This window comes from Bubalus bubalis, chromosome 14 (assembly GCF_019923935.1).
Source record: "Bubalus bubalis isolate 160015118507 breed Murrah chromosome 14, NDDB_SH_1, whole genome shotgun sequence".
Lineage (NCBI taxonomy): Eukaryota > Metazoa > Chordata > Mammalia > Artiodactyla > Bovidae > Bubalus > Bubalus bubalis.
In genome coordinates, this window is record NC_059170.1 from 43326216 (window position 1) to 43470394 (window position 144179).

Sequence of the window (144179 nt, forward strand, 5' to 3'; positions counted from 1 at the left end):
GCTGTACACAATGTGCTGAGCTTCAGGCTCTTTCACCCTTGTTGGAGTGAGGGCGCCGGAGGTCAGTGACTATATCAGATCCAGCCCTGTACTCCCAAAGACTAGCCCCCCAGAGCCTGACACACAGGAAGTGTCAGGATACGCAGCTTGATCAAGCTGTATCCGAACTTCACTTGGTAGAGTTGGGAGGGTGGTCACTCCAGATCTAGAGTTGAATTCTCAACACTGTGGGTTCCCAGGATTGATTTCATCATTTAACCAAGCTCACAAAGTTTGATTCTTTGACTAGGGTGAAATAAGAGATTGTGAAATATGTATTGATCTCTGCCCCTGGTTTCTGACACAGAGCTCTTAAAACCCCTGGAATTCCCTGGGCAAAGAAGTGTTTTGTTTTGTTTTGTTTTTCCTAATGAGGTGGCTCTGGGGTGGGGGTGGGGGTTCCTGGAGAGCTGCAGGAGACGGAGCTGGATACTGAAAACACAAAGCCATGATTAGAAGCTTGAAACTATCAGCTCCAGGCTCCCCTTCTTTGCAGAGTGAAGAGGGGCTAGAGGTGTGTTGTTTTTTTAATTGAAGTATAACTGATTTACAATGTTGTGTTTATTTCTCCTGTACAGCAAAATGATTCAGTTATACATACATACATTCTTTTTTTGTATCCTTTTCCATTATGGTTTATCACGGGATATTGACTATAGCTCCCTGTGCTCTACAGCAGACCTTGTTGCTTATCCTTTCTCTGTGTAATAGTTTGCATCTGCTAATCCCAGCCTCCCACTCCATGCCTCTCCCAATCCCCTTCCCCTTGGCAACCACAAGTCTCTTCTCTATGTCTGTGGGTCTGTTTCATAGGTAGGTTCATTTGTGTCATATTTTAGATTCCACATCAAAGTGATATGGTGTTTGTCTTTCTCTTACTTCGCTTAGTATGATAATCTCTAGGTCCATCCATGTTGCTGCAAATGACTCTACTTCGTTCTTTTTTATGGCTGAGTGGTATTCTATTGTATATATGTACCACATCTTCTTCACCCGTTCATCTGTCAATGGACAATCAGGTTGTTGGAAGCAGAGTTAATAATCAATCATGCCTATATGATGAGGCTGCCATAAAATCACCAAAGATTCACAATGCTTTTGGGTTGCTTAGCACGTGGCAGTGCCGGGAGGGGACCTGCATCCAGTGGGGACATGGGAGCTCCGTGCCCTTTCCCCGGATCCCACCCTACACATCTTTGCACCTGGATGGTCTCCGCTGTACTTCATGATAAACTGGTAAATGTAAGGAAGGGTTTCACTGGGTCCTGTGAGCCATTCTGACAGATTATCAGACTCAAGTTGTGGGGACCTCAATTTACAGAGCAATCAGATGGAGATTTTGAGAATCTGGGGCCCTACAACCTCTGATTGGCGTCTGAAGTAGGGGTTAGCCTTGTGGGACTGAGCCAGGAAACTGTGGGGTCTGCACTAACTCCAGTACTATCAGAATGGAACGGAGTTGTAGGACCTGCAGCCAGTGTCAGAGCACGGGCTGATGTAGGGGAAAAAACGCCGACACCTGGGGCCAGTCTTCTGAGTGTGGCAGTTGTTTGAGAGCAAAAGAAAACACAGGTTGTTAACTTAGTCTGTGATTCTGCTCTTACCTGAGAAACAAGACAAGCTGTGGGCCCAGTGCACGGCCTCCCTGGGAGCTTAACCCCGGCAGAGACCCCAAAATAGGTCAGCAAGTTGTTGGTGAGCAGAGCGCCCCCTCTTCGTATATTTTCAAAAGTCAAATATCTTCTTTCCCCTAAAGAGTATTTGAAAAGGGAAATTTATACCACTTCTTTTTAAACCAGGGTCACTGGAGATAAGTAACTGAAAACAAAATGCATTAATTTTCGATGGAAAATTCCACCTGGTAATGGCATTGGGCCCCAGGCCTTCCCTACCACTACTGAATGTAAGATACACTCGTGTTGAAGTCCAGCACCAACCGAGGCTTTGCTCTGGACCAGCATCAGTGCTCACATGTGTGGCCTCTAGTAGAAGGTATACAGAGGCAGGACTCTGTATGTTCCATCAGCACGCCTGACAATATCCAGGAAGCGTCCTGGCTGAAGGGCTTGTTTTATTTTTTTAGTGGGTATAAGCAAGATGTTTAAACTTGGTAAAATCTAGAATTAAAATTAAAAGTGTTTACAAGAGTTTCTAAAGGGTTTTATATGCATAGAAAAACTCTAGAAGCAATCACCCAAACGTCAATAACGTTGACCACTGGATTTGTGTGTATGTGGACTAAGTTTAGATTTTTAGAGAAGCTGCAAAGATCACAGAGTTTTTATGTACCTTTCACTCAGGTTCAGTTTCCTCTAGAGTGGTACATTCCTCTAATCCCACATTTAAAAAAATATTCATTATTTATTTATTTGGCTGCCCTGCATCTTAGTTGTGGCATGTGGGCTAGTTTTCTGACCATGGATGGAACCTGGACTCCCTGTTTTGGGGGCTTGGATTCTTAGCCACTGGACCACCCTGGAAGCCCCTAATCTCATATTTCTGTGGTGCGTTTGTCAGAACTATGAAACCAACACCAGGCATCACTATCAGCTAAGCTGTGCTGTGAAGTTGCTCAGTCGTGTCCAACTCTTTGCAACACCATGGACTGTAGCCTGCCAGACTTCTCCTTCCATGGGATTTTCCAGGCAAAAATACTGGAGTGGGTTGCCATATCCTTCTCCAGGGGATCCTCCCAACCCAGAGATCAAACCTGTGTCTCCTGCATTGCAGGCAGACTCTTTACTGATTGAGCCACCAGGGAATCCCTATTTTATCAACTAAACTCCAGACTTGATTTGGATTTCACCAAATTTTCCATTAATGTCCACTCTTTTTGTTCAAGGATCCAACCCAGGGTCCCACATTTCACTGAGCTGTCATATCTCCTTTGTCTCCTCTGGTCTGTGACCGTTTCTATGTTCGTCTTTATCATCTTGACTGTGTTTTTCTCTGTTGTTAGTGCTTTTGGTATCTTGACTAATTCAAGTCACAAGGGTTTTTACCCATGTTTCCTTTTCAGAATTTGATAGTTCAGCTCTTACATTGGGTCTTTGACCCATTTTGGGTTACTGTTTGTACACAGTGTGAGGTAGAGATCCAACTTCATCCCTTCGCATTAGACTGTCCAGTTGTCTCAGCATCATTTGTTGAAAATACCAGTTCTTTCCCCACTGAATGGTCTTGGCAACATTACTGAAAATCAACTCATCATAAATTTGGCAGTCTATGACTGGATCATCAATTCTAGATTACATGTAAGTCAGTATTTCACGCAGCACCACACGGTCTTAACTGTGTGTTAAGTTGCTCAGTCATGTATGACTCTTAGACTGTAGCCTGCCCCCAAGGACTGTAGCCCACCAGGCTCCTCTGTCCATGGAATTCTCCAGGCAAGAATACTGGAGTGGGTTGCCAGGCCCTTCTCCAGGGGATTTCCCTGACCAAGGGATCCATCCCAGATCTCCTGCATTGCAGGCAGATGCTTTACCATCTGAGCTACTATACCATCTTTACTTACCCTATCTTTACTTACTGCAGCATTTTAGTAAGTTTCAAAATTGCAAAGTGCGAGTCCTCCAACTTTTTCAAGACTGATTTGGTTATTTTGGGTCCCCTGAATTTTGTTATGAATTTTAGAATTAGCCTGTCAACTTCTACAAAGAAACCAACTGGGTTTTGATGGGCACTGTATTCATCACTCTGCTTTTTGATAACGCTTCAAAACAGATATGCCACTTTATAGTTACATCATGAAATGCCACTGGAATAACAACATGGTCCCTAAGATTGTTAGGGACCAACTTTTCATGTTAAACAACTAGAAAACTTAAAAGCGCACAATGATTTTGGACATTACATCTGAACACAGGGACTTAGCTTGTTCGGAGACTTTATTTCTAACAGATATTACAGCTTATAAGTCATAAAAATCATCAAAATCATTGGTGGATGTGTTATGGTGTCCTGGGACGTAAAGCAGCTTCGATTTCTGAGTTACTCTCATCAGACTCGCTCCAGAAGGCTGGAAGAGAAAACCAGAGAGCAGCTCAGCATCTCTACAGTCTGATTAGCTCGACTTCACCAACCCAGCCCACAAAGGGCTTCCTGGGGACCCCATGTGGTGCCTGTGAGCAGACGTGCCTAGAGCACAGGCCAGGATCCCTGGCAAACTCATACCAGCAAGTTAAAACGGTGTGGCCCCTGGCCACGGGAGAAGCCTCCTGTTCTCTGTAGAGGCCACGGGTCCTTCCAGGGAGACTTTCGGGCCCATGAGCACAGGCAGGCTCTCCACCCCCTCATATCTCCCTTAAAGGTGCAGATGACACCACACGTCACAAACCACCCTTTTCGTTAAAACACAAAATGACAGTCTGGTCTCCAACTGTTTCTCTTACCTTTAGACTTTAAATTGGTAGTTAGCTTCCCTTCATTTTCATGCCTGTAAAATAAAGAAATAGAACCTAAATTTTGAAAAAAAGACTAATAGTCTTACACGAGTAAGTGAGGAAAGAGGCACTTGTTACTCACTGAGAGGCCAGAAAGTTTATGTTTACTCCCCAAGTTTTAAAAGCAGAAAGCAAATGTCAGGGTCCCCTTGGCCCAGAGGCACCTACTGATTGATACTCTCTGGTGGAAGGGTCCCAGGAGCCTTGGTCTCCTGCTCACTGGGAAGGTAGGAGGCAGGCCCAGGGGCACACAAGCGGGCACAACTCATCACTGCCAGCCCAGCTGGAAGTAGATGACCCGGGAGCAGCGAGAAGTAAGCCAGGAGGTTAAAAAACTTACCTCCATCAAGCCCGTGATACCAACACTCAATCGTTTAACAAGGAGTTCACAATAAACTCTGTGTGCTTAATTAAGGACACTGACTCCAGGTGGAGAAAAACTCAAGTGTCCTGTCACCTGTGTTCAGGTTTCCGTGTGTCACATACACGAAAATGTGAGGGTCCAAGGACGCATCTGATGCTGGCTGACAGGCTTACTGAAGCCGTTGGCCCAAGAAGGTGGCTCTGTAAGAGGTGGTGCCCACCTCCATCACCTTCTGTCACCTTTCCCAATTGTCATGCATGTGAGAGTCATCTCTGGGAGCACCATCCAAGCTTTTAATTACACTTAAATTCTTTAAGGTTTGTAGTAAACAGTCAGTTCAGGTTCAGTTCAGTCGCTCAGTCGTGTCCAACTCTTTGCGACCCCATGAATCGCAGCATGCCAGGCCTCCCTGTCCATCACCAACTCCTGGAGTTCACTCAGACTCACGTCCATTGAGTCAGTGAGGCCATCCAGCCATCTCATCTTCTGTCGTCCCCTTCTCCTCCTGCCCCCAATCCCTCCCAGCATCAGAGTCTTTTCCAATGAGTCAACTCTTCGCATCAGGTGGCCAAAGTACTGGAGTTTCAGCTTTAGCATCATTCCTTCCAAAGAAATCCCAGGGCTGATCTCCTTCAGAATGGACTGGTTGGGATCTCCTTGCAGTCCAAGGGACTCTCAAGAGTCTTCTCCAACACCACAGTTCAAAGGCATCAATTCTTCGGTGCTCGGCTTTCTTCACAGTTCAACTCTCACATCCATACATGACCACTGGAAAACCATAGCCTTGACTAGACCAACCTTTGTTGGCAAAGTAATGTGTCTGCTTTTCAATATGCTATCTAGGTTGGTCATAACTTTTCTTCCAAGGAGTAAGCGTCTTTTAATTTCATGGCTGCAGTCACCATCTGCAGTGATTTTGGAGCCCCAAAAAATAAAGTCTGACACTGTTTCCACTGTTTCCCCATCTATTTCCCATGAAGTGATGGGACCAGATGCCATGATCTTCGTTTTCTGAATGTTGTTTTAAGCCAACTTTTTCAGTTTCCTCTTTCACCTTCATCAAGAGGCTTTTTAGTTCCTCTTCACTTTCTGCCATAAGGGTGGTGTCATCTGCATATCTGAGGTTATTGATATTTCTCCCAGCAATCTTGATTCCAGCTTGTGCTTCTTCCAGCCCAGCGTTTCTCATGATGTACTCTGCATAGAAGTTAAATAAGCAGGGTGACAATATACAGCCTTGACGTACTCCTTTTCCTATTTGGAACCACTCTGTTGTTCCATGTCCAGTTCTAACTGTTGCTTCCTGACCTGCATACAAATTTCTCAAGAGGCAGGTCAGGTGGTCTGGTATTCCCATCTCTTTCAGAATTTTCCACAGTTTACTGTGATCCACACAATCAAAGGCTTTGGCATAGTCAATAAAGTAGAAATAGAAGTTTTTCTGGAACTCTCTTGCTTTTTCCATGATCCAGCGGATGTTAGTAATTTGATCTCTGGTTCCTCTGCCTTTTCTAAAACCACCTTGAACATCAGGAAGTTCACGGTTCACGTACTGTTGAAGCCTGGCTTGGAGAATTTTGAGCATTACTTTACTAGCGTGTTAGATGAGTGCAATTGTGCAGTAGTTTGAGCATTCTTTGGCATTGCCTTTCTTTGGGATTGGGATGAAAAGTGACCTTTTCGAGTCCTGTGGCCACTGCTGAGTTTTCCAAATTTGCTGGCATATTGAATGCAGCACTTTCACAGCATCATCTTTCAGGATTTGAAATAGCTCAACTGGAATTCTATCACCTCCACTAGCTTTGTTCGTAGTAATGCTTTCTAAGGCCCACTTGACTTCACATTCCAGGATGTCTGGCTCTAGGTGAGTGATCACACCATCGTGATTATCTGCGTCATGTAGATTTTTTTTGTACAGTTCTTCTGTGTATTCTTGCCACCTCTTCTTAATATCTTCTGCTTCTGTTAGGTCCATACCATTTCTGTCCTTTATCGAGCCCATCTTTGCATGAAATGTTCCCTTGGTATCTCTAATTTTCTTGAAGAGATCTCTAGTCTTTCCCATTCTGTTGTTTTCCTCTATTTCTTTGCATTGATCGCTGAAGAAGGCTTTCTTATCTCTTCTTGCTATTCTTTGGAACTCTGCATTCAGATGTTTATATCTTTCCTTTTCTCCTTTGCTTTTCGCGTCTCTTCTTTTCACAGCTATTTGTAAGGCCTCCCCAGACAGCCATTTTGCTTTTTTGCATTTCTTTTCCATGGGGATGGTCTTGATCCTTGTCTCCTGTACAATGTCACGAACCTCAGTCCATAGTTCATCAGGCACTCTATCTAGTAAATGGTCAAGGGGATATTAAAAAAGAAATAGTCGCTTGTGTATGGCTTGACATTCCGACGTTTTTCTCATGTTTCTGCTGATGTGTTCACTCGAGTTTACATTTGGAGATTATTCCATGAAGGCAGATTCTGGCCTTTAGCTGGGAAGAGGGCTGAGAAAGGGTGAGGACCACTGTGCAGCAGTGAGTCCAGAAACCCTGGGGACTCACCTCTGTTCCTTTGGGCTAACCTAGGACTTGAAAATCTGCCTTCTGCCACAGCTGCCATAATTTACATTTTTTTTTCCCAGAAAAGAAGCTCCATGAAGGCATAATTTTCTAGGCTCAACATCTGTCAATGTTCCCTTTAAACCTGGTACCTGTTTCTTTGTTTTGAGATATAGCTGATGTATAGTATTATATGTTACATGTATACAACACAGTGATTCACAATTTTTAAAGGTTATATTCCATATATAGTTATTATAAAATGTTGGCTATATTCCCTGTGTTGTACAATAAAACCCGTACCTCTTAATCTCCTCCCCTAGCCCACCCTACTGGTAACCACTAGTTTGTTCATTGTATCTTGAAAATTTTTTATCGGAGTATAGTTGATTTAGAATGTTGTACTAGTTTCTGTTGTATAGCAAAGTGAATCAGTTATACACATACCTCCACTCTTTTTATTTATTTAAAAATATTTATTTTTTGGCTGTGCTGGGTCTTACTGGCAGCACATGAGATCTCCCAGTCTTCACTGTGGTACGCGAGTTCTTAGTTGCGGCACGTGGACTCTTAGTTGAGGTATGTGGGATCTAGTTCCCTGGCCAGGGATTAAACCTGGGCCCCTGGCACAGGAAGCACAAAGTCTTACCTATTGGACCACCAGGGAAGTTCCTAACCACCCTTTTTTAGATTCTTTTCCCATATAGGTCGTTAACAGATTATCAAGTAGAGTTCCCTGTGCCATATAGTATGTCCTTGATAGTGTTCTCTGTGTCTATGAGCCTGTTTTTTTTTATTACAAGCACTGGTTTATTGTATTTTTTTTAAGATTCTACATTAAGGGAAATCATACAGTATTTGTCTTTCTTTGACTTACTTCTCTTAGTGTAAAATCCTTCAAGTCCACCAGTGTTGATGTAAACGACAAAATTTCATCCTTTTGTGGCTGAGCAGTGTTTCCTTGTACACGTGGACCACATCTTCTTTATCCACTCATCTGCTGGTGGGCCCTTAGGTTGCTTCCATATCTTGGCAACATCGGGGTGCATATATCATTTCAAATAGTATTTTCACTTCTTTCAGATATATACCCAAGAGTGGAATTGCTGGGTTATATGATACCTCTTTATATTATATATGATAGTTATCATATGGTTATATGATAGTGTTCTTGCCTGGAGAATCCCATGGACGGAGGAGCCTGGTAGGCTGCAGTCCATGGGGTTGCTGAGGGTCAGATACAACTGAGTGACTTCACTTTCACTTTTCACTTTCATGCATTGGAGAAGGAAATGGCAACCCACTCCAGTGTTCTTGCCTGGAGAATCCCAGGGACGGGGGAGCCTGGTGGGCTGCCGTCTATGGGGTCACACAGAGTCGGACACGACTGAAGTGACTTAGCAGCAGCAGCATGATAGCTCTATTTTTAGTTTTTTTGAGAAACCTCCCTCCATACTGTTTTCTACGGTGGCTGCACCAATTTACATTCCCACCAATGTATGAAGTGTTACCTCTTTTCTACAGTCTCACAAATATTTGTTATTTGTGGTCTTTTATAAGGATGGCCATTCTGACCTCATTGTGGTTTTGATCTGCATTTCTCTAACAATTAGCAATTTGAAGCATCTTTCTGTGTTCTTGTCGGTCATCTCCATGTCCTTGAAAAAAAAAATGTCTATTTGGGTCTTCTGCCCATTTTTTAATAGGGTTTTTTTTTTTAGTTGTATGAGCTCTTTATTTTTGATATTAACCCCTTATCAGTTATATCATTAGCAAATATTTCCACCTAGTCTGTAGGCTGTCTTTTGGTTTGTCAATGGTTTCCTCTCCTGTGCAAAAGTTTTTAAGTCTAAATAGGTCCCATTAATTTTTTTTTTAGGTTCCATTTATTTTTGCTTTTATTTCCTTTAGAAGACAGATCCAAAAAAAATATTGTTGTGGGTTGTGTCTACGATTTATCCAGCTCCCACTTCACGAGGACACGGGGCTTACTCTGGGGCAGGGGTCAGCAGATATAACAATGCTATAAAGATGCAGAGACTAATTTGCCAGTTGATATTCAAATAATGAGAGTCACCTGGCTGGCAGGGGGCTGGCAGGAGCACTACAGGGAGGACTGAGAGAACAGGTGGATGATGAGGTAGGTGGTAGTGTGGCTGCAAGATCCCAGGGAAGCAAGGCGCCCCCTGGACTCTACTGTGGCAGCTGGAAGGGATTTCCAGGCCAGGGCAAGACAAGGGCACAGAGGCAGGTAAGCACATGCCAGGTCCTTACCGCCTGGCCCCTGCTCTGAGCTCCACACGCATGTCCAGAGCTCACTGGCTGGCTCAACTTGGCTGCCTCCGAAGCATCTCATGGCCAGCATGCCAGCCAGCATGACCACCCACAACCAAACTCATGCTTCTTCACCAAACCTGGGCCCTTTTCCTGTCTTGGCCAACGGCACCCCAAGCCTTGATTCCCTCCCAACCCTTCGCAACTCCTCTGTTCTCCCACACCCAATCAGTCACTAGGTCCTACCAAGCTTACCTCCCTGCACTTCCCAAATCCTCACTAGTCCCCTATCCGCGGGCACCGCTACTACCTGGTCGGCCAAAGTAGCATCTCTACTTGCGTTTTAACAGCCCCCTAACTGGTGACACCACATCCACCTTGTTCCCTCCAGCCCACTTTCCACTGGCAGTAAGAGTGAGCTTTTGAAACACAACTCTGATTACTCTGCCTCCCTGCTGAAAATGAAAATTCTTCAATGCCTTCCCATTGCTTTTGGAAAAAGAAGCCTGAACAGGACCTCCAAGGTTGATGCCTAGACTTCATAGGGCTTCCTGCTATAGCCTCCCCATCCCCTCTACCCCATCCTCCATCCCCAAGTCTTCAACAAATTTGCTCTTTCACAGCCATTTCTGTTACACACTGACAAGTGACTGCCCTTAGGCTGTCAGCTCCACGAGAACATCCACTATACCTGTTTCGGTGCCCGGGTACCCAGTGTCCCGCCCTTAGCAGGTGCTCAGCAATACATGCAGGAGGAACAGGTGAGCCTCAATAATCACAGGGCCTTGCTTAAAGGCACTTACCTGATCAACATTTGATGTTAGATTATTTAATCTGCATGTTTCTATTTCTATCTGAGTTCAGATCAGGTTGTTTAAGTGTCTACCCAGAAACATATTTCAAAACTAAACATCCGTGTTCACCAAGGAAGGTGGAAGATGCTCCTGGGTGTTTCCGACACCATTCTCACCCCTTGCTGCTGCTGCTGCTTAGTCGCTTCAGTCGTGTCCGACTCTGTGTGACCCCATGGACTGCAGTCCACCAGGCTCCTCTGTCCATGGGATTTTCCAGGCTACAGTACTGGAGTGGGGTGCCATGGCCTTCTCCGTCTCACCCCTTAGGAGCAAGTATTTTTCCCTTTGGGAAGCCATCCCTGCAAGTCGACGTGACACTGCAATGCAAGGTTGGTTTTCATTACATGTGATTTGCAGGGTCAATATTTCTTTCTCTGGGTCACATCTAACATCTAAAGCTAAGTCAAGGTCAGTGGGGATGGTGTGAGAAATCTCCTGGGTGTAGACAGAGCCATCTTGTGCACCTATTACCGTAAGGTACCGTAAGAGAAAAACTCAAACCAAATACACTCCCGAAAGCATAAGAACACAAGAGTTCAGGTTACAGGCCATGGGCTAGGTCCCTGTGTTCCATCAGATGTAATGCATCTGGACCCCAACGGCCTGAACTTCCCCGATGGTGTGGATGTCACACCTCCGGTCTATGCGGCAGAGGCAGCAAAGGTGAGCTGTGGAGGGTAAACAGCGCAGGTGTGTGGTCTCTGTCAACTACTCGACTCTGGCTACAGCACGAAGACAGCCACGGGCAGTATGTGAACTAGCGGATGTGGCTGTGTTCTGATCAAACTTGATGCAGAGACGCCGAAACTTGAATTTAATATAACTTTCAGGTGTCAGGCAGCATTATTCTCTGGATTTTTCCCAACTGTTAAAAAATGTAAAAGCTCTCTCAGCCTGCAGGCTGCACCCAGAACCAGACAGAGGCCCAGGGCTGGGTCCACTGAGGCCTTCATGAAGCAGGGCCATCACCTCACGCCCAGGCAGTAAACCAGGGAGTCCGCCCTCCCCGGCCTCGTGGGTGACTCCTGCAGTCCAAGAGGGCAGGGTTTGTGGGTTCTTTTTTTTCCCCTAGAAGTTCACCATTGGACTGGAGGTCCTATTTCCAAACAGAGCTCTTTCAGGTCAAACAGCAGGATAGCTGATTAGACTAAGGTGTGCCGCGCCCCACTGGTCGCATTCCAACAGGACAGTGTCTCTGCACAGTGTCCCGGCAGGGTGGCACCTCCCCTTCCGCACAGGGAGCACCGTGTGCCCACCTGTCAACATTCCACCACTCAGGCTTCATTGCACGTCTTCCCTCTGTCTGTCCATCAAGCCATCTCAGTCTCCCATGTTGTTTATACATTCCCTTGCTGATGATAAGGGATTAGGACACACGATTGGGACAACTCTCATCAAAATCACTTTTGTTCTCAGCCCTGCTACATGTAAGAAGTTAAGGTTGACCAGGGTCTTAAACAGCAGGTCTTATTCTAAGCACAGCATCTCGTGAGCACCTAGGATGTGATCCTGCTGACATGGGTAACTAGAGAAAACAGCTGAAATTGACAGTGTCTACTGTTCATGTTAATATGAACAAAAGGTAATAACATTGCTAGAAATAGTCTACATAGTTAACATGAAAGTGAAAGTCGCTCAGTCCTGTCCGACTCTTTGTGACCCCGTGGACTATACAGTCCATGGAATTCTCCAGGTCAGAATACTGGAGTGGGCAGACTTTTCCTTCTCAGGGGATCTTCCCAACCCAGGGATCGAACCTAGGTCTCCCGCATTGCAGGCAGATTCTTTACCAGCTGAGTCACCAGAGTCAATATAGGTACAAAATGAGGTGGCAAGGACATCTGTAAGGATTCAGGTTTGTGGGGCCAGCAAATAGAGATGAAGGGAGACCTGAAAAACTCATGGGTTCCTAGAGTGTGTTAGTCGCTCAGTCGTGTCCGACTCTTTGTGACCCCATGGATTTGTCCACGGGATTCTCCAAGCAAGAGTACTGGAGTGGGTTGCCATTTCCTTCTCCAAGGGATCTTCCCAACCCAGGGATCAAACCTGGGTCTCCCATGATGCAGGCAGATTCTTTACCATCTGAGTCACCGGGGAAGTTCTACAGCTTATTAAGTCACAGCAGCGACGCGCTGCGCTTGTGAAGGGGTGCCAGGGCTGTCAGGTGAGCACAGGGTCCCGGGAGGCAGGCCCAGGCTTGGGGGGGCGGGGCGGGGGTGGCGCAGGCCCCAGGAGCTCCTCAGAGCTGGGGAGGTTCTAATATTAGTAACACACTGACTCTCAACCTCATGGTCAGTATCATATTTTTGAAAGAAAAATGTATGTATAGCCCATTAACAAACATACCCAAGTTACTGTGGCTTTGAGGCCACGTCCATCAAGTCTGGCAGTGAGACTCCGAGGGTCCTGCCAAGAACTTGGCCTCTGGTGCTGGGGACGATGAGGAAGGGCCCCCCATGGGAAGAGTCCTTGCAGTTCTAGGGTCTGATCAAAAGCCAGCAAAGAATAACTGACTTATGAGAAGACATGGTCTCTAATGATCTTGACCACTGGCTAAAATCAGTATTAAAATGTCTCACATAGCGTCTTCACCTAGAATTTTCCTCCAGACATATTTCTGGAAAAATATAAGGCAAAAAGACAATTCAGAAACAAAGAAAAAAAATTTCACAATCAGCGTGCCAACAAACCACTGTGAATCCTTGATTTTAAATTTCCGAGGTCTACTGAAGGCGGAAAGCTTTAATTAGACAAAGTCTGAGCGCCCCCTGATGGTCAACCAGGGGCCCTGCAGCAGATGCCATTTTTAGGGATCAATTTCCTTACTCCTTCCCTTCAGCCAATCAAGCAAAGACTGTTCTTTCAGGCTATGGCGGGGTGGGGGTGGGGGTAAAGTAGGCGGGCTTATGACAAGAAGCATGTGGAATCTTTAGGAAGCTGCTACTTTGGTAGAATTTAAGGAGAATGTAGATTTGCTAAGCCAGAGACGCGGGGCTTTTACCCTAGAACCTCAAGGCCATCCAGGAAAACCTCGTGTTTATTTCTCTGGACTACGGGTTCCTTGTGATCTTCAGATGATCCCAGGGGAAGTGGCCCCAGGGCCAGGCAAGCAGAGCCAGGATGGCCCCACTGGAGCACGGCTGCTGCCTGGCGCCCTCCACCGGCCGCTCCCGGGGCCGCACGGCTGGCCCTGAAAGCCACCCACAGCGGGCCCTGCCAGGGTGGGGTGGCCGGGTGACTTCTGCTACCTTTTCCCCAGGCAATTATGTTACAAGCACACTTCCTTTTCTTTCGGTAAAGGTTATCTCGATCCAGGCAGTAAACTGCAGTTAACGTGGTAGGCGGTTAAAATACTCTCTTTGGTTGAATACATGGATCTAGGAGAGTGGCAACGGCTTCCTGGGGAAGGTGGGGAGAGACAATGTTTGAGGAGGAGAGGAAGCTCCGGCATGCACCCCTGAACAAAAGGGGACAAGTGGTCTTTACTCGGAGAACAGCTTCCTATTAGGACTCACTCCTTCGTACATTATGCCTTTCATCCCCACTCAACCACAAAATGATTTTGCTCAGGCAAATACAATGGGAGAAAAGATTTACACTGAAAGAATCTTTAATAATAAACTGTTGCCGATCTGCCTACTTGCCCGTGATTTATAATACAATAAACATCGGATTCTATTACGGCTCAGGCACTGAAGCCGTGGCTAGGGAAAACGGAATATGAAAGCACAGGGACCCCACCACCATCACAATGAAATGAGCAGGGATAAATGTGCTAAGAGTATCTCTTTGCATCTTTTATAGCTGGTGTGTATTAATCTGTAACGCTTATTAAGAAAGTCATTGCTATGCAAAGCAGCGCCCAATCCCTTTCTCTGGCTTTTCAACAGAGCACACTGTTTAGCCAATAGGACGGACCCTCTGGCCCTCATTCTGCATTCATCACAGGCAACATTTGCACAATGTATCTCTCAAAGGCGGCTGAAAGGAAGGCCTTAATACTCATGTAAACAACTGCAAACCAATTACTTAATGAATCAGGCCCACACATAATGAGGTGCAGACAAAGAGCTATAAATGCATTTTTGCGCCCAAGCCGCTGCTTTAAAGTAAAATCCCTCAGCTGTAGTTTGGGCTTAACTAGCACATCATAATTATTGTCTCTAGGACATCAGAGGAAGCCATTTTTTTTTTTTTAAAGGTCCAGCAAGGTCTTTTTTTTTTTTTTTTTGAGGTTGCTCATCAGCTCACTGACAAAATAGAGCAAAGAAGAATTTTTACAAGTGCTGCAGCAGCGCTGCGCTGTTACGTTTATTCTCGAGCACTGGGCTTCGAGACCACTTGTAAAAGCAATAAAGCACGAGGAATGACTGCAGTAAGTGCGGTCCTTAAATGTAGCCTCTAAGAAATTTCAGTGAGTCCAGGCACAAAGCGAGCCTGGGGAGGCATATGAACACCAAACCCAGCACAAGAACCAACCGTGACCAACCGTGAGCCAAACCCACACACTTCAAGCCCAGAACTTTCATCACTGGATTATTATCAAGTGTGGAGAACCAAGGGTTCCTTGAAGGGCTCTTTTTTTTTTTTCCTCCTTAAAGGGGATGATGTGATTACTTGTAACTTAGGAAATAAATTCCATGCAGAAATGACAGTAATAACAAAAGGCCCTGCCTCAAACTGAAGGGAAAAGAAGTTTGATTTTATAATGAAATACTGATGCAAGCTGTGAAATGTCAAATGATCAGACTGAGAAAATGTTCTACAGAATCTGACTGCTTTCTGAATGTGTTTAAACATTGCCCAAAGTAGGGAATATATAAGAAAAATTTAAGAAGAATTGTTTTTTTTTTAGGACCTCTAAAACACTTCTAACAATCTTTAAAAACTAAAGGGATGTATTATTAAGCCAAATGGTGACATTAATCCTTAAAAACTGCCTGTAGAATTTATTATCTTTTAAAATTTCTTTCAGGAGACCTAGAACTTGAATTTATAGTCAAATCATAAAAATATACTTTAAATACTTTAAAAAAATATACTTCTTATCCCATAATTCATTATCTCTCACTTCCTTCAAAAACATAGATAAAAACACAGGTATTAAAAATAATATTTCTAAAAATTAAGAGTGATTCCCTAAAATTGAACATATCAAGTTTCTAAAATCAAGAACTTAATTTCAGAAGATCAACCTCATTTAAATATATTCCAGGTCCTAAAAATACTGTACAGTTTTCAAAACATATATGAAAATGATTTTTTTTTTCACTGTAAAAATACTACCTTTCTAAACAAGTAAAGTTAATCTTATGGAATTCAGAAATGTAAAGTTTCTGTTTTAAAATTTCACTAGGGCAAGAAATTATTTCAAATGTAACGTAATCATCTATAGGACATCTTTTAAGGGGAAATGTTGTTGCAAAGGCAATTGTATGTCATTTTAAATGATATTTAGCTCAAAGCGAAAAGGTAGGTATGTCATCAGACAACTGCTTCTACTCCTACCCATAAACTTTTCCTCAGTGACTCAATGCCATTGCACAATCAGTATTTTATGTTGATTGCAAATCTAGCACACAACTGGCTTATCACTGGTCCAAAAACTTACAGTTTTAAACTACAGTTTAAAAAATGTGAAAAGATAAATTTTCATGTTTGAAAATAAGCAAGAAAATATCAGAAAGGGAAATAATAGTCCAGCCCAAATACTTGGTAAAAAAAAGAGGAATACAAAAACAAATATCCAGCAATTGCTTGTATATATACCCGCTGTCTCCGAAAGAAGAAACAGGCCACTTTATTTCTTTTAAGGCCCTGAGTTCTCTCTCTGCCCTCTCCCGACACCCTCCATTGTGTGGTTTCTAAGCAGCCCTACTGCGAGCAGCTGTAGACGCTAATTTGTGGTTCACTGAGGTGTCAATGGAGTCTTAAACCAAGGAAATAACAGCTGCAAAACAATACTTGGCTCAGGGGCAAATATTTTCAAAGGTAGACTAAAGTTTCAACTGTCACTTCAGATAAACAAAACCCAAACCATAATGTTCCATCAAGTCACCCAACAAAATCACTTGCAGCAAGAGTTTCACCCTGGGCGGACTGACATTTCTCGTCTTGCTGGCACGATTCAGAAAGGCTCCACGACTTTACCTTGACAAAGGACTCCCTTCGCTGGATGAAAAACTTGCTTCTGAAGCGATTTTGTGAGTTGTCTTTGTCTTGAATGTCCCACTGCCGGTTTTCAAACCTGAGAGGAGCAAGCACAAATGTGGAGAGTGAGCGTGGCCGCTGCAGTGGATGAAGAAGCCCTAACCTGTTAAACAAACGTCAACAGAGAAGGAACTGTTCACAGAATGCAAGGCGGGGAATGACAGGGAAGGAGTTCCCCCGATAACCTGCTATCACAGGTGGTTTCCTGTGATACTGACACAGAGCGAGTAGAAAGCGAAGCCACTCAAACAGCACCATTTGAAATGACCACGAGGCACGTGTGAGCAGAGTCTCCACAGTGGCCCTAAGCTCCGGACGATTAAGCTGTTGTAACACTTGGGCAGCAACAGATCACTGAGACAGCGAGAGCTGGGAACCAGTCTCGTGCGTTAACTGGTATTCTAGATGACAGTGCCTGTCCACCCACCTTTAAGCCCTTCTGCCAGACCCTGCACTTTTCCTTCTTGCAGAGGAGAATAAACCTCTACTGAGAACACGAGATGGCTGGATGGCATCACTGACTCGATGGACGTGACTCTGGGTGAATTCCGGGAGTTGGTGATGGACAGGGAGGCCTGGCATGCTGCGATTCATGGGGTCGCAAAGAGTCGGACATGACTGAGCGACTGAACTGAACTGAGAACCACTGAGGCCACTCCTTAACTAGCCTGAAAAGGCTAATGGGGAACCCACACTGTCCAGCCCTTTCCCTGGAGCTGGCCGGGGTGATCCCTGACCTCTGCCTCCTGGGTGCCCTCAGCCTTGGATGCTTCTACTACCAGTTTGAGCCTGGCAGTCACCTAAGATTGTGGCTACAGGGTGCATGAGCACCTCCTCAAAAGGCGTGTGCTGTTTTCCTAACCTGTAACCTGTGTGTCTGCTCGTAACCTCTGAGGCAAAGCAGTTCTCTTAACAAAGTGCCCACGTTCAGCCCCTAGACGGTCTGCACCTGCTTAAATGAACCGGGTCTTTTCAGACACGAGAACAAAGTGGCTTCTTGTAGAGACGGGTGTACCGACCGACACGTGACACGTCCAGGATTCAATCTGCGGTGGCTCTGAGATCGGCGCGCATGCCCAGCACTGCCTGGGACCATGTCTGACATTCCCCTCGAAATGTCTGTTTGATAAAGACATCCTTGGGACAACCGGGAAATTTGAATATGGACTGGGAATTATGTGATGCTAAGAAATCATTCTTACAGGTGAAGTTCCAGTGTGCTGGTTTATATAAAAATTAGAGGGAATTCCCTGACAGTCCAGTGGTTAGGACCCCGTGCTTTTGCCACCAAGGGCCCGAGTTTGATCCCTGGTCAGGGAACTAACATCCCATGAGCCATGCAGCTCGTACCCACCCCTAGCCCCCAAAATTATAAAGTCGTTAAAGTACACTTCCTTCTGTTATTAATCCATTACCTTCACAATAGGAGCTGAAGGAACTTATATTAAAAAATAAAATGTAATAAAGTAGAAACCACTGAAAAATAATAAAAATACAATGACAACATGTAAGAAAATTAAGTGAAAGAGAAAGTTGCTCAGTTGTGTCCGACTTTTTGCGACCCCATGAAACTATACAGTCCATGGAATTCTCCAGGCCAGGATACTGGAGTGGGTAGCCTTTCCCTTCAAGAAAACTAAGGAAGACTACAATTAAAACAAAAATCCTGGACTGAAGGAACTACATTTAAGCTTAAAAATTGAGCTTTTATTGGGGTTATGTCTTTTTACTTAAAGGAGCTCAAATCCCCCAACATTCAAACAAGGGAGACAGCCTGGATGACACACCCCACCACTGGTTAACAAACTGGAAGGTGTGAGAAGAAAGGGAGTTTGGGGTGTCTCTGACGGCACTGTCATTACTCCAAGTGTCCATTGGCTGTTGGTAGCACACATCCTGGAAGGAAGCCGCTTCCAAACGCCTGCTGTTTAGGACGGAGCCCTGGCTTATCCTAAGGTGGTGACAGCCTGTTACAAAGCAAACTCCAGAGGGCACACCCCTCCCTGCACAAGCCCGAGTGGTGGCTTCGGGCTCCCAGTGTCGCTTTGCTCACCTGGTGGCTGTGACGTGGGGGCTGTGGCCTCTTGGAATCCATCTCTGGCCTGGTGCGTGCTGCCCTGGAGGGCGGACTGCTTCAGCCTCTGGTAGGCTTTCGTTTCTACAGGTGAGAAAAAGGCACAGATAACAGGACACCCACAGGCATGAGAATGAAGTTGGACCCTTACCTTACATCACACACAGGAATCAACTCAGAAAGGATTAAAGACTTGAATGTAAGACCTAAAACTATTCGGCTCCGAGAGGGTAGGAGAAGAGCTCCAGAATTTGGCAGTGATTTCTTGGATACAGCACCAAAAGCACAGTCAACAAAATACAGACAAACAGGAAACAACCCACAGACCCTTTGGTCCTCTAAGTGGGGAAGACTGCTGGGAAAAGCACTATAGAGAGGTCCCGTGAAGGACCTGAGTGATGCAGGCTTTCCCGCTGCCTCAGGTCTCAAGGCCTCGTGGGTGAAGTGGAGAAAGGAGACTTAAGAGTTTCAGCAGTGACACAGCAAAACAGCCCCCATGCTCCCCACAGGGCCACAAACCACGGGGGTTGGCCGTGGGCTGCATTCCTGCTCCTGCTGGTTGTTTAAGAACTGAACCATGAGGCCCTTGTTACTGGTTAAAAATGACCGAAAGAAGAAAAAACATAACTTACCTACTCAGAATCACTCGAGATAAAAAACAAGCATTTAAAATGAGCATCCTATTTTGGAGTAGTAAATGCTATCTAAGTTAAAAAAAGTACAGATCAGGGATTCTATTTTGAAAATAATAAATTCTAAGGAAACTTTTTAAAAAATAAAAACATTGCTGGGTTGTGAAATCAGTGCACACTGGAACTAGTATTCTGAAAACTTTACTAAAGAAAACAGCAGATGCAGCACATGCAGAAGGGGAAAGTATGCAGAAGGGAAAAGTAAGTGTGTGTGTGTGTAGAAGTGGCCTGGCTCATTGTCCCAGGGCGACTCGGACAGGAGTGCATCATAATACTCTGATTGATTCTAACGTTCTTGTCACTTCAGAGTCCCTGTAAGGCAACCTGGGGCTCGGGTAAGGTGTTAACGAAGTCAAAGGTCGGGTGTCTGATTTCTGAACAGGTAAAGAATCACTGTAAATGAGATGAACATGCAGTTGTGAAGATCAACCAAAAAGTTTTTCAGCTTTTATGATACAAGTCTAGACTTTAATGACCATGTGCTATTTCTGCATTCATTTAAACTTATTTGGGCATGGAAAAGAGAGCAAAGATGGAAAGAATTTTTTTTAAAGAGAAAGAAAGAAGAAGGAAGAAAGAGAAGAGAGCAGCCTCTGGGTGAACAAAGGCCCCTGGTGGCTGGAGCTGGAAGCTGGGCTCGTCTGTCTACCGTCTGAAAGGAATCATTTCACTCCAGCGAGCCGGCTCTCAGGTTTCTCAGAAATCAAGAACACATGTTATTTATCTTCCAGAGAGAATTTTTGTGCAAAACTTCATGTTACTCGTTGTGAGGTGATTTCAGACTGGCGGGTGGGGTGGGGATTAAGCATTCTGTCCAAATATGAGACAGAATGGATCTCCTCGCTCGTCTGAGCCTGGGAGGGCTGGGCAATGAGCAGCCTTGGTGCAGGGACCATCCTAGCACCTGGAAATCAGGGGCCACGGTCACACGCCCCACATCTCCCTCGGGTGCTTCCTGCCTGTCCTACGTGGAGGACTCCAGAATCTCTCCCTGAGCTGTGTCCACTGTCCACATACAGCAGTTTGAAGGGAGAAAGCTAACGTTTCCCACCCATTCAGCCTGAGCCTTTCCCTCCTTCCTAACCCAGCTCCTCATTGGCATTTGATCCTTAGACCTCCTGGGGTCCTTCTCCGAGCAGAGTCACTGGTGGCCCCTGGACAGTTTTTATCTGGGATGTGGTGGCCTGGACCTGAGTAATACAGGGTTGGCAAAGCTAGCTGAGAGCCTCCAGGGGCACTGCCTGCCCTTACCTCTGGTGAAAGAGGGAGATCTAAAGGTGAAAGGATTAGTTGCACTCACTGGAGGAACAGACACTAACTGAGGCAGGACCAGTGCCCCCAAAGCAGCTGGAGGGGCTGGAGCAGAGCTCAGGATGCCAGTCCTTCTCCCCTCACTCTATAGTCAGAAGAGCTGCACAAACCAGCACACCAAGCACTGAGAGATGACCCAGAAAGGAAAAACAGAATCAAGGTTTGGTTTTAAAAAAAATGACCAGGAGAGGCTGAAGGCTATGCAGCCTGTAGAAATAAGGGCCGAGAAGTTTCAGCACCTGGATCACAGATTCTGCCGCAGACAGCAAGGATGGGGCAGGGTATACGTGCAGATTCTTGGGGGCCGGGCAGGACCACACATGTGACTCTAGCCAGACAACAGGGGAGGGAGGTTGGGTCCTGTGGCTGCAGGGCAACAAGGGGACAGGAGGGGATTTGCGTCCTGTCTTGTGGCCACAGCCAACAGCTTCCAGGTGAGAAAATGGACCTATTCTTGCCAGATTTCTGCCCTAAGAAAATTAAAACACTGCCCAGGCCACTCAGAACATACCTGCAACCCTGAAACCAGAGGGCAGGGAGAAAGTTTCTTTGTTCACTGAATGAGGCACAAGCACCCCTAGAGACAAACCTCAGCCATGGGACACAAGCTGGATGTCAGGGCCAGCTTTCCCCGCTGAAGGACCCAGCAGAGCCCACAACACAGCAGCAGGGAGGCTGCAGTAGTCCCCTGGGGATTTCGAAGGCGCTGTCCATATCAAACAAACCAGACTTCAGAATCCTTGGAAGCAAGAGGACTATTTTTGCTAGTGGTGCTCAAACAATTCAGACCCTCTTCTGGAAGAGCCTAGAAGACCTGGCCAGGATTTCAAAATAATAAGGCAAAGCTACAGACTTGAATTTGTGGCAATCCAAGTCCAGGTTTTTCTGGAAGAAGGCAGTGAAGAATCAATCAGTTGAAGGCTGCACACTGCAGCCGTGCATATTCAGTTATTAAATGACTGAGTGAGCAGACGCAGGGAAGGGAATAAAGCTGGAGGTTCCAGCTGGCCTGTTATGAATAAGGTCGGGACAAGGGTCCTTTGCACCTTTTCAAGGTGTAAAGACCTGAGACCTGAGTCTTCACCACTGCACGGACACTGTAAGCCTACAAATTTGAGGACTGGGTGGCCCCTTAAGGCTTCACTTTGTAGCCTGTGACTCCCAACTCCAGAGAGATACTTCTTCCCGTCAGTAATATCAAACTCTCAAAAAATACTGAGTAGTGCAAACAGTTATAAAACAACTATTTCTAAAAACACAACGATGCTCGGATGCACACAGAAATAGTGTACATGCATGCACAAGCTTGCAGCTCTGAGCTGCTCAGTCAGGCTTCTCATATACTCAAAGTTGTGTTGAGATGGGGAGTTTCAAAAGTAGAAAATATTGCAGCTTAAAATACAAAATAAGGCAAGGGGTCCAGGGGGTTAATATCTATCCCTGGCTATCAATTCCAGGCTGATGACACAACAAGATAAATATTATTTTTCCCTACTTGGTCACACAAGCTGGCTGAACCCAATCATCTATCTTCTTGCAAAGTGGTGAAGGATCCCTGAGATTGTTTTCTTTTTTCTTTTTGATATTCATTTTGTGTCTAGAAAATGGGAACCAAGAAAGAAAATGAAAATGTGCTGAATAAAGGGAGGCAGGAGAGAGATGGCGCTGAGGAAGAGAGAAAAAGCCCCAACTTCTTATCTTTCGTTCTCTTTTATATGCAAATGTACACCTGCTAAAATACTTTTAAATCTACAAATAAAAAGAAAAGGAAAATATCTGATGAACAAGTGCTTTTAACAACCCATTACAAGAGCCAGATAAACACTTGGTACCCCAGCCTCTGAGGGGTGTCTCCAAGGCAGAGGGTCGGCCTGGCTTTCCAGGAAATCCCTGGTGAAGAAAGAGCTGGGTCCAGAGAGGGAATAACAAAAGGAGATGCGAACAATGCTATTAGCGTAGCGAGAAAAGCAACCTTGAACCGAGAAAGAACCGGGCATCTCTGAGCCAGGGAGGATAATTGCGATTCCTGCAGGAAGCGTGCAGAAATTCTAAACTTAAAATTCAAAAAATATTTTATGTTCCTGGGTTTCCCAGTGCTGTTGCTTTTCGTGTGTTTCTGCATCCAGGCCGACTTTTCATTCACATAGCGCTAGATGCAGCAAACCCAGCTGTTTTTGCTAAATAAGACAAAAATTGTGGGATGGAACAGTAAAATTAATTCTAAAGGTAAACATTATTACTGAAAACCCAGGAATCACTTGTCCAGTAATCTCAAATTAAAACAAGAAAATATTAGGATAAGGGTGCTTTCACAATTCTGAAAATACAGAAAACTCATCTATATTTAGGGATTTTAAAAAAAACAACAGACCACCACCTGTCTATGTGAACGTAAGGTACACAGGTTGGCTCCATAACCAAAATCACTTGTCATATGTAGACTGCCACGCCGCCAGCAGTCCTGGGCCAGGGCACCTCTCAACCCGGGGTTCTTCTCTGTTCTCGCACGAGATGGCTGATGCTCAGAGAAGGGAAAAGCTCCTCCTTCCAACCCGTTGCCTACAGATGCTTCAGAAAAGAGGTGTTTCCATCACATCCTGAATTTCTATGGGACAATTCAATGGTTACACCTGAAAATAGTGCCAGGCTGGTAACTGACCTTTAGTGAATGTTTAAAAACCGAACTGAAACCATTTTGCTGATGCTACTTCACACAATAATTCATAATCACAGTGCCAGCCATGTAACACTGCTCAGTCACGGGAGGTGAATTTTCAACTCTTGAGGTCATGGAATATTTAACTTTTGAGTCATTTGGTCAGGAAGCTATATCTTACTGGCATAATTAATAGTCCTTAAAAACAATATTTTTAGTCATTTGCACTCAGTGATTTATAAGATGAGAAGAGTTGGAATGAAGACTCTTTATTATCCTAATATCATGATATTATAATATCAGCATTATCATCATCTAGAGTTGGGCCAGGAGCGATCACGTAGGTGATGAACCAGAGGCGACAATGTAAACTAGGATGAAGTCCCTCCCCTGCCAGGTTGAATAGTGCTTCTCCCAAATTCACGTCCACCCAGTACCTCAGAAGGGGACCTGCTTTGTGAACAGCATCTGTGCAGATGCACTTGGTGAAGTCATCCTGGATTCACTCTGGGCACTGACTCCGCTGACTGGGAGGGCACTTCCCGCTGGGAAGAGGACACAGAAGCCCAGACACAGAGACGGCAGCGACACGAGGCTGGAGGCAGAGACTGGGGTTGTGCTATCACAGACCTGAGGCTGCAGTAGGCCTGGAAGGATGCTCCTGGCGCCTTCACAGGGCACTGCTGCCACTTTGATTTTGGACTTCTGGCACCCACAGCTGTGAGAGCAGACAGGTCTGTGGTTCTCAGTCTGCGATGCTTTGTCACAGCAGCCTTTGGAAAGTCACACCCTCCCTGAGCCCTGACTGCATCGAAGCATCTAGAGCCTGACCTCCCCCTCTTTCCACTGGGGTCTCTTGCATAAAAGAAGTGTGGTTCACAGGATAATCTACAAGGAGGGTTCAGCTCGGAGGTTCCCTGCTCCATGGTTCTCAGGCTTAGGGAGTTGCCTGGTGTGTTACATACAGACTGATGCCTAGGCTCACACCTGGAGGTCCCGGGGTACCCAGTTCAGGATGTGGCTGGTGCACGGGTTGGTTTTAAAGGTCCACGTGGGATTCTGCTGGGCAGCCTCTGAGCAGAATTTCTCAGGCACTTCTGAGTTCATTCTTGGGAATGTATCCACTTAGGAGCTCTTCCAGAAGGTGCCCTCCATTCCTCCACAGCCACAGTGAACAGGTGTTGCCAGCCTGCAGCATCTGGAGTGAGGAGTTCTCTGCTCTCATGAGCAGCAGGCCCCACGGTGAAGCCATGGCAGCCTGACTCCTATCACAGACACAGGGCCACCTGGGCAGGGCCAGGGCCAGCCCAGCAGCAGACAGTGCTTTCCTGGCTGCCCCAGGCATGGCATCTGGACCTGACTAGGCATCTCCAGGACAGAACAGGTGTGGTACAGACTCAAGACAGGCTCCGGAGTGCAAGCGCTTTGCCATTCACCTTCACAGTCCTGTCGTCACCGCAGTTTTCTCTCCCAGGATAGATCCAGTCTCCTGTGACTATGTGGCCATTGTCCATTTCCAGCCTTCTCCCACTCTGTGGTAAAGCTCAAGCAATGATGTTTGGGGAAGCCCTGCCCAGAGTCTGACAGCACCCTTCAAACCTAGGCTGACCTCCCACAGAGCTTCTAAAGGAAAGGACCACAGACTGACCTGGAATATTTCAGCTTGCCGAAGAATATCAGTGAGAAATGGCACAGTCAGGCAACCACTTTCAACACAGCTTGACCAAGAGAATTGGTGTCAAAAGAATGAGAGGCTGAATGGACATTCTTAGAGGCTTAATCCTCTTGAGATAAAAGCTGAGAGCCCTTTTCACATGGAGCTTAAGGAGATGAGTTTTGCCAGGATGGGCACGTGGGTGGGAAAAGTACTGGTGGAGTGACTGATGGAAAGAGACGGTGTGATGGCCTGAATCAACAAGCACTTAAGGGAACTCCTTTACATTCTCATTTTCATTCATTTGTTTGACAAAATGAGTGCCCACTGTGCGCCAGATATTGTGTCAGGGGCTCCGTTTTCTCTGACACTTAGCATAAGCTGCATCATTTACTAAATTAAAAGTCACCAAATTCTCAAGGTAAATTGAGTATAAATACCAATAAAATTACCAATAGGGGAAACTTCCTTTTGGGGGTGTGAGTGGTTCAGAGGAAGACTTTCTTAATCTAGACAAGCATGGCTTCAATCCTGGCCTAAGTGCTCCAGGGAGATTCTGCCCTGATGGTCCTGTACCTCTTGTGGTCTCAGGCTCACCTAGGGGTACAGGCTCACCCTGCTTTACAAGGGCCACCCCGGGACTGTCTGCACTCAGAAATCCTCGCAAGTTGCCCACCTCTCCAGGCTTTGTTCTTCATCGCTCTCAAGAACATCCTTTCAGGGCTCATCTTTTGTTAAGTTACAAGCTGGTATTTAACTGATCCAGATGCCCTGAGGCAGGTGCCTCTCTTATATAACAAGAGAGGCTGGCTGGTGAGATGGATGGACTTTTGGGCTTAAATACTGAAGTCTGAGTGGCTATATGGCCCTGGGCTGCGAAATCACTACAGATGGTGACTGCAGCCATGAAATTAAAAGACGCTTACTCCTTGGAAGAAAAGTTATGACCAACCTAGATAGCATATTCAAAAGCAGACACATTACTTTGCCAACAAAGGTTCGTCTAGTCAAGACTATGGTTTTTCCTGTGGTCATGTATGGATGTGAGAGTTGGACTATGAAGAAGGCTGAGCGCTGAAGAATTGATGCTTTTGAACTGTGGTATTGGAGAAGACTCTTGAGAGTCCCTTGGACTGCAAGGAGATCCAACCAGTCCATTCTGAAGGAGATCAGCCCTGGGATTTCTTTGGAAGGAATGATGCTAAAGCTGAAACTCCAGTACTTTGGGCACCTCATGCAAAGAGTTGACTCATTGGAAAAGACTCTGATGCTGGGAGGGATTGGGGGCAGGAGGAGAAGGGGACGACAGAGGATGAGATGGCTGGATGGCCTCACTGACTCGATGGATATGAGTCTGAGTGAACTCCAGGAGTTGGTGATGGACAGGGAGGCCTGGCGTGCTGTGATTCATGGGGTTGCAAAGAGTCGGACACAACTGAGCGACTGATCTGATCTGATCTGATGGCCCTGAAAAAGGACTCTCAATCTTTCCAAGTTTGCTGGGCCATCTGGAGAACTGTCTGTGTTCCTCCAGGGTTGCTATGACGGTTAGAGATGTTAGAGGCTTAGGAGGGTGAGGACCCAGTCTCTGGCTGTCTCTGGCCGTCCCTGGATTCAGCCGAAGTAGAGGTGTGACATATATGCAGATTATATACTATTCTTGTATACAGAAACCCACACACTCATAGATAATCTCCCCTTAACCTCTGATTTCGACCTGGAATCTTTAAGGTGAACAACTACACTAATGAAAGGGGTGGACTGTGTTAGAAAACAGATCAAAGGTTTGCTCTTGTTCATCCGTGATTCACAGATGGATGTCTCTTCCAAGTCCTCAGCAGGTGCCTGTGCTGTGCGAGCAGCCAAGGGTCTGTGTTCTCTGGGTGCAGCTCCGCACCAGCTCCTAGCTCCCCAGGGGAGGTGCCTGGCCCCCACCACGAGGCACCCACCACACACCATACGGGGACATGGGGCCCTCACCAGAGAGGTCACCAGGAGCCCTTGCAGCTGCCGTTTGGGCCTCTTCTTGGAGGGTTTCTTCATGAATATAATGAGAAGTTCTCAAAGTCTGTGAAGCTCTCTTCAAGATTCCTCTCTGATGAGGTAATGTCCTTTGGATTGAAATCTTCATTTGCCTTCTGATGTGGAAACTTCTGGCAGAAATGGATTCAGTGGGAGATGCTGTCCATGAGGACCAGCACAGAGCTGGGCAGTTGCGAGTAGCTACTGTATCTCCAGGAAAGCGAGCTGCTGTCAGGATCCCAGGCCGGAGGTGCCCGGGCGCTCCTCTGGGACCATCTCAGGGTTACTCCCTCTGTGGCACTGCCCCAGCCCTCCCACTTCTCCCCTCTGGGTTTCACGTGTGAGGTTCCTTTTAACTAGATGTACAGGGATGAAAATGCTACAGCCAGTGGGGCCGGTGCAGAAGACCAACATAAGATGCACACAAAGATCGACGTAAACCACAGCTGACGTGGGCTGCGTGTCCAGTACAGGCTTAGTGCCTTCACACTCCTGACCTCACCTCACACACCACCTGGCTGGGCAGGAGGTCTGCTTTCCCAGGTCAGAGGCTCAGTGGGTGAAGAAACAGAACAGGAAGTAAAGAGCTGGTGACAGCAATGGCTGATGCCAAAGACTACCACATTTTCTTAACCCTCCGAGGGCAGCCTTGAAAATGTTCCTTTTCTTTGGAATATTCTAGAAGGACTGCAGCCTGTACAGATGGGGAAGCCTCAAGAGAACTATTACAAAGGGGGAGGATTCTGTCTTAATTCATATACCTGCCTTACTTTGTTGCTGCTCAGTCTGACTCTTTGTGACTCTGTGGACTGCAGCAGGCCAGGCCTCCCTGTCCCTCACTATCTCCCGGAGTTTGCCCAAGTTCATGTCCATTGTGCCAGCGATGTTATCTAACCATCTCAACCTCTGTCACCCCTTCTCCTTTTGCCTTCAATCTTTCCAAGCACTATTTTTTTCAGTGAGTTGGCTCTTCTCATCAGGTGGCCAAAGTACTGGAGCTTCAGCTTCACTATCAGTCCTTCCAATGCCTTACTTTACCAAAGGCCAAATCTCCAAATAATCATGGCAAGACACAAACATTAATGAAGAGATCAAGATCAAGAACTCAGAGATCAAAGCAGCTGTAACAATAGATACAACCACAGCAGAGCAGAGCTGAGGCGCCCAAGGCCTCTGGCAGGCACATGCTGGGAGCTGCCGAGGAGGGGGTGGTGGTGGCTGGGGCAGAACCATGATGTTCTCTCTAAGAAGATGCTTTGGACAGCTTTTTGACATTTTCCAGGTTATTTTATGTCTACTTCTTTGGCCTATAATAGGCACAAAGCTTTTTTTTTTTAGCTGCCAACTAGTGACAGGTCAATGACAGATTGTTGGAATTATAATTTAATTTAAAAAAATCTTCATGGAAAATAATCTGTATTACTTTGAGGCACATCACACCTCTTCTTGCATGAAGAGAAGAAAGATTTGAAACACTGATACTTAAGTATCTCCTCTCTTATTAGGAAATTCTAAGATATACAGAGGACACACTGGAAGTTACGGGGGTGGGGCTGAGTGACACGGGCGATGGGGTGAAAGGGCGCAGACTTCTGGTTATAAAATCAGTAAGTCCCGGGGATTGAATGCCAGCGAGGTGACTATAGTTAACACCACAGCACTGTGTACCTAAACACTGACGAGATAGGAAACCTTGAAAGTTCTCAGTAAAAGAAAGAAAACCTGTAACTACATGTGGTGACGGACACTAGCGAGGCTGACTGTGCCCAACATCCTGCAGTGTCTACGCACAGTGACTCATCACGCTGCGCACCTGACACGGTATAATGTCCCATGCCAGCTTGCCCTAAGTTGAAAAGTCCTCTGGGAAAATCACACCTGTACTAATGTGGGGATACCGACTCACCACAGGGGCGTCTGGAAAGAGTGCTGAGCAGACAGGGATAGATAGGAGACAAGGGGACTTCCTGGTTCCCCAACAAGCCCTTGTGATTCGAACTGAAGCAAATTCAGAGGTCGTTAGATATCCTGCACTCAAAGGCAGATACAAAAGAAAAGCACCCAAATGACCTTCTGGATGTCTGTAGTCTGGGAACATCTACACTTTTATTAATTTTACTAATAAAAAAACAAACAGGGAACTCTATCAGAGTTTTCTCAAAATGAAGAATAAAAATCCAATAAACATACCACTGGGAAAATATTTCAAGGAAAAGAAAACCTCTGTATTTTGGAGTGAAATATTATCTGATGCAGAACATATACAATAATTGCTCCACTATAAACTCCTTTTTCAAAATCGGAGTTCATTGCAGACACATGGGTTCAGAATTCATCATCAGGCCATGAATCGTACTGCCATAAAAGAAACTGTTCTCTTTGCTGATAAACAACAAAACTAACTCATATGCAGATGCATGCCTCAGTACCTTGGTGCAATGGTGTATTTACTTGTATAAATATTTAAAGTCAGACCTTTGAATTTATAATGAAGTAGCACACCACTTTACAAAATAAGGTACTAGTAAATTTAGATGTATGACAAATAGAATTCTGATCAGAATACTAATTGCTGCTGTTGATATTCTAAAACTAAAAAAAGTAATGACATTCAGATTTCATCTAAACAAGCCGAATACATGTGCAGAAACCTTAACATATCTTAATGAAACCTTACTGCTAAAATTTGTAATTGATCAGATGGGCTTTGTAACTGAGAAACAAGCAAGCTTCCTGTCTGGCACATATTTTCCTGCTTTTTTTTTTTTTTTTAATAATGATACAGTCAATTATTATAGGAAAGAATAGAGGAAATCAGACACATCTGTAGTTGGCCATATAATGACTGGTGTCCCCATGGGGACTTGCCTTTACACACAGAGGCAGGCGCTGAAAGGCTCATGGGGGTGGGACATGCGCAAGTATAAATGTGCAACAATTCTGAAGGACTCAGCAGACCTGAGTATTTTCCACCTCCGTTTGTATTAACCTAAGGTCACCACACTCTCAGGTTGGAGCTCCTGCTCCAGCACATGGTCACTGAATCTGCCTGCTCTTGGCGGAGTCCACAAACACTAACCTAAACTGTTCTGCTTACAGAAGAAAGTAGAATCCCAGGTCCTCAGGCAGCCGTCAACTTACCTGTGATGGGCATCCTCCCTGCCATGCTTTCTTCTGTGCTCTCTTCTCTGCTCTCGTCTTCTAAAAATGGAACAAGTGATAATAACAATGTATTTCAAGGTTATACTGATGAAACTGGCCTTTGTTTGGTTTTTTAATTGCCATTCCTTTTAACTGCACTGCTCCCCACCTTCTCTTTTTGGTTAGTTTGTTTCTTGTCTGAAATACACTGTGCCTAGAAGAAAGCCTATTCAAACGCTAAGGTATCTCTACGCTGCTTTCATGCAAAATAGTTTAGCCTGACATTGATCATATTTGGGTGGGGCTTAACATATGTGGGCTTCAGGTCTAGCACATGTCATCAACTTCCGACCTCATCCCGGGCAGCTCACGTCCCGGACAGCTGACAGTGGTTTCCTGACACATCTTACCAGTAACACTAAAATAATCACCATTTCTAGAGACTAAAAATTAGTAATAAAATTTGGGGGGGGGGTTATAAATTCATTGATTCCTAATCATTTGTTTAGACTTTTATAAGGCTATATTATAATTTAAAAGAATATTTATTAATTATGAGTAAATTCTATTAAGTGATATAAAAAACTTCAAAGTACTTCATGGACTTCATTTTAATGGAATCATCTCCATCTTTACGGGATGATCAAAAAAGTACCTAATGTCAGCTGTTAATTCTGTTAATATTTCATAGCTTTATAAAAACTAATTCCATTGGAAATTCAGCAGAACTGAAGACCTACAATTAGGTTTCCCATTCTTCTCGGACTTCAGGTATTTTCCTGAAGTGGAAGGTGGTGTAAAACTAGTAATGTATCACGCATACTGAATCACAGGCATTGCTTAGCAGCTTTATTTTATGGGCACACTTTGAGAAAGAGGGTGGCACGCTGATTCTGAATGCAGTTCTGCTGCGGATGAACCCTTAACAATAGCTACCTTGTTCCCTTGTAGTAACACCTTTGGGCCACAGAGTGGGTTTTCCATTCCTTATTTCACTTTCATCACTAGGAGTAGATGGCAAACTACAAGATGACTTGCTGCTGTTAACAGCCGACCTGTTGTCATGCTCTTCTGCGAGATCTTTTTTCAATAACGCAGTTGCCTATAGGGTTTAAAAGAAAGCACAAAAAATTAACAAACTGTGGTCACACTCCCCTTGGTCTCAGAGATCAGCCTTCAAATATTATTTTACGTCAAGCTTTACTTGAGATTTGTCTCCTGACATTTAACCTACATGAAAATGTCTTCAAGATAAAGTAACACTAGGCTATTTACCAGCATAATTTAATTCTTCATGATAATTTACACTTACAAGGAGATGTTTTCTGCGGACTGTAGTGTGGTATCTTTTTACTTGGGAAGTATGTGTGTGAGCCATGACTAACTCTGTTAACCCAGGTGGTACATCCCAGATCCATTCTCTCATGGCCTGAATTCTGTCTTTCAGGCACATGAGACAGAGTTGGTTTGGCTTGAGGAGATTTGGAAAAATGTGACCTTACAGTATCCTCATTCTTCAAATGACCCCCGAACTTTCCCCAAAAGGAGGACTGTGGAAGGACTTGGGGGCTGAGGAGAGTACACTGAAGCAAAGAGAGACCTGACCTCACTGGAAACCATAACCTTCAGTCAAGGATATGGACACTCTGCACTTTGCCACCAAGTCGGCCAGGGAGCTCAGGAAACTCAGTGGCCACACAGCCTGTCTGCTTCCTCCAGGCACGGAACGGTCTTACCTGTGCCACCCCAAGTGTCCTGGGCAGGGAGGTGGGTGAAGATCTGATCACAGCCAATGTGAGACATAGAGAAAATGTGGCAATTAATAGGATAGGTTAATAGCTGTGACACGTCACGTCTGGGTCAGCATTCTTCCCTCAAGAATTAAAAATACACTGGTGACCAGAGCTGAACAATCAACACAGTGTCACCGTCTGGCTGCCAAGGCACATGTCTCTCTCTCCCCCATTTGGAGTGGAAGACTGCTTAGTGGTGCCGACCTCTCCCTGGGACATGATGGCAGCAGTAAACCTACCGTGTAGGGAATGGACATGAGACCCGCAAGTGAATGTGAAGGGGAGCTGGGCACAGCCTCCCCGGCCATCTTCTATCCAAGCGTGAAGTGGTAACAAGGTTAGTGTCAAGTGAACAAAGGGGAAGATTCTACTCTTTGCTTGTCATCGTGAAAGGACATGAAGCTTTGACAGGGAGAATCACTCAGGCGGAAGCTCAATGACTGAGCCTGGTGAGTTTGGCCAAGGCCACTGTTATTGGCCTGGACATCCCAGCAAGGTGCTTGCCTTTGGCTTTCCCCTCATTTCGAGATCTCCACCCATCCTGGTCTAATTGAATCTGTTCCTGTAGAGAGCAGGAGCCTCCTCTGTGCACCCAATAATCCTGGCTATATAGAAAGCATTTCAGAAGATGAATGAAAAGAATTGGCCTGGTCTCTGCAGTTAAAGCTGTAATTTCCTTTTCCTGATATTTAAAATAATCCAAGCATTCTGACAGGGCCTCAAATATGTATTTCTTATTTGTATTATCATAAGACTTACCTGGTGGCTCAGACGGTAAAGCGTCTGCCTACAATGCAGGAGACCTGGGTTTGACCCCTGGGTTGGGAAGATGCCATGGAGAAGGAAATGGAAACCCACTCCAGTACTCTTGACTGGAAGATCCCATGGACAGAGGCGCCTGGTAGGTTACAGTGCATGGGGTCGCAAAGAGTCAGACACGACTGAGCGACTTCACCTAAAGCACCTTTGTATTATCTCATACAATAGCTATAAGTGATAATTTCTTAGCATGACTTCACAATAGCCACTGTCTGAACCCATGGTTTAAGAATAAAGTTGATAAAAGCCTGATGAGGGTTTCTACACTTTCTACTGTGCAATGTGCAAACAGAGGAGACTGTCCTGGATGGTCAGTGACTCAGACAACTTCTCACTAGTCCCTGGTGATGACACATAAGCTATCTGTTTTACACGTCCCTTTCCTACAAGAACTTCTTTTGCTTCAACTGGGTTCCACCTGGGCTTCAAAAGAACACAGACTAAAGTATTATAGCTACAAACGTCTTTCTAACAACCCCTGTAAGCTTGGTGAGAGTACCACCAATGCCACCATCTCTACCTGGAGCACCTGTGGTGGATTCATTTTGATATTTGGCAAAACTAATACAATTTTGTAAAGTTAAAAAAAAAAAAAGGTTAAAAAAAAATAACAAAATAAAATTTTTACCATGGTAAGTGTTGGGCACTCTACAGGTTTCATTTATTTTGTATATTTTATCCCATTTATCGTTACTACTTAATACTCATATCTCTGGGATTTCTCTTAGCTTTTTGATAGGAACATTAAAGATAATTCTAGAGGTAACTCCTCAGAGATAAGTACTTTATATCTATACGGGTTTCGATGGATGGTCAAATCACAGCATGAGAATGGTTGATCTGACTCTGCTGGACCATGAGGCCAACAGAGAGGGCAGCAGATCTGCCCAGTGGGTCATCTGCAGAGGAATTCACAAGATAAGTCCCTCACAGGGAAAGAGTCATGACAAGTTGGGACAGAAACAAAAGTCAGCCTCAGCTAAGGATGGGTCAGAAGGTCCATTCAAAGGATCAGTCAAAAACAACTTATGCAGAATCATAAAGAACAGCTGTGATACCTACTCAAGATGTGTGCAGATCTTTGAAAGGGTGCATTTCTAAGAAGACCCCAGAAGGAAGGAGTTTGCAGAGTGATGCTGACAACATGAACCCATACCTGCAAAGGAACCAAATCCCAGAGCAAGCTGCCATGCATGTGCCACCTGGGACTGAAGGGCTCTGCAAAGTGGGACCTTCTATCTGAAAAATTTACCAAAGAAGGACCTTCTGATGGTGCTTATGAATGGCCCATGCTTGGGTTCCATCTGATCCGTTAGGCAATAAAGGCTTTTTCTCCTCTCATACATTTGGAGCCAGTCTGGTACAGTGAGGAGGGGTGGGGTGGGGGGCTGGATACTGTTTCATGGTTTTCAGCAGTCTGCAGCCTAAGTCAATATGAACAAACTAGTTCCTCACTGTTCTAACCTTCCCAGGAGCCAGGAGAAAGCACTTAGAAATTCAATGCCAAAGTATACACTATCTGCAGGATGAGTGAAGAAGACATCTCCATATTTCAGATCTCATGGAACATAAACCATCCTATGAATTACATTCAGCAGGACACCTAGAGTTAATTGCCTCGATTTCTCTAGGATTTTCTTAAAGTTCAGTTTAAATGCAGATCTTTCTAAGTCTAGAACCCTAAAAGTCACCTAGGCTAATTCTAAATTTATATCCCCAAACTTAGCAATTGTGATATTCAGATGCAGAAATTGATAAATGAAGATATTAATGGAAGAGGCTTGCATCCAAACACCATTAAGAAAAGTGAGGGATGAAAATCAAACTGCTCAAACTATTATAGCAAACAGAAAAAATTTATATAGGGAGTTCTCAAAAGTCAGTAAGAAAAAATATGACTAACCTGATAGAAAAATGAACAAAGAACGTGAACTGGCAAATTTTATAAAAGAAGAAATACAAAAGGCTAACAAACAGGGAGAGGAAAGAGTTTGATCTCAGTTGTAATATAAAGGTCAGTTCAGTTCAGTCGCTCAGTTGTGTCCAACTCTTCGAGATCCCATGGACTATAGCACGCCAGGCTTCCCTGTCTATCACCAACTCCCAGAGTTTACTCAAACTCATGTCCATTGAGTCAGTGATGCCATCCAACCATGTCATCCTCTGTTACCCCATCTCCTCCCACTATCGATCTTTCCCAGCATCAGGGTCTTTTCAAATGAGTCAGCTCTTCGCATCAGGTGGCCAAAGTACTGGAGTTTCAGCTTCAACATCAGTCCTTCCAATGAACACCCAGGACTGATCAATATCCTTTAGGATGGACTGGTTGGATCTCCTAGCTGTCCAAGGGACTCTCAAGACTCTTCTCCAGCACCACAGTTCAAAAGCATCAATTCTTCAGTGCTGAGCTTCCTTTAGAGTCCAACTCTCACATCCATACATGACTATGGGAAAAACCATAGCTTGGACTAGATAGACCTGTGTTGGCAAAGTAATGTGTCTGCTTTTTAATATGCTGTCTAGGTTGGTCATAGCTTTTCTTCCAAGGAGCAAGTGTCTTTTAATTTCATGGCTGCAGTCACCATCTGCAGTGATTTTGGAGCCCCCCAAAATAAAGTCTGTCACTGTTTCCACTGTTTCCCCAGCTATTTGCTATGAAGAGATAGGACCAGATGCCATGATCTTAGTTTTCTGAATGTTGAGTTTTAAGCCAACTTTTCCACTCTCCTCTTTCACTTTCATCAACAAAATGATGAAAGATCACTAAAGAGTGATGAGCTCTTTAGTTTCTCTTTGGTTTCTGCCATGTGGGTGGTGTCATCTGCATATCTGAGGTTATTGATATTTCTCCCAGCAATCTTGATGCCAGCTTATGCTTTATCCATCCCAGCATTTCTCATGATGTACTCTGCATATAAGTTAAATAAGCAGGGTGACAATATACAGCCTTGATGGACTCCTTTCCCACTTTGGAACCAGTCTGTTGTTCCATGTCCAGTTCTAATTGTTGCTTCTTGAACTGCATACAGGTTTCTCAGGAGGCAGGTAGGGTGGTCTGATATACCAATCTCTTGAAGAATTTCCCACAGTTTGTTGTGATCCACACAAAGGCTTTGGCATAGTCAATAAAGCAGAAATAGATGTTTTTTTGGAACTCTCTTGCTTTTTCAATGATCCAATGGATGTTAGCAATTGGATCTCTGATTCCTCTGCCTTTTCTAAATCCAGCTTGAACATTTGGAAGTTCACAGTTTAAGTACTGTTGAAGCCTGGCTTGGAGAATTTTGAGCATTACTTTGCTAGCGTGTGAGATGAGTGCAATTGTATGGTAGTTTGAGCATTCTTTGGCATTGCCTTTCTTTGGGATTGGAATGAAAACTGACCTTTTCCAGTCCTGTGGCCACTGCTGAGTTTTCCAAATTTGCTGGCATATTGAGTGCAACACTTTCACAGCATCATCTTTCAGGATTTGAAATAGCTCAACTGGAATTCCATCACCTCCACTAGCTTTGTTCATAGTAATGCTTCCTAAGGCCCACTTGACTTCACATTCCAGGATATCTGGCCCTAGGTTGGTGATCACACCATTGTGATTATCTGGGTCGTGAAGATTTTTTTTTATAGTTCTTTTATGTATTCTTGCCACCTCTTCTTAGTATCTTCTGCTTCTATTAGGTTCATACTATTTCTGTCCTTTATTGTGCTCATCTTTGCATGAAAAGTTCCCTTGGTATCTCTAATTTTCTTGAAGAGATCTCTAGTCTTTCCCATTCTATTGTTTTCCTCTATTTCTTTGCACTGATTGCTGAGGAAGGCTTTCTTACCTCTCCTTGCTATTCTTTGGAACTCTTCATTCAAATGGGTATATCGTTCCTTTTCTCCTTTGCCTTTTGCTTCTCTTATTTTCATAGCTACTTGTAAGGCCTCCTCAGACAACCATTTTGCCTTTTTGCATTTCTTTTTCTTGGGGATGGTATTGATCACTGCCTCCTGTATAACGTCACAAACCTCCATCCATAGTTTTTTAGGCACTCTGCCTATAAGATCTAATCCCTTGAATCTATTTGTCACTGCATTTGTGTCAAATGAACACACAAAAAAACTGGCTGTCATCTGCACTTCTAAATTTGGTGTTCAAAAAAGGTTGATGGTATCCGGTTTCATAAACAGTGCAGAGAACTGATATTTTCATCCATTCCTGGTAAGCGATGACCCTGCCAGGGTGAGTTCTGGCAGTGCAGAGCAGAAGCCTGGGAGATGCACAGACCCTCTGACCTAAGAGATCTACATCTAGGAACTCATTCTCAGGAAACAGCATGAGATTCTGTAAAAAAAACTGAGCTCTCAAATACTCTTTGAAACTTTTTCACTAGAGAAGAAATTTAAAACAACTTAAAATGTTCAACACCAGGAGCCTGGTTAAAGAGACAGTGGAAGGGCCACACAGGGGTCTCTCTCTGTGCAACGGTCAGAAAGGATGGAGAACATGTGATGGTGTGAAAGGAGGTTTCCCCTGTGACATGGTGTGGGGGGCAGGTCACGGAGGCCATCCACATACACAGCACAACCCATGTTTGTCAATATACTAAAGACCACACATCTCAGTGTCAACAAAGTTCTATACAGAGAGCTGGGTAACAGGCAGTTGTCTTGTCGTCTTTCTGTTTACCTTAATATTTCAAGTTTGTTTTTTTCCTGCTATGTTTTTCAGAAAAAGAAAACATATGTTAGCTCTACAAGAATACGGTTTCTGCAATGGGTGGTACAGAGAGAAAATGAATGTGAAAACACTTAATAAAATAAAAAACCTTCATATGGAAATCAGTGTTATTAATGCAGATACAGAAGAGCAAGAGAATGAAAAACCAGGGATGTTGACAGCATGGCTATTCCCCTCATACACAGATGTAACTGACCCTTCCTCAAGAGCCTTGCAGACCAGAAGCAATTGTCCAGTGTCCAAACGGGAGTACAAGTGTCATCACTGAAGCTATGCGGGTTATGGGAGAGGAAGGAGACGGTATCCAAGTAGCAATGAGAAGAAAGGGGACGTATTCACACGAGCCAGTGACCAAGCAGTCAAGACGGGAGGATGGCACCCCAGGTCACCATTTAGGGAGGGGGCGGGGACTCCCAAGGCTGATTCCACCTGCTCTGTGAATGACACCGGAGGGCTGGGCTGCTTTGCCTGTGGACGCTTCCCTGGGTGGAAGCAGGCACCACTTAGGAGAAAAGCAGTATTAAGGTACTTGGTATTTTAATGAAGCACCCAACTCTTTTTTTTTTTTTTCCACATAGAGTAATTACAGATTTTCCTGATTTAAAAGCATGCAGCTCAATTATGTAATTGCCTAATAGGTTATGCGGGTGCTGTGGATCTTATCTGGTCTCAGGGGGATATAATCCGAGTTTCGGCGGCTTTAATGATGTGTTTACTCAAGAGATGGGATTGACTCCAGCTGACAGCGAGGGACCCACAGGTAAACATCATTTACATGTGGCTGTTTAATTAGCCATTTACCCAAGAGATCAAAGTAAATATTTCTCAGCTTCATTAGACTCTTAATCAAGTGAGTTCTACTAGAGCTTTCTTAAATTTTGAAAATCTCTTACTTTTAAAATTTTTATCTACAGAGAAATATTTAACTGTATCATTTACTAAATATATATACGGTCTATACAGGACAACAACTCAGACACTTGACTGTGCTGACTTGTGACTCTAATGGTCCCAGAGCCCAGAAAAGCATTCTGTCCTCACATCTGCCAGGCTTGTCCTGCCCACGTCACTCGGGCGGGCGAGTCTTTAGGGCTGTGCTTTTTTTCAGTCACAACCTATTTAGAAACTGCCTGCTTGCTTCTATTTATAAGGATGGGTTTTGTCATTTATTTATTGGTAATTTTTATGGTTGTCACTAGATGGTGATTTAAAAAGGAACAAAATACCTACTAGGGGAGGTAGAAGGTTATTTGACTAATGAGCTATCAATTGGGCAATCCTCTTCCTATTAATTATGGAGTTATTATTTGAAAAATTATGAGTGAACTGGTTATCTGGAACTTGAAATATGTTTTCTAATATAAACACCACCTTAAAAAAAAGACAAGGAGATGGTAAATGGCAATACTGTAGACCAATGCTTATTTTGCCCTTGATGTGACTGAGATATGGTGTATCTGCAGTGAGTATGAATGGAGAACAATGCTGTTACAAAACAGAACTAAATACAATGGATAATAAAACCTGAAAACAAAATCCTTATTAGGATCTACATTTATCAACAGATATGAAAAAGAATCTAAAATGCAATGGTTCTGTTCTTCGTAAAGAACACAGTTCTTTCTTCAAGAACACTTACACGGACAATGCCATACCGCAAACAAGACAAAACTGAGGGTTACTGAGTCACATGCAGCGCAGTAAAATGAAAATGTGCTCAGGAAGGATGTGCACAAGGTTACCTTTGAAAAGGGCAGGATCTGTGAGGGGCACCCAGGGGCTGTATCTCTACCTGCAATAATCCACTCCAGAAGGAGAATGGGGAGAAAGGAGACGAGGAGAGAGAGAAGAGCAAGGGTAGGAACAGAGGCAGGAGCAGAGGAGAGAGGGGAGGGCGAAGGGGTGGGGAACTGCAGAGTGCAGGGGTAACACACATGCAGACGTGGGTCGGTGGCTTCACTGTGCCGCTCCATGTGTGTATGTGTGAAATGCTTTTTAAAAAGTCCTTCTACTCCTTTCTAATTAGAGGACTGGGGGAGGGGGTGTTGGGCAGGGCTGAAGGTGCTCTGAAAGGCTGGAGGGCAACACAGAGGCTCTGGACAGGGCTGCAAAACAGGCTGTGGCTTTGGGACAGAGGGGCAAGGACTGCCTCCAGAGCGGGCTCCCATGGAATCCTGAACTTTGTGCATAATCAAAATAAAGAAGTATTAAAACCAGAAAACTCTATGTTATATAGAGAGTTAAGCATGTGTAAGGGTGAAAACATACTTGGAGGGAATTCCCTGGTGGCCCAATGTTTGGGACTCCATTGTCTCACTGCCTTGGGCCTGAGCTGGATCCCTGGTTAGGGATCAGATCCACTGGCCAGATGGGCTGCTCTGGACCTGAGTTTCTGCCCTCCAGCCCCACCCACTGCACCTCCCTGGGACCTGGCTCCATGCCTCTGCTCCAGCATGACCCGCTCTACCAGTGCAAGTGCTCAGTCCACTCCCGACTGTCCCGCTAAACCACGGCTGGGTGCATCCTTGGCTGTCCCCCTCCCAGTCCACAGGGACTAAATTCCCTGAGGCCCCTCCTGCAGCCCAGCTTAAGGGGCTCTGTGGCTTCCCAAACTCTGCTGAACCCATGAACACCTCTCCTGAGCTGGGCCAGACCCTGTACAACTTCTGTTCCCTGTCCCCAGGTGTAGTCTGCTCCTCAGCCACAACAACGGCTCTGTTTCCCGGAAAAGTGTGCACTTTCTCGACCTGTTCTTTGGCCCCTAAGTCCGTCACCCACTCCCTCAGAGCCTAGTGAAATCCTGCCTGGCTTTTCAGGGTCACCTTCGCATGCCCCTTGGCTCCCTCAGGCATCAGGTCTGCCCTCCCTGCTTCTCCAGATGCCTGGCTCCCCTTTTGGAGGGTCTAAGCCCTCTGCCATGTTCCCATTGCAGACACCCACTCTGCCATCCCCCAGAGGAGGGGCTGCATGGGATTTCTCTCTCTCCCCCTCATAGATCTGGGCTGCTGCCTAATCCACAGAAGTGGACAAACACATATTTGCTGAGTTGACAAAAATGGCCACACAGTATGTTTAAAGGATGGTGTAGAGAAAGAAAACCAGAATTCTCCAAGAGGCTCCTGAACTCCCTGGACAAATGTTGCGGTAGGTATGTTTAAATAGGTTACCTCCAGGCCCTGAGTTAACTAACCTTCTGTAAGAAAGGACCTGAAATGCATACACAAAACACTATGCAAAAGGTTTGAGATCAAAGTTCATCCAACCAACCACAAAAGCTCACTTACAATTTACATTTTTAAAATATGTTAATCATTGTTAAGGATGTTAACTATTTTCTCAAATGACTAACTTGTACAATTTGAAACTTATTTTAAAGAATAAAAAGTATTAACCTTTGTCCTCTGGTCCAGTTTACTGACCAGGAAAACTTCAGACAGCTTCGCTACTTCCTCTTCTTGGACAAAAGTATCATGTCCTTTCAGGGCGGCAATATGTTGACCCGATCGTGTCCTTAATAAGCCTGAGGCTGGTGCTTGTTCAAACCTATGAGACACAATTAGGAGTCCATTAGACATGTGTGATGCTGGGTGACTTATGAGTCTCCTATATTGTTAAAGGTCCCCACAATCATGATAGCAGAAGACAGTTTACACAGAAAAGTCTGGAACCTAAAATAATCTGGGATAAGGGCATTTCCAGAGTTCAGGTTTCTTTTTGGGGGGTAACTTTCATTTTATTTTAGTTACGATATCATTGATAGATGAGAATTCTCAACTCTCTCTGCACCCTGGGACCACCCGGGGGGTTTTGCATCATCTAGGTACTTCATGCCACTGCTTCAGAGTTCAGGAAAACTAGTCTGGTGGTGGGGAACCCAGCAAATTGAGACTTTCTTTAAGACTCTCAGAGCGATTCTGACATGTGGCCACTGTTTCTAACTAGTGCAGAGGTGGTCAGGCTCCTCTTAAATGTAAAGCAAAGCAACAGTTCATATCTCCACCTCAATTAGTTTATTCTTATTATACTCATGCAGTGCTTTCATTATTTTTTTTAATAAGTTACTATTAGGAAAAAGTCCAACATAAGCCTATATTGCTGCCTATAATATAGTATTTAGATACTAAACGGAAGAAAAATGTGCTATATTTCAGGCTGGGGACAGGAAATGCATCAGATGAGCCTGGAGCACCTTGTCCCAGGAAGGGAGGAAGCTCTCGGACCCTGAGTTGTGTGAACAGGCCTCAGGGGTTGTGGCAAAGAGGCATCCACTGGCCAAAGACGAGACAGTGTGAGAGCCAAAAGAACAATGACTAACATGGACTGGAACGCGGTGCATGTATAAAAATACATGAGTTCATTTAAAAGATAAATAATAAAAAACCTTTGGATTCAGCCTTGAAAAGGAAGGAAATCTTTGTCACAGACTACAACACAGATGTACTACAACATGACATTCTACTCCATTATATAAGCCAGTCACAAAAAAACAGTATGATTCCACTTACATAAGATGCTGAGAACAGTCAAATGCAGAGGCAGAGTAGAGTGGTGGCTGCCAGGGGCTAGGGGAGGGAGGATTGGGGTCTTGTTTAATGGGGACAGAGCTCCAGTTCTGTAAGACGACAAAGCTCTAGAGATCTGATGCACAAAAATGTGAATGTACTTAATGCTACTGTACACTTAAAATGGTTAAGGTGGAAAATTTTATGTTTACGTGTGTTTTTACCACCAAAGTATCAACAAACCAACCTTTGGATGCTGCTAGAGAAATAATCTGTTATTCTGGAAACTGGTTAAAGAAAGGGATGGAGTCAAGCATTTGTCCTGCCTTTGTGGTCAACAACAAAAAACACAAATTAAAAAAAAAAAAATCAGAGTTACCAAGTAGTTGATGGGAGAAGTTTTTTCAATTAATAGATGCAAAGAAAGGGCTGCATTAGAAAAGTCACTATTCTCTAAGTCCAAATTAATGAATGCAGCTAGGAAATGATCAGAATGTTGAGGAAACTGCATGATGGAAGCTTTGAATCAGAGGCACCCGTCTGCCAGTGCCCAAGTCCTCAGCCCAGTCCTGGGAGCACACAGGAAGGGACACAGTCACGTGCTGCCTGAGGAGGTGAAGAGAGAAGGACCAGCACTGCCTGTGATGGCGTTCTGCCAGAATTACCTGCCTGGAATACAATTCTGGATCCCGATCCAACCAGCAGTTTACATTTGGATCCTGATTCAAAGACTGCAAATGTAGACAGACTGCTTTTGAGAAAACCAAAGAAACTGACAAGGACTAGGTAACAAAGAATTTTCTTAAGTGGTCAAGTATTAAATATTTGTACATTACAGATGTATTTGTGAGAGGAAAAAATGTTGTCTGTCTTAAACTACTGAAGAAAAAGTGTGGGTGAGGGAGAGAGATAAAACAAGACTAGCAAAATGTTGACAACTGTGGGTCTGGGAGAGGGTACGTGGGACTTCATTATATTCACGCCTACTTCTGTAGATGTTTAAACATGTCAAAGTGAAAGGCAAGTTGCTCAGTCGTGTCCAACCCCCCTTTGCTACCCGCTACCCCATGGACTGTAGCCTATCAGGCTTCTCCGTCCATGGGATTTTCCAGGTAGGAGTACCAGAGTGGGTTGCCATTTCCTTCTCCAAAACATGCCAAAGTATATACTAAAAATCTGTGTACTAATATGTGCAACTTACTTGGAAATGCATAAAAATAACAGATTGGAATTGATGGATGGATGGATGGATGGAAAATAGATTTGGGAGTGTAAATAAATGTCAATGGTAGAAGCTGGGTTGTAGGTATGTTGGCATTACAGTTTTTCTCACTTTTCTGTATGTTTCGAAATTTTCATAATAAAATGGGGAAAAAGTCTAGGTGTAATTCAGAACCTTTGAAAATAAATCTTAATTGTTATAAGATTTGGCCTGACCTAACCCCTGCTTTTCCCCAAGACTTGAATAAAGTGGGATGCATCACTGGAATCCGTGAACTTATTTAAAAACTTCCCCAGATGATTCCAAGGTTCCTGGCTGGTCTGATAGGAAGGCCCTTGAGCAACTTGTCTCTCCTGGTGACATCTAGACCTCACCAACGTCACAAAGCTTCCAAGTCCTCTGTTCTGTTCTATGTCAATGAGTTACCCCTTGCATCTGCATCTGGGTTTACAGTGATTTCCCTCCTAAGAAAACGCACACATGGGCCATTGTCAAATTCTAGTCCAGTCATCAGGTATATTCTCATAATGAGTAAAATCAATTGTTTCTATCTAGAAAGCATGTTTAGTTAGGTTGAATTCAACCTGAAAACAAGTTTAATGAGGATGAGTTAGTTGGGATGCACTGACTTATCAGACACCAGCCTCTCTGGTGACTGAGACACATGGTTTCTGCAGAAGCAAAGCCAAGGGCAAGACTCTGGTCACTAACACCTCTTCCAACTGTAACCATCCTTTGTGTCCTGGCATGAAAGCACTAGCTGAGGTTTCCTGTAATTATTACACTTGCTTCATAAAAGGAGAAAACCCACAGGCTCAAAAAGCAAATGAACTTTTGGAGGAGAAACAGCATCAGGATCTGTGACTTCTGAGTGGCTAAGCCAACACCTGGCAACCAGGAAGGTTTGGGCCATGGTGGACCCTGCGTGGAGCCCTGCCCCTGGTTCTACACAAACAGACAGAATTAGAACACCTACGGAGCAGTTCAGAGGACTTAAAGGAGTTTTTTCCTCTTTTGTCCACTTCACTTTGCAAAGTTTCTAGTATCAATGTCACATAGAAAAAAAAAAAACAAAGCATGATGTCAGCTCAATTATATACTCCTCTAATTAAAAATAGATTTTAAAGTCTATAATTAATGTCATACACTTATAATGATTTCCAATGAGAAAACTGCAATTTAAGCAAAGTTATCAGCATTTCCTAACTACAACTGATTTACAACAGATGGGTAATCTGACCAAAGTTTTAAATGCAGACAAAATAATAAATATCTTGAATTTTATTCTGAACATAAGCAGAATAAAATAGATTCTACATACTATACTCCAAATCCTATAAACCTGACAATTTTTCAGCATTAGTTTGAGAGCACAATGGGATGAATGTATCTGAAAGGAGCAATGGACAGAGACAATTAATTGCACCTGGAAAAGACATAAAATCATGGGTAGTCTCATTACAGTTTCTATAGAAGACAAAGTGATTAAATAATCACTTTTATGTTAAAATATATTTTCCAGGAGGCAATAAAGAACAATTTTTTTAAAATCGACTGCCTCAAATGACATGCATCATATTTTAAAAACTCATAATTGTCTAAAATGACAACTTACTAGTAACAGTAAGCCTTTCACATGAAGGTGTTACAACATTTAATCCCAGCTATAACAAAAATCAGTAATAACAATAATAATGATGATAGGAATGGTTCTGTCATTTTTTCTTTGATGAGGCTTCATTTTGTGATAGAGAATTCAGAAATCTATCTTTCCAATCTATGCTGTGGACCAGGTGTCCCATTTTCTGGATTGAACGGAAGCAAAGAGACAGATGTTGCTTGCCAAGGTTTGGTCAGGGGCACAAGCAGGGCCATGGCCACACAAAACATGGCTCTGTTTACAGGCTTTCAGGAGTCCATATGATGTTACAGCCTTCCCATTCTGCCCAGCTGACTTCAATGTCACTAACAATTGAGAAACAGAAGTAGATGATTCTCTTCAAATTTGTGTTTCTGGAAGGACCAGCTGGCAGCTTCAGTCTAAGGGCTGTCCCTGGCAGACAGGAATAACCCCATTTAGGGAAATACCTAGCAATACCTTGCCTGTAATGCAGGAGACCTGGGTTCAATCCCTGGGTTGCAAAGACCTCCTGGAGGAGAGCATGGCAACCCACTCCAGTATTCCTACCTGGAGGATTCCATGGACAGAGGAGCCTGGTGGGCTACAGTCCATGGGGTTGCAAAGAGCTGGACACGACTGAGTGACTAAGCATAGCACAGCACTAGGAATACCTCCTGGGCACTGAGGACACAGGATGTGGTGAACATGCAGAGGGCAGGGGAGCATGATGCCAGGATTAAGACCTGTTAGGAAGAACTGGCAGCTAAGACCTGACTGCCTGTCTCTCAGAGGTCAGGTAGACACCTGGGGCTTTTTCTGAGGCTAGCGAGGGAGCCAGTGGCAATCAGTGTGCAAGGAACAGCATCCTCAGTCATGACACGGGGTAATTCTGATTATAACAGACCACAACAGTGATTTCAGGAACCATTCCTGACTTCTTTATCTGGCTTTAAAAAATGACTGTGGCAGAGACACAGTTCCGAAGGCTCCAGATATTAATTTTAAAATTTGTGTTGGTCATAAAGAAAGATCATTTCTTCTTGGAAGGCTGATTTATACATAACTATAGATCAACAGTCATGGAAAATGCAACCTCTCATAATGGGAAAGGACGCTCTATTTATGCATGTTGAGAAACTGTAACAAACGCGGGCCGAGTCGATGGAGATGGCATATCTTATCACCACGCCACAGTCTGGCAGCCCAGGTTAAGAGAGTCACATGATGAATCACCTAGTCTAACAACTCAGTCCACAGAGAGAATTATAAATGCATATATGCCTTCATGCGACATACCACCACTGTGGTTTATGCCAAACAGTATATCAACAGACAAAGAAGACGGTGAGAAAGAAGTGGCGGGTCCAGCTGAAGAGCCTTACTGCACACAATCACCAAATGGCCAGAGACTCCTCTCTAGCCAGCTTCTCCCACCCTTGTAAAGGGCATTTTAAGACTGCCTTTATCTTCACTTTGCATGATAAAAACATGAAAGAGGATTTCCATGCATCGCCCTTCACTGCTGTAAGCTGAAAAGCTACTGACCAGGATGGGCAGGTCCCACATTCTCTGTAGTGTGGAGATCACAGCAAGATTCAGAAGCGGATGTAAACACGTTCCGTTCAGCACTGGTGACCCTCACTCTGCGGTCTGTGGGATGTAGTCCTGTGATCAGCCACATTTTCTTGGGACAAGGTCCTTTTAGAGACCATTACCCGGATGGCTCCTCACGCCTTGATGGGACCCAATACACAATGGATTTATGCCGAATTCCACTCTGAAAACCACGTTATCCTGCCTGTTTATATACTTATACGAAAGAGTCTGCATGACACACAGAAAAGACAGTAGACGCCAGATGTAAGACAACCAGACCTGAAAGCCATCTCACTCTCCCGGCCAGACAAGGCCCTTTCAGGTGGGCTGACCACACCTGAGCAGCCATTTGTTCTCAGCTGGAAAACGGTGGGGACAGACTTCAGTGAGGGGACTTCACTTCAGTCAGTCCCCCAAATAAAAATCAGGGTAAGGGCACTGGTAACATTCATGCACCCATGAATTAGGCACCTACCAGGGGCAGCACTGGAGAAACCACTACACATATTATCTATCTGTAATGCTGTGAATTTAATTCAGAAGCCCAGATGCCGCAAAGCTTCTGAGGCCCTGACAAGCCACCCAGAGTGCCGAGAAGGTGTGTGGAGGGATAGACTTCTGACTGATTCAGAAAGAACCATGACTCACGTGTGCCAACCACCCTGCCAACAATTAACCTCACTCGCTCACGCCCACTTTTGAGCCACTGAAGACACATGGTTGGAGCAGCGCTCTCACACTTGAGGGAGCAGAGGTAAGCATCCATTCAAGCCCAGATGGCAGGGCCCCACCAACAGACCCCTGGTTCAGTGGATCTGGGGTGGGACCCAAGAACATGCGTTTCTAACAAGCTTCCAGGATTTGTTGATGCTGTTGGTATAGGAACTATATTCATCAGAGGCCTGCATCACCAGCATGACCTTGGAAACGCAGGGACCCATCTGGGGTTTGGATTTGGCAAGGACACCTGTCCAGCGGGAGGTTCTGCTGGACTACCACCTGGGTGTTCACCAAGTTATGTGAACATGTGAGACTGAGCTTACTCATGTCCCTCCCCACGAGTATTCCTTAAAATGTTGCTATGGGCAGGGGTTCAGCAGATACATGCACAGGGACTGAGCAAGATATAGGAGCAGGAATTGAGCAGATGTATCCAATTAACAATTAGAAACAAATACATTCACAAAGCAGTAGATGGTGAGGCCACAGTTAAATCTATGCTCCTGGTGCCCAGCACAGAGCTGACTGTGTACAGCAGTGTTTTTCCACCCTTATCTGGGGACGAGAAGGGCCTACCCACCACAGCAGCAACTTGAGCACTGTCATACCTGACTTGCTCTTTGTCACTGCCACCCCTGGGGCAGAGTTGCGGGAGCTGGTGAAGGACAGCGGTTCCGCAGGCGTCAGGGCCTTCTCGTAGGATGTCACTGTGGTTACAGAGCCTATAAAATAAAACAGGTGCCGCAGGAGGTGTTTATTTGAGCCCAGACGGTCAGCTTCTAGAATCTATGGTGGCTCTTTGTGGTTTATTGAAATATATCTGTAATATAATCTAAACATAAAGATGCAGCAACTAGACTGTCTCTTGACAAAGATGTAAAATGGGGTGGTTTGAAAAACTTGTCTGTGCGAAGGTGGCTGTTTTAAATCCATCAGAGGAAGTGGCTTTTAACCCTTTGCAGACTTCAGTGAGGTTCACATCCACAGCTGTGCAATCTCACTGCACATCCCACCTGACTGATAGGAATGCCAGATAATCGGAACAGCTGAAAAGACTAATTTCACATTGTCAATCATAACAAAGTTAGATCTCCACTCACATGAAATTTACTTAAATTGTCACTGCTAAGAAATTGAAAACTGCTGGCTGAAGTAGAGGTTACGTCCTCTATTTCTGAATGCAGAAAAAAATGACTATTATTTCTCCATTCAGATCCCACTGCAATGAAATTTTCTTTATTTTTAGAAAGAACAGGAAGGAGTGGAAAGAGGGATTTAGCCCTTGTCATCTATTTGCAGTCCACAGGGACACTGGTGGAGTGTTAATTGTTCTAGGTTAGGTCTGTCAGAGTCACAACAGTCTCCAAAGAGCTTGGTTAGTAAATTCCTTTAAAAAAAAAAAAAATGACTGCATGATTCTAAAAAGTCATGGGAGAAGATATCAAAGACAAAATACTTCTCCTTTAAAGAAACTGATCATATATGTAGCTGGCAATATACAACACATTCCCCAAGAGGAAAACGAAGCAACTTATAAAGCAATGTTCATAGTAAAGTATTACTAATTTGTAATCAGTCTAAAGGTTGGGAGAGATCTAATGGTTGGGCTAAGTTACTGGATCTATTCGATGGCCATGTGCCTGATGATACAAGGATGAAAAAGACCTGCTCCACCTGTACACTGGAGGCTCCCCCCACCGCCCGCCCCACCCCGAGCAGGCCTTTACCCTGGGCAGGAAACAGAAACGGGTCCCCAGATTCAAGCCTTGTTCTGGACTCTGGGCCCCTCTGCTGGCACCCCCAGCTCCAGGCCAAGTCCCAGCTCTTGTCTAAACCCTGAGCCTGTGGCCCATGTCATGTTGGGTCCTCATTGCCTGACCTCGGCTGCCCCAAACCTCCTTGCCCATGGGATGTGCATGCAGTACCTATGTCTACCAGCTTTTTCAAAGGCAAACTCTGGGTCCCGATTCTCCCTAGAAGGCTGTATCTTGTCATCAACCAATTCACAGAGTGAGACCTGCCCTTAAGAAGACAAAGATAAGCCAATTTCAGAGCAGTAATGATACGTAGAGGGAAAGATGGTCAGGAAGGTGGGGCAGGGCCCTGTGCCAAGCAGGATGCAGACAGAGGGAGACCATAGCTGAAGCCAGGCAGCAGCAAGGCAAAGGCGAGGGAAAGCCAGGCTAAGAGGGGGTGGGACCCAGCAAGGAGATAAGCTGGCTGGGGTGGTGACTGGACAGTAACAGGAAATAAGATTCAATATAAAACTATGGCAAAGAAACAGCGATAAACGTCGTGGGTTTTTGAGTCATGGCTGGTTTCCTGGCAGCTGTAGCTGTGGACGGGGTTGGTGAGGGAGAGACGGGCCAGGGGACCGACCCTTTGCTTTGGGTGGCAGGGGACGAGCTCGCAGATGTGAGCATGGTGGTGGGCGGCAGACGGGGAGGACCCACACGCCCACCGCTGGTGGGGTGAGGATGCTAAAGGCTGGGGCACGTGTCAACCTTAAAGGGCTGGTCACCCCAGGCTCCCATGGCAGAGTGTCTCAGTGAGGCTAGATCTTTCCAGTTTTTAAGAGAAGCTGGAAATTCACCATTGCTAGTTTTATTTTTATAGGACATCTCTCAGATTTTAACATGGGGCAACTATTTAGAAGAATGTTAAACACTGTGCTTGATAAACAAAGCCATGCTGTGGGCTCGGAATCTCCAGCTTAGATGGCTTCTAGACTCACTTTCCGACCAGGGGGACCAGGGGTGAGCCCCAAGCAAGGGATGTGGCTTCTGTATCCTTGCAAACCTGAGTACAGCAGGGGAGCTTGGCAGACGGCTCATGCTGCTGTGCCAAGGTGGAATGTGGCAGTGCCCCCCAGGGACGAGTATCTTACCTCTGCCACTTTTAGGAATGATGAGAAGAGAAAGCCGATCAGTGGAGTCTGGTTACTGTTATAAACTCCTTACGGACAATGCTCCCCGACTCCAGCGTCCTCCCCCCATCTCCATCCCAAGTACCACCATGGCAGGGCCAGTGAGCAATCATACGCCAAATGCCTTCCCTCTTTAGCAGTCTGCCGAGTCCAGATGTCAGGCCTGCTCAGACCAACTGCCCCCACACTTGTCTGGCAGTGTCTCCAACTGCCTCCTTCACAGGGATCTTTCTCATCCCTGAGTTCCTCCAGCATGAAGCTGATAGCACCCCACCCTATGCTGTCCTCCAGCTATGCCCCATCTGACAAGTCTTCCCCACATGACTAACAGGCCTGTTGAGAACAGCAAGGGTACTTGGGATTTCATAGGATGCTGACGACACTCTTAAGGACACTGTGTGCTGAATGACAGGACAAGATTTAAACCCACATGAGACAATTCATGACATGTGTGCTGTTACAGTTTGTTTTTACACAGTGGTGTCACACCGGCCCAGGGCTTCCAGGGCTCAGCAAGGAATGATCTACAAGCTGGTCAGTGAGACAGCCACCAGCACTGTCCCCACGGAGCCATGGCCCACCCTAGATTAACTCCTAACCTTATGTGCCGAAAGATGAGTGGCTCTGAGTTGAGGATTTCTAATATTTATCTCCCCATGGGACAGACTTTAGTTTGCAAAATATCCATCAACATTTGCCTGCAAACAACTTAAATAATTCACACAATGTACAGAGTTAAAAGACGATGTGTGATGAAAATACCATTTTCAAATTCAAGAGCTCAATTTCTTCCGTGTCTTCTATTTGCATTCCTACCAGAACACTTCAGCTAGAAGAGCATTGGCCTGACAGCCCATCTCTCTCCTGGGGAGAGGGTGTCCGGGCACCAAGGCACTGGGCCCCTACCATCCGTTTGCTTTCTGTGAGGTCCAGCAAGAGGACAAACCTGCTTGAGGACAAGCAACTGCTAGTAACACAAATGGCTGCTTTAACATAATTTTATTTTATCCAGTAATACTTAAGCACGCAATAAATTATGTTTTGGCTAAATTTAAACTAATTACTTTCTGAGAAAGCTTCATTTTCAGTCACACAGAATTTAGGACATTATTTACAAGAAAGCAACTTCATGCCAGGCTAATGTGAGCAGTCAAGGTAGAGTTTTTTTTAAAAAAGAAATAAAGGGAGAAAAGATGCTTTTTCTTTCAGTATCACAAACTGAGAATTACTTCTTGGCAAACAGAAAATAAATTTCTCCTTGACTCTAGCACATGACTTTCCCATCTGCCCTGGTTGCCGTCTTCGGGGTACTCGGTGAGTACGTGCTTCAGCTGCAGTGATGGGAGCCTGACTTTGGGGTTTCATTTTCTCCAGGAGACACAGTCTTTGCATGGTGTGGGCCCGGACTCCAGACAGGGACAAGTCTGCTTACACAGTTTACACAACACAGTGTTACTTGTTGAAAGTTTTATGGATGATGTTTACTGTCTCTTTAAGGAAATGGAAGACTCAGAAGGCAGTTGGTTATATCCAGAATGAGGTTTTAGGGAGGAAACTATTTCAGAAAGAGCAACAACAAGCAGGCATCACACACAGAGGTGGCGGTGGGACGTGAGTGTGTCATGGGGAAATAACCCACACACGTGAAGGCAACACGGCTTGCTAGTCTCCATCGGATTCCAGAGCTTGCAGAATCCTCGCCTGGAAACTCACAGCTTTGGTAGGTCATACTTTCCTTTTGAAACATAAGGTGGCTTTGATCTTTTCACTAAGAACACATGGTCTGGATAGAATAGATTATTTTAAAACCATCATTCCATCAGATCCTAGGTCTGTTTTTCTCCATTTAATGCCCAAGGAAATTTATTGATTACAATGAACAACACTGAAAAATCCTAAGACCCATGAGGTTCCTGAGTTTAAACAGAAGTAACAGAATGCATTTATGCACCTTATGTTCTGAACCCACAATTGACTGAGCGACTGATCTGATCTGATTGGGTTGACCAAAAAGTTTGGTCGGTTTTTCTGCAAGCTGTAAGGAAAAACCAGAATGGACTTTTTGGCCAAACCCAATGTAACTAATGAACCAAAGCCCAACCAAGGTCAGTCAAAACCGAAGTAGCTACTTCAATCTGTGTCACTTACGGGTCCTCCTGAAGCAATTTAGCACCTTCGCCAGTAAGAGAAAACCTCCCGGGATGCCCACCCACAGGTACACACATACACACACATCTCCAAGCAGCAGAGAGGCCCGGAGAAGCCCTACCTCCATAAAGATGCAAATTAAGATTTAAACAGGCTAACAATCAGCCGGAGCTAATCCTTTTACAGAGGTGTGAATGGCTATTGAGAACTGAATTCCGGCTGCCAGCTTTTGTTGAGTGGTCCTACAGACACATCTCACCCAGCAGCAGTGCCAAGCCACCGACTCTGAGGATGACTGATAAAACAGTTTCATCAGGCAAGCATCATTTGTTTGCTCTGATACCAATTTCCTGACCATCCATCCAAAGGCGTGCATGTAAGCAGACTGAGGCAGCAGCGCCTTGGGAGCAGGAACGAGGAGCAGCCGGAACAGCTGGGGGTACGGCCTTGGAGAAGTCTGGATGCGAGGGGGCGGTGCGGGGGGGTGGGGTTTGTTAGCCACACAAAACGGTGGTAGAAAGGACAAACACGTACATAGTTAAACAGTACTTTTCTTTTCACGGCCTGTCTCAAGAAACCTATGTTTCAGGGGCTACTTCAGCCCCCATTGTGCAGCCCCCTGGGTGGTCCCTTCCGGGGGGCCACTTAAAGGCGCACAAAGTCTGGAGGGAGGGAGGAGGAGCGGCAGCACAAAGGCTGGGGCGGGGGTGGGGGGCAGGGGTCTGCGGTGCTGCGGGCCAGGGGTCACGAACAAGGCTCCTCTCTTCATCCGGGAAACAAGGCTCCTTGTCTTCACCTGGAGGCCGGATGATGGCGCTGACAGCTGGGACCCCGGCACCCGCGCCTGTGAGGCGGCTCTTTCTTTAAAGCAGCAGAGGCCTGACAAGCAAAACCTTTGCCTTTATCTCTCACTGGCCTCCAAACAGACATTCTTATTTGGCCCCACTTCAGTTTTCAGAACTACTGCCTCTCCCAGACTACCTGTTTTCTCAAGTTCCTTAATGAGATTCTGGAAGGCTTGATTTATAATAGGTGTTCTCCTTTCACCCTTCAACAGAGAGAACCAGTCTGAACCGAGAACCCAGTTCTTAGCAGCCAAGAATTTTTGTGGGTCCCAAATTTCACACCCAGGTTGATAAAAATCAGCCCTGCCTTGATGGGGGTGGGCAGTGAAAGCTGAACACGTTTGCTCCCAGGGTGTCTGTTACATCCCTGACATGTCACCAAGGGGGTATCTCCCTTAGGCTGCTGGCTGCGCTCTCCAATCAGAGGTGCATGCAACAGGTCTGCAGAGCCTGGCTTGAAATCCCTGCTGCAAAAATGAACATGCAGCAGCTGCTGCTGCTGCTGCTGCTAAGTCACTTCAGTCATGTCCAACTCTGTGCAACTCCATAGATGGCAGCCCACCAAGGCTCCCCTGTCCCTGGGATTCTCCAGGCAAGAGTACTGGAGTGGGTTGCCATTGCCTTCTCTGATGAACATGCAGGGTGAATGACTTATCAGACTACTTGATGCCTTTGCAAAACTTAATGCCATCAGGCCACATATTTTGGAAAATTTTTAAAAAATATAATACTATGAACACGGTAAAGAATTTTTATTAGACATTATCATCACCGGTTCTATAATTAAACGCTAGAGCCCAGTGAAAAAGCTGGCTTAAAACTCAACATTCAGAAAACTAATATCATGGCATTTGGTCCCGTAACTTTGTTAGGCAGTTAGAATAGGGAAAAGGAGTCCAAAATGGCGGTGGCTAAAAGACAAGGAAGGGAAAAGCCCGCAAAAATAGAACAGAGGAAGGTCAAAGGAAGGTCCGAGGACCTGAGTGAGGACTTCAGGTAGAACAGCACTCCTGACTAAGCCCAATTTGCATAGGGCAGGCCCAGGGGGAAGGAAAAAACATAAAAAGAGGAGCCAAAGGGCTCTCGCTCTCTCTCTCCCGAGTGCTGGGGTGCTCTTCTCTTCATGTCTTTGGATCGACATGCCCTCACACCTCGAAGATGGATTTTCCTGCTATCTTCTAAATAAAATAGAGGGGTAACACTGATTTGTCTAAGAGCTATAACACGGTCCATTTGAGACCTGAGAGCTATAACACAGTCTGTCCAAGACCCGAGAGCTGTGACATGCCAAGGGGGCTTTAATGTCCGTCACCCCAAATCTTTGTTGTGACAAGACAGAACCGAAGAGCATACACTCACCTGACAACTTCATAGCAAACAGATGGGGAAACAATGCAAACAGTGACAGACTTTATTTTGGGGGGCTCCAAAATCACTGCAGATGGTGAATGCAGCCATGAAATTAAAAGATGCTTGCTCCTTGGAAGAAAAGCTATGCCCAACTTAGACAGCATATTAAAAAGCAGAGACATTACTTTGCCAACAAAGGTCCATCTACTCAAAGCTATGGTTTTTCCAGTAGTCATATATATGGATGTGAGAACTGGACTGTTAAGAAAGTTGAATGCTGAAGAATTGATGCTTTTGAACTGTGGTGTTGGAGAAGACTCTTGAGAGTCCCTTGGACTGCAAGGAGATTAAACCAGTCAATCCTAAAGGACATCATCCCTGAATATTCATTGGAAGGACTGATGCTGAAGCTGAAACTATAATACTTCGCTTACCTGATGCAAAGAACTGACTCATTTGAAAAGACCCTGATGCTGGGAAAGATTGAAAGTGGGAGGAGAAGGGGACAACAGAGGATGAGATGGTTGGATGGTGTCACCAACGTGATGAACATGAGTTTGAGTAAGCTCTGGGAGTTGGTGATGGACAGGGAAGCCTGGTATGCTGCAGTCCATGGGGTCGCAAAGAGTCGGACACGACTGAACAACTGAACTGAACTAAACTGAGCGGGTGCTTTTGGTAAAGGGGCATCTTACTGTCAGGGTAGAACCAACTTTGCTGCAGCATAATGAATGATGGGGGACCCTAAACCAAACATCAGACTTTTGCTGTGCTATTACACACCTGTCTCCATGTTTGCATGCACTGGGGTGTGTGTGTGCATGCATGTGTGTGTGCATCTGTAGAAGAGAGTAGGAGGCTCAGGTTGGGCTGGCACAGTTTCAGCACATGAGGAAGACCAGAAGGCATGATGGGTGGTGCATGAGCTCACTGAGGCTCAGGCAGTGGTTAGACCCTGAAATAAGTTAGTATATAAGTCACTTCTCCAGGACAGGTGATGTTCTTACGATGCCAATTATGTTTGATGAATGGAAGTCCCATCCAGGGCAGTCAGTGATCCAGGTCCACCTCAGTGATGACACTGAAATGGGAGAAGCAGCACCCAGGGAGGGACCAGCATGAAGGGACTGAACACTTGGCTGTTGATGCTTGCCCCCTCCTGCAGGAGTCCAGTAAAAATTGAGCAGAGCACCATGGGAAAGACTGTGCCTGCTTGCTACCTGCCCTCGCAATACTGTATTACAATGAAAAAACCAAATCGCTTTACTACTCAAATACTCAATCATCCAAGACGCTTCTAAAATAATCCCAAGAAGAAACAAGAAAGGAGACAATACCAAATTATCATTGTGAATGAACAAATGAATTAACTGTGGAGGAAAGGCTGGCAGGATGTGAGCAAGGAAACAGTCCATGCTAACTGGCCCTCCTGGGTAGATGCTGGGAATTAGGTGAAACAGCGTCTCCTGTCAGTGCTGGGCTTCAGAGGATGTCAGACAAGCACATCCCTAATTCGGAGTAACTGCATCTTTCAAAACAGTGGAAACCAATTTCAAGTATGCTCATGACTGTTACTGTTTTAGTCGTATACTGAGTTGTATCCAACTCTTTTGCAACCCCATGGACTGTAGCCCACCAGGGTCTCTTGTCCATGAGATTCTCCAGGCAAGAATACTGGAGTGGGTGCCACTCCCTTCTCTAGGGGATCCTCCCAACCCAGGGATTGAACCCGCGTCTCCTGCACTGCAGGCGGGTTCTTTACTGGTGAGCCACCAGGGAAGTCCATGCTCATGATGACAGATGTAATTATGCTCCAACAAGCATGGTCAGCACGTGTCCTCATGATCTGTACTTCAGCTGAACAGTAAGGACTGTCAGTGCCATGAGCCAATACCATAAGAAATTCGTTTAGGGTCTAGAAAGCACTGTTTTTCACTGTTTGGGGATTCCCTGGTGACTCAGACGGTAAAGCATCTGCCCGCAATGCATGAGACCTGGGTTCAATCCCTGGGTTGGGAAGATCCCCTGGAGCAGGAAATGGCAGCCCACTCCAGTACTCTTGCCTAGAAATTCCATGGATGGAGGAGCCTGGTGGGCTACAGTCCATGGGGTCGCAAAGAGTCGGACACGACTGAGCGACCTCACTTTCCTTTCACTTTCAGTGTTTAAGGTGGCAGGACACCTGGAGTTCTCAGAACTTTGTGCAGAACACTAGCGTGCTGATGTACTTCGTTTCATCACACAAATCAGAAAAAGTTTTATGAGTGGACGATGAATATACATGTGCAATATAACAATCACACATCCATGATAAAAACCCAACCCATCAAAGCTAACGAGATCAGTGGCTTCCTACAGATTTGTCCTTACTCACTCGATGTTCTCACGCATTTTTTCATGCTCTAGTAGGCAAGCTACAGCAGGGACCGAAGTTTTAGGAAAAATGATTTTGAGCAAGTTCTCAAAATCACAAAGATTCATTTTCCTACAGACCTGGAGAAGAGTTTTTTTTTTTTTTTCCCTCACTGCAGGGTAATTCTAGTAGAATACATCTGAGCATCACTGTGATGGAGGAAATGAGTCTAGAATTGCTTGAAGCAGCAGATTCAGACACATTCAGTCCATCAAAATGAGAAGCAAATTAAAACAGATTTACATTGATGAGGGAGAACAGTGAGAAAAAGTGAGAGTGAGTTGGACACCATGGAGGACAGGGTTCAGGACTCCTCCCCACTGGGTTCAGATTCTCCTGGAGGTTAAGTTAACAGAGTGAGTCGCCCAACAAGGACTCAAATGGTGAGATCAAGTGTGAAAGTACAAGAACACATATCTTGGATGTTTTAAAAGCTCACTTCCTGCTTCGTTTTGGGTTTTCGGCTGTCTTACGTGCATGCACTCCCCATGATGCCCCCCCACCCCCCAAGGGAAAGCCTTTCATTCAGGTCCTCAGCTCCAATGTCCCTTCTCTAATCCCACCTTCACAGTGATTTGTTTTCTTTCAGAAGCCTGTCACCGTGGCTAAAAGACTGTTCTTCAGATGTGAGAAATATCAGTTAGGGGGACTGTAAAAGGGGAGCCGAGCCAGGAGGAGCTGAAGAGGAGGAAAAAAACAGTGGCAAGATGGAGAGGAGTCAAGTGTTGACGCGTTCCACCCGACGACTGGAGACAGGTCCCAGTTTTGCCCCAAGGACCCTTCCCCACCATCACCCACCCACCTTGAGAGGGGCTCACATTGAAGCGCAGGGTTTGGTGGCAGCCAGTGGGCATTGCCTTGGCCCAGGGACACTCAGGGTGTGGCTACACAGTGTGGTCAGAGCCATGGAGGCAGAAGCCCCACTGCTGGGCCCAGGTGTGAGCACCTCCAAATCACTGGGGGGCACTGCCCGAGCTGGGCAGCCCACCTGAAAGGGGGTTCCTGGTTCACTTCAGGGTGAGGAAAAGGGACTGAAGTGGGTGTGGGGCCATCTGCCCTGAGGACAAACTCTGGGCATGAGTTCTGAGTGGAGCTGAACTGAGAGGATCAGGGCAGCAAAAGGAATCTTTCTACTTGGAGTGTGGAGGGGGAAGAAGGAAGTGACCAGAGACAGTAAGAGGCCACCTGTCAAGATGATGGGAGAGCAACAGGAGGGGGAGCTCTGGGGCCACTAAACAAGGCAGGCACCCCCTGCCCTACTCCAAGAAGACAGAGATGTTCATCACTGTGGTACGTATTAGCATGTCAAGTTTACAGAACAGCCTAAGCCGATCCCTCGGAGAAGGCAATGGCACCCCACTCCAGTACTCTTGCCTGGAAAATCCCATGGATGGAGGAGCTTGGTGGGCTGCAGTCCATGGGGTCTCCAAGAGTCGGACACGACTAAGCGACTTCACTTTCACTTTTCACTTTCATGCATTGGAGAGGGAAATGGCAACCCACTCCAGTGATCTTGCCTGGAGAATCCCAGGGATGGGGGAGCCTAGTGGGCTGCCATCTATGGGGTCGCACAGAGTCAGACACGACTGAAGCGACTTAGCAGCAGCAGCAAGCTGATCCCTAACAAGACATTAAAGATTCCAGGTAAGCCAAGCTGCAGCGTGACATGTGAGAGTTGGACTATAAAGGAAGCTGAGCACTGAAGAACTAATGCTTTTGAACTGTGGTGTTGGAGAAGACTCTTGAGAGTCCCTTGGACTGCAGGGAGATCCAATCAGTCCATCCTAAAGGAAATCAGTGCTGAATATTCATTGGAAAGACTGACACTAAAGCTGAAACTCTATTACTTTGGCCACCTGATACAAAGAGCTGACTCGTTGGAAAACACCCTGATGCTGGGAAAGACTGAAGGCAGGACAAGAGGATGAGACGGCTGGATGGCATCACCGACTCAATGGACATGAGTCTGAGAAACCTCCAGGAGTTAGTGATGGACAGGGAGGCCTGGCGTGCTGCAGTCCATGGGGTCGCAAAGAGTCGGACACAACTGAGTGACTGAACTGAACTGAAGGTGCAGGGTGGTGAGACACCACTGTCCCACCCCAGACAACACCCTTGGAGCTGCCCAGGCTGGGGCTCAATCCTGTCCCCCCAGAACAGGGCTGAAATGCGACTCCTCAGTTCTCCTCCGCCTTCCCTTCCTGGCTGCAGGTGGACCTTGGTCCAGCTGCTCACACATCCTGGCTTCAATGAACCCCACAAGGTTTCAGACGAGGGTTTTCCTTTATGATACATTTTCTAATCTAATTCTCTTGGTTCTGGAAGGGATCCCATTTTGGGGGGAAAATTTATCACATCCATTTGGATGATTATCTTCTGGCTGAACCCTGAGTTCTGGGGGTTCACTGTGATCTTATGTGCTGATGCAAAGCACAAGCTATGCTTACTCTGCACCATACCCACCACTTCTCAATGAAAAGGACCAGGAAAAATAAAACGCCCATTTTATCAGGATGTGGATTCTTTGATGCTAGAAATTAAATCTAACAAATGGCCAAGAATCAGAAGTGGGAGAGATAGAAGCCAAGTTCATTTCTAACTTAAAAAAAAAAAAAAGGCTGGCCTACTGCTGCATGTTATATGAAAGCCTATGTTAAGAGGGTAAATCCGAAGCAGTCTCATCACAAGGAGAATTTTTTTCTATTTCTTTAATTCTTATGGATGTTCTTTAAACTTACTGTGGTAATTATTTTGTGATGTGTATAAGTCAAATCACTATGTTGCACACCTTAAATTTATACAGTGGTGTATATCAATTATATTTCAAAAAAGCTGGAAGGAAGAGAAAAAGGCTGGCCATTTCTGTCTCACCTCATGGACATCCCTGATTCTTGACTTCTGAATCCCTCGTATCAGATTACCACAAGCTAATTAGTTATCAGATGCCAACATATGCCAGCCACTGTGCCAGGTGCTTGTGCCAAAAATGTGAATCTGATGAGGGTGATAAATGAGAACTGAGAAGTCAAGCTCGATAAGTCAATAGTGATACCTGCCAGAAAGAGATCCAAGATGACAGCTGCAAAATGTCACTGCTCTGCAATTCTTCCTGCAATTCCACAGCACGTTTTGAGCAAGGTGAGATCAAGAGAACATTTCAAACCAAACAATTCCTGATTTGTTTCCTGTGACGGGCAGGGCTAGCCCGAGAAATAAGGCAACAGGTTTGTATTCTGGGTAACTGTCCCTAAATGTTTACAAAACACAATCACAGCCTGAAATCACATATTCTACGTGTCAGCAGACAATCATGAGCTTGGAAGGCTTTCTAGAAATCACACTCAGGAAAACAGCAAAGTATTGTGTACAATCTAAAGGGACGAATTGTTAACAGGCTTGAGCGGGCTTGTCACAAGGGGAGAAACATGATATACAAGGGAGAAAGCCGTCCCAGGAATAGATTGAAAAGGTAAAGAGCAAACCAAATGAGAAAGGACTGGGACAAAACTATGCACTTCATCATGACAAAGGAAAGGGACCAAACGAGATCCGGTTTCCTAGGTTTTCACGAAGGAAGAAGCGGCCAAGCAGAAGTGATTATGAGGAAGACGGGAGCAGGGGACACAGTGGGAAAGGAAGGGGCAAGCTTGGGTGCTGACATTGTTTCTTGACTGGGTGGGGGACCAGTAGTCACTGTGATAATTAACCCAGCAGTATGCTCAAGATTCGGAGAAGGCAATGGCACCCCACTCCAGTACTCTTGCCTGGAAAATCCCATGGGCAGAGGAGCCTGGTAGGCTGCAGTCCATGGGGTCGCTAGGAGTTGGACACGACTGAGCGACTTCACTTTCACTTCTCACTTTCATGCATTGGAGAAGGAAATGGCAACCCACTCCAGTGTTCTTGCCTGGAGAATCCCAGGGATGGGGGAGCCTGGTGGGCTGCCATCTCTGGGGTCGCACAGAGTCGGACACGACTGAAGTGACTTAGCAGCAGCAGCAGCAGCATGCTCAAGATTTGTTTGCTTTTCTGCGTGCATGCTATACTTCAAGAGTAACACTTATCTTTAAAAAGTACATACAAGAAGGACTTCAGCCTCATTTAGTGCCATCAAGGTAATGCAGGCTAATCCTTGCATTAAGAAAAAAATATATGTGTGTGTGTGTGTGTGTGTATAAAGTATGTCTTTGATAGCATTAGAGAGACAAAGTAGGAAGGAACTACAGGATAAAACTTTAGAGAAAAAGGAAATTCTAGGAAAGAACTACAGGATCAAAATTTGGAGAAAAAGGAAATTCAGAGAGATAACCCTAATGTTTGGAGTACCTTTTCTTTGAAGGGCATGTGCCAACGTCTGAAAAGGTAGCTGATGTAGTGGGGTCATCTCTGGATAACCCTAGAGAGCAAGAGAATAAAAACAGAAGTCCAGGTCCACCAAGGAAGGGGAACCCTAATAAATGATTCATACTTGGAACTGGACACTCGGGGCTACTTCCTACAGATAAGGGTGAAACAGACATAGTCTGGCCCTCAGAGGACCAAAGCCTGGCTTCAACCCATCTCACTCCTCAGACCTGGGTGAATGTGACCCAGGACTGCTTCTGCCCGAGGTGCTGCCAGGAGCAAATGTAAATCCTCTTTAGGTTTCTTCCTGAAACTCATGTATTTTATATATATAAAAGTCATTCCAAAAAAGAACAGAGAAAAAAGGGGACATAATTATTGACATAGCAGAATTTCTAAAATACAAATTTATGCCCACAAATTTGAAAACTTAGAAAAATGGATCTCTTTCTAGTATACTACATATTTTCAAAATTTACTCAAGAATATATGAAAACCTGAACATACAGATGAGCATTTAAGAATCAGAATAAATAAACAAAAGTGGAGAGAACTTTCATCAGCAGACCTGTTCTGCTGGTGAAAGCAGCTCTCCCACTGTAGCCTTTCAAGTGGCCCTCCGTCTCCCCTACCCTGGCTCCACTCCAGGTCCCCACCTCTTCTGACCGAGGCCAGCAGCCTATGATGAGACGGCTGGCAGAGGTGGGACACTGGGTTGAGGCTGGCCAATGGACAGTTTTTTCAACGTCTGTTCACACGCCAGGTGACAGTGGCTGTAATTACTGCCTCCTTTGCTGACAATCGGGTCTCGGGATTTCTGTTCTCTTGAAAACCTGGTTATGAACTTTTAAAAATTTAAACCAAAATAAAGATAAGAAAAGCCTCAGCTATGTCAGATCAAAACAGGTGAGCTAACAGGAGAGGCACACGCAAGACTGGAGAATGAAATGCCAGGTAGAACTTGAAGGGGACGCACTGCCCACCCCAACCCCACCCTGGCACTGGGCTATTTTTTCCATAAGTGTAACGCAGGACCTTTCTTTGAGGAAAAATGCCAGAATACATGGAGTGGCAAGAAAAAAGCTCAGGGGAGCACCTGAATTGAGGGGCAGAGGTCATGTCCAGGAAAAACAAGGCATAATGAAGACAAACGAGCAACAGAGAGCAGACATCTGAAGGTCTTATCATGCTGGAAGGAACAACATGCTTCCAGTGCCTCTTAAAGTAAACTCTGGGCCAATTTGAAAGTTGTAACAGTTGTAAACCATTACTCCAGGCAACATGACTCCAGCAGCAAGTCTTTTCTCAGATGTAAGAACTTCCTTCTTATACTTAACTTTTGAGAGGGGCAAAATTAAAATCACTGGATGAGACTCCACCTATATGACTGCATTTTTCTGACCCTGAGAAACCGAGGCTTTCATTTGACTTAGCATAAAAGGCAGCATTACCTTTTGCTTTCAGGCATGCTCCATGGGGAGAAAGAACGAAGCAACTTTACAGGTACTTCGTTCAAGCTGGAAGAAAGGCATATAGCACTGCACCAGCTTATACGAGGCTGGGAAGCACCAAAATCAATATGGACAGAGCCAAAGGTCAAAACGCTGCTGCCTGGTTTTCTTTTTCTAATTAAAGAATCTATTTGCTTCTTGAGCGTCCTCATTCAACCTTAAGAAATATCATGCCTGATGACACTCCAGTTATGCAGGCAGTGGAGAGAGTTATCAGCAGACAGTTATGAGTGCAGACTCTGGACCCAGACAGCTGAGTTCAAAGCATGCTGACCCTGAACATAACCTCACTGTGTCTCCGTTTCCACCTCTGTAAGATGGTGATGACAACAGGAATAAATATACTGTTATAAATAAAGCTCTCACAACAGTGCCTGGCACAGAGTTGATGCTACTGAAGGGAACATCATCATACTGGTTGTGGTTTATATGTTCGAGCACAGAAACTAGGAGCATGAGTCTGGCATCTGCCAGTCAGTCCGAACGTAAGCTGCACCTCCAGCCAGCTGTGTGACCTGGGAAGGTTATTAATCTCTCTAAACCCTACGTGAAACACTCTATTTGGCATCTGCAGCACAAGCTTGGCCCTCGGTTCTCCACACTCTTCACTGCAGACTCTCCCTAGACACCTTTTCTGGTTCCTTCCGAGCTTCCTGACACTGAATGTGGAGCCAGGCCTTGAGCTGCTTTCCTATGCATGTTTATTTCCTAATGTTCCTCTTGGGGCCCATGGGGCTTTAAAATGCATTTACACTATTATGCTTTAGTAGAGCTGCAGGATATAAAGTCTACAGGCAAAAATTAGTTGCATTTATATATAATGAACAATCTAAAAGGGAAATTAAGAAAATAATCCCATTTACAATAGCATCAAAAAGGACAAAATACTTACAAATAAACTTAACCAACGAAGCTAAAGACTTGTACATTGAAAACTACAAAACACTATTGAAAGAAATTAAACACCAATAAATGGAAAGACAACTCATGTTCACGGATTAGAAGACTAATATTGTTATAATGTATATGCTACCCCATATGATCGACAGATCCAATGTAATTCCTCAACCTCCCAGCATCATTTTTTTTTTTTTTACAGAAAAAGCAAACAATCCTAAAATTCATATGGACCCACAAAGGACTCTGAGTAACCAAAATAATATTGAGAAAAAAGAACAAAGCAGGAGAACACATGTTCTCATTTTAAAACATACTATAAAGCTACAGAAATCAAAACAGCATGGTGCTGGCATAAATACAGACATATAGACAAACGGAACAGAATAAATCAATGCATATATAGCCACTCTTATCTGGACAAAAGTGTCAAGATAGGGAAAATACACAATGGGGAAAAGTCAATCTCTTCTTCAAGTGGTGCTGGAAAACTGGATAGCTATAGACAAAAAAAAAAAAAAACAAAACTGGATCCTTATATTACACCAAATATGAACTCAAAATGGATTAGAGACTTAAATGTAAGACCTGAAACTACAGAACTCCTAGAAGAAAACACAGGGGGAAAGCAGCTTGACACTGGTCTTAGCGAAGATTTCTTGGTTATGACACCAAAACCACAGGCAATGAAAGCAAAACCAGACAAGCAGGACTATTTCAAACTGAAAATATTCTACACAGCAAAGGAAACCAGCAACAAAATAAAAAGGCAACGTAGTGAATGGGAGAAAATAATTGCAAATCATATGGCTGATTGGGGTCAATATCCAAAACATATAAAGAACCCATACAACTTAATAGCAAAAAATCCAAGCTTCTGATTAAAAAAATGGGTGGAAGATCTGAATGGGCATCCTTCCAAAGAAAATAAGTACAGCCAACAAGTACGTGAAAAGGTGCTCAACATCACTGATCATTAGGGAAATGCAAATCAAAACCACAATCAGGTATCTTCTTACACCTGTAAGAACTGCTATCATTAAAAAGATAAGAAATAATAAGTGCCAGCAAGGATATAAAGGAAAGGGAATCCTCTGTGCACTGTTGGTTTGAATACAAACTGGTGCAGCTGCTATGGAAAACAGTATGGGAGTTCCTCAAAAAATTAAAAATAGAACTACCATATGACCCAGGAATTTCAATTCTGGGTATTTATCTGAAGGAAATGAAAACACTAACTTAAAAAGATATACACATCCCCATGTACACTGAAGCATTATTTACAACTGTCAAAATACAGAAGAAACTTAAGTGTCCACTGATGAATGAATGGATAAAGAAATTGTGGAATATATTTACAATGGAATATTATTCAACAACAAAAAGGAAATCCTGCAATTTGTGACAACATGGATGAACTTTGAGGCCATTATGCTAAATGAAATAAGTCAGTCAGGGAAAGACAACTGTTGTATGATCTTACTTACATATAGAATCTAAAAAAAAAAAAACCCTGAATTTTATAGATACAGAGAACAGACTGGGAGTCTAGTGGTTGCCAGAGGCGGGCAAAGGGTGGGAGGAGGCCAAATGGATGGAGGCAGTAAAATGCACAAACTTCTAGTTACAAAACAAGTTCTGGGGGTGTAATGTAGAGCACGATGACAACAGTTAAGAATACTGTATATATGAAAGTTGCTGAGAGAGTAAATCCTTACAATTCTCACAATAAGAAAAAAATTTTAACTATGTGTGGTGATGGATCTTACTAGCCTTACTGCGATGATCATTTCCAATGCATAGAAATGTCAAATCACTACTCTGTACACCTGAAACTAATGGAAGGCTATGTGTCAATTGTATCTCAATTAAAAAACATAGAAATATCTTCAAATGAAGGAAAATGAGCCTCCCAAAAGTTAACTTTTCATCAACATGCTGGAACAAGTGGATATCCAGTGCAAAAAAACAAAAAAATAACTTAAACACAGACATTATATCCTTCACAAAAATTTACTCAAAATGGTTCATAGTTCTAAATGTAAAACACCAAACTATAAAACTCCTAAGAGATAACATAAGAGAAAACCTAGATGACCTTGGGTATGGAAATGCCTTTTCCATACCCAAAGATATGGATCCATGAAAGAAGTAATTGACAAGCTGGACTTTATTAAAATGAAAAATTTATATTCTGCAAAAGAAAATGTCAAGAGAATGAGAAGACAACCTATACACCGAGAAAAAATATTTGCAGGAAAAGACATATTTGATAAAGGACTGTTATCCAAAATATACAGAGAACTCTCAAAATTCAACAGTAAGAAAATACAGCAACTCAATTAAAAGTGAGCCAAAGACTTTAAGAGAGATCTCACCAAAGATGATGTACGTATAGCAAATAAGTATATGGAAAGATGTCCCACATCATATGTCACCAGGGAAATGCAAATTAAGACAATAATGATGGGGATTCCCTGATGGTCCAGTGGTTACGCCTCTGAGCTTCCATCGCAGGAGGCGCTGGTACCATTCCTAGTCCAGGAACTAAGATCCCACATGATGCATAGCATGGCCAATAAACAAACAATAAACAAAAGTGAAACAACAATAAGACGCCACTGCACACCTACGAGAATGCCCCAGATTCAGAACACTGATGACACCAAATGCTAGTGATGACGGGCAGTGACAGGAACTGCCACTCAATGCAAAATGCTACAGCCATTCTGGTAGACAGTTTGGAAGTCTCTTAAAAAAACTTACAAAAGTAATGGGAATACTAGAAGAAACAGAGAACGGAGCAGAAGAAATATCTGAAGAAATAACGGCTGACAATTTTCCAAATAAACCAAACCACAGATCCTGGAAGCTCAGAGAACACCAAGCAGGACAAACACCCAAAACAGCACACCAAGGAACATCCTAAAAATCCTTAATGTGTATGCGTGCAACAACAGAGCATCAAAATACATAAGCAGAAACTGGTAGAACTGCAAGGAAGAATAGATAAGCCCACTATTACGGTTATGTATTTTCACACACCTCCAACAGTAACTGATACATCCAGCAGGTAAAGAGTCAGCAAGGATATAGCTGAAGTGGAGAGCACATTAACCTGATCTAATTTACATGTACAGGATACTTCATCCAGTAACAGTAAGATACACATTCTTCTCAAGCTCGCATGGAACATTTGCCAAGACAAACCACATTGTGGGTCATAAAACATACCTCAACAAAGTTTATAAAGAACAAAAATCATAAAAAGTATGCTCTCAGATCAAAAGAAAATTAATAACAAAGATTATAGGAAATCTAAAAGCGTTTGGGGATCAAATGGCACATTTCTAGATAACAAATGAATCAAAGAAGTCTTAAAAGAAATTTTTAAATATCTTGAATGAAAATACAACTTACCAAAATTTATGAGATGGAGTGAAATCAGTGCATATGGAGAAATTTATAACACTGAATAGATGTTTTAGAAAAGAGGGAAGATCTAAAATAAATAAGCTAAGCTTCCACCCTAGGGAACGAGGAAAAAAAGAACAAATTAAATCCAAAGCAAGCAGGAGAAATCACAAAATTTAGAGGAGAAATCAATGAAATTGAAAACAAGAAAGAAAATCAACAAAACAAAAAGCTGGTCCTTAAAAAAAACTGGATACACCTCTAGCCTCTTTATCTGCAAGACTCTTCCTCTCCATCGTATGCCAGCCTGATCATAGGAGGGCGCTTCACCACCCTCACTGTCCTGTCCACACTGCAGGTACGGGGATCACACAGGGGCACACCAGCGGGCAGGAATATCAGGGGCCATCTCAGAATTCTGGCTAGCTCGTGGGTAAGTCATCCTGAAGACACTGTTTCTCCTAAATCAAGTGATTCGCCATATTACCCTTCTCTCAAAATAGCCTTCAACTGCTCTGCAGAACATAGAGATGAACTATATGTACATTAACTGCACATTGAAGGCCTTTCTCAACCACGGTGACATTCCAAACCTTCACTCTGACAGCTGCTCTGGGACAAGCCTTCAGCCAGGCCCTCTGCCTGCCCCCCAGCCCCACCCCTTGTGTTCTCTGTATCTGCGCTCTTTCTTCAGACCCATTCCACCCCTTACCCTCCTCCTCTGTACTCAAAGCCTGGACATCCTTCAAGATACTGTATCAACACCTGTATAAAACCTCTCCCGACCCTTTGGACTCACACTGATCTTATCTCTATTTGAATTTGTCTTAAAGTACCGTGGTGGGTTACAAAAACTGACCATAAACTTCTCATTGCAGGGTACACACCCTTTGCAATGCAACTCTGCCACTCATCTCAACAAGAGATGGGCTGTCTTTATCTACCTCTTGACTCTGCGCTGGACCCTGTGGGCGTCTTTAGACAATGGGATGTTAGCAAACAGGATGCAGATACTTAAAGAGCATCTGTGCACTGGACTTCTCTCCTGCTGTCTTGGGAACCCCGCTACCTCTCCCAGGGTGACTGAGGCTGAACTAATCCCCCAAAATGAGGGACAAGTGGCCAAGTTATCCCTGTAGCCCCAAATGACACAGGGCAACCACCTGTCACATGACAAATAACGAATATCTAGTGTTCAAAGTCCTAGAGCTTTGGGCCAAACTTTGTAGCGAACTGCTCACTCCTTAAGAAAATACAAGATTCAAGGTCCTCCTTTTTAACATTTCTTTTACCCAGCTTCATTCTAGTAAGTGTGCTTGTGAGAAAGGTTAATTACAGCTTGTAATTACAGCTCAGGTGCAGGAATCACAGCATGGGGCTCGAAGTCTGGAGGTGTCCGTAAGAGAAGGCAGAGAAGCTCCTAAAGGTGGAAGCAAACCCAGTGTCCATCAACAGGTGAGTAGATAAACAGAATGTGGTTTATCCATACACTGGAATACAATTCAGCCATAAGAATAAAAGAAAGTTCTGAGACATGCTGCAGCGTGGACCCACAGGGAAATCAAAAAATTTGTGTGACTTGCTTTCTTGCAAGACTCATTTTATTGTGTCTCTACAGTATCTCCGAGGCACGCCTGAAGTCATCATCATCAATCTCAGCAAATCGGAGGGTCCAGTTTCCTGTTCAATTCCTGCTGTCTTCCTTTGTCCCACCTCTTCACCTTTGTTAACTAAAATTCATTCTAGTAACTTTTCTCAGGCCCCCAAAAGATACTAAAGTAAACTGAGAAGCTCTGACATTAGGGTGGTATTCTGTAAATATGAAGCCCACAGGCTCAGATTAATAAATAACCCTCAGCCAAGGAGAAGAGCGAAGGCTGGAGAGAAAGGAAGAGAATGCAGGGTCTTGAGGGATGTGGAAAGTCTGCGAGTTAACAAGAACTACTTAAAAACACTGTAAGGAAAAAAATAAAACCACTGTCAATCTATGCTTGGGGAGGACTTTCACCACAGAAGATCAAGAGATTCAGATTTAGTAACATGGACACAGAAAACCAGCATCACCAACTGATCTTTCATTTTGGGGGCATTCTATTAAGATAAACCTTCAAAAATTCCTCAAATGCTTGCTGCTGCTGCTGCTATGTCACTTCAGTCGTGTCTGACTCTGTGCGACACCATAGACGGCAGCCCACCAGGCTCCCCCGTCCCCAGGATTCTCCAGGCAAGAACACTAGAGTGGGTTGCCATTTCCTTCTCCAATGCATGAAAGTGAAAAGTGAAAGGGAAGTTGCTCAGTCGTGTCCGACTCTTAGCGACCCCATGGACTGCAGCCTACCAGGCTCCTCTGTCCATGGGATTTTCCAGGCAAGAGTACTGGAGTGGGTTGCCGTTGCCTTCTCCAACTCAACTGCTTAGTTTCCAACAATTTTTGGTAAAATATACCCCCAAATTTCAAGAAGATTGGTTTTAGGGTCACAAGAAACAGTCATTCATATAGAATAGGAGATAGAACATCCTTAATTCTACAGTCATACTCAACCTATTCATTTCAAAAAAGGACCGAGTCCTGAGTAAGTCTACTACTCCTCCTACCAAAATACCAACTTGTGCAAGAACTGCTATAAAAAGAAGGCAAATACCACCTGAAATAGAAACATTCTCTTCTTAGTAATAAAGTTTCTAATGATGTAGTACATAATAACCCATACCTCCTCAATGAGAGGCAAGTACCATTACTAGAAAAAACCCATTGGGCTTGCCTCTGCTATAAAGCCAATCTTCCAAGGATGGGCACCACAATGGTTCTTCCATCTACAGCACGAGTACTTTATACTTAAGTGCTCTTAATAAATATTTCTTACACATCAGTTTGAAGTCCATTAGACTATAAACTTTTCATTTTAAATTGGTAATGAGTGGTAAGAGGCAGTATATTAAAAGCTACAATGGTAGTTTAAAGAAAACATACACCCTCATGTGCAAGAAATCCACTTGGCTTTTCACTGTTGCCGGGAATGCTGGAGAGCGAGTGATGGCATCACAGTGTCACATGTTCCAAGGTGGGATGGGGGCAGGGAGGCTGTATGGAGGGCTGGCCCCCCGCCTAGGTGTCAATCTTACACCCCTGGCCTTGGTGTCCTCATTTTATTTTTTAGGCCGCTCTGTGTGGCATGGGGATCTTGGTTCCCTGACCAGCAACTGAGCTCAAGCCCTGGGAACTCAAGCCCCCTGCCTTGGGAGCATGGAGTCCTAGCCACTGCACTGCCGGGGAAGCCCTAGTGCCCCATCTCAGATGGTGAGCTCTACTCTGCGCTGTTTACTTAGGTTCCTTGCACCCCTAAGATATCTGATGCTATTAGTGCTACCCTTATTGCAGAACTGATTCTCAACATGTTTCCATGTTTCCTACAACTCCACTACCTCCAATCAACAGCAAACCTGGGTTTCTTGCATTACAGGTGGATTTCTTTATTGTCTGAGGCCACCAGGGGAGCTCGTGGAAAAAAAAAATGAATTTTTTTGACTTGAATTTTTATGACTTGGATTTTATAAGTGCTCAAAATATATAACATTGACACTCCTCTTGAACCTTAAAGTCTCCAATGTCCTCACATTTACACTGAGAAAAGGAAAGCTGCCTTACATATACACTTATTAAAACTTATTAATGCATATTTAATTGTATCACAAAAATGACACAAGGGAAAGGGATAGAAGGATTAAGCAAATTAATTAATTAGATACAAAGTTCTCAGTCTCAAAAATTAAATTCCCAAAAGTTTAAGTGTTTGTCACCTGTGTTACTACAAGTCCAAAATGACTGGTTTTCTAAAAGAATGGTGGGTAAGAAGTGGAGGGAATTACTTATGAATTAGCCAGGGATTCTTTAGATATCATTATAAACTGCCAGTCACCATGATTTCAATGATACTCAGGGTTTTAAAGCTATTTCATTAAAAAAAAAAAAAAAAAGAAACTAGTCCTTATTCAAAAGACTATTTATGAGAATTAAGGGACTTACACACTTACAGCTGAGTGTTCAATAATATACTCCCAGTGGAATGGTCTCTAAAAATATCTATAATTAAAACTGAACAGTGAAAAAAAATGAATGACTTACTCCTTTGCTGGCAAGTTAGTGAAGGACTCATTTGGTGAATCAGGAGTGCTTGGGGCTTGCAAAATACAGTTAGGTTTTCTGGTGGATGGGGCATCTCTTTCTTGCTCAGAGTGGATTACATTTAAGGTCTCTGTTCCATCTTCTTGCTCCATTGTGTCTCCCAGATTTGTCTGTAGTTCTGGACTCTTTAAAATCAGATCGTCTTCACTTACAGAAACTGTGAGGTCACTGCTGCTGCTCAAACTCTCCTCCTCCTGCTCTTCCTGCTTTTTTCTGAAGGGCTCCTGTGATTGTGAGTCCTCACAAGGAAGGTGATCTGTAACAGGGAATATGAACAGATGGCCGATCACTGACTTCAGGGAGCTGGGAGAGGTAAGATGCTCTACCTCTCAGAGCAGAACTACTCATCAGCTAGAAACATGCAGAAACAATCCACAAGTAACTGTGGTGTTTTTTTAAAGCCCATTAAAAATATTTTTAAAATATCACAGTGGGTTTAAAAATCAGAGAATTTGTTTGCAAAGGTACTTCTGTGGACCTAGTTAAGAATGCATTAGAATGGAATTCATTGGCACAGTCACTACTTTGTTTTGGGACAGATACGACAAGATGGTATTTTGTATTTTTAACACACATCACCACCCAGAAAAACTAAATACTGACAAAAATCAGCAAACCATCTTAGCCTCTCACCCCACCTGAGGAAGCTTTCCTGGCAGGGGGCTTCTCTTGAGGACACTCGTTTTCAGATGCACAGGATTCTGAGCCTGACAGCGGAGAGACTGGCGGTCTGGCTCTTTCTTCCTCGACTTCAGTATGCTCCCGTGTCAGTATTTCTCCCTCTGATCCCTCTGATCTCCTGGAACTGTCACACTTTAAATCAGTGGTTCTGTTCTCTGGACTTAATCTCTCCCATAACGGGGAATGGAGTTCGGCTGACTTTTTGCCTTCAGATAAATTACTCTTGCTCTGACATGCGTTACTTCCTATCTCGAAGCAATGAGTTTGTTCCTCCTCAGACAATGCGCTGGCTGTGACTGGCGTTTTCTCACCAATCTGAAGAGATGTCTTTCCATCTATTTTGTCAGACTTATTTAAGCACTGTGTGTCACCAGGAGTTTGTACTACACGGCTGCCTGTCACATCACTGCTCTGGGCTGTCTGCCGGTGTGAATGTGGGTCAGGAATTGAAAAGTTCTTTGTGGGTTGGGGAGATTTCCGCTCTATAGTGAAATCTCCAATGCCTGAGACAGCTGACATTTGGCGGCCCATAAAGATGGTTGCTGGTTGATACAATCCTCTTGACATGGCTGTCCCTGAGTTAATTTCTGCCGGCATTACAACCTGCAGCCCCAAACGACATGAATAAGAGTTAAACATGCTGTCTGTGAACAGTGAGGTTATTTAGGTTGTTTTCAGGAACAAAATGAGGTAAGGAAGCATGACCAATGAAATCAACACCTACCATGTTTTATAAAACTCATTGTGTTTTGTTGTAGTTCAGTCACTACAGTCAAAAAGCTATGGTTCTCCCAGTAGTTATATATGGATGTGGGAGTTGGACTGTAAAGAAGGTTTCTATACATTAATAATGAAACATCAGAAAAGGAAATTAACTGTCTCATTCATAACTACATAAAAATACCTAGGAATAAATATAACCAAGGAAGTGAAAGATTTCATGTTGAAAACTATAAAACATTAATGAAAAACACTGAAAAAGACACAAATTAGTGGAAAGATAGTCTGTGCTCATGGATTGGAAGAATTAATATTGTTAAAAGGGCCATAATCGCCAAAGCAATCTACAAGTGATCCTTATCAAAACTCCAGCGGAATTTTTCACAGAATCAGAGCAATCTTAAAATTTCTGTGAAAACACAAATGACCCAAATAGCCAAAGCAATCTTGAGAAAGAAGAGCAAAGCTAGCAGCATCATGCGGTTTTATTTTGAAATATATTACAAAGCTACAGTAATTAAAACAGTATGGTACTGCCATAAAAAAAAAAAAAACAGACACATAGATCAATGGAACAGAACAGAGACCACAGAAATAAACCCATACATGTGGTCATTTACAACAAAGGAGCCAAGAATATACAATGGAAAGAGGACAGTCTCGTCAACAAATGGTGTTGAGAAAACTAGACAGCCACATGAAAAAAAATGAACCTAGATCATTAGCTAATACCATACACAAAAATTAACTCAAAATGAATTAAAGACTTGAATGTTTTACAAAACCATAAAACTCTTAGAAGAAAACACAGATGGTAAGCTCTTTAATGTAAGTCTATGGCAATGATTTTTGAATCTGACACCAAAAGCAAACGTAACAAAAGCAGAAACAAACAAGAGAGACTACTTCAAACTAAAAAGCTTCTGAACAGCAAGGAAAACCATCACCAAAAAGGAAAACTATCAAATGGGAGGGACTATTTGCAAATGATATATTGATGAAAGTGAAAGTCACTCAGTCGTGTCTGATGCTTTGTGACCCCTTGGACTATACAGTCCATGGAATTCTCCAGGCCAGAATACTGGAGTGGGTAGCCGTTGCCTTCTCTAGAGGATTTTCCTAACCCAGGGATAGAACCCAGGTCTCCTGCACTGCAGCTGGATTCTTTACCAGCTGAACCAACAGGAAGTCTTGATATATTGATAAAGGGCCAATATCCAAAATGTATAAAGAACTCATACAACTCAAGAGCAAAAAAAATGGGCAGAAAAGTCTGAATAGACATTTTTCCAAAGAAGACATACAAAGGGCCAAAAAGCATAGGAAAACATGTTCAACTTCACTAATAATCAGGGAAAAGGAAATGAAAACCACGTTAGATATCACCTCACACATGTTAAAATGGCTATTACTAAAAACAAGAAATAGCAAGTATTGGTGAGGATGTGGAGAAAAGGAAACCCCTGTGTACTGTTGGTGGGAATGTAACTGGTGCAGCTACTAGGAAAACAGTATGGAGATACCTCAAAAGTTGATCTAGCAATTCCAATAAAACAAAGGCACTATCTTGAAAAGATATCTGCACCCCCATGTACACTGCAACATTATTCACAATAGCCAAGATACAGAAGCAATCTAAGAGTCCAATAAAGGCTGAATGGGTAAAAAAGTGGTACAAATATACAATGGCATATTATTGAGCTGTAAAAAAGAAGGAAATCCTGCTATTTGTAACAATGTGAATAAACTTTGAGGCATTATGCTAAGCAAGATAAGTCATACAAATACTGTATAATCTCTCTTACATGCGTGCATGCTCTTTGCAACCCTATGGGCTGTAGCCCGACAGGCTCCTCTGTCCATGGGATTCTCCAGACAAGAATACTGGAGTGGGTTGCCATGCCTTCCTCCAGGGGATCCTCCCGACCCAGGGATCAAGCCTGCATCTCCTGCGTGACAGGATGATTTTTTTTTTTTTTTTTTAACCACTGAGCCACCTGGGAAGCCCAATCTCTCTTACATTTGGATTAAAAAAAACAAAAACAAATACAAATACAAACCAAGTTCACAGATACAGAGAACAGACTGATGGTTGCCAGAGATGGAAGAGTGGGGAATAGAAGAAATGGGTGAAATTTTTTTTTTTTAGTTTAAATAAACTGAAAGCATATGGAGAAAGTTATAGCAAAGCAAATGAATATAACTGAAAAGACTTATTAGTGAACAGAAGGTAACTTTTAAAACCAGGGGTTCGTCTTTACTGAGGGAAGGGGGAAAGGCCACACTGCTGGAGACAGCAGCAAATTTAGAACTACTGTAACAATGTCTCAGCTAATAATCACCAACTACAGTTTTTAAAGCAGGTGGACCTTGACCGTTATTGCACTTTGAAAAATATATTTATGTTATTCTGCATGTTTTGCAGAATGTGGCAGTAATCTTTATTTTTCTTATTATTTTTCCCCACAGATAAGGAAATTAGTATCATGATGAATGCAGAATAGAAAAATGGAGCTGTCAGACCTAATTTCCATCTTTTCACACAGTACTATTACTGCTCTTAGTTTCTATGTAAACAAGTCCTTAAGTCACAGTGAGACTTCCACAAATCCCTTAATAAAAATTTACATATAACAATCCTGAAGGAATTCTTTCACTTTATTATATGTCAGACTGCATTGTGTCCTTCCCTAAATTCTTATGTTCAAGTCCTAACCTCCAATGTGACTGTATGTGGAGATAGAATTTAGAAGGAGGTAATAAAGGTTAAATGAGGTCTATCAATCAAGTAGACTGCTGTGCTTAGGAACAGACCAGAGATCTCTCTCTCTCCACACACATGCACAGAGAAAAGGACACACAAGAACAGAGAGAGAGGATAGTCTGCAACTCAGAGCTCGCACCAGAAACCACCCCAGCTGGCACCTAGATTTCAGATGTCCAGCCCGTGACAAAATAGATTTGTTTTTCTAGCTACCCAGTCTGGGCTGTTTTATTATGGCAGTCCAGGCAGACTGAGACTCCATGACAATGTGATTTTTAACTTTTCATTTTGCCAGTGGGGTAGATAAGAGACTCAACCAAATTTTCACAACTGTAGCCAAAAGGAGACATTTCTGGCCAATAAATCCAATAGAAGTTGGAACTACCAAAATTTCAAAATGGGTCCATTAAATTCAGGCTTCAAAGGTACATCTTGTAAGTTTTTTGGTACTGACATCATGCTAAAATCATCTAATATGCGTTGTTACCACCAGGTGGCTTTCCTTTCCGTTTCCTAATTGGTAGGTACCTCTGGCCTCACTACCACAGTAAGTGGTGTGACGTCAGGACTCCTCAGCACGGCCACCCCAGGGGAACAGGAAGATGGCTGACTACAGAGACAGAAGGATCAGCGGACATGTGCCAAGCACTTACCAGGTGTCAAGCCAACTTCTATTGGTTACTTTTTAAACCGTTGAAACAACCATTTTTGTTATACCCACTCCAGGAAGACTTAGCAAAGGCAGACAATTTGCTCTTGGTCACAGGATTCAAACCCAGATACAAGGATTCCATTGCCCATCCGTTATGCCACAACACTCAAAACTGAGTTAAACTCAAACTGGGTTACACAATAACACAAGAATTCTTCATAATGAAATCTGAAGTGTATGTCTAATTTCTCACTCCACTTCAACCAGTACAGAATCCCATCTCACCTGATCCAACTGGACTAGTCCAGCAGCAAGGGAGACCATTTCAGTCTCTCCTATGCTTAGCTGAAAATGCATCTAAATGGATACCTGAACTATTTTGCACCACGAGACAAGGCTGCTTTTATTCGCCCAGGGATTTCTCCTAACTTTTGAAGAGCTTTCACCCAGACTACCTTAGAAGGCAGGGGCAGCAAGACAGCTAATAAGATGGACACAGTCTGAGTTTGAACTTGGGCTCCTGCAAGCAGTGCAGTCTTTGGCAAGTCAGCCAACTTCTCTGAGCCTTCCTCTATAATGAGGGTAACAACAGTATCTACTTCCAGAACTGTCGACAGGATTAAATGAGTTGATGAATATAAAGTACTTACTGAAGGCCTTGGCAAAATAGATGTGCAGTGACTGTTCCCTGTTCTTACTATTAGGATTAGAAGCAGAAATAACAACCTGCACAGCCATTTTCCATGTGACCCTGGCAGGGAAGTTTCCAACAGTGGAAGTGGAACTCCTCAACCAGCCCTGTGATGAAATTCTCTCGTCCTTTACATTCTTCAGCCCTGGTAGGGTATAATTTTTCTGTGAAGTACCCAGTTCACTTCTGCTTTTAGGGGCATATATTTTATAGTGTAACAGTTTAGAAACTTCAGAAACCCCACCTCAAAGTTTATGCTCTCATTCACAAATGCCATCTCCATATGGTACATATGTTTTGGGAACATATGTTTTGATGTGTTTTTAGGTGCATGTCCTAGTCACTGTTGATACATAATAAAACTGGACAAGGAGAAGAACATGCCTAGAGACCAATGGTATTAGAGTCTACCCCAAAGTAAAAAATGACAATGTATAATAGAGCAGGATGACTATATGATAGTAAAATTTGTGAGGATTCAAACTGGGACCTGAACTTTGTCTTTCCTGCTAATTAACAACAATGAGAGTTTACTAAGTGGATTAATACTAGAAACAAGCGTGGGGGATGAACAGACCAATGATTACTGAAGAGAACACATGACTCTGAAGAGCCGCCACCGGATGCACGGACACACTAGGTGCCCTATTATAAAACTGAGCCAAAGTTCTACCCTGAAAAAATAGACTACTATCTGATCATTCTCCTTAGTAGAGCATCCAAGTTACTGCTTTTGGTTGAAAGGTGCACAATCACTTTTTAAAGATATCCTTCTGTAACTCAGAATTATCATGAATTTGAAAGCTCCTCTCCCCTTCATTGGTGTTTTCCATCTCAATGGCCACCCCAACTCAGGGTCTCTGGTTCATTCCTTGCATCTGAACAAAGCCTGGTTTCCTCGCTCCATGAGCTCCTTCCCCCAGGGCACCCCACACCACACTGCCAGGCCTGCCTTCCCCCACCTCTGATGGAACTGCTCTGCGCCCCAGTGCTTCCTCCACCTGCCCCACTGTGCACGTGCATGCACAATGATTCAGGGCGGGGGATGTCAATCACTGAGCGTGGGACAGAGTTCCACGATGGTCCTTTCCAAGCTCATCTTCTCCCACTTCCTGTAAGAACATTGGCCCTTAGCCAGGCTGACGGCTGCCCACCAGGCTTCCAGCTTCCACTCCCTCATTCACAATATTTCCAAACTGGAGAATGTCTATCACATCCCCGGGGACTGGCACCTGCCCCACCCTTCACGTCAGCTCACATGGCACCTCCTCCCCCGGCCGCAGAGGACGCACTGCAGAGGAAGTGAACTCTCTTTCTCCATGGAGCTGGCCCTCAGCACACATTATCCTGGGCCTGGGAAAGAATAGCACTTTGTGGAGAACACCTGGAGGGCAAGCATCGTGGCATTCCTAGAGGGACCCGCTGTGGCTTCTCAAACAGAGCACTCGCTCAACAATGATCCACTGAATTCAACCACGGGGCTCAGGCCAGTCCCTGGAGACCAGTGCTCCAGGCACAGAGTCTAACTCATATGATGCTGAAAGAAGAGGTGCACAGGTTTCCAATGAAAGATAAAACACACCCCCAAATGATAAGGAATTGTTCTAGTTTTGTATTTAGTAAGGATTAACTACTTTGGAAACAATGACAGACTATTTTTTTGGACTCCAAAATCACTGCAGATGGTGACTGCAGCCATGAAATTAAAAGATGCTTGCTCCTTGGAAGAAAAGTTATGACCAACCTAGACAGCATATTAAAAGGCAGAGATATTACTTTGCCAACAAAGGTCTGTCTAGTCAAAGATATGGTTTTCCCAGTAGTCATGTATGGATGTGAGAGTGGGACTATGAAGAAAGCAGAACACTGAAGAACTGATGCTTTTGAACTGTGGTGTTGGAGAAGACTCTTGAGAGTCCCCTGGACTGCAAGGAGATCCAACCAGTCCATCCTAAAGGAAATCATCCCTGAATGTTCATATGAAGAACTGAAGCTGAAGCTGAAATTTAATACTTTGGCTACCTGATACGAAGAACTGACTCATTGGAAAAGACCCTGATGGTGGGAAAGACTGACGGCAGAAGGAGAAGGGGATGACAGAGGATGAGATGTTTGGATGGCATCACCGACTCAATGGACATGAGTTTGAGTAGGCTCCAGGAGTTGGTGATGGACAGGAAAGCCTGGCATGCTGCAGTCCATGGGGCTGCAAAGAGTCAGACATGACTGAGCGACTGAACTGAACTGAGTGAACTACTTTGGGATTTTGCTGTAATGTCTTTACCTTTTAATTGATGGAACATCAATGGGAAATTGAAAAAAGGAAACTTATAAATGTCTCAAAGTGTTACCTAATTGATTCTTACATACGCAAACAGACAAAGCTTTTAAGGAGGTAACACTTTTCAGTAAAAAGGAAACACTTCTAATTATTCTGTGTAACATGTTAGGGGGTTGGCCGCTATATGTCTCTTGCCCTAATGTTAAATATGACTGAAAAGGAAACTGTATAACTACACATAAGGTAAGGAATCAGTAGTACCAATAGAAAAAAAAATCTCCCGTTTTACTTAAGTACCATTGACACTGCCATACTAACAACGTGACTATCAGGAACAGCACAGAAAGAACAAACTGGATTATAGATTTAAAAACATGTCAATTATTTCACGACCAAATGTCAAACAGAAAGATTGCCTGAATGGCTCAGAAGTCTATCACATCACACCACATTTGGTGTACATTTAATGGCAGAGAAGTCATTTATCATTAAAGGCCTTTTCATATAGGTCAAGGTTGCTGGGGCTTGGTGTTTTGTATCCTACAGTTTAAAGAATGCTCTAAATTCTAGGTTTTTTAACTTTTTAATCTTTAGGAAAGAAAACTAAAACTTTCTATAAACTCAGATTAATGCCTGCTAATGCACAGAAAAAAAAGAAAAACTAAAACCTTGCTCCTACTATAAAAACAAAATAGTGTGGCCTCTGTTTCTTTTCTGATAAGAGTCTTAAATACCAAACAGTTAACTGCATAATAACATTTACTGGCAGCCAGGCAGCCTGCTTAGCAGATATATAAAGCAGGTAAAAGGAGAAAAAGTTAATTTCTTGGCTGAATGATTCCATCGGTAGCTATAGGGCAAACCTGAAAGTCTTTTAGTAAAGTAGCAGTTGATTCTTCTATCAATCTGTAGCACACATACTCTTCCAAGGAAAGCATTAAATATGAAAATCATATCCCGTTATCATCTGTTTCCAGCTTTCAGCCCAGGAAGCTTTTCTTAATGAATGCTGCAGCCTAAGGAGCAAGCACGCTGTTGGCTTCTCTGAATAATGGAGTGATGCTCCCGGTTTTGCTTATTACAATATCGACTTGCTGAGGGGGTTTCACACATAGTCACAAGTGACTACTCTTGCCAGCATGCTCCAAGTTATTACAAGATGTTTTTAGACATTTCATCTAAAAGAGCTTTACTGCTTTTAGTGAAGAAAACATCTATGGTCTTGAACAGAATCATTTATATGGAGATAGGGAGGAGGATTAGAAGCCTGCATTACGGCAGATACATAGCAGAATTTATTTAAGTATTCCTTGCCGTTCTTTTTTGTCTGCTGCTGAGATATGCAATCCTTTCTTTCCACTTTATCTATGAAAAGGTTAAAATGTACAAAATTATGTATACAAAGAAAAGCAGCAAAATGCCCATTTTGTTTACCGCTCATTTAAAACATTTCTGGAATGAAAAAAAAAGCAGCTACAAAGCATTATAAAAACACAATTTCATCTGCTAACAACACTGAGGTTTTCTTTGGGATCTATCTCTTTTGCAGCCACAGTGACTGCCTTTCAGCAAGTTTAATTGAATTATACACTAAAGCAATACTCTATAAGCAAATATCTTTAAATAATCACTTAGAGTGTAATCAAAAAGATCTTTGTAACAAGATGATCTTATTTAAAACAATATCTTAAAAGATGAACACTCCAAAAATCCTGTTAACAGAAAGTTTATCATTTTAACTTACTACCTTTTCTTTGTCTTCATCTTTCAGTTCACCTTTTTTCCCCAGGCTATCTTTTGAGAGTAGCTGCATCTTCTTAATTTGAGTCTCAAATTCAATCTAAAAATAAACAAAGTTTGATTTTGTGGAGGATATTATTACAACCAACACCTGTCCATATTTTTCAGTCTTTACAACATAAAAGGAACAGTGAAGAGACAGAAGAAGCTGATACAGCTGAGAAATTTAGCTTATCTTAGAAACCGCACAATTTCAGAAACAACACATATCAAGAGCTGAATTCTGTAAAACGTTATATATTTTAAATAAAATAGCATTGATGGAAGTTTTACTTAGCCTTTCATCAATTCAGGAAATAAAACCTTGATGATATTAAGCTACATGAAAATCCAGTTATTTTATCTTGAAAGTAACACATTAGATGATGTTCTCTGAAAAGTTCTGTCCTTAAAAAGGGAAAAGAAAGCAATCCTACTGATTTCTTATCTGAATGATATCTACATAGTATCCCGGTCCTATTCATCACAGCCACTGAATGTATTATTTGCTAGACCACCAGCTGGAAACACACGCCATTTCTCAGGGACACATGCACTGCGGACGTCTGTGATCAGCACCGCAGCGTCAGTTTATTCTGGCCCTAATAACTTCAAGATGTCAGTGTCACTATCACGCTCCAAGTGATGAAAAGGACTCCATTATGAAGTGACTTTTCCTTAAAAGCAAGGCATAAAAAGCTTTGTTCAAAGCATAATGAAACTTTGATTCATATGTTAGTAATTAAAGCCTTAAAAAGCCCTTGACTATGGTCATCACAGATAATTTTCCATCACAGAACATTTTCCAAATGAGGCAGTGATGCTCTGCAATTAGAAACACACCTATAAGATAATAAAATTAGAAAACTGTTTTCTCAGTTCTCAGTCTAAATACAAAATGGGCCCAAGTTTTTTTTGACACTCAAAAAGTGAACAGACAATAATAACCAAAATTGACTTGTCTCCCTCAAAATATCTTAAAACGTATTATATGATGCCCCATTTTTAGTAAAGTTAAGCAGGGACTTCTTTTTTCTCTATCACAGTGCTATTAACACAACAGATGGCAGTAATGATATAAAGAGATACCTAAATCAAAGTTTCATAACGCCAGTAAAAATGACAAAATAAGCCAAGAAAAGATAAAGAAATAAGGCAATTAAGAAAATCCAGTTTACTTCTTTCTGTTCTATATCTACTCTTTTGAACTCAACAGATATTTAATTTTTAAGCCCAAGAGCTTTAAGCAGCCATCCTCTACAAATGCCAAGAGAAAATATCTTTAAAAAGAGATGAAGGGCGGTTTACAAAATAAACACCAAAAATAAAGAGGTTTATTAAATAATAAGTCTTAAGCAAAAACTCTTTCTTCCTATGGCTTACAAATGTTTCCTTATGCTCAAGGATTTCAAGGGGAGGAGACACAGGACTAGATGGGGACTCGCTCCCCCACCCTGGGGACCTTCCCTGAGCCCTGTCATGCCAGCCCTGTGCCTGGCACTTGAATGAAGGAGGCTAAAGTGGAGGCTGGCAATGCTCCTCATATGACCCTGGAAGCTTTCCGGGTGCTCCTAGGTTCCAGCGCCCCTGTCTCTGTGCTGAAGGCTCCTCAGCCCCTGGGGAGGCTGCTCTGCCCACAGGAGCACATGGGTAATGAAACCTCACCCTCTGTACCCCTCCTCCATCAGCCCTCAACCAGTGATGCTTGGCATCCAGGAGCTGCATCTCCCAAATGCTCTGAACCACTCGGTGGAGCGTCCCTGTGGGATTAATCTCCATGTGCCGACTGGAGCTGACTCAACACCCCGTTTCGGTCACCTGTTCTTCCTTGTCTCAGCTACTCACCTGCAGCATCCTTGCACTTCCCATGCAAGCCACTTACAGCCAGACCCTGTCTCAGGATCAGCTTCAGAGAAAAGCCAAACAGACAAGACCAGAGGACACCTGAGGAAAAATGCTAATGACAAGCTGCCACGGTGGGGAGTGGGGGTTGGGGGAGAGGATGAAGGGGGCAGGAGGGGTGGGGCATGTCTTCAGAGCACCGCTGATTCTCTGGTTTACATTCATGAACGGAGCCTTAAGCACTCAACCTGAATACTGAGAGGGGAAAACCTGAAGGGCTGTAGTTAAGACTATTAGTTGAGCACAGCCAACCTCCAAACCTTGATTTCTAAGTACCCCTCTGCACTCAAAGGGGTACAGAGCTGCACTGTGAGCTATACTCACAGCTCCTCACATAAGAGCCTAATTCCAGGTCTGAGGCAGGGAAACAGAAGGTAAACCTGGAACATCCTATCAAAAGGACAGGAAAATGTGAAGAGCAAAAGAATAATTACAGTAACTGATAATGTAATGATGAAATAAAAATTCATAAGCCCACAGTGAATTGTGGAGGGAGGAGGAGGAGGAAAGGAAGGTCTTCTTCATGAAATGCCAGCTAACAAAGGTATTGATAGAAGATAAGATCAAATCAGAAACATTTCACAACTTCCACTATAACTGATTCAGGCATCATTAATGGATCCTAAAACCACTAGGCAAAAGGCTGCTGAGAAACAAGGTATTCCCAAGATGCCAAGCCACCACTCCGCAGATTATTTACTAATTTTCAAAGCAGAGAAAGGTACCTTACAATAGAGAGACCTAGAGACTGCGGTATTAACCAAGACATCAAACTCAGCCTCGCTCAAGCAGGACCACCCGACATCATAGCTCATATACCTCCTGACGGGATACATCAGGGTGTATATAACTTCAGGCATGACTATTTAAATTTAACTAACACCAAAACTCAGTCCTCAGTGTCCCAAGCTACATTTTAAGTGCTCAACAACTGCGTATGGCTAGCGGCAACTATATCAGACAGCATCTATAGGGAGAAGGTTCCCATCTCCACAAAACTCTACTGGGAGGTGCTAGTGTAGGCTGAATTACTAGTTCACAAGAAATACAGGGAACACTACACAAGTTAAATGACACCACAAAGAAATAACAAGTCAAATTCAGAATGTAAGTCATCCTACAAACAACTGGCCTGCCTTCTTCAAAAAGTCAGTATCATTTGGGGAAAAAAAAAAGGAAGAGGGGTAGGAGACCAAATCAGATTAACAGATTAAAAAAGAACACAATAAAAAATATAACATGTGAACCCTGGTTGGCTCTTGGTTTGGAAAAACAGACTTTTGAAGAGAACTGCAGAAACTAAAATATCAACTGAATATTAAATATTATGGAATCATTAGTAATCTCATTAGATATGATAATGGTATGATTATGGAGGAGACTGTCCTTGTTTTTAGAGAATCCACACTTAAGTATTTAGGGGAGAAATGTCATGGTTTCTGCAGCTTACTTTCAATGGCTCAGGAATAAATACACAAACACAGACACAGGCCAAGCAAATATAGCAAAATATTTATAACTGTTATAAATATTTATATCTGGATAGATCACAAGATGTCAGTCCATTTAGGGTGCTATAATAAAACAGTACTGGTTGGGCAGCTCATAAATAATTGGAATTGTTGATGAGTTGTGGAGGCTGGAAGCCAAGATCAAGGTGGCCTTCTGGAGAGAGCCCCCATCCTGGTTCAGAGCTACCATCTTCTCACTGTGTCCTCAGTGGAAGGGGCCAGGAGTGCCCTGGAGCCTCTGTTATGAAGCACTAATCCCATTCATGAGAGCCCCACCCTTGTGACTTAAGCACCTCTCAAAGGCCCCACCCACTAATAATACACTTTTGTGGGGTTAGGATTTCAATGTATGAATTTGGGCAGGGTTACACAAACGTTCAGACCATAGCACGAATGTTTATTATAATAATTCTTTTCATGTATATTTAAAACTTCTATAATACAAGGCTAGGGGGAAAGTTCCGGAGAAGGCAATGGCGCCCCACTCCAGTACTCTTGCCTGGAAAATCCCATGGACGGAGGAGCCTGGTAGGCTGCAGTCCATGGGGTCGCTAAGCATCGGACACGACTGAGCGACTTCACTTTCACTTTTCACTTTCATGCATTGGAGAAAGAAATGGCAACCCACTCCAGTGTTCTTGCCTGGAGAATCCCAGGGACGGGGGAGCCTGGTGGGCTGCCATCTATGGGGTCGCACAGAGTCGGACACGACTGAAGTGACTTAGCAGCAGTACCAGGGGGAAAGTTCAAGAGGGAAAAAAAGGAATGCTGAAGCCAACTTCTCCTGTAACCAGTGAGCAGGTGGGTTAAGTCAGGCAAAAGCCCTGAGCAGCATAGGCTCAGTGAGAAATGAGGCCTCGCCCTCCACGTTTGGCACAGTTTGTCAAGCAGCCTAAGGGAGTGGGGAGCCAGGGTGAGAGATGGCAGGGAAGGGTAAGCTATTCTGACTCTCAGAGTTGATGGGCATGAGGACCAACTCCTTGGACCAGTTCTCCCCCTCAGTTTCCTCCTGACACCTGGCCTGCCCAGAACAGAGGGGCCCACGCCAGAGAAAAAGAACCCTCTGAAGAAGGAGCCAGTCTCTGCAAGATATCCTGATGATGCCAAGAGATACCAGGTACTGGGTGAGGGGCCAGGTATGGCTAGTGGCCATGCCTGTTTAAGTTAACCACTTGTATAGTATAACAAAGCACAGACATTCCAGTAACTCAACTAAAGCAGAAATCTGAGAACATGCAATTTCAACCTGTCTGATCAAAATGTGGCCATATGGTAATTAATTCCTGGAAAAAACTGACAGTTAATCTTCTGGATAAACAACCTAACGTTAGTGACTGTCACAGATTTGAAACCTATTCTCGCCATTCCCAATCTTAGCAAAAAAGGACAAGAAAACAAAAACATAAACAAAAAACAGTACAAAACACCACCTTCAGTTCTTGCAGCTTCTCTAAACTTGCAGTAATGTTAGCTTGGATCCGCTCAAACTGCTTTAAATATTCTTGGTTTCGAATACGAGCATTCTTTTCTGATTCACATATTTCCTTCAGGTACTTCTTTAGTTTTATATACTTCAGCTTAGCTCTAGAGGAGTAAAAGCAGATTTTTAAACAATGGAGTTAGACTTGGACAAATCTAAGGATTTGCTTTAACAAAACTGTTAATGAGACAGTGTATTTTAAGATATTTTACCCAAATGCTGCAGCCCAAAGGACAGAATGTATATGCATCTTTAGAGAGGAAATTAATGCAACATCACTGAGGTATCACCTCTAGGCATAACTCTCCTGAGAAATGGACACAAGACCACATTACAGCATTCACACATATTTACATGGATTTCTTTCTCAAAATTAAGTGTGGTGTCAAGAGCAGGGTCTATGTGGCCCTGTGCAGGTGAACAGCCCATTAGCATGCTTTTATGTGACAGCTTCAAAACTACCTGTTCATGCTGCTGCTGCTGCTGCTGAGTTGCTTCAGTTGTGTCCAACTCTGTGCGACCCCATAGACAGCAGCCCACCAGGCTCCGCCATCCCTGGGGTTCTCCAGGCAAGAACACTGGAGTGGGTTGCCATTTCCTTCTCCAATGCATGAAAGTGAAAAGGGAAAGTGAAGTCTCTCAGTCGTGTCCGACTCTTCGCAACCCCATGACTGCAGCCCACCAGGCTCCTCTATCCATGGGATTTTCCAGGCAAGAGTACTGGAGTGGGTTGCCATTGCCTTCTCCTACCTGCTCATATAGAAACAGAATCAAACTATACACTATAACCCATAAACATTTTAAAAAATTTAGAAATTTAAAGTGCTCCAAAAGGTCTCATTTAGATATTTTAAATTTTTGTTAGAAACTGCAATAATGCACTGTATTATGAAAATATTTTATAATAGCATATGGATTGTAACTCTGCTCAAATTGTGAAGAAACGTTTCAGTTCAGTTCAGTTACTCAGTTGTGTCCGACTCTTTGAGACCCCGTGGACTGCAGCACACCAGGCCTCCCCATCCATCACCAACTCCCAGAGCCTACTCAAACTCATGTTCATCAAATCCACCCAACCATCTCATCCTCTGTTGTCCCCTTCTCCTCCTGCCTTTGATCCTTCTCAGCATCAGGGTCTTTTCCAATGAGTCAGTTCTTTGCATCAAGTGGCCAAAGTATTGGAGTCTCAGCTTCAGAATCAGTCCTTCCAGTAAATATTCAGGGCTGATTTCCTTTACGATGGACTGGTTCGATCTCCATGCAGTCCAAGGGACTCTCAAGAGTCTTCTCCAACACAATTCAAAAGCATCAATTCTTCAGCATTCAACTTTCTTAACAGTCCAACTCTTACATCCATACCTATGACTACTGGAAAAACCATTGTTTTGACTAGATGGACCTTTGTTAGCAAAGTAGTGTTTCTGCTTTTTAATATACTGTCTAGGTTGGTCATAGCTTTTCTTCCAAGGAGCAAGCATCTTTTAATTTCATGGCTGCAGTCACCATCTGCAGTGATTTTGGAGCACCCCAAAATAAAGAAATGTTTGGAAACTCCAAAATGAGATACCACATAACCCTGCCTAATATTTTGTTGAAAGGTCAGCTATAATAATTATGCCTTAATCACTCACAGATTCACTATGTTTAAATTGTGACCCAAAAGATAAGACTATAATGTGTCTTATTTTTAAGATATTTAAGCAAAATAGATTCCTGAAATTACACAGATACCAAATAATGAAAATATAGTAATTTTAAAAATCTATTTTAATCAAATTTATTCTTATACTTGATAGTGATTATATGAAATTGCAGTGTTTACTTGAAACATTTACACATCAAAAATAAGAAATAATAACAGGACTACAACTATGGTATTTGTAACATATATTAGGGTTAAATTTTGATTGTTGTTTAGTCGCTAAGTCATGTCCGACTCTTTGCAACCCCATGGACTGTAGTCTGCCAGGCTCCTCTGTCCACAGGATTTTCCTTCAAGTCAAGAATCCTGAAGTGGGTTGCCATTTCTTTCTCCATGGTATCTTCCCGATCCAGGGATCAAACCCAGGTCTCCTGTATTGCAGGCAGATTCTCTACCATCTGAGCCAGGCAAACTGGTCTTAAAATTTTCTGCTGTCCTATCTTACCTGCATACATCAGACTGATGATATTCATAAAGTTTCCTTTCCAGGTCCAATCTCTTCTTTTCGCTATAATAAAGAAACATTTCATGAATAAATTACACTGGTCAGTAACAGGCAGTCAAATTTAGAACATGATCTCCTTTTTGAAAATGCTTCTCTGGTCTGAAGTGAAAAGAAAGTGAAAGTCATTCAGTCATGTCTGACTCTTTGCAACCCCATGGACTATAGCCTCCCAGGTGCCTCTGTCTATGGAATTCTCCAGGCAAGAATATTCCAATAGATAGCCGCTCCCTTCTCCAGGGGATTCTCCCAACGCAGGGGTTGAACCCAGGTATTCCGCATTGCAGGCGGATTCTTTATTGTTTGAGCCACCAAGGAAGCCCAAGAATACTGGAGCCTATCCCCTCTCCAGGGGATCTTCCTGACCAGCTGCGCTACTAGGGAAACCCTCTCTGGTTTAAGAAGCAGAAAATGCCAGCTGCATGTGAAACTCAAGACACAAGAACTTAGCAGTCACTAGGGAAGTCAAAAAGCAGAAAGGACACCAGTATGAAGCAAAAAGAACAAGCTTTTTGAAATAAATGTGGAAATGCAGTGAGCAAAGCCTAGAAAGCAGGTTCATTCACTCCCCAAGTGTTATTTCTTGAGTGCCTTCATGAGCCAGGCTCTGCTCTAGTTCTGGAGATTGATTTGGTGAATGAGCCAACTAAGGCTCCTACCCTAAACCAGTGACATTCAAGAGGTAAGGACAGACAATACACAAGATAAACATGTAAAATACAACATGGCCAGCATCTCTGAGAGCTAAGATCCATCTCTGAGGATTCCGCCAGGTCTAGACATGAGGCTACCCTAAAACCATCCTGGACTGCAGGTTGGGGGCTCATTCTGTTTTCCACCAGATGATCCTGGGCAGGACCTCATGGCTGAGTCAGGAAGGGGTCTCTAAGAAGCAGACCTGGCCTCACTCACGTTTAGGGGAGACCAGGTCCCTGACACCATGACTGTGATCTGGGGGCGTTTCCCTGTATAACCTGGAAACACCATCATGATCGATCACTGACAGCCATTCCCAGGAGCTACGCCACGCAGGCTTCTGAGCTTTCTGATGAGTGCTGGCAGGAAGCTGGAGGACAGAGCGGGCATGCCCACCTGCACACCTGGTCTGGTGAGAAGCAGGGGAAACTGGGCGGCAGAAACGGTGGCAGTGGCCAAAACCCAGGGGCTGGAGAGGAAAACCACTGGACAGGAAGCCATTCCAGCCTCAAAAAGAGCCCTGGGGAGTTTCAGCCGCAGACTCTGCTCCATGACCACCAGAGTAACAGCTTCAACTGAAGCCATGCTGCTAATTTAAGCTAACATTAACTAAGGGTGAAAAAGAAATCGTATAATGTCTTAAAAAAAAAAAAAGACTGTGAATCAAAGACAAGGATTCTGGCAAAGGAAGGGTTCAGTGGCTTCCTGTGGGAAAGGGCTGAGGCATGGTCACTTGGGAGCCCTTGATTGTTAGTTTCTATTTTCCTTCAGTCATTTTTTTCCCTTAAAACCCCCAAAGGTTATACTGTTAGCTTTATTATAAGTAAATTTCTCTGCTCAACGTAATCTAGAATGAAAACCACTATTTAGCCAAAATTCTTTTAAAGGGAAAATGGTGTCCAAAACCCAAACACCTAATCTCTGCTTGTGGAACACAACCCATTCCTTAGCTGGGAAGTGCCTATGTTTAAAAAAGAAAAAAAACTGTAGAATCACCAATTTTAAACTAGTAGCTTCAAACAGATCTTTACTTTCTCATTTCTAAGAGTGAACTTGAAGTAAATATGGCATAACGCCTTCCATGTTAGAGATTTTTATTCCCCGTCTAAAATTTCACAATCAGTATGATAACAAGGAGTGGCTTGTTTAACACTAAATGACGAGGGCAGAAGGTCCTTAAACATGGCTATGACTTTTGTCCCTGATGTTCTGCTTCAGGCCTATGGTGCTCCTGCCAGGAAAGCATGATCATTGTCCGTTTGCAAGGAACCATGAGACGGACCCAGCTGGAGGGTTATCCTCTGGGATGAGAGGTATAGCCTATGAAACTGTGAGGAACACGAAAGACAGGTCAAGACAGGGGAATGTGTCCAGACTGGGAGAGGCTGGAGAGACACGTTAACACAGGTTCACAGGTGGAATTCTGGACCAGGAAAAAAAAGGTGTTAAGACAGCTGCTGAAATTTGATTGGAGTTTGTGGATTGGTATATGGATGTTAGTTTCCTGACAAGAAGGGTTATATGGTAATCATGTCAGGGGCATCACATACCTGCACTTTTCAAATGGTTTGGACAAGTCTCGTGCTTTTAGACAGGCAGACAAATAGAAAGGGGGAAAGAAAATGAAATAAAAAGTTAAGAGTTGAGAGATCTGGGTGAAGGGAATATTAGAGGTCTTTGTCCTATTTACCTGCAACTTTTCTGTAAGCTTGGCCTTGTTTTAAAATAATTTTAAAAATTCACCTATGACCTCACATGGAAGGACCACAGTCTTTATGGAAATCTATCAGCTCTCAAACAACCAGTTCTTTTCAATAAAGAATGTAAAACTTCCTCGTTCCTACTCTATCTTCACTACACACAGACATCCACTGGTCACACTTCTCTACTCTAACACTTCAAAAACTGAAAAATCACAGTCAAACACCTCTTGGCCTTCTAATTCCAGACAAAATGATGCTGATCTCATTAACTCTTCCTCACAGGCTCATTCTTCTAAACACATCCACACGGCAGCACTCTGACATTGGCTTTCCTATCTGTTCTTCTCAATCTAAGCCTTAAGATATTTACCCCAACAAAAAAGCCAGAGAAAGGCTTATTGGGAGGATCATCTTGCAATTTCTGCACCTTAAATCTCTATTTCAAAATCTTTAAATACCCAGCCCTGGGATGTATATTCACAGGTCCCAGTTTCCATCACCTCATCCTAGACCTGACCTTTTGAAGTTTTACACACCTGGGTGGTCCTCAAAGCACCAGCCACGAGCTTTAGTTTTCTCCTTATAAGCCACTTGTTATTCTGTTTTTGTCTCAATACCATCTTCAGCTTTACTCAACAAATATCTCAGCATCAATTTCTGGACTATTATGGTATCTCACTTGGAATCAATACCGACACTGAAAAAACTGGGGTTGGTTAATAGCCTTTCAAAGGGATGTTTTTATATGATTTTAAGAGTTGATTCCACATTCATGTTGCTACCATGCTTGTGGCACTAGATACATTGTAACAAATCACTGCATCAGGCTCTTTTAGATTCAGTGACTGGTGTTCATCACAATGAGGAGAAAACACCTTATACAAAAAGGAAAAAATTCAGAATATAAAATTACATCTGTATGTGACAACAGCTAAGACAATGTGGGTTAAAAATATACCATTTACGAAGTGGACTGCCAGGAGTATGTGATGGACAGGGAGGCCTGGCGTGCTACAGCCCACGGAGTCGCAAAGAGTTGGACACGACTAAGCGACTGACCTGAACTAAACACTGCGATGGCCCACCTCTTAAGAGAACTGAGAAAAGACAAGTTGTTTTTCTCTTTCATTCCCAGGACATTTCCAGACTGACAAACCAGCTGTGACTACCTGCGGTTGCAGATATCAAAACAGCTCCAGTTTTAGGACACAAAGGTCCTTACGGTCACTGGGATTGATCAAACAAACAGGTACATCCAAACACTGAAATAGGATATAGACAATAATATTCATTGCTCATTGCTTTGCAAAACTAACAGCTTTCAACTTCCTTTTACTTTAAGGCTCACTGCTCTCAGTTCAGTTCAGCTGCTCAGTCGTGTCTCACTCTTTGTGATCCCATGGACTGCAACATGCCAGGCCTCCCTGTCCATCGCCAACTCCCAGAGTTTACTCAAACTCAAGTCCACTGAGTCAGTGATGCCATTCAAACATCTCATCCTCTGTCGTCCCCTTCTCCTCCCACCTTCAATCTTTCCCAGCATCAGGTCTTTTCAAATGAGTCAGTTCTTCGCATCAGGTGGCCAAAGTATTGGGGTTTCAGCTTCAGCATCAGTCCTTCCAATGATTATTCAGGACTGATCTTCTTTAGGATTGACTGGTTGGATCTCCTTGCAGTCCAAGGGACTCTCAAGAGTCTTCTCCAACACCACAGTTCAAAAGCATCAATTCTTCGGCGCTCAGCTTTCCTTATGGACCAACTCTCACATCCATACATGACTACTGGAAAAACCATAGCTTTCACTAGACACACCTTTGTTGGCAAAGTAATGTCTCCGCTTTTTAATATACTGTCTAGATTGGTCGTAACTTTTCTTCCAAGGAGCAAGCATCTTTTAATTTCATGGCTGCAGTCACCATCTGCAGTGATTTTGGAGCCCCAAAAAATAAAGTCTGACACTGTTTCCACTGTTTCCCCTTCTATTTGCCATGAAGTGATGGGACCAGATGCCATGATCTTAGTTTTCTGAATGTTGAGCTTTAAGCCAACTTTTTCATTCTCCTCTTTCACTTTCATCAAGAGGCTCTTTAGCTCTTCTTCACTTTCTGCCATAAGGGTGGTGTCATCTGCATATGTGAGTTATTGATATTTCTACCAGCAATCTTGATTCCAGCTTGTGCTTCTTCCAGCCCAGTGTCTCTCATGATGTACTCTGCATATAAGTTAAATAAGCAGGGTGACAATATATAGCCTTGATGTACTCCTTTACCAGTTTGGGACCAGTCTGTTGTTCCATATCCAGTTCTAACTGTTGCTTCCTGACGTGCATACAGATTTCTCAGGAGGCAGGTCAGGTGGTTTGGTATTCCCATCTCTTGAAGAATTTTCCACAGTTTGTTGTGGTCCACACAGTCAAAGGCTTTGGCATGGTCAATAAAGCAGATGTTTTTCTGGAACTCGCTTTTTCAATGATCTGACGGATGTTGGCAATTTGATCTCTGGTTCCTCTGCCTTTTCTAAATCCAGCTTGAACATCTGGAAGTTCACGGTTCACGTACTGTTGAAACCTGGCTTGCAGAATTTTGAGCATTACTTTACTAGCGTGTGAGATGAGTGCAATTGTGCGGTAGTTTGAGCATTCTTTGGTATTGCCTTTCTTTGGGACTAGAATGAAAACCAACCTTTTCCAGTCCTGTGTCAGCTGCTGAGTTTTCCAAATTTGCTGGCATATTGAGTGCAGCACTTCTACAGCATCATCTTTTAGGATTTGAAATAGCTCAACTGGAATTCCATCACCTCTACTCGCTTTGCTCATAGTGATACTTCCTAAGGCCCACTTAACTTCGCATTCCAGGATGTCTGGCTCTAGGTTGGTGATCACACCATTGTGGTTATCTTTGTGAAGATCTTTTTTGTATAGTTCTTCTGTGTATTCTTGCCACCTCTTCTTAATATCTTTTGCTTCTGTTAGACAAAAGAGAATCTCACTGCTCTACTAGACAAAAAAAAAATCTCTGGCCTTACTTTACCTCAAAGCCCCTATCTCTGGTGATGAACATGTCAGAGAAGCTGAATGACCAGCTCAAGGTCACATAACTGTTCATGAACTAGAAGCTTGGTTTCTACATTTCTCTTGCAGTTTTCTCTGCATCCAAAGTTATTTGCCTCTGTGTTTATTACCTATGCATTAGAGTTAGTTAGGGACTTTTTAAAATGAAAAATGAATACACACAGTAACAGATTTATACTGACTCAAAAATGAAAAAAAACCTCCCAAGGCAGAACCATGAATAGGCTATAAAGCATGACTCAGATTCCTTATATAATTTCAACAGCCTCACCTTGCTTAACAGTGCAACCATTAAGTATTAAACATAAAGTGAGTAATAATCATTACACAGTTATCATACCATAAGGACTATAAACGGCCAGGTGTTCTGAGCACAGGAAACAAAAATGATAACTCACAATTAACTTAGTTTTTGTTTTTTTTAATGCTATGATTCAAACTAGTAACATTTTAAAATTAGAACCTGGGTTAAGGGGGACTTCCCTGGTGGTCCAATGGTTAAGACTCTGCACTTCTAATGCAGGGGTTGTGGGTTTGATCCCTGGTCCAGGAACTAAGATCCCACATGCCACATGGTAAGACCAAAAAATTAAAATAAAAATAAAATTAGAACATGGGTTAAGAGATACAAATAACTCAAGGCCTGTGGTAAGGAAGCCACTCTTTTAACAGAATAGAGTCAACAAGCCCTTTAAGTGTATGATGCACAGAGCAATGTTTTGTCCCTTAATTATCAGGTGTGTGCATTTAATACCATTTTTGAAATATCATGATGCCAGTTTTCCTGATTGACCAGAAAATGGTCACTATTTAGTGGTAAATGAGTGGCTACTCAGTTCTACATACCACATTCCCAACTCCTGGACACCAGCTGGTTGACTTTGGACACCAGCTGGGGGACACTAGCTGGCTGACACTTCTACTCATTCAATAAACATGTATCCAGTCCCTCTGCCATTTCAGGTACTCTAACATGAGCCGAAGGTCCAGCTCTATATGGCTCCTGTCCTCTTGGAATTCTCAGTGTAGGCAGGATACGAGTCACTAGATGCATTACCTACAAGTCTTGAAGAATGCACATAAGTCAGGAATTGGTTGATACATACTTGGCACAGGGAAGGCACTACAAGAACTGAATTTTTTTTAAGTTGGAGGAGAGGTGAGTGGGTGGGTGGGTGCGCAGTGGTATGTCAGAAAGAAAACAAGACGTAGAAAGATTAAGAGTTAAACAAAATAAATAATAATAAATTAAAGGTGAGGAAGATTAAGGAAGTCTGCTGCAGATGCTCTATAAATAGTCTGACAGGAATTAAATTTAGCATAGGATGAATACAATTCCTTTTCAAAACCAGTAACTTCTGCCTTTACCTTACATGTAACTATTGTCATTTCAGAATCATCACCGCGTGCAGCACCCCTCTTCAGTAAAATGACTCTGTAACTTTTAAACACTCATTAAAAGTGCTATTTATCAAGAGATCCAAAATTCTATTTCCTTTCTTGTCGACTAATGAGATTTCCAACTCCAATTAACTTAGCAGCTAAATAATAGCTTCAACAACCAATCTTTTATGTAGATATTTGTAGTAAATTGCTTTGTAATTTTCTCTCTTTACAGTGATCAAACGGTTTTCAGTGATTCTCATCTTTTCATGTCTTAATCAACGTATCAGGAACCATCTTAAAGTTGGGACTTCTCCCGCTGGAAATCTGGCCCTGTAAAAGTCTTGTGCATTTAAACAGGGCGCATGTTTGACAAACACACGCACACACACATACTCTCCCGCCTGCGTTCCTGGGCCTGTCATCACCGAGGGAGCGCAGCTGTCAGGGCGTGATGACAACCTGAAGGGCCGGGGAGGGGGAGTGTGGAAGGGGACCAGAGAAACTCACACGCTTTGATTGAGAGTGACAGGCAGGAGACTCCGGCTTTCACTCCTGGGCGCATCCAGGGACATTCCCGCTGGGGACCTCCCACGGAGGGGTGGAGGGCAGTGTCTCCGGTAAACTCCGTCCTCCGGGAGTTTGGGGGACAGGGCTGGTCTGGACTCAGGCCCAGGGGAACCGTGGTCGGGGGCGGGGCTCCCGTGGACCCTCGGGCCGGCCGACTCCCCGCCCCCACCCCAGCTAGGCCGTACCTGTTCCGCAGCCCTTGCTGGAGGTGGGCCACATGCTCGTAGTAGTCGGGGCTCGGAAGCGCGGAAGCCCCGCGCGTCCCACAGCCGCGGCCACTCGGCTCCGTCATGGGACGGTTGAGGTCCAGGTTGTCCTAGGCGACAGCCCCAACATGCACCGCGAGCCGACACGGCGCCCCGACGCCGCGCAGGGGGCGGGGCTCGGCTCCGTGGAGGGGCGGGGCAGACGGCCTCGGGGGCGGGACGCCGTGCAGAGGCGGGACAAACGGCCAAGAGGGGCGGGGCGCCCCGGAAGAGGGCGGGCCGAGTCTGCATACGGGTGGTGGAGAGGGGGGCCTGTAACTTGGTGTCCAGGGCCTCACTGTACCACCCCCACGCCACCCCTGCCGGGAGACTGGGGCTTTCCTCTCCTCTAACCGTTCGGAGTTCTTGTGGGAGAGACCCTGGCCCTCCTTCGGGCGGGGCCCTTCTCCACAGGCCAGGTCTGAAGATGACCCCTGATCCTCGCCCCTCCACGGGTAGAGAGGATGGAGGCTGGGCTAGAGTAATCCCGTGATGGGTCTATTTTGCGGGGGTAGGCATCAAACTGCTTTAATTTGACTAGGTGCATACACTCCTTCCCTCCCTTCTTCCCAGAATTTGCTGAGTGTTGGCATCCCTAAGGGCGCAGCGGGTAAAGAATCCGCCAGCCTTGCAGGGATCCAGATTCGATCCCTGGGTAAGGAAAATCCCCTGGAGAAGGGAATGGCTACCCTCTCCCACTTTCCTTTCCTGGGAAATCGCATGGACAGAGGAGCCTAGCAGGCTGTATGGTCCATGGGGTAGCAAAGGGTCAGATGGGACTGAGTAACTAATACTCTTTTTTCACTGAATGGCCTAGTGGTTTTCCCTGCTTTTTTCAATTTAAGCCTGAATTTTGCAGTAAAGAGCTCATTTTCTGAGCTACTGCTGCTGCTGCTGCTAAGTCGCTTCAGTCGTGTCAGACTCTGTGTGACCCCATAGACGGCAGCCCACCAGTCTCCCCCGTCCCTGGGATTCTCCAGGCAAGAACACTGGAATAAGTTGCCGTTTCTCTCTCCAATGCATGAAAGTGAAAAGTGAAAGTAAAGTCGCTCAGTTGTGTCCCACCCTCAGCGACCCTATGGACTGCAGCCTACCAGGCTCCTCCGTCCATGGGATTTTCTAGGCAAAAGTACTGGAGTGGGGTGCCATTGTCAGCTGCAAACATAATCTAATTTTGATATTGACCATCTGGTGGGTGATATCCATGTATAGAGTCATCTCTTGTATTGTCGGAAAAGGGTGTTTGCTATGATCAGAATGTTCTTTTGACAAAACCCTGTAAGCCTTTGCCTGCTTCATTTTGCACCCCAAAGCCAAACTTGCCTGTTATTCTAGATATCTCTTGACTTCCTACTTTTGCATTCCAATATTCTGTGATGAAAAGGAAATCTTTTTTTGGTGTTGGTTCTGGAAGGTGTTGTAGATCTTCATAGAAGTGGTCAACTTTAGCTTCTTTGGCATCAGTGGTTGGGACATAGACTTGGATTACTGTGTTGTTGAATGGTTTGCCTTGGAAATGAACTGAGACCATTCTGTCGTTTTTGAAGTTGCATCCAAGTACTGCGTTTCCAACTGTTGTTGACTACGAGGGTCAACTCTTGTTGACTATGGACTTGTTGACTACTCCATGTCTTCTAAGGAATTCTTGCCCACAGTAGTAGATATAATGGTCATCTGTAATAAATTTGTCCATTCCTGTCCTTTTTACTGTGCTGATTCCTAAGATGTCAATGTTCACTCTTGCCATCTCCTGCTGACCACACCCAATTTACCTTGATTCATGAACTTAACATTCTAGGTTCCTATACAATATTGTTCTTTGCAGCATTGGGCTTTGCTTATCACCACCAGACACATCCATAACTGAGCGTCATTTCTGCCTTGGCCTAGTCACGTCATTCTTCCTGGGGTTATTAGTAATTGTCATAGCTTTTTGCCTTTTCATACTGTTTACGTGGTTCTTGCAGCAAGAATACTGGAGTGGGTTGTCATTTCCTCCTTCAGTGGACCATGTTTTGTCAGAACTCTTCATTATGACCCCTCTGTCTTGAGTGGCCCTGCATGGCATGGCTCATAGCTTCACTGAGTTACACAAGCCCCTTTGCCATGACACGGCTGTGATCCATGAAAGGGTTTGTTCCCATACCAGCACTTAAATGCAGAACAAAATATGAAAAAGACAAAATGCTCAGTCCTTAGCAACTGTGTTCAACCCTGACAGTAGAACCCTGTTACTTGAAAGTCTGTGCTGCCCCTCAGGCTGTGGCTAAGGCTGCAGGTTATATTAATGTTTGGTAAAGAGGGGGAACTTGCTAGCAAGTTGCTTGCAAAGTTGACATTTCTGCACAGAGCAGGGTGGACAATACTTCATCTGGGACTCTGGAGCCTGCTGCTTCTTCCACTGTCCAGTTGTGTGACCACGCACAAATCACCTCTTCATGCTCAGGGTTCCTCATGTGTAAAACTGGGAGGCTGTTACTGCAGGATCTGCCGGTGTTGTTTCTATAATGATAAGATTCATTAGTGTGTATGAGTGTTTAGAAGGGGGCCCAGGACATAGGAAGAAGAATCCATTTTTATCATTATCATCATCACTCATTTGGGGGAAAACTTCTTGAAGAACAATAACTGTTCTCTAAAACCCACAGGAAAAAAGAAGCTGTAGAATTTCTTTAGTCTCTTATTCTTCACTTCTTTTGTGTTTTTTCTTCTCAGCCATTAATTTCACTTACTTGTGTGCCAGGTGTGACTTAAACTAGGAAATAAATCATCAACAGAAGAGATGGACCATTCAAAGGTCTGCAAGGAAACCCATAAAAGAGGGGATATATGTATACGTATAGCTGATTCACTTTTCTGTACAGTAGAAACTAGCACAACATTGTAAAGCAATTATACTCCAATAAAATTTTAAAAATAAATAAAATGATGATGTTACTCAGCCTCCTTTTCAATATGTTAGGTCCACAGCAAGAGGATGCATGGAGACCTTCATGCCATCTGTCCAAATATTAACCACTTATAAATCAAGATGACAAATTGTAGATAAAATATGTTCTCCTACCTTGTCCAAGGTGGCTTCATAAAAGGGAGAATTCCTGCAGGGTCTTTTAAGTCCTTGGAAGGGAGCTTAGGCCCCTTTGACCAGGAGATGTCAGGGTGGTGGACACCTGGAATATGTCCTAGAAGGGTGTGTGTATGTGTTTATGAGACCTCCAGGAAAGCATGTCCCCTGGCCCTGGGGCTTCCTCACCTTGGATGGAGTGGCATGAACAGACAAAGGCCAGAGCAGGCTCTGTAACATATAGAAGCCAGAGCAGGGGACTTCTGCCTGAATCTAAGGGTAGTACTGAAGTTACTTTTATTTAGTTGTTAGAGCAAATCATTATACCAAGTTGATCCCATGGTAGTGAGCAAAGGTTTACCTTACAAATTTAACTGCAAACAATATTCTACTACAACCCTGGCAAAAAACAAATGCATGTTTGACAATACTCTATGTAGGTCCTTCCCTACCAATATTAGTTTTTTAAGGAAAAAAAATCCCCAAACAATATAATTAATTATTTTCAGCAAATACACAGAGTAAGCAGGTTAAGCAGTCTTTTAGCATCCCAGATTTTTATTAGGCCATTTTAGGAGAGTCTAAAATTAAATATAATTAAACAGTAAATAGATAATTCAAAATCATTGTAATTTGCATTCTTGGGCTGATTTATTAATGACATATGACAAACCTAGGTGTGGGATCTGTTTATTAACAATAACACCTAGCAAACTAAATGAATATTTTTTAGAGTATTTATGCTAAAATTATGCATTCTCAATGGTGACAGACTTTTAATATACCATTCTTCACTTTGAATATTTAATTTTCTGGAGCACTCTCCTTTACTATTGCTCTTAAGTCCCTTTATATTAGGAGAGCTGATTTCTGTAAGCAGCTCTGCTCTTAGCTTATGTGGATGACAGGCCATCATGTCTTCATTGATGGGCAAGGTTTCTTACAAGCCACAGAACGGCTTGTTGGAAAGCCACAGAATTTCTTAGTTGGAAATTAGTTGAGGAATGTAGCCTCAGGTTCTTGTTTTTCAGAGGTGGAGAAAGGTATGGGTCAGATAAGGGACTTGGCAAAGGTGATGCAGTCAGTCACTTATGTAATATTAATGAGCTAGTTCCAAAGATGGTTCCCTAATAGTCCCATTAAGCAAACAGCAAAAAAAGCCACTCTCTAATCCTGCTAGTCATATAGATCTTAGAGTGACTCTTAGGAAGTTGCCGTTTTTGTAGCTCTGAAACAGTTGAATCAATGGATGGAAAATTGATTTCAGAAATATGCTGAAATTAACATTATACGTTTTAAAATGTGAACACCATGCGAACATTTTAAAATTAAATTCTCTGTATTTGAGTCAATAACTGCTTGGACATTATATTAGTTTCCCAGGGCTACCATGATAGAGTACCACACACTGGGTGGCTTAAATAGCATAAATTCATTGTGTCATAGTTCTGGAAGTGAGAAGTCTGAGATCAGGGTGTTGGCAGGACTGATTCCTTCCGAGAGCACTGAGGGAGAATCTATCCCATGCCACTCCTCCAGCTTCCGTGGCTTGCTGGCCATCTTCTGCATTCCTTGGCTTGTGGATGCATCACTGGATCCCTGCCTTTATTTTCACATGGCATTCCCCCTGTGTGTATGTGTGTTTCCAAATTTCCCCTTTTATAAGGATACCAGTCATGTTGGATTAGGGGCTCACCTTCCTCCAGTATAACCTCATCTTCACTAATTATACCTGCAATGACTCTACTTTGAAAGAAAGTCACATTCTTAGATACTGAGAGTTGTGACTTCAACATATAAATTGGGGGCATGGTTAGACAGTAAACGATTCAACCCATATCAGACATGAACACAGGAAAGTATCATTTTGCAATCACTGCACAGTTTGTAAGTAGAGATGACTCAAAAAATAGAAAGTGGGAGAAAGTCCGCAGCATCACATATATATATATATATATATATATATATATATCTTTAGCCACTATATATATATTTATGTCTTTAGCCACTCCTGCCACTGAGTGCCTACACCAGTGCAAACCCATGAGAGTCCTCATTTAAACCCCATGAGAGTCCTTGGAGTGCCCTGCAAGTTTAAGCAACTGGCCTAATATCACACTGCCACCATGTTCTTGGCCAGTTAGTGGTAGTGTCGAAATTCAAACACAGACTTTTTCAATTCCCAAGTCTATCCTTTCTTAGCCTCCATTCTATATGGCCTTGAAACTCACATTAGTTACTGATCTTTTTTTATTTTTCTTGAAAGAGATGTGTAAAGAATATACTATGTGACCCAGAAGAGTTTTTATATATACATAGTTTATTGTTTGGGAAAGCAGTATTCCTTGACATAGAATGCTTTCTTCTACATACTGTGATAGATCACTGTGTGGTTGCCATTGTGTTAATTTTCCTTCTTAGCCTTCAGAAAGACTACATTTCTCATTCTTTCTAGCAGTGAGTTGGGTCTATTTGACCCAATCTGGGCAATAAAACTGAGCAAAAGAGATGCAGCCACTTCCAGACCTGAAGATCCTGTACTATCTTCCCCACTTTTAACTAGGTGACCAGTCGGATGCAAAATAAGAGATCAGAGGCCCTGGAAGAAGAGTGAATGGCTATAAAGAGCATAGGACTGTAACTTAGGCAAGAAGTAAACCTTTATTGTGTTGAGTCACTGATCTTTTGGGGTTGTTTGTTTCAGCAGCTAGCATTACTCATCCTAACCCATACACAAACATTCCATATGCAAGAATTACACAGATGCATCAAACTATCTTTCTGCAACATCCTCAATAAGAATTTATTGAGAGTCCTTTGAGTGCTCTGCAAGTTTAAGCAACTGGCCTAACATCACACTGCCACCATGTTCTTGGCCAGCTGTTGGTAGTGTCAAAATTATAAACTTGTGGTAGTGTCGAAAAATAAAAAAAGATCAGTAACTAAGATGAGTTTCAAGGCCATATAGAATACTGCTTTCCCAAACAATAAACTATGTATATATAAAAACCCTTCTGGGTCACATAGTATATTCTTTACACATCTCTTTCAAGAAAAATTAAAAAAGATAAGTAACTAAGGTGAGTTTCAAGGCCATGTAGAATGGAGGCTAAGAAAGGATAGACTTGGGAATTGAAGTGGCAGTGTGATGTTAGGCCAGTTGCTTAAACTTGCAGGGCACTCAAAGGACTCTCCAGATGGAAAAGGAGATGGCAAAAGTAGAACTCTGAGATTCAGTGAGAGTCAGTGTCTGAGGAGAGAGGCTTAGATAGCAAAGGCAAAGCTAGAGTGAAGAAACATTTAGAGCAGCTCTGCCTATTGGGACCTTTGGCAATGATGGAAATGTTCTACTCTGTACTGTCCAGTATGGTAGCCACCAGCCACATGTGACTATTGAGCACTTGAATGTAGCTAGTGCAAGCCTGGGACTGAAATTTGAATCTCATTTTATTTTAATTTGTTAAAATTAATATTTTAGGATCATGTATCTGATGGCTTCTACACAGAACAGTGAAGATCTAGAAATAAAGTAGAAAGATGGTCAAGCATGGTGGGGGAGAGGTGGAGGTCATAATTCATCAGGAAGTAGGAAGTAGAAGGAGAGATGCCATCCTTGGTGGAAGGTAATAGTGATCAAGAGGGGAAGTGTGGTCATTAATTTTATGTGTCAACTTGGTTAGGCCATCAGTTCAGTTCAGTTGCTCAGTCGTGTCTGACTCTTTGTGACCCCATGAATCGCAGCACGCCAGGCCTCCCTGTCTATCACCAACTCCTGGAGCTTACCCAAACTCATGTCCATTGAGTTGGTGATGCCATCCAAACATCTCATCCTCTGTCATCCCCTTCTCCTCCTGCCCCCAATCCCTCCCAGCATCAGGGTCTTTTCCAATGAGTCAACTCTTCGAATGAGGTGGCCAAAGTACTGGAGTTTCAGCTTCAGCATCAGTCCTTCCAATGAACACCCAGGACTGATCTCCTTTAGGATGGACTGGTTGGGTCTCCTTGCAGTCCAAGGGGCTCTCAAGAGTCTTCTCCAACACCACAGTTCAAAAGCATCAATTCCTCGGCGCTCAGCTTTCTTCACAGTCCAACTCTCACATCCATACATGACCACTGGAAAAACCATAGCCTTGACTAGACAGACCTTTGTTGGCAAAGTAATGTGTCTGCTTTTTAATATGTGATCTAGGTTGGTCATAACTTTCCTTCCAAGGAGTAAGCGTCTTTTCATTTCATGGCTGCAGTCACCATCTGCAGTGATTTTGGAGCCCCCCAAAATAAAGTCTGACACTGTTTCCACTGTTTCCCCATCTATTTTCCATGAAGTGATGGAACCAGATGTCATGATCTTCGTTTTCTGAATGTTGAGCTTTAAGCCAACTTTTTCACTCTCCACTTTCACTTTCATCAAGAGGCTTTTTAGTTCCTCTTTACTTTCTGCCATAAGGGTGGTGTCATCTGCATATCTGCATATGGTTAGGCCATAATGCTCCTTGTTTAGTCACATACCAGTCTAGATGTTGCTGTGCATGTATTTTTTAGATTTCAATCTGAGGATTTTGAGTAAAACAGATTGCTCTTCATAATGCAGGTGAAAGTGTTGGTTGCTCAGTCGTGCCTGATTCTTTGCGACCCCATGCACTGTAGCCTGCCAGACTTCGCTGTCCATGGAGTTTTCCAGGCAAGAATACTAGAGTGGGTTGCCATTTCCTTCTCCAATAATGTGGGTGGGCCTCATCTAAATCAGTTGAAGGTCTTCAGAGAAAAGACTGAAGTCCCCAGAATAAAAAGGAATTCTGCTTCCAGACTGTTTGTGTTCAGACTCAAGACTGCAACATCATCTTCTGTTGTTATGTCCAGTCTGCAGGCCTGCCCAATGGACTTAGCTCTTTCTGGTCCCAATAACTGCATAGGCCAATTCCTTAAAATATATTCATCTCTCTCTCACTCTGTCTAGGTACAGATTTAAGTGCACCTTGGAGACATTGCAAGTTCAGTTCCAGACAACCTCAATAAAGCAAGTATTGCAATAAAGCAAGTCAAACAAGTGTTTTGGTTTCCCAGTACATATGTTTACACTTTACTGGGGTCTATTAAGTGTGCAGCAGTATTATATCTTAAAAAAAATGTACATACCTTAATTAAAAATATCTTATTGCTAAAAAAAATGCTTGCCATCATCTGAGCCTTCAGTGAGTCATAATTTTTTTCAATAGTAACATGAAAGAACACTGTCTGCAGATCACCATCACAAATATAATAATTTAAAATTTTGAAATATTGAGAAAATTACTGAAATTTAACACAGAGACATAAAATAAGCAAGTACTACTAGAAAAATAGCACCCATAGACTTTCTTGGTGCCGGGGGCCACAAACCTTCGATTTGTAAAAAACCCAGTATCTGCAAATTGCAATAAAGTGAATCACAGAACAATGAGGCATGTCTGTGTGTCTATCTACCTATCTATCTATCATACTGGGTCTGTCTCTCTGGAAAAGCCTGACTAACACAGCAATATATGAACTTAGAAAGAGCATTTGGTTCTAAGGCATTAGTAGTAGTTAATTTGAAAATAATAAGAATTGTGTTCAAATTCCAGTAAAGAAAACATAGATTTCCTCATTTGACTTCATATCATGTCAAACAACAATTAACGTGTAAGTCTCTAAATTATGTAAATTCTATGGAAGCTAAATAACAACTGAAAAATAGAATAACAGAGTGACTGAATGGCTGTACTAGAGACTTGGTGCTTAAAGGAACTGGGCTCCCTCTGCCCCATAGCCCTTGCGAACCTAGGGTTTCCCTGAAATCCCTGAATTTGTGCTTCCATGAGGTTTCAAGGATCCTCCCATTGTTGACAAAGCAGTCATCAGAGGCGATAGATTTGGAATGACAAACCCTGCACCATAGGACTGAATGGTGGCTTGGTTCCACCTGGCTGAGGATTATCCGTATCCCTGGTTGCGCATGTGAACTATCTTTGAATCCTGAGAATCTCCTTAAAATTCATTTGGTGGATTTCATAATTGTATGCCACTTGGATGCACTTCTTGCCAAGGTTCAACAATACTCCTAACTACAAGGATTGGAAACAAAGGGATGCGCTGCTCTTAAAATTCAAGACAGGTTGAAACCAAAGGATTCTCCATAATAACTACCATTGAGTTTGATAACTATGTGATCGTGTTTACCAGGTGACGGGGCACTGGGTATAGAATGCTCTACTCTTCATATTGTCTGCAATTATCCATGCCTTGTGTCTCTGTAGAAACGTCGGCTTTATTCATTCCTGGGGCACCTGGATGGTGACTGGCACCCAGAACACCCTCCCTGAGGCAATAAACACTTGCTATTGTGTCCTAGAAAAGACACAGAATACAGAGGCTGAGGGTTTGGGCTCCCCTCTGTGCTGTATACTATCACCTTCTCTTACAAGCTGTGTGACCTTAGGCAGCTTACTTAACCCTGCTGTACTTCAAATTCCTCATTTGCAAAATGGTGATAGTGACAGACTCTTGAGAGTCCCTTGGACTGCAAGGCGATCAAACCAGTCAATACTAAAGGAAATCAACCTTGAATATTCATTGGAAAGACTGATACTGAGGCTGAAACTCCAATAATTTGGCCACCTGATGCAAAGATACGGCTTAGCAACTAAACAACAACTGCTTCCTATCAGCTATGCAGCTCTGTGACATTTCTTAACATCTTAAATACTTCACTTTGCTGATTTAAAGTGAGAGTACTGAATTTTTATTCAATAAATTTTATAATTTAATAAGTAATAAGCTAATTTCTAATGTAAAAATAGCCTAGAAGTAGACAATTAAAAATTAAATTCTACTTTAACTTTTATTGAGTAAATAATATATTATGTATTAAAAAGTTTTACTTAGTAAATAATAAGTTATTAATAAATATGTGTTTGATAAGTAATAAATTGTTTATCATAAAATTCTGCTTAATAAATAATAAATTAATACATAGTTTTATTTATTAGGGCTTCCCTTAAATAATTTTTATTGATTTCTTTTATTTATATGTGTGGCAAGAGGGAAGTAACATTTGAGAAACTCTTAGAACAGGCTTGGCCCATAGAAGACATTCATTAAGCAATAGTCCCCACATCTCTTAGAGGACAAAGAACATTCCTATTTTCCTAGGACTTTCCCATGTCACCAAAGTGGAATGGCGACTGCTTCATTTTGTGTGTGTGTGTGTGTGTGTGCGTGCACTGGTAAATAGCATCATACAGTTCAAATGAACAGAGGCTCTTCCTAGCTGTTTACGTACATCATCCCTATTTTCCAGACGAGGAGTCTGGGGCACAGCAAGGGTAAGCCATCCAGCCAAGGCCACACAGCTCAAGAGAGGAGGTATGGTGCTGCAACCCACACCAGACAGCACAGAGCCCAAGCTCTCAGCCTCCGTCTTCCCCGGCTTCTCACAATGGCAAGTGTCTGTGGGTGCAGGGAAATAGGAGGGAACGGGCCGCTGCCCCGTGGAGCAGAAGCTGGCATGGGTGTGTGGAGGTGTGACAGAGGCATTGCTTCTTCTTAGAATGGACTTTTTGGGGTTGGACTCAAATGGAATCTTGTTTTTTTTGGCTGGGCTAGGTCTTCATGGAGGCATGCGAACTCTCTAGCTGTAGCATGTGGGTTTAGTTGCCCAGTGGCATATGGGATCTTAGTTCCTCAACCAGGGATTGAAGCTGAGTCCCCTCCTTTGGAAGGTACATTCTTAACCACTCAAACACTAGCGAAGTCCTTCAGCTAGTTAAATAATGCACAGTGAGTATTTTAAAGCAATGGTTCGCTACCATAAGTCAACTTTAAGTCTTCTTCAGAGAGAGAGAGATTGGCATCTATTTCTCTGGAATTCTTCAGCCCAGCTTTGGGACCAGAACCCAGCCCAGAGAACCATCCCAAAATACTGGCTGATGGGACAATGTAGCCATTTAAAAAAACTGAGGTATATTAGCACAGGGAACTATATTCAGTATCCTGTGATAAACCATAATGGAAAAGAATATTAAAAAAAAGAATGCATAGGTGTATAACTGAGTCACCTTGCTGTACAGCAGAGATTGACACAACATTGTATTAACAAATCAACTCTACTTCAATAAGAAAAAATAGTTAAAAATAAAAATAAAAACCTCGCAAAAATTGAGGTATAGTTTATAGAAGATAAAATTCACTATTTGAAAGTGTACAGTTCAGTGGTGTTTAGCATACCCATCAAGTTGTGCAACCATCACACCTATCTAATTCTAGAACATTTATCACCCCCTAAAGATGCTTACTCCTTGGAAGGAAAGTTATGACCAACCTAGACAGCATATTGAAAAGCAGAGACATTACTTTGCCAACAAAGGTCCGTCTAGTCAAGGCTATGGTTTTTCCAGTAGTCATGTATGGATGTGAGAGTTGGACTATAAAGAAAGCTGAGCACCAAAGAATTGATGCTTTTAAACTATGGTGTTGTCACCCTGCTTATTTAACTTCTATGCAGAGTACATCATGCCAAATGCTGGGCTGGGTGAAGCACAGGCTGGAATCAAGATTGCCGGGAATAATATCAGTAACCTCAGATACGCAGATGTTACCTCTTTCATGGAAGAAAGCAAAGAGGAACTAAAGAGCCTCTTGATGAAAGTGAAAGAGGAACGTGAAAAAGTTGGCTTAAAGCTCAACATTCAGAAAACGAAGATCATGACATCTGGTCCCATCACCTCATGGCAAATAGATGGGGAAACAATGAAAATACTGAGAGACTTTATTTTGGGGGACTCTAAAATCACTGCAGATGGTGATTGCAACCGTGAAATTAAAAGATGCTTGCTCCTTGGAAGAAAAGCTATGACCAACCTAGATCACATATTAAAAAGCAGAGACATTACTTTGCCAACAAAGGTCCATATACTCAAAGCTATGATTTTTCCAGTAGTCATGTATGGATGTGAGAGTTGGACTCTAAAGAAAGCTGAGCGCTGAAGAATTGATGCTTACTGTTGTGTTGGAGAAGACTCTTGAGAGTCCCTTGGACTGCAAGGAGATCCAAACAGTCAATCCTAAAGGAAATCATCCCTGAATATTCACTGGGAGGACTGATACTGAAGCTGAAACTCCAATATTTTGGCCACCTGATGAGAAGACCTGACTTATTGGAAAAGACCCTTATGCTGGGAAAGATTGAAGGCGGGAGGAGAAGGGGACAACAGAGGATGAGATAGTTGAATGGCATCACCAACTTGATGGACATGAGTTTGGGTAAGCTCCGGTAGTTGGTGATGGACAGGGAATCCTGGTGTGCTGCAGTCCATGGGGTCGTAAAGAGTCAAACATGACTGAACAACTGAACTGAATTGAGCCTTTTATCTGAAGAAGGTCTTATTTTCTCCGTGTGACTAGTTGGTCAGTGTGGAAGCTGGCTTCTCTGGTGGCCCTGTATTAATTGCTCTGGCTCCCATAACAAAGTACCATAGACTGGGTGGCTTAAAGAACAGAACTTTCTTTTCCCACAGTTCTGGAGCCCAGAAGTCTGAGATCAAGGTTTGGGCAGAGCCGGTTTCTTCTGAGACCTGTTTCCTTGGCTCAGATGTGCCATAGTCTTCCTGTGTCTTCGTGTGATTTTCCATCTGTGCACATGTATATTCCAATCTCCTTTCTTATAAGGACACCTGTCATTTTGGATTAACCCCACTCACCCTAGTGACCTCGTTTTACCTCAATCAAGTTTTTTTTTTAATCTAGATCAATTTTTTAAATTTTTTATTTATTTATTTTTGGCTGAACTAGGTCTTCATTGCTGCTCGGGCTTTTCTCTAGCTGTGGTGAGCAGGGCTACTCTCCAGTTGCATATGTGGGCTTCTCATCAAGGTGGCTTCCCAAGCACAGCTCTAGGGCACTCGGGCTTCAGCAGTTGCTGCACATGGGCTCATAAGTTGTGGTTCCTGGACTCTCAAGCATAGGCTCAATAGTCATGGTGCACCTGCTTAGTTGCCCCACAGTCTTTGGATCTTCCCGGACCAGGGGTCAAACCCGGGTCTACTGCCTTGGCAGGTGAATTCTTTACCACTGAGCCACCAGGGAAGCCCCTCAATCACCTCTTTAAAGACTCTGTCCCCAAATACAGTCACATTCTGAGGTACAAGGGCTTAGGGCTTCAACATGTGAATTTTAGAAGACACAATTCAGCCCATAACAGTCTCCATGTTCCTTTCCATCAGGAACTCATGTATGTTTCTGTATTTCTTTCTCTAAATTGAAGTATAGTTGACTTATAATGCTGTGTTAGTTTCAGGTATACCGCAAAGTGATTCAGTTATACCTATATCCATTGTTTATTAGATTCTTTTACCATGTGGGTTATTGCAGAATATTGAGTAGAGTTCCCTGTGCTATATAGTAGGTCCTTATTGATTATGTGTGTTATATATGGTTGTGTGTATCTGTTAATCTCAAACTCCTAATTTATCCCCTTGTCTCCTTTTCTCCTCTTTGGTAACTATAAGTTTTCCTATGTATATGAGTCTATTTCTATTTTATAATTAAATTCATTTATATATATATTTTTAGATTTCACATATAAGTGATATCATGTGATATTTGTCTTTGTCTGACTTACTTCACTTAGTATGATAATCTCTAGGTCCATTCATGTTGCTGCAAATGGCAGTATTTTGTTCTTTTTAATGGCTGAGTAATATTCCATTGTATATATTTGTGTGTGTGTATACAGTCTTCTTTATATTTTCACCTGTCCATGGACATTTAGATTACCTCCATGTTCTGGGTATTGTAAACAGTGCTGCTATGAATATTGGGCCTGAAACTTTTCCAATTTGAGCTTTTGTCTTTTCTGGATATATGTCCAGGAGTGGAACTGCTGGATCATATGGCAACTATGTTTATATTTTTAAGGAATTTTCATACTATTCTCCACCTCCATTTCTATATCTCTAGCTACTGTATCACTTAATATATAAATGGTAATATTCTTTTCACATTTCTGCATCTTCTATTTACACTTAATATATATGTCTTAGAGATCTTTCTGTGTCATATCCATAGGACCATAGTTCTACCTCATTCTATATGCAGCCATATGGTACTGCATAAGAAGCAAATCCATCACTTCTTTCCTGCTTTTTTTAGTATACTATGCTATTGACAGTGGTGATATTTAATGTAGCACCTTCTGTTTACTTTCTAAAAATTGACTTAATAATGTTATGGGGATAGGCATCTTTCTGGAACCCCAGAACACCATCAAACTCCACACCCACCATTACCAATGGGTCAGATGGGCACACATGCCCTGCTTATGGAAACATGTACTCCAGGAGACGCTGCTGATACCTTCTTCTGGGATTTTAAAACCTTGCATTATTAAGTCATATGTCCGGATGCGCTCTACTGCCTTAAGCCTCCTCTCTCAGTTTTCATTCAGTTCAGTTCAGTTCAGTCACTCAGTCTTGTCTGACTCTTTGCGACCCCATGAATCGAAGCACGCCAGGCCTCCCTGTCCATCACCAACTCCAGAGTTTACTCAACTCATGTCCATCAAGTCGGTGATGCCATCCAGCCATCTCATTCTCTGTCGTCCCCTTCTCCTCCTGCCTCCAATCCCTCCCAGCATCAGAGTCTTTTCCAATGAGTCAACTCTTCGCATGAGGTGGCCAAAGGATTGGAGTTTCAGCTTTAGCAGAGTTTTTAAAAATACCCCTTACCACAACTATTCCATTACCTTAGATAAATTTCCCTCCCCGGCTTTAGTGACCGGAACCTGAGCCCCTCCTTCAATTGTTAGCTGTTTATGTTGCTGCTTGAAACCACATCCAGTCAGGCTCATACTTGGTAAAACCAGGCTTAGGAGGCAGGCAGACGGAGTCAGTGCTGCTCTGTCGGTGTCCAGCTAAATGCTTCTTGACATTGTGTTATCATTGTGTCAAGTGTATCGCTCCATACCCGCTAGGACTAGAGGATATAGTCTAGATTCAGAAGACCTGGGTTCTAACTCCAGCTCTGCTTCTAACTTTCTTCATCATTTGTCAAACGACCTGCCTTGGTTCCATTCCCCAAAGCAGATCTCATGTGATGTTCTAGGGCACAAATAGCTAATTGAGGAGGTGATTCCTCGAAGTGATTGAGAAAGAGAGGATGTGACACAGAGGAGAGAAGAAGCCAGGTCTGTGTGCCTATATCAGCCAGTGACCACTGTGGGCACAGTTCAGCAGGGACTCCTAAGGGACTGTGTAGAAAAGAATGAAATCATGCTGATGGGGGGATATGGAGTTGCCACTGGGATGTTAGCTGCCTATTAGTTCCAATCTTCCATGAGCTCTTCCAAGCAGCCCCTGAACCAGAGAACGTCCTCAGGTAAAGGGATGCAGGATGCCTTTGGCTGGAGAGAAGCCATAAAGGTAAATTCCAGGGTGGACCAAGGGGAAATGGACTCTGACAGACTCTTCTATGTCTAAAAACAGCATATACATTAACTAAGAACTTAGCCTTTGGCTCTTAATGGAGAGTACTTCTTGATCGGTAAATAAATAAGGACTTTTCAAGCACTTACTTAGGGCCTAAAGAGTGCTTAGCATGGAGGCACAAAGCAAATTTCCATAGAGAGCTTAGAATATGCAGCAGGCACTGAGTATTTGCTCTTTAACACACATGATCCATGGACCCTAAGATAGTATAGCAAGGTAGGCATTATTATCCTGAAGCTCAAAGAGATTGATCCTCTTGTCCTACAGCTGATAGAGAAATAGAGGTCCACCCATTGACATGTCATTGACATGACAATACCCTCTCATCAGATTAAGGTTGTGTCTGATCTCTGGTTTCTACTGCCTCTCAACTAACAAGTGAGCTTTATTAAAGTTGTTGAATAAAAGATCAATAAACAAAAAATGATTGCATTTTTATATGCCAGCAACAAATAATAGGAAATAAAAAATTGAAAAAAATATTTTATAACAGCATAAAAGTATAAAATACTTAGAGATAAATCTGACAATTGATGTGAAAGTTCCGTAGACTGAAGACAGTATATTTTTCCAGGAGACATTAAAGAAGATCTAAAGAAATGAAGAGAAATATGGGTCAGGAGGCTCAACAATTTTAAGATGTTAACTCTCCCCAAATTGATTTATAGATTCAGTGGAATCCCAATCAAAATTCCAGTGGGCTTTTTTTTAAAAAAATAGAAATTGACAAGCTGATTCTAAAATTCATATGGAAGTGCAAAGGACCTAGAATAGCCAGAATAACTTTAAAAAGAAGAAAGTTGAAGTAGGGCTGATTTCAAGACTTATTACAGGGCTTATCATCCATGACTCTGCTCAGAAGGAAACTGTTCAACTGCCCTTCTATGGTCTGGGTGAAAGAACTTGGTGGATGCACAGAGGTTGGAGAGTGGGTGGGACTGGGCAGGAATCCAGTCTCATCTGTGCATTCCCATGGGATTGAAAATGAGATCATGTCTGCAAGAACAGTTTCGTGAATGGTGGTTTAGTCCTTAAGTCGTGTCCAACTCTTGTGACCCCACGAACTGAAGCCTGCCAAGGCTCCTCTGTCCATGGGATTCTCCAGGCAAGAATACTGGAGTGGGTTGCCATTTCCTTCTCCAGGGAATCTTCCTGACCCAGGAATCAAACCCAAGTCTCCTGCATTGCAGGCAGATTCCTTACAGACGAGCTACTAGCTTTCGTGAATAAAAATACTCGAATGGAAGGAATTGATTTTTCTCATTTCCAGTGGATCCATTCAAGAAAATACTTGTGTTTTAGTTTTTTTTCCACAAGTTTCCATGTACTCTTTGTCCTCCTGCTGTGTTTCAAAAGTAAGTCAATTGCCCAGTCCACCTGTCCACACTGTCAGGATCATTTCAGGTTATACTGAAGTCTCCAGTTTTAAAACCAAGTCTTCAGATTTTATTTTCAGCAGGCAGTTGCCAATGGCCCACTGTAGCTAGAAAGAGCTCCTGGAACAGAAGGTCAACTCTCACTCCGGACAATAATTGTTTCAATAGCAGAATATATAGGTAGGCATGAACTCTCTGGATACAGATATTCAAGACAATTTTTTCCTCTGTTGGCTTATTTAAAAAAAAAAAAACTCACACCATATTATGGTGCATTTTTCTCTTTACTAATTTTTTTAAGATTTATGAATTTCACCCAGCAGTGTGTGTGTGTGTGTGTTTGTTGTGTGTTGAGTTTTTGATACCTATCTCTTTGTGTTCATAGGGTAGAAATGTTCAGACAATGTATTAACAGGAGAGAAAATATTTCAAGAAAGGTCTTGGATACATTTAATAATATCAATAATATTCTATGGTAAAGCATAACTGCAGGGTCAAGATGTATGTACATATTTGCTTACTAAATTGATCACAATTTCTGGTAGAAAAGGTGAAAAGCAATTTACCTGCTAAGGATTTTGAACATGCCCTGGGTTTGATATTTGTTTTTATATTTTTAAAAGGGAAATAATTTCATGTATCTAAGATTTGTTTAGAAAACTGCCAACTAAACTATATTCACAGCCTTTTCCTACAGAAGCTGGCCTTCTCTTGATACACACTTGCCTTAGCTGATGCTCACACAGTGGGAAGGACTTCATTTGGGAATTTCCTTTCTTTCAAAGACTAGTTTCAAACTGAAAAATTTTTAAATGCTGGTTGACAGATTCCTACCTACACCACCCGCTCTAGAGGCAGGGGGGCGCTCTTTTGTTTCTTGTTCTGCGGTGTTTTTGATCCTGAATGCTGAGAACTAATTACCCTCCTTTGTGCCACTAGGCGAACTTTTTATGAGCCTTTTTTTCTTTCATTGTATGGAATCAAATCATATGAACTCATTTAATTGGTTTATTTTTTTGAAAAAAAAAAAATCCATCAAATAGAAGGAGGAAAACTAGAAAATAAAACCAGTTTCTAAAAACTTTAGCGTGAAACACATGGATTATTTTTAAAAAGAAAACCTCAAATTAAGGATTTAATTGAAAAAAATCCTTTATTTTCTTTTCTTCACAACTATAATCATGCAAAAAGCAAGAGAGAGCCCCCTTTGAGTTGGGGAGAAAGTTATTCTTTGAAATGACTTCAGGGATATGATTTCATCTGTATTTCAAACGCATTAATTTCAGACCGTCCACAGTAGGTAATGAAGATGCACAGATTCAGGTCAAATTCACCCTCCGGAAAAACTGCAAATTAAGATGCTGTTGATTGATAACGCCATCGGCTGTCTTAATCGTCGTGATCAAAATCCAAATAGTCAGGAAAGGGGCCCGGGAGGGTTGCGTTTGGGCTCTAAACAAACCCTCGACCAAACTCGGAAGGCCAGCCGGTGCTTTTCCAAACCTTTTTCCAGGCAAGAGACCCCACCAGCCTGCGTGGGGCTCGCAGTGTTTCTCGAGTGGTTCAACACCCTCCCCCGTCCCTCAAACGCAGACACACCCCGACCCCGCGAAAGGATTTCTAGGCTGGCAAAACACGCGGCGGCGTGTTGGGTCCCAATAACTTGCAGGATGATTAATGAGCGGCTTGATCATTTAATATCGCGTGTGATTAAATTATAAGGCGTGGGGGAGGGGAGTCTAGGCCGACGCCGCGGAGTGAGCGGGACGCCGCGGAGTGAGCGGGTCTCCGCTGAGCGCAAAGCCGCGCTCATCCTCCGCGCTGCGCCTGGCGAGGCTCGGCGAGAGGCTGGTCCGCGCCTTACCAAGGTCAGTGGGTCTCGGGAGGGGAGCGCGGCGGGGCGGGGTTCGGGGGAGGGTGGATCGTAGAGGGGAGGGGAGCGTGCGCCCCGGGCTGCCCAGGTCTGAGCCGGAGAGCTGGACGAGCGGCCGGCTCTTCCCCGGGCAAAGGCGCGGAGGGGCGGGAAAATGGCCCCAGGCAAGCGGAGATGTTTCTTACCTCCCGGCCTCCTCGGCCCCCGGGGCCTGGGGAGTCCCTGGAACTCCGCGATCACTGGGGAAAGTGCGGGGTGGGGACTGACCCCGCGGGGTCTCTTCCTGCCCCCCCGCCCCCGCCCCGGCCCCCGGCTCCTGGGTTTGGGGAGGGTTTCCGTGCCGGCGGGGCAGTGGCGGACGACGGGTTGAGCCATCCAAGCCTCCTCTTCCCCCTGCCGATGCCCCTAGCGCCGTCCCGCGCGGTCGGGGCGGGGTGCGCACCCCTGGGTCCAGGCGCGTCCAGGAGGACAGACGGGCTTTCACGCTGCGCAGGAGCCCTCAGCTGCAGGAGACCCACTCCAGGCTGACGAAAAAACGCAGGGCGCATCTCGGGGTTCCTGGCTTCATGTACTAGAGAGGAGGCAAGGAAATGCGATCTAAGCCCCTTCGAGGTTACTGGGGGCGGTGGGGGGGGGGGCCTTGCTGTCACTCCCTTCATCTTAAAGGCCCGTGGCCAGGCTCGGGCGTGGACATCCCTTCCTGCAGGGGAAGTGGGAGCGCAGGTTTGGAGGCGACCGGCCCGCGTTGACCTGCGCGGGGAAGGGACCCGTGTCCTCGCGCTGTCGCCGGTGCCCAGGCAGGGTCTTGCCCCGAGCCAGGCAGGCGCTGCTAGTGCTGCAGGCGGGCAGAGCGCCCGGAGGCTGCGCGGGGACCGCGGTCTCGGAGGGGGACCCGAGAGGCCACTGACAGGCATTGGAAGCGTGGCCTATCACTTCACGATCGCGTCGTGGGGGCTTCACGCTTAGCCGGGAGAGGCCCTCGAGAGGCGGGATGTGTGTCCCCAGGAGCCCCTCGGAAACTCCACCCCGGGCGGTACAGACGCTGAGCAGGAGAGCTAGGAGGAAGCGCCACGATCCGGCTCCGAAGGGCCCGGGCGTCCAGGTCGTGCCCGGGGCCTGGCCGGAGGACCGGTGCTGGCTGTATTTTCAGCCTGACGACGAATCCTGGAGGGGACGCCGCGGGCTGAACCCAGGCTCCCGCTTTCCTTCTGCGGGAGAGCCCCGAGATTGCGCCAGTAGCGACCGCCTGGTGTCCGGTGGCCTGGGCTCCAGGTGCGGTGGCAGAACCGCCTCCCATAAAGCGGGGGAGCTTCCTCGGCGTGGCTGCTCCGACTTGGGGAATTGCCATCTGGCCTTAGCTTCTCGGATACTCGGAGGCAGCGCCAAGAAAGGGAGGGAGTGGTAAACAACCAAATGGACTTGTAAACAGAGATCACAGGACGGGATGGGTGAAAGGAAATACATATTTGGTCTCAAAACACCCCAAAAGAATATTAAAACACAAAAACAGAAGAACAAAACTTCCGGGGTAGCTCAGCTAGTAAAGAATCCGCCTGCAAGGCAGGAGACCCCGGCTCCATTCCTGGATCGGGAAGTTCCCCTGCAGAAGGGGTAGGCTACCCACTCCAGCGTTCTTGGGTTTCCCTGATGACTCAGACAGTAAAGAATCCGCCTGCAATACGGGAGACCTGGATTCGATCCCTGGGTTGGGAAGATCCCCGGGAGGAGGGCGTGGCAACCTGCTCCAGGATTCTTGCTTGGAGAATCCCATGGACAGAGGACCCTGGCGGGCTACAGTCCTTGGGGTTGCAGAGTCTGTAGGACTAAGCACAGCACAGCACAGAGCAGAAACAGTCCACAAATTGGTTCTGGTAGGCTCAGCTTGAAACGCCTCTATTAGCACAGGGTACCTACAATTCCTGGTTATCTGGGACACACCAAAAAAAAAATTCTTTAAGAAAAAAATTTCAAAGGGTGGGGTGGGGTGGAGGAATAGACCAGAAGCTTTATCTCCTCCTTGGTCACGGGCATGGCACTGGAGGTGCCTTTCTCTGGGGTGGGACTGGTCCAGACTTGCACCCTCTCTCTTCAGACCCCCAGGCTCTACAGAGGAGGCTGCTGCCTTCGTAGGGCTGGTTTAATGAGTTAAAAAAGGCTCCTGCCTCTGAAAACGGGAGTCATTCCACAGAGAGGTGACCTCAGGTACCATCAGCGTGAGCACTGGCACTCCACCCCGGGCACCCACCTGCTCCAAGCCCAGATGTGGAGGTTGTGGGCTGCTCCTTGTCTCTTTTCATAAAATCACTCCTTAAATCTATTCCTCGTCCGTGCTTCTCTCAGACACATGCTGAACCCCTGCATCCGGCTGCCACCAAACACAGTGGCTGGACCCACAGAGAACGGTTTAAAAGCTAGGGGCCAACTTTTTCCTCCAAAAGAGGCCACATGCTGAGTGAATAACGGGCACTTCCTGGAAACCCACATCTTCCCCAGGTATTAAATTCGAGTTAAAGAAACCAGACTGAGAAGATCCTAGACACAAGTGTGTCCTTGGAAAGAAGGACTCTGCATCCCCAATATTAATATTAACCTGGGGCGGGGGGTGGTTGGTGGTGGTGGTGAGGAGAGCCAAGCTAGGTTCTCCTTCGCAGATTATAGTCAATCTGTTGTCTGACTAAAGGCCGCCAGGACACTGTGAGGGCGAGGGCAATCTCCAATTTCAAACGACTCCCCAAGGTTCGAGAGGAGGAAGTTACTTTTATTCTTTCATCCACAAGACCACTCGTGTCTAGTGATGTCTGCCACCTGCAAAATGACGTCTAAGTTGGTGGCGCACCGGGTGGCCGTTGTCGGTCCAGCGTGCCAGGACCGGAGTCCAGCGGCCTCTTCGCGGCCTCTCCAGGGCGAGTTTGCGCATTCATTTCACCCCTGGCTCTCAGCCCCGCTGCCGAACACCATTTAGGCCAAGATCGGGTATAATGGGACACACTATCAGCAGACAATTACCCTTTCAGAGGATTCGCTTCTCCACACAGACACTGTTATTTGAGAAATAGGATCGTTTGATTTCATATTGCACTAAATAACACCCAGCCGGTTCAAATTGCCAGCTTCTTAAAAGCCGCCCATTGGAATAAATTGCGGCGGCCTCTTTTGCTTTTCAGGGCAGTATGTTGGGCGCCGGGCAGAACCCGTAAAAAGAACTATAGAGCCAGCCCAGAGCCATCGCTATTGGTGGCAACAGCTCTGCCACCTCGCAGGCAAAGGCATTCAATAGCCAACGGTCTCCGGCCGCCGCCCCCTCCGCCGGCCAACTTAGAGATGGTTCAACCTCTTGGCTTTGGAATTAAAATACGCAGCCCTAGCGGCGCGCAGAAAGCGCTTTGGGCCACGCGGCACATTAGTGTCGAGCGGAGAAAGGTGGGCAAAGGCGCACCGCCCAGATCTCTGCCCGCCGGGCCCGACGTGCTTGGAGAACGCCGGGGGTCTGGGGCTCCGCGGCTGATGTGCGCCCTTAGCTTCGCGAGTCTAGGGGTCCTGGCTGGAGTGTCCGCGCCCTGGCCTCTAGGGCGCCCTCCAGGCCTGCGGGCCGCGGCGCCTCTCTCTGTCCTCAGTTAGGAGCCTTGATGTTCTGGGTCCGACTGGGGACAGAAAGAAGAAGGGGCCTCACTTGGCTTCAGCGCGGCGTGGAGTGGGAGAGAGCGAGGACGAAGGGAAATGGGAGAAGGGGGCGAGATCCAGTTGGCTGCCCACGCACCGCCGCCGGAGACGTTTCATTAAGAATTGAGCTTTCTGAAGTTGGCCACGAGCTGCGGTTTAATTGACACTCTGTTCAACTGGGTGGCAATTGTTCAGCTTGTTGGGGGCGATCAGCCCCCACCCCTTTATATACAACAAGATTTGACTCCTCGTTGCTCGGTTCATTTGTGCCAAGGGACAGGGTGAATTTAATACGGCCGGGGCCTTGGAGAATCTATTGAAGTCTTTAATACCTTTGTGTTAATGTACTTCACCGAAGGCCGAATTAGATTTCCCCGCACCCAGGTAAATTGGAGGCCGCATCATAGGATTGCCCAGAGATAGCGGTACACTGAGATCTGGGCCGTGAGCTGAAAGAACCCTTTCAAGGTGTCCTGAGATGGAGACGGAGTTAGTCTGGGCTTTGGGGGACTGGTGACCGGGGTGGGGTGTCGGACTCTTTCCTTTCCCTGGCGCAGGGAGGAGCCAGGAGCAGTGCGTTGTGGGCGTGCGTCTAGAGGGAAGGCTATGGGCGCCCAGAGAGTGGAAAGTAAGTGGAAACGCTGCAGTTGGTGCAGACTTTAGCTCCGGAACCGACTGGGAGGTTGAGGGGAAAGTGTGGGCGCCCGAGTGTGCCGGCACCGGGCACTGGTCCTCGTCCTGCGAACCCTGAGTCTCCCTGCTCCTTAGCGCGTGACCCAGCCACCCATCTCCCCAGAAAATAAAAGCGCCTCCCCAAAGGCCCGAGTGTACCCAGCCCAGATCCCGGGCCGCGATTGGGCCGTGGGCCTCCCGACCAGCACTCGGGGCCTGGGAGGAGGCCGCGCAGAAGCTGCTTCCCACGCCGCCAGCTCTGGGCCTGCATGTGCGGATCCAAGGCAGGCACGGGGCTGCCCACCCGAGCCCCCGGATCTGCTGCATTCAGGTCCCTCTCCCGAGGCCCTCGCGTCCTCACTGCGGGCGGCACTCTGCCCCAGCTCCCCACCTCCTCCCTGAAGGAATGCAGCCAAGGAACCCTTTTCTCGGGGGGAAAAAAAAATTGCTCAAACGAGACAGCTTTTCGAGTAGACAGGAACAAGGTGATGAAATTCATAACAGCCGGGAAACAGGTCTTGGCTGGCTCCCATCCTCGCTGTCCGCGGGAATGGAACCTCAGAGCCTCGCGGGGAACGGTCGCAGGACGGTCTGCGCCACTCGGACCCGGGGCTGGAGCGCTAGAGTTGGCGGAGGCTGCTGCCCGGCGGGCTGTGTCCCTGAGGCCCCCACAGGGTACTCCCGGGACCAGGGGACCCCGGGACCGCTTGGGTGGGCCTTTCCCTCCGCGCGCACCTCTTTCCGACCCGAGCAAGGCAGCGCGGTTGACATCCAGCCCCGGGTGGGGATTACTGGAGTCCACCCTGTGCCGGCTTGGGGGCCCGGGCTGAGGGCGATGAGACCCCCGTCGTCGCGTGGCTAGCTTCGGCTCCGGCCTCGGGCGCCGGCCGCGGCTTGCGGGTCATCCCCTCGCTAGCCCTACCCGCCCCTGCCCGGTTCACGGCCGCAGTGCGGGGCCCCGCGCTCCTCCCTCGCGTGCTGTCCCTCCACGTCGCCGAGTTTACCAGCGCGTTTTGTTCCCTTTCGGATTCCGGGCCGAGGGGCTGTCACCGTGCTCTCCTCCGACGGACGCTAATCAAGTAATTTCCCCATCCCAGCCCCATCAAATTGCTCTTTAGCTGTTGAACCGCGGAGTTTTGCTCGTCTTTTCACATGCTAATCACGCCCATTCAGCGGCTCTCGGTGGGGCTGTTTGTCGCGGGATAAATCTCCTTGTTTGCCGGCTGCATGATTAATTGATATTGTTGTCTGGCTTTTGTGGGGGCCGCGAGGAGCTGAAAGGCGGCGCGTCGTGACTGCGCCGGGGGGCCGCTGGCGACATCGTCGGGCCGCCGAGGTCCTGGCGAGGTCGAGCCGGGGCCGATGACATTATGCGCCCGATTTGTTTTTCCTTATTAGAAAGATGATGAAAGACTCAGAGACCCCAGGTTTACAACCCACCACTGGGGCGGAGAAGCCGCACAGAGCTGAAGCCACAAGCGCAAACAAAGCCTGGGGTTTTGCTTAGTCCAGAGAGAAAAGTAAGCTCACTTGTCCACGCAGGAGACGATTAAATGCGTTTCGGCCCACCCGGGATTTCAGTAGGAGTTGGACGGGCGCGCTTCGCCTGGTGGTTTGGTTTTTCAAGCAAAGAATAAAATCTGATTTTGTTTGCTTTTGATTAGTTGGTTGGTTTTGCTTGTCTGTTTATTTTTTGGTTGGGGGTTAGACACGGGTTAAAACCTTTACAAGATAAGTAAAAGGAAGCCGGAGCTCAGATGGAGACCTTGCAGCCACCGGTCCACCGACGTAAAGGCGCTTCCATGTCTGACCCGGGTTTGCCAAGTGCATGGGGGTCACGCGGAATCGCGCACCAGCGCTGAACCCGCAGAATCGCTAAGGTCCGCGTCCGCCTGCAGGCGCGTGTTTCATCTGCCAGCACCCGTCTCTACCCATGGCCGTGTTTCCCGCCATTCGCAGGTGTGCAGCCAAACCAACAAATTCCTGCGCCCTTCGCATCCCTCCCGTCCCTCTCCTCCGAGTCCTGAGATTTTATCCTCTACGGACAACCCTGAAAACTTGGAGATTCAATTAAATAATTCCAGTTACGCGGTGCTCCTACCGCCTGCTTATTGCAAATATTTCCTTTTTTCGAGTTCTTAAAAAAAAAAAAGCAAAGAGAAGAAAAGAAACTGTCGCCTTCGCTTTCACTGCGCGCAGGGTAATTGATAGGCGCCATCGGAGGTCAGAATTTGCATAAGAATTAAGAGCAGTAAATTAATTTAATATTCCATGCACATCTCCAATTATTCCTGGAGACCTTTGTCTCCGCGGCTGCCAGAGAGGGGATTCAGCTGGTCTTCAGCCAAACAACATCTGTGCGGTTAATAATTTGATAAACAGCTCATACAAATAGTTTCTGAATTATCTGGCAGTCCAATGACTATTGTTTGGAAACGTTTTGGCAGAGTCTCCCTGCGTTCTCCGAGGGCTTCAGGCGTCTGCCCAGACAAATGTCTTCTTATCTTTCAAACATCAGCGGAGGACAATGTGTAAAATAAGTCATTATCATTAAGTAATAACCCTGCCCCTTAAAAAATAAATAAATAAAAACGCCTGGGTTGTCAGGGTGCCGGTAGGTCGTGTATTAAAGACCCTCAGATGGATAGACGTCCTGGGAAGGTGGATAGAGTGAAGGGAGGATGTGAGTGTTGGACTGGGGGGTGAGGAGGCGGGTGGTGGAGACTGTTTTCCTTTAATATTGGGATTGAAACTGAGCAACTGGATTTGTACATGGAAATATTTACAAGGCAGGGGAGAGTCATAGTGGGGAACCAGGAAGGTGGGTGGGAAGGGGACAAGTTTTCACCATATTGCTTCTTGTACCTTTCAGTGGTCTCCTTATCTATGCATATTATTTATTCCAAAAATAAAATACATAAGCCACAAATTGAGTTATCACAGCAGGAGTGAGTTGATTTGACTGGACAAAGTCCTTACCTGACTTCTTTCCATTTCTCCTCCTGACCACACTGTCTTCTTCCTACCTTCATCCACATCCAATCCCAGCCCACCCCCCAACCAGTTTTCCACAAAACACAAGCATGTCAGCCAAAACACTGAGTTGGCCCATAATTAAAAAACAAACGACAACAAAAGGAACACTTACAGAATGATGCCATCTTGTTGAAACAGATCTGAACTGACACATTGTCTCTGCTTCCCCTGTCTCTACACTAAAGATTTCATGGCTGTGATTATGTCCCTTTATCTTTCTGCCACCCATCACAGAGCCCTGTTCCTGATATAGGGTCTGGAAAGGAACCCTTTGATCTTGAATGGGACCCAGACAACTCTAATTTTTGCAAGCTGTGCATTGCAGCTCAATTTACTCCATGTCTGTCTATATCCTGGAATTGTTCTGCGCTGACTTCACTGTAACGGTGTTCGGCCAGGATCCTTATCTCTGTCTATACATTCCTACACGTTTGATGTATACACCTCACCTATTCAGTATTCTACTTTCTATTTCCTGCATTGCTGACCATATAAGTACTTGAAGCCACTGAAAACTACCCTCAAGTTCTGAGTTGGTGTCAAAGCAGTAATATGATAGAGCTTTGTCCTTGTACTCTAATGACCCTAGGGTGGCACTGAGCTTTAAATACAGGCAAGCCCTCCAGATTATAGGTCTAAATATACAACTTTTCAATGAATACAGTGCTTGCCTGGGCTCAATGAAGGAATTACTTTCCAAGAAAACAAGTCATTGTGTCACAAGAATACAATAGCATTACTACCAAATACCTTCATTTCTTCTTTTACCGTTTTCTTCTTGCATTTCATTAATTTTTCCCCCTTAGAACTATAGACACCGCCAGGCCTTGCAGGCTTTTTATAAGCATACAAATCGGCTCTGTTATTTATGACTAGGGGGTCTCTGTCTGCATCTTTTTTATTAATTTCTGACTTTGATTCAGACTTCTCTAGTCAGCGGAGTGATTTGAAAACATTTCTTTTCTTAAATGGAACATTATCAATTCTTTGGGGAACCATTCTAATTTTAAACACCAACATATTCAGTTTCTTAATCTGTAGCTCTGATGTTACTCATTTTTATGCATCCAACCTATCCCCTTTGGCAGTAGTTCGTTTATGCCTGATATTTATCTTTTTTACATTTGTTTGACTATTTTTCAAAGCAGTATATAGGCAGAAACTGGCTATTAAAGAGGAAGGCAGGGAACTCTGATTATGTTTTAAACTCTCTAAGTAAAGCCACAGAACACTGACATTTTGAGAATTTTTTTTTTTTTAAACTAATGAGCCCTCTCCAGAAAAGCCTTCTGTATACCATTAAAGTTGATGAGTTTGGAAGGATTATCCTGATAAATGCTTGGCTTCTTGGTGATTAGACACATACTTTCAACACAAATGAGACTGGGGTTTGCATTTGGAGGGGCTTTTGCTGAGCATCATGGGAAATTTAGGGGGAAAAAAAATCCAGAGTACCACCTGACTTTGTAGAGTTCAATGCAAAGGTAACTGCACCCATGTATTCTTGTACTGAAAATATTGGACGTGCAGTAACAGGTGACGGTCAATAACTTAAACAACACACACCCTGGTTATTTCCAATCTAACTGTAATATATATATATATATATATGTTCTTAAGAGAAGTTAAAGAATGACTAAGGGGCAGATTACTGATTTAAAAACTCAGTGCTATCTCTATCAAGGATAAAAAGATTACTTTTCAAATTTGAGGGATAAGAACAGTGTGAAGCCATCAAACAAATTCTTTCAAGTCATTCGCTTCCACTGCCCTTAAAAAAAGAGAATTTCTTACATATATGATCCAAATCTAGTGAAAAACTGAATTTCAAAATATACAGGTTAGCATGTAAAAGTTGTGAACAGCATTCACTTAGTCACATCTGCTCTCATTTTTCTTGTTTTAATATTTCAATGACCAGTGCTAGGTGTTGATGCTGGGTGGGCTGCAATGAGCTGATACTATGCTCAAGAGGAAAGAGTTTCACCACTTAGCTTGTGTGTGGATAATGGCAAACCAAGAACAAGTCTGAGTTCTTCAGTGATGACTGTAAAATGTCCCTGATCATCACAGATGTCAGCCAGCCCCACGGTTCTTTCTTTTTTCTCCCTAGCCTGGACTTGTGATACAACTGACAGTTGGAAAAACCTCACCTAACTCCAGGGGTGCTCTTCACATCACTGCCATTTCAGACTTACATGGTTTTTAAAGACACTGTTATGCTGAATGGCAGGCAGTCAATTTCCTTGAGGAAGAGGGAGGACCATTGTTATTACTTTTAGAAATTTGGGGCGGGTAAATTGGGAGATTGGGATTGACATATACACACTACTATATATAAAATAGATAATGAAGAGCAATCTACTGTATAGCACAGGGGACTCTACTCAGTGCTCTGTAATGATCTCTATGGGAAAATAATCTAAAGAAGAGTAGATATTTGCATATGCATAACTGATTCACTTTGCTGCACACCTGAAACTAACACAACATTATAAATCAACTATACTCCAATAAAAATTAATTTTAAAAAACTTGTACTAAGGGTCAGCATGGACTAACAGTGAGGCTGGTTGTCTCTGCTTAGAAGAGAGGGTCACAGGCAGTAGAGACTGTGGGCTCTATGCCATTTGACTTGTCTTGAAAGTTCAATCTAATGTGGACTGAACTTGAGAGGGGTTCCAAAAGCTTATTCTGCTTTACTGACTCTGTGACACGGGGAGGTGGACCCTGCAGCATGTCAAACACTTAAGCATAACATTTGAGACCAGCCACAGTAAGGGCTGGAATCAGTGTGTGGGCAGAAGGGAAAAAAAAAAAGGAGGGCAGAGGCTTGTAGTTCTAGTTGTCCACTAACTAGCTGCAGGCACTTGGGCAATCACCCAATACCCTCATGTCAGAGATTCCTGTGTGCCACAAACCGTGAATTTATTCTCTTCTTGCTGGGCATATGGCTGCTCATCTGGACTACATTTCCCAGCCTCCCTTGCAGCTGCACTTGGCCCATGTGACTAAGTTCTCACCAATGGAAGGCAAGCGGAAGTGATGGGCATAGTCATCATCTCATACTTGCACCTTCCTGTTCTGTCCGGCTGGCTGGGAATGATGCTAATGGAAGCTACATATCGAGGGTGACCAAGCTCTGCCAATGGCCTGGGTTTGTAAGATGACTTTGTAGAGCAGAGTGAGCTCTCTCACCCTGGACCATTACTTGGAAAGAAATAAATTTCTATTTTGTTTGAAAAACTGCATATTTTGGTTCACTTTGTTATAGCACTCACTCAGAGAAATCTGCATCCTGGCTTTATTTTTCCTAACTGTAAAATGAGAGTATCTTCATTTGGGTTTCTCCAAAGGCAAGCAGTTTACTGGGAGATGATCTTAGGAAATACTAGTAGGAAGCAGGGTTGAATGACAGGGAAGGAAAGACAACCCTTAGAGTATATTATGAACCAAGCTACCACTGTGGGCACCTGAGATTTAATTCTACCAAGGGAACTCTGGGACCCAGTGTAGAATACCTGCCTTAGAGTGAGTCCTCCTGAGCTGAGATGTATGTATGTATCAACTCCCATCAGTCATTCATCGCACAGGATCTCTTTTCCCCAGCATTTATGGCCTGTTGCACAGGCAGGTGGGGTTCAGGGGCCAAACAACAAAAAGACACACAAGTAATGAAATGCCTGTACTGGTGGCTGAATGTTGAGCTGGAGCACAATGAAGCATAAGGGCAGGGGTCTGCTGATGGGGCATCGACAGCATCTGTTACAGAGGGCATTGATGAAGGGCCTAGAAGATCCCCCTCCCACATTAAAGTTACCCAGGCCCAGTTTCTGGATCTGCGTTCTCCTAATTGCTAATCTGAAATGGCTGCTTTAGCCAGATTGGTTTACTCAATTTAGGGCGCCCCCCCAAACACTGTGCATTCATTCTCATTTTATTTGTGCTGTCTTCATATGTGGAAAACAGCTCAGCACTGTGTCCTTCCCTTTTTCCACACTGTATCTGTTAGTTATCTATTAAAAAAATTTTCTTGGCCACACTGCACGGGCATGCAGAATCTTCAGTCTCTGATCAGGGATCAAACCCATGCCTCCTGCATTGAAAGCAAGGAGTCTTAACCACTGAACCACCAATAGTAAATACAGAATGGATACAGAAGTCCCTGTATCCATTATTTATTGCTGCTTAACCAACCACCCCAAACTTAGGGGCTTAACACAACAGCAATTTATTTTTTTTCACAACTTTGTGAGTCAAGAATTCAGGCAGGGCTTGCTGGACACGTCTCCGTGAAATGCCAGCTGGGCTTTTTCCCGTGGAATGACCCAGGTGTCCTCTATCTTCCAGGACTCTCTTCATATGGTCTCAAATTGTTCAGTAGCTCTGCCTGGACTTGCCCACAGCAGGCAGGTGGGCTCCCAGGGGAGGAGATGCAAGCTGCTCCTTGTAAGACCTGTGCACTGCAGGTCTACAGATGTTACTCCCATCTCATTCTGTTGGTTAAAGCAGTTCACATGGTATGTCCAGATTCAAGAAGGTGGGAGATAGGCTTCTCCTCTAGGGAGTGGGAGGAACTGACCTGGCCGCAACTGGATATGGTCTACCCTGCCCTGCTCCCTCTTCTACTTACTCAGATCCCCAAGTCAGACTCCTGTCCTGCCTCACAGAGGAAGCCTTTCGCATCACGCTAGTCCACCCGGGTCTCCCAGCCCACTCTGAACAACTAAGGGCACCTTTTGTTAGACACACTTTTTATTTTGTCCTTAATTGTTTACTGTCTTGTGAGACTTTGTCACTATTTATCGTGGGCTCTTTGAGGACAGAGAAATCAGGTTAGAGTTCCAGTATAAAGTCCCAACTTTATAGTGTTGGGAGCACACAATGGGCTTTCAATGTGCATTTGTACAAAGACAAAGGGAGGACGGAGAAGTAGGGGCTGGATGAAGGCAGTGATGTGTACCCTCGGGCTAAGATCTTGATCATTAGAGCTCATTTCTAGTCGATTAATCTAGAGTCTTCAGCTGCTTATTCTGAAAACCTAATCATTCTGAATTCCTCCCAGCTTACAGGAGGGTTTGGTGACACAGACTGCAGGCAGAAATCACCAGGTCTGTAACTGGATGCGATCATGTGGAAGGTGCCTAGAAGACTTCCCTCCCTGGGAGGCAATATTTCCTGTGTCAAGTATCCCCCCACCCCACCCCACCCCGCTCCTTTTTAAAAAAATTATCTTTATTGGGCGGTACCGGGTCTTAGTTGGCCCACGCAGGATCTTTGATCTTCACTGAGGCATGAGGGATCTTCCAGCTGTGGCTCGTGGGATCTAGTTCCCTGACCAGGGATGGAACCCAGGCCTCCTGCATTGGGAATGTGGAGTCTGAGCCACTGGACCACCAGGGAAGCCCCAAGCATTGCTGTTGTCATTTAGTTATTAAGTTGTGTCCAACTCTTTGTTACCTCACAGATTGTAACCCGCCAGGTTCCTCTGTTTGTGGGATTTCCCAGGCAAGATATTGGAGTGTGTTGCCATTTCTTTCTCCAGGGGATCTTCTCGATCCAGGAATCGAGCCTGCATCTCCTGCTTTGCAGGCGGATTCTTTATCACTGAGCCACCAGGGAAGCATTGTCCTCTTGTAAAAATACAAGTATGACCTGTTGAAAATGGATGGGAAATGGTGGGAAATGGGATGAAAATTTGAATCTCTGATGTCTTAGTGAAAATTATCTGATAAAATCAGTGTTTCTTTTTCTGTTGCAGAAGAAGCTGGGGGCAGCAGCATGAATGTGTTGGAAGATTGGAGCCCACTGATGCTGAAAGAAGAAGAACCGAGGGAGGGAGGTTCCTGCAGACAAGTCACCTTGCTCACATTAGCCAGGCCAGGTGTGCGGGAGACATTCTGAATAATGCATCTTTCTGGGCATTCAAAAGTGGCTAGTGGTCTCATGGACAACTGAGAAAAATGGGAATATGAGTGGGTGGAAGATCCCAGAACCTGTGAACCTGGCTGTGTGGACAACCCCTCTGTTTCTGGGATCCAATCTTCTACAATGTGACTGGACCCTTAATCACTAGATTTCCAAAGGCAGGGGAAGCCTGTGGGAAAACTGACTCAGGGTGTCTGCAGTGAGTAAAATAAATGTTGTTGTGTGTTAGTTGGGCCTTTAGTAGAACCACTAATGGAAGATCAGCAGACCACCAGGATGGGTGGGCACCAGGGCTAAAAATTGATGAGACTCTCGTGGTTGCTCCTATATGCAACTCCAAGTCACTTTTTAATTAAATGCTCTGAATTGCCTTTTTGGATCAAAACTTTCTCTGTTCTGTCAGTTAAAGAAGGCTTGCTGCAGCCCACCTCATGGCTAAGGATATCAGATGTGTCTGCACATTATCATGACTAGCAGTTTTTTGTGTGTTGATGTTGGCTGACATGCAGAAAATGTACTTTCACGGGCCTGGTGACTTTGTCGTGGACACCGGCTCTGGGACAGGCAGAGCAGTGCAGCATGGACGTGGGTCACACCTAAGTTTCAGTTCTGCCTCTGTCACTAGCCTGGTGACCTTAGGACATTTGGAAACTTGAAATGTGGGAAAAGGTTTCCTCATCTGGGAAAATGGGAATAGCCACACCCAAATCACAGGGTTGTTGTGAGTAATAAGTAAGTGTATGTTAAGTTTCTAGAACTTTCCCTGGCTCAAAGCTATAGTTAATAAATGACTTTTAAAGCAAGGTTTTTTTGTGTTATTTACCATCTCATCATTTCACCATGCCACATGTGCTGGCAGCCTATGTCTGCATTTTCTGTTAACCATCAGAAAATGGTTAATGTGTAGGCATGTGTGATTCCTAAAGATGGGGGAGAAACTCAGAGGATCTAGGATTTCTGGTCATCCTGTTAATTGAAGGGAATATTTTGATGCCCATTTGGGGGATTCACAGAGAGGATGAGGGGTTAAAGCCATAACAGAAAGGAATTATTTTTATGGTGGAAATAAGAAATGAGCTGGTTATGAAAATTAGTAGAAGCCCCTGGATGGAGCTGTTCCACCTGTCTAGAACATTTAATTCCCAGTCACGCATTGACTGGTCACTCACACTGCTTCACTGTTACAACCTCTTCTAAGTGAGCAAAGAAACCCTTTCCTGGCGGATAACCCTAGTTATTAAGAGCCATCCCTTTTCTGACATTCTCTGAATCCCAGCCACATTGAGATTTGCTCTTCAGATGGGAATGTGAAAGTGAAAGTGAAGCTGCTCAGCGATGTCTGATTCTTTGCGACCCCATGGACTATAGCCTATGAGGCTCCTCTGTCCATGGGATTTTTCTGGCAACAGTACTGGAGTGGGTTGCCATTTCCTTCTCCAGGGGAACTTCCTGACCCAGGGATCGAATCCGGGTCTCCTGCCTTCCAGGCAGATGCTTTACCGTCTGAGCCACTAGGGAAGCCCCTTCAGATGGGAACCTTGGTAAACAGTCCTGCTTGTTCTGTCTTTATACTTTGACCAAATTCTTCCACATACAATCATGTCTCCAAAAATAAATCCAGAATAATCTTTCCCATCATCTTCTCTTCCATAGGCTATTTGTTGGTTGATGTCACTAGAGTTTGCAGTGTCCTTAAACACTTGGTGGAGCAAACATCTCTCCACTGACTCTTTAACTGAACTAAAGCACTCTGAACAAGGGGCTTTGTTCAGCCTTTTCAGTTAGTCATTTGTCAGGAAGCCTGGACCTAGCGGTTTCAGAAAGAATAAAGAGAACTTGGTAACTTTACCAAACTCCTGTCTACAGATTTGAAAGGGGAGGGGGGGACATGTCTGTAGAAAATAAATTAAAAAAAACAAATACCCTGGACTTCCCTGGTGGTCCAGTGATGAAGAATCCACCTTGCAATGCAGGGGACATGGGTTCCATCCCTGGTGAGGCAACTAAGATCCCACATGCTGCAGAGCAACTAAACTTGGACCTGGCAATGAAAGATCTTGTATTACTCAACAAAAATCCTGCATGCCTCATCCAAGACCCGACACAGCCAAATAAATAAGTATTAAACGAAACAAAACAACGACAGCAGCAAAAACACCACACATATCTGAGAAAAGGCTGGAAAGCAGTGAATTTAGAGATGTCACCTTTCTGAAGGCACTTGGATGTTTGAGTTTCATTTCCCTCATTGTCATCTGTGCCCCTTGACAAGCATATCTTCTTCCAGGAAATGTGAAGGCAAATTTCTTGGCATTTGCTTCACTATATTCCCCAGACTGGAAATCTCATTAAGGAGCCATTCCTGATGGAATGGATGGAGATGGAAACGAAATGGCCTCTCTGCTCACATTAGTATTTGCTTGAGATGGTCCAAATGTTTGTGGCAGTCATTAAATCTTCCCCAAGCAATATTCGGGTTTCCCAGGTGGCTCAGTGGTAAAGAATCTGCCTGCTAATATAGGAGATGTGGGTTCAATCCCTGGGTCGGGAAAATCCTCTGGAGAAGGAAATGGCAACCCACTCCAGTTTTCTTGCCTGGGAAAGCCCATGACGGAGGAGCCTGGTGGGCTACAGTCCACGGGGTCACAGAGAGTCAGACACGACTGAACGACTAAACAACAACAAAGCAATGTTCCTAGGGATAAGCCATCGAGGAAAATGGAAATTAAGTTTGCATCACTGCATCCCCCTGTTCCAAATGAGGAATCCATCTCTAGTTTGCGGGGAGGAGGGAGGTTGCATGGTCTTCTTACTAAGTTTTTAATCGAGTTGCTATTCCCCTCTTTCGTTTATGGAGCCATAGAAATGTCTGTAATGAAAGATGACAATGGCGATGTGCAGAGGTTGTGCCCAAAGAAAATACGACAGCTCTCTCATAAGGCCTGGATGGAAGCAGAGGGAGCTTGGTAACAAACCGCATCTCACTCTCTGTCGTGCATACTGATTGCAAATCGTGTGGGTTATCCTCCACTCCGTAAGAAAAAGGTGTGTGTGTGTGTGTGTGTTAGAAAAAGAGAGAGATGAAGAGAGAATTTCTCCCAATTGATTATGAACCTCATGCATAGCAACCATTGGAGAAATGATGCTCAGGTTTCCTATAGCAGAGCGCGCATGCACGCGTGTGGGCACACACACACACGTGCGCGCGCACGCACGCACACACACATACACTCACTGTTATACACTGACAGGCTAATGGCTACTTTCCCAAAGAGTGGTTAGAAAGAAGTAGTAAATGGGACTGTGTTGATGCTGGGAGAAGACCCGGGCAAAGATCAAGATACCCCCAGCGTATCGGATAACACATAATTGGCGGGTCACAGCCAAATGAGTGTAGTCACGCATCGCCGGGCCGGCCTTTGCCGCTGATAAAGACACTTGTAAACAATTCAGTCCCAGAACATGGCAATAATATGTTGATCCGGCGTGTAATGAGGTGTCCCTGGAATCAATAAGCAGTCCTGGAGAGCAGGGAGCAGGGGCAGTGGCTGTCTTTTTGATGACCTTTCCTCACCGCCGAGGACCTCGGCTCCCCTGAAGAGGACTTTTCTCATTTTGCAGCGGCTCTGAGTGTCAGAACTTCCATTCGCAGCCAGCAAATGAACAGCCGGGTCCTGCATGCTAATGACGTCCAGGCTATTTTGCACCTTTTCATCCGCACATTATGCTCTTGACTCTGGAGAAGGTGGGAATTAGGCCGGACCCCGGTGTCAGACTGCCTGACGGCTCGGCTCCGGAAAACTGGTAATTGAAGCTGATGAGTGATGCGAGGGAGGCCTGAATTTGGAAATAAACAGTTTCAAGCACTGCATGTCATTTCTAGAGAGACTGCTGAGCGAATGGAAATGAGCTCCGTTTCTTGAATCTAATGCAGTTTCTCAGCAGGAAAAACACCGTCTTTTAGACAACAATGCCAGTCATTAAGATTTAAATGTTCTGGCGATAATAGAAGAGCTGGCCTCCCCGGTTCACAAATAGCACTTATGTAAATGTCTTTCAACACCCAGATCTACATTTAATCCACGCCCAGGAAGATAACTGTGTCGGAAAGCGGAACCAAATGCAAGCCTTAGTCTATAAATATCATTCATAAGGAGAGAGAGGAAAACAGTCAAATTGTTTGCCAACATGTCACATCGCATCGCCTGTCAACGCTGGCGAAATGGCACCTCCCTGTTCAAACAATGAAAGGATGCTCGGAAGTCTGCCATAAAACACTCAGAAACCACACTTTTCCTGGTTATTTCTGCTCTGATGTATTTCTTTCCAAATAATATACTATGCTAGCCTTTTATGCGGAAATGACATGAACATTCCCCACCTGAAAGGCAGAATCTCTGCTTGGAGAGTGATTCTGTGTACTTAATGTTGCCACAGAAGCTCAAATCTGGACCTGCTCATGTGTAATATTTAAAAGAAGTTCTTTCGGCAAGGGTTTGTTTCACCTTCTTTTAACATTACTAGATTGTCACAGAGCCCTGGACCAAACATGACATACTGTGCTGGTGTCCTTGTCCCCAATCTGCTGAGATAATCTGGACCCTGAGTAGTTGTGGCTGTTTGTGAAAAGAAGGGTTCGTAACCTACACACAGACTTCTGTGGTTTACGACGCTTTAAAAACTGGGTTTATTAGACATGCCTCCCCCCAACCCCTCCACCGCAGCCCAATTCTTCCTGTGCAGGTGAAACACCTTCAGGAGAAAATTATGAGCCTGCAGGAGAGGAGAACAAGGCCAGTGGTATTTATCATGGCAGGCCTGAGTGATTCATGAATAACCATCACTTTGCCCTTTTCTCGTTTCTCTTCACCACCAGAAGTGAGAGTTTGCGATTTCGGGCCTTTTTCAATTTAATGGTGACATGCAGGATTCTCAGTCTCTGGTTTGTTAGCAGCATCAAGGATATCAGCACAGCTCAAGAGAAACTGAAGACGGCTGGGGTGTTATTGTCACTTCAGTTTAAAGGTAGCAAACCTATCTTGCAAAGGATCAACACTGAATTACTTCAGCATTTCAAAAATATAGATAAGCAATGCATTTCTAATAGCGTACTTGTGGATCCGGGATAGATCAATGAATATTCAGCAATCCTTTGCACGAAATGTATGAAACAAGAAAAAGGATAAATCTTCAACACACACACACACATGCGCACACGCATGCAGGCACACCCACCCCTCACTGTGACAATGTCACCCCCATTCTGTCATTATGTCTGTGTCTCATGGGGTCTCCCTTGGCATAATGGCTAAAAGAGAGGGAGAAAATTGGGGTTACTACTATGCAATGATGATAACCGCAAAGCTGTCTGTGCTTGGTGCACACATGTGCTGGGAATCCAATATTTGTACAGTTATTTCTGTGTCCAGAGCAGCATTGTTTTTTTTTGAAAAGCTTTAATGTGTACTTCTTCACTGGACTCTTAACACAAGTCTATGGCACTAAAGTCCATTTTATTAACATGTAAGAAAAGGGAAGAGAGAAATGATGTGATTTTTCTAAGGTCACATAGCAAATCCACTAGTGAAGCCAGAATTGGAACTTTCCGTTTCAAACATTTGCTTCGTTCTTTTCTAGAAATATGCGCTTCCCTGTGTAGGTATTCTCAATAAAGAAGGTGATGCAGTGTTAGGCTATTTCTGCTTCTATCCTCACAAGCGCCACATCTTCGGTTGGTTCTATGAGACTGAAATTATGACTTGGAAGCAGGATGGGCAACTCCGATTGCTCCGAGGAAGAAGAGCAAGGGCAAGATTTTTTCAGTCTTTTCTGGTCACTGGTGGTGGCTACTACAGCAAGAGCATCCCTTTCGAGTGGATAAGGGGTGATTCAACATTGTTTGAGGGTCAAGAACACAGATTTGGCTTTGGTTCAAATCCTGGCTCCATCAAGGTCTCAGTAACTGCAGAAAAGCAATGGGACATCTTTTGCTCATGGAAAGGGAACTGCAGAAGTGGGTAGTCTAGGGTGGAAGAAAATGGGCTCAGTGATGCTATCAATGTCCCAGGTTCATTTTGTCTTTCTACATCACCTATTTTAGAATGTCATTTCCTTCTCAAGGATGCCTCATGCTCACATTATGACTGCACAGTAGCAGCCCTCTCATATGAAGGAGGAGGAAAGGAAGAGGGCCAGGCAAAGAGCCGGATCAGTATGTCCTTCCAAGGAGCTTTACGGAGGCAGTTCCACCCCCGACTTGCATTTGTAACTCTTTGGTAAGAACTTTCACCAGGCTATTTCTACCTACAAAGAAGGTTGGATGGTGCAGTATTGAAGCTGACATTTCACTGCTCCCCCCATAGCTGGAGTCCTCTTACTTGGGAAGAAGTGAACAGAGATCATGTAATGACTGAAGGAAGACTTTGCTGCCACAAACACTTAGGAGCCATGTGAATTCAAGCTAGTTACTGAACTTCTTTAAGTTTCAGTTTCCCCATCTTGTCACTTGGGAAGAAATAGTGAACTTTTCTTATTAGCTCATCATGAATGGGTTGTGAGACTAAAATGAAATGGTTCACATACAGTGCTGTCCCAGCACAGAAATGTGAGATATGATGACCTAGGAAATGAGGTGTGAAAACATGCTCACCTTACTAGCGATTGGGGAAGTACAACTGAATACTACCACAGGAGGGTGTTGGCACCTTCAGAAACTACCTAGCAGGTAACTGGGACCATGTTTCTGGAGGGCAATCTGGCAATAAGAATCCTTCTTCTTGGAATGCATGCTAGAGAAATACTTGCACAAATGTATAAAGAGACCTTAAGACTGACTGGTTTGATCCCCTTGCCGTCCAAACCTGGGCTCCGCAGGTGGCTCTAGTGGTAAAGACCCTGCCTGCCCAAGCAGGAGATATGAGAGATGTGGGTTCAATACCTGGGGCAAGAAGGTCCCCTGGAGGAGGGCACAGCAACCCCCTCCAGTGTTCTTGCCTGGAGAATCCCATAGGCAGAGGAGCCTGGCAGACTAAAGTCCACAGGGTCGCAAAGAGTCGGACACGGCTGAAGTAACTTAGCACTCACACGTGTAATGAGATCTGTCTGAAGATGGTCACTGAAACACTATTTGTAATAGCCAAATAACAACAGTACCAAGAAAACCCCAAACCAAAAAACTTCAAACATAAAATACAACAGAAACTGAAGAGTCAAAAGAAGAATGTCTAACTGAACTGTAATCCATCTGTGCCATGGATGGCTATGCAGAAGATTAGAAGGAAGAAGATTCATATGTCTGCACTGATAAGAAAGACGGGGAGGGACTTCCCTGGTGGTCCAGCAGCTGAGATCCTGCACTCCCAATGCAGAGGGCCCAAGACTGATCCTTGGTCAGGGAACTAGTTCCCATATGCCACAGCTAAAAGATCCCATGTGCCTCAACAGAGTCTGAAGATCCTGGGTGCCCCAACTAAGACTGGGACACAGCCAAATAAATACATATTTTTAAAAAAGAAAGAAGGGGAGATGTATCAAACACTTCTTAAGTGAAAACAGCAAGTTGAAGAATGACACATAGGCTATGATGTTGTACGTGCTGGTGGTGGTGATTTAGTCACTCAGCCATGTTGGACTCTTTGCAACCCCATGGACTGTAGCCCAACAGGCTCTTCTGTCCATGGAATTCTTCAGACAAGAATACTAGAGTGGGTTGCCATTCCCTTCTCCAGGGGATCTTCCCAACCCAAGGATTGAACCTACATCTCCTGCATTAGCAGGCAGTTCTTTACCACTGAGCCACCTAGGAAGCCCATGATATCGTACACGTCACTCATAGAGTATCCTTGCTGTTCCCTTCAGTCAATACCTTCCCAAAGGTAACACACTTCTATCCTACAGCATGGACTGTTAGTTTTGCCCATATTCTTTTTATGTGCACACAGGACATTCTCTAGGATAGAGTATATGTTAGATCACAAAAGAAGTTTCAGCAAGTTTAAGATTAAAATGATACCAAGTATCTTTTCTGATCACAATGGCATGAAACTAGAGATCAATAACAGGAGGAAAACTGGAAAATTCTCAAATATGTGGATACTAAACAACGTACTCTTGAATAACCAATAGGTCAAAGATTTTAAAACAATTTTCTGTCTTCTAGTAATTGCCTTCTGCTTTTGAACTGTGGTGTTGGAGAAGACTCTTGAGAGTCCCTGGGACTGCAAGGAGATCCAACCAGTCCATTCTGAAGGAGATCAGCCCTGGAATTTCTTTGGAAGGAATGATGCTAAAGCTGAAACTCCAGTACTTTGGCCACCTCATGCGAAGAGTTGACTCATTGGAAAAGACTCTGATGCTGGGAGGGATTGGGGGCAGGAGGAGCAGGGGACGACAGAGGATGAGATGGCTGGATGGTATCACTGACTCGATGGACGTGAGTCTGAGTGAACTCCGGGAGTTGGTGATGGACAGGGAGGCCTGACGTGCTGTGATTCATGGGGTCGCAAAGAGTTGGACACGACTGAGAGACTGAACTGAACTGAGTAATTGCCTTCATAACTAATTAACTTGGCCTCCCAGAGTTCTTGATTTTTTAATCTTCCTACATTTTCTACTGAACTTCTATGTCATATGAGGATTTGATTCATGTATATCCTTTCCTATCTTCCCCTCCTCAGTTTTGGTAGATTGATCTTTTGTATTTTTCTGCTGATTGTCTTTACCAATTTTTCTTTCCCTTGTGCTTTTTAATTTAAGCCACTATGCTATGCATTGCTTTTCCTACATACGTGAAAAAATGTTTCTTGAGGTACATGAGGCCAGACACTTGTATGTTACTTTTCTGGGTGTAAATATTTTCTCCCTTTTGTATCTGAATGTATTTTTATCTTTGATTCAATCTGCATCACTTCAATTAAAAGACAAAAAATAAAACTCACATGGCAACCCTTGTGTCCATGAAATGGAAGCTTCATCAAATATTGAACCACACACACACACAAAACCAAATTCAGCACCTGATTCTTCCTTTTATCTGAGTAACAAGGGTGAGAAACTCTTTAATTCCTCCTTGAGATCTATGTAAATGACCAAGACAGTTAGGTAGCAAGTGATCTTCAAAGTGGACATCCTTCCAACAAATGATTTCGTTATTTCTAAAGGCAGATTGATGCCAAGAAGAAAAAAAAGATAAAGCAAAACCCATCTCTTTTATTGCCCCCTGTCCTGTATTTCAGGATGAGGATGTGACATTGGATGGATTCTGTGATCATTTAGCAAATTTTAGAAGGTTTTTATTGGGTGTGAGGCATGCAGTGATTGGAGTAAGAAGAAATTGAACCATGGAGTCAGATGTCCAGAAGTTCTGCCTACAACTTGTTAGTTGTTTTTGACAACATTTGGTAATTATGTTGCTTAAAATAGGTTAGAGACAACCAACCCAGTTATGTTGACCTCCTATCAAACATTTATTTTGTTTGAATTTTTAGCTTGTAGTTCTTTAACTTTTAATGCTGTGAGATGCAGTGTGTCTCTCCCATACTTCAGATGAAGAAATGAGACTAAGTTTTCAGCTCATGTTAGGCAGAAATAAAAGAATATCAGATGTCTTATCCAAGAATTTCCAGGTAACTGAGGGAGGAGGAGAGAAAAAAAGAGTGAGAGCAGTCGGGGGACAAATGAGGTCAAGATGTCCTGGGAAAAAGCCAGAGGTGCCAGGAGAGCAGGATGACCTCACAAGGAAGCATCTTTTCATTATGAAAAAAAGTATTCCTGACTCCTAAATTTAGGTACGATTTAATAGGATTTTAATGTTGAAAATACTATTGAAAGAACTTACAAATATGGCTAGTAATGGGAGATTTAATAATATATTATACAGGAAGAAATGATTGGTTTTGCTTATCTTAATCTTAGTAAAAGAAGACACAAGGGACCTGGAACTTTAATAATTTTGGAAGAAGGAATTAATCTTTTTGTTTACCCAGTGTCTTGCCTTTGGTGAGAAATGAGATTTTGGAGGATGAAAATTTTAACCTGCCTGATAGAAATATAGTGCAAACCAGACACATAATTTAAGATTTTCTTGTGCCCACATTATAAAAAGTAGAAAAGAAACAGGTAAAATTAATTTTTAAAGTTTTAATTTAAACTTTTTCTTCCAATTTTATTGAAGTATAATTGACATATATGTAAATACATATATATATACATATATATATAAATATCTGAATAGTTTAAGGTGTATAGCATAATGATTAGACTTACATACATCATGAAATTATTATTGCAATGAGCTTAATAAACATCCATTGTCTCACATGCATAGACAATTAAGGAAATAGAAAAAAAAAAACTTTTCCTTGTGATGAGAACTCTCAGGATTTATTCTCTTAATGACTTTCATATATGACATAGAGCAGTGTTAATTATATGTGTCATATTGTACATTATATCCCTAGAACTCATTTATTTTATAACTGGAAATTTGTACCTTTTGACCCCTTTCTTCTGATTTGCCACCCTATACCCACCTTCACTGACCACAAATCTGATCTCTTATTCTGTTTGTTTCTGAAGTATAGTTGACCTTCAATGCTGTTAATTCCCATTACACAAGACAGGGATTTGATATTTCTATACATTTCAAATGCTTATTTAATTTAAGTGCAGAGTACATCATGAGAAACGCTGAACTGGAAGAAGCACAAGCTGGAATCAAGATTGCTGGGAGAAATATCAATAACCTCAGATATGCAGATGACACCACCCTTATGGCAGAAAGTGAAGAGGAACTAAAAAGCCTCTTGACGAAAGTGAAAGTAGAGAGTGAAAAAGTTGGCTTAAAGCTCAACATTCAGAAAACGAAGATCATGGCATCCGGTCCCATCACTTCATGGCAAATAGATGGGGAAACAGTGGAAACAACGTCAGACTTTATTTTTGGGGGCTCCAAAATCACTGCATATGGTGACTGCAGCCACGAAATTAAAAGACGCTTACTCCTTGGAAGGAAAGTTATGACCAACCTAGATAGCATATTCAAAAGCAGAGACATTTCTTTGCCAACAAACGTCCATCTAGTCAAAGCTATGGTTTTTCCTGTGGTCATGTATGGATGTGAGAATTGGACTGTGAAGAAGGCTGAGCACCGAAGAATTGATGCTTTTGAACTGTGGTGTTGGAGAAGATTCTTGAGAGTCCCTTGGACTGCAAGGAGATCCAACCAGTCCATTCTGAAGATCAGCCCTGGGATTTCTTTGGAAGGAATGATGCTAAAGCTGAAACTCCAGTACTTTGGCCACCTCATGCGAAGAGTTGACTCATTGGAAAAGACTCTGATGCTGGGAGGGATTGGGGGCAGGAGGAGAAGGGGACGACAGAGGATGAGATGCTCTGGATGACATCACTGACTCAATGGACGTGAGTCTGGGTGAACTCCAGGAGTTGGTGATGGACAGGGAGGCCTGGCGTGCTGCGATTCATGGGGGTCACAAAGAGTCAGACACGACTGAGCGACTGAACTGAACTGAACTGATACATTTCAAAATGATCACCAGGGTAAAACTAGTTACAATATGTCAATGTAAAGACATTACCTATTTATTGACTGTATTCCCCACACTGTACAGGTCACCCCCATGATTCATTTATTTTGCAGCTGGAAGTTTGTAGCTCTTAATCTCCCTCACCTATTTCTTTGTTTTCCCAACCTTTCCCCTCTGGCAACGATCTGTTTGTTCTCTGTATCTATACCTGTTTCTGAAACAGGTAAATTAATTTTAATCATGTATTTCATTTAATCCAACATATTGAAAATGTTCATTTCAAACATAATCAACATAAAAATTATTAATGAGATAGTGTACATGTTTTTCATTCTAACTTTTGAATGTCAGTGTATTTTCCTTACTGATTGGGCATCATAATTGAGACATACTATTTTTAATAGTTTAAGTAATTTGCAGGCAATTAAGCCGACTGTGCTCTTTTCCCCATGGGAGCCTGGCGTGCAATGGCTACAGGCAGCAACCTCCTTGACAATGTATTCAGCCTGTTGCCTGTATGGGTTGCCCTAAGGGACCTTGGAGACAGCCCTTTGCAGTGGACATTCATGACTGGCATGCTGCCCCCAGTCTAGCTCCAGACAGATATGTGTGGTGCTTTTGGAAAGCTCCAGGGCACAGTGGCCAGGGTCCACATTGGCCAAGTCATAATGTCCAAGCTGCAGAACAAAGAGCATGTGATTGAGGCCCTCAATAGGGGGGCCTGGCCTCCAGAAAACCCACATCTCCAAGGAGTGGGTATTTACTAAGTTTAAAGCAGATGAATTTGAAGATATGGTGGCAGAAAAGCCACCACTGGATGGCTGTGGGACCAAATACATCCCTAATCATGTTCCCCTGGACGGATGGTGGGTCTTTTGCTCACAAGAGCCTTGGCGCCAGCCTCCTTACTCACAACCACCAATAAATCCTATTTTCCTGTGTTCCCCCAAAATAGTTAAAGTAAAATGCATGTCTATCAAAACTATAAAATTGCATTTCACAGGAAAACACGTTTTACACTTCAGTTTGAAGACAAATAATTTAAAATGAAATGAAATGAAGAATTCAGTTCCTCAGTGACATTAGCCCTATTTCAAGCACTCAGCAATCACATGACCACGGGCAGCTGTTCTGGACAGGACAGCTCTCATTAAGGGTTAGCCTCTCACCTAAGGCCAACACAGAGAGAGTTAAAAAATCAGAGAAGTGTATCACCATTTCAGAGGTGCCCTTCCTACTTTGTCACAGGCTTCATGCTTGAATGTCCCACAGACCCTCAGAGTTTGGATCTCTGGAGGTCTAGTCATTAAGACTTGCCTTCCAATGTAGGGTTCAGGCAATCCAAACCCGGTGCCCATCTTCCAGCAAGAATTTCTTGGGTTAGCATAGACTTAGTTCATGCACATACTGGCTTCATTGGCTGAATTGTGTGCCCCTGCATTCCTGTGTTGAAACCCTTACTCTGCAGCAACTCAGAATGTGATTGTACCTGGAGGCAGGGCCTTTAAAGAGGTAATGATGTTACAGTGAGGTCACTAAAGTGGGCTGTAATCCAGCATGACCCATGTCCTTATAAGTGAATAAATGTGGACACAAGGAGAGACCTGAGACCAGCATGCACACAGAGGAAAGGCCGTGTGAGGACTCGGTGAGAAGGTGTTTTCTGTTAACAAGGGAGATGGGCTTCAGAAAAACTACCCCTACAGACAGACTGATCTTGGACTTCAAGATTCCAGAAATATGAGAGAAGAAAACTCTGCTGTTGAAGCAACCCGGGCTGTGCTATTTTGTTATGGGGGCCCGAGCAGCTAATAACGCCTGACATAGACAGGGTTAAAAAAATCAGAGCAGTGCATCACCATTTCAGAGGTGCTCTTCCCGCTGTGTCACAGGCTTCGCGCCTGAATGATCCTCGGAGCTTGGATCCCTGGAGGTCCAGTGGTTTAGACTTAAGACTTTGCCTTTCCAAGGCAAGGGGTGTAGGTTTGATCCATGGTAGGGGAACTAAGATCTCACATGCCTTGCGGGTGGCCACAAAACCAGAACATAAAACAGAAGCAGTGTTGTGACAAATTCAATAAAAGGCTTTAAAAGTGGTCCATGTAAAAAGAGTCTTTAAAAAAAAAAAAGAAAAATAAACACGCAAGCGTGTGTGTGTGTGTGTGTGTGTGTGTGTGTGTGTGTTTCTTTAGCTGGCTTTGTTTGCAAGTATTTTAGCAGCTGTTTGGCCCGAATGTTGTGTGTCTTTTCGATTTGGAAGGTGGGGAGTGAATGAGTCACAGTGACAAGCCACAGACATGCAGCTTTGAGGTTCAGTATGAAGTGTCGATGGCCATCAAGCCCTCCTCGTGCCTTTGTCCATCACAGCGCAGATGTGGTGCCTCTTCACCGTCACCCACGTTCATTAACAGCGTCTGTGTCTATGCTAATACAATCAGGAAACGAGGCAGTCCATTTCTCCCTTCCCACAGAGAACAGGGTGATCAGCCATTAGTGATTCACACTGATGAGCTGCCACTAATTGCACAGGATGTAATTAGTGATTATATAATATTTGAGCTCTTGCAACTGTCATTAATGTCCACGACTCACCAGAGATGAGCCCTACTGAATGGAGTGTGATTGCCTGGCCTAAATCTAGTTAATCTGGGGTATCTTAATCAACACGGGATGCACTTTAGGCAGCGATTAAAAGCTCTGGTGACCTCAGAAAAAACCCTGCCATCCACCAAAGTCTGAATTGCTTACAATAGAGATCCCTTTCCAAAGAGGAATTTAATAATTAAATGGCCTGGAAAACTTGAGGGCAGAGTTATTGGATGATGTTAACACATTTAGATTTTTCTGTAACAGATATGGAGACCGAAATGTTGTACCGGTGCTGGCATTAATTTATGACACATCTGATATTGACTCGGGGTGTATTATCTGCTGAAGTTACCATGTTTTTTTTTTTGTCATGTGGCTAAGGAGAGCAGGATTAAGAAATTGTTCTTTGCAAGAGGAAAAAGGACTATTCATAATGGCCTTCTTAGAGCATACTTCTGAAGCATTGTTTCATGGAATAAAATTTTAGAAGTGACAATGTTAGAGTGATATTTTGCCTCCTATAATGAGTAAAAGTTGGGTTCATGAGATATTACATTTCTCTGGGTCCTGAAGTCATGATAGGTTTTCAAGGCATTTGTAGCAGGAGCTCTGGGTATCCGACCCCATGTTCCCTCAATCCATGAGTTCACCTGCAGCTGCATTGAGCAGGTCCTGTGTATACTGTGAACTTCCCACCTCAGGCATCTTTATCTCCCTGCTTTCCTTCTCAGAGGCCTTCTTCAGCACCCCATGAGCTTGGTCAACCCACTTGTACAGCAAACTGTGAGTGTCAAGGATTCAACAACTCTGGGGTAAGTCTCAACAAAAGGAGGCTGGGAGCTGGTGAATCAATACCCCAGCTTCCCTCTCTGAAGATGTGTTCTCCAAGGTTTCTTAGAGGGTCTTCCTTAGCCTGCTCATTAATACTGTTCTCCTTCTCTCTCTCACTTCCTGACTCCCTTCCTTGTGTTTCCTGCGGTCACCTCCCGTGATGGTTAATTTTATATGTCAGCTTGACTGGCCATGTGGTACCCAGATTAAACATTACTTCTGGGTGATCTGTGAGGGTGGTTCCAGAGAGGATTAGCATTTGAACAGATAGACTCAGTAGGCTGCCTTTCCTAGAATGGGTGGGCATCATCCAATCCAGAGAGGGCCCGGAGAGAACAAAATGCAGAATAAATGTGCCACCCCTTTTTTTTTTCCTGCCTCACTGTTGAGCTTGGACACTGTCTCATCCTCTCCTGCCTATGTCTCCTGAATCACACCACTGGCCTTCCTGGTCTCCAGGAAGGAGACAGGATCATGGGAATTCTCAGACTCCACAATGGTGGGAACCAGTTCCTCATTATACATAATTTCCTACTGATACATTTCTCTGGAGATCCTTGAGTAAGCCACCTCCCAGATAAACTGCATGCACTCAAGTCCTTCCCCAGGATCTGCTTTGTTTGCTTGTTTGAATATTTATTTATTTGACTGCCTTGGGTCTGGCCTGTGGGATCCTTGTTGCATTACTTGGGATCTTTGGTTGCACCTTGGAGACTCTCTAGTTGTGGCACGTGGGCTTAGTTGCTGTGTGGCGTGTGGGATCTTAGTTCCCTGACTAGGGATCGAACCCGTGTCCCCTGTATTGCAAGGTGGATTCCTAATCACGGGACCACAGGGAAGTCCCTTGGGTCTGCTTTTGAAGAAACCCAACTAAACTAAATTAAAGGATTCTTACTCCTTGGAAGAAAAGTTATGACCAACCTAGACAACATATTAAAAAGCAGAGACATTACTTTGCCAACAAAGGTCCATCTAGTCAAGTCTATGGTTTTTCGAGTAGTCATGTCTGGATGTGAGAGCTGGACTATAAAGAAAGCTGAGCACCGAGGAATTGATGCTTTTGAACTGTGGTATTGGAGAAGACTCTTGAGAGTCACTTGGACTGCAAGGAGATCAAACCGGTCCATCCTAGAGGAAATCAATCCTGAATATTCATTGGAAGGACTGATGCTGAAGCTGAAACTCCAGTACTTTGGCCACCTGATATGAAGAACTGACTCATTTGAAAAGACCTTGATGCTGGAAAAGATTGAAGGCAGGAGGAGAATGGGACGACTGATGAGATGGTTGGATGGCATCACCAACTCAATGGACGTGAGTTTGAGTAAACTCCAGGAATTGGTGATGGACAGAGGAGCCTGGTGTGCTGCAGTCCATGGGGTTGCAAAGAGTCAGACATGACTGAGCGACTGAACTGAACTGAACTGAACTGAACTACTCTTCTCTTCTTACCTTACACCCTGGAGAAGGGA

The 144179-nt window shown here is 44.1% G+C and overlaps 1 protein-coding gene and 1 non-coding gene across 7 annotated transcripts; one reads left to right on the forward strand and one right to left on the reverse strand.

Moving 5' to 3' along the window:
* Positions 1-3911: 3911 nt before the first annotated feature.
* On the reverse strand, positions 3912-95779 carry KIZ (kizuna centrosomal protein). 6 transcript variants are annotated; one of them, XM_006062817.4, is made up of 14 exons: positions 95576-95777; positions 87912-87974; positions 85715-85868; positions 80840-80932; positions 71942-72587; positions 71244-71559; positions 47881-47994; positions 41004-41154; positions 31216-31381; positions 30280-30339; positions 18783-18887; positions 16670-16766; positions 4434-4477; positions 3912-4060 (listed from the first exon to the last, which is right to left on the reverse strand). In XM_006062817.4, exons 1-14 carry the CDS (start codon positions 95680-95682, stop codon positions 3993-3995), a joined length of 2184 nt encoding a protein of 727 aa, XP_006062879.2. In that variant the 5' UTR covers positions 95683-95777; the 3' UTR covers positions 3912-3992. The 6 variants fall into 6 exon arrangements, with proteins under 6 accessions (XP_006062879.2, XP_044783915.2, XP_045018636.1 ...); XM_044927980.2 differs by having other exon boundaries at positions 3991-4344; positions 95576-95779; XM_045162701.1 differs by lacking the exon at positions 95576-95777 and adding an exon at positions 95331-95569 and having other exon boundaries at positions 3991-4344.
* A 43922-nt stretch (positions 95780-139701) lies between these two features.
* On the forward strand, positions 139702-139836 carry LOC112579011. Its single transcript, XR_003103443.1, has one exon. It is a non-coding gene; the product is annotated as a small nucleolar RNA SNORA70 (small nucleolar RNA).
* The last annotated feature ends 4343 nt before the right edge of the window (positions 139837-144179 follow it).

Coding starts and splice junctions, on each gene's coding strand:
- KIZ (XM_044927980.2), bottom strand. CDS start 95,682: ATGACGGAGCCGAGTGGCCGCGGCTGTGGGACGCGCGGGGCTTCCGCG. Junction 85,869..87,911: donor CATCAGTCTGATGTATGCAG/GTAAGATAGGAC, acceptor TTACTCCTCTAG/AGCTAAGCTGAAGTATATAA. Junction 80,933..85,714: donor AGAAGCTGCAAGAACTGAAG/GTGGTGTTTTGT, acceptor GTTTATTTTTAG/ATTGAATTTGAGACTCAAAT.